This window comes from Ornithodoros turicata, chromosome 3 (genome assembly GCF_037126465.1).
Source record: "Ornithodoros turicata isolate Travis chromosome 3, ASM3712646v1, whole genome shotgun sequence".
Lineage (NCBI taxonomy): Eukaryota > Metazoa > Arthropoda > Arachnida > Ixodida > Argasidae > Ornithodoros > Ornithodoros turicata.
In genome coordinates, this window is record NC_088203.1 from 45,358,888 (window position 1) to 45,479,830 (window position 120,943).

Consider the following 120,943-nt stretch of genomic DNA (forward strand, 5'->3'; position numbering starts at 1 on the left):
TACTCCTTTCGCACGCATTACAAACTGGGAGCTTGCTGAGCGGGCGAACGAAAAATAGCCCTTCACGTTTCGCTTTCGCTGACCTTGACACCTCGTGGACAATGGACCCGTAGGGGAGAAATCGAAACAGCTTGGAGGACATCCGTTTCTTTCGTATTAGTAAGCTCCCACAGTCAGTGGTCTATCCAGAATCCCAAACGTGAAGGGGTGTTCGAAAAAACTTGGGGGGGGGGGGCATTATTATCGTTACGTCATTACAGCTTAATATGTCATTACCGACAAATGTCTAAAGCTGAAATCACAAGGGCAGCCCCTGTGGGGGGTTCACAGGTGAAAAAGTTAGGGGGTGTCACTGAACATTTGGGGGTGTAGGGGGTCTGAATAAATCACTGCCCACAGTTCAAAGCGGCGCGAAGCATTCTCCGATTTTCTGAAGTCGCCTACTGGACTACAAAGCAAGCTCACTTTTGTGAATATCAGCAGCCATCCCCGCTGCCACGCGTTTATTTTTCTGTCTATGACGGCTTCTAGCCCGACTTACTACCTCTGACGATATCAACTGACTTTTCTGAGTAACCATATGCGCATGCTCAGCCATGGCGGCCATGTTTTGGGGTAGGTAATCGTTGTCAAGGCTGTGCTGACGTTCGAGGCCGACACTCGACGACACTTTGCACTCGTAATCCGTAAAATACGCTTTCACTCTTTCCGCATTCTTTTTGCAATCTTCTCTCGCTACTTACCATTCGATGTGCCAGTATGAAAAGTGCCCCTCGCTCATTTTGGGGTTACAATACGACGTTTTGTATTCCGACGCCAGGGGTGACACGTACGTGGAAATGGTTCATTCCAGCGTTGGTTGTGTGTATTCATGCGCTGAAACCGAGAAGCTCGCGGTATCGTGAAATCGGGGGCGCTGGGCGACGCGATATCTTGTTGTTCTGATGAGTCGCAGGGTAGCTAAGTTTGGGAACCCTTTGAGTAGGCGATGTGCTGCGGAGCATTGACGCATACATATAGTTCGGAGATATGCTGCTGCAGGAGATGCAGACACAATGACCGAAAATGTGGAGCGTAAGCGGTGTGTGGCCCATAGGCGCCGACTGCGCGGGGGCTTCGCGGCATGCGCCCCCTGAAAATTTGTTGGGGCGCCACGCCCCCAGCCCCCGTATGGTCAGGCACCCAAACTTAGTTTTAACACTTTTTTTTTCTGCGGTACTCTATCAAACGCTCGAGACAGATCGAGAAAGATACCATCAGTTTGGCCACGAGAATTTAACACACCAGAAAACTCGTGAATCGTTTCGATCAGCTTCGTCGCCATAGACACCCACTGTCTAAAGCCATGTTGAGCGGGGGTAAAAAATAGTTATACTCCAGAAAATTCAAGAGGTGTTTAAGGTGTTTATTGAAAATATGCTCAAGTATTTTGACACACGTTGGCAATAGTGACACTGGCCGGTAATTACAGGCATCAACTAGAGTACCGGACTATGTTGGGATGACCTTAGCCACCTTCCATTGGTGTGGGACAGCACCTGTTAAGAGCGAATTTTGTAATTTAAAAAGAGGTACTCGGTACACCATTCCGCGTATCGAGACAAAAAAGCGATCCTTTCTTTTTTTATTTTTCTTAATAAACATATACGCACCCCCCCCACCCCCCCCGTTCGGAATACCATCCGCACCTGTCGCCTTTTTGACGTTCACATTCAATACTAGGTGTAATATTTCCTGAATTGATAAATGGGTATTCGGAGCGGTTGAGCAATACATTAATCGTAATCAGGTTGCAAATCATCATCACACGTAAACACCGAACAAACGTAATGATTCATATGCGAACATATTTGTGGGTGGGCAAAAATACAATTTATTAGTATTATGATATTAATACATAATACTGAACGAAAATGCGTAATATAATACTAAAGAATAATACTTTTCAAAAAGAGTATTATAATACGTAATGCTAATCCTGTATTATAATACACTAGTAATACACACCACTTTCTTAAAATACCGCAGCGTGTGCAACATTTATTTCTACTCACGCATTACATGCATTTCTCTGGAACGTAGGCGTTTACATGCAATTCGACTTTAACAACAACTTTTGTTTTTGTTTTTTTCAAAAATTGAGTGTCCAAGTGCTCGTCTATTTGCCCTGCGAACAAGGTTTACAATCGAGAACAGACGTTCCACAAGTGCAGGTAAACACAAGTTAGCGGGTCAACAAGGGTTCGCATTCCTCAATAAGCACCACGAAAAATCTGCCTTTTAAAATCCTGCGACTTTCCATAGTGGGAGTTAGAGAAGGAATGAAATCTTCACAACCTGTTAAGTAGTTCACCTCAGAGGTTTGGGATATTCATAATAGGTGAGGTGAAGCTCTTAACCCCAATATTATTAGGGTTAAGAGATTGTAATAGAACAGTACAAAGGTGCAGTGTCGTGACCCTAAACACGCGGACGCCGCCTCTTATTTATTGCCAGAGCTGAGTCAGAGTAGACAATGCACAGCCGGAAGCGCGGAAGGGGAAGGAGTATCACTGCCTCAGAAATATTGCGCAGTAATACTAGTAATACACAATTTTGTGTATTATAATACTAATACAAATACTTTTCTAAAATGTACATGTTATAATACGTAATACTAATACATAAATGTATTACACCAATACTATTACAACACAATGTATTATAATTGGGCATTATAGCTGGGCAGCCCTTTGAAGAGGCTTTGTTGCGATAAGTCGATGCGATATGCTTTTGTCGCATTCATGGAAACGCAGCTTGTAGCGTAGACGGACCTTGGTCGCTTGATAGACTATCGGCTTGTCAGTACGTTGTGTTCCGCGGTGACTCGAAGCATTAAAGCTGTGCTAGCTGTAGACGATGCATCTGCTCGTGGGATTACTGTTGACTGCCCTTTCTCAATTCAGCGGAGGCCAGGCTTCGACAGCAAACACAACTTGTAAAGATGGACAGGGAAATGATGTTGACTGGTAAGTGACGTCCCGGTGGTAGCATGAAAGTTCCTTGCGATAAGAGTGCAGTTCCGTATACGAGTTGTGGACCTTAGGAATCAGCGAACGCGTTTAAAAGCGAAATTGCGCGTGGAAGTGAAAGACGGAGGACTACGGAGTCGTGAAGTATAGCTATTACAGAAAACTGCGTCACAGAACATTCTTGTTGCGCATACCCGTGGCATTTCACGAGACATAAGGACATTCTGTGACGGAGTTACAAAGGCTAGCCAAATGTACAGGCCGCCACTTTCTGAAAGGTAAAGCACCGCAATAAGTTCCGAGGGCCACCTGTGGCGCAAAATAGAAATCCCTCTCCGAACGAATATAGTGGTACAAGTATACACCGCTTTCTCGTGGACGCCGCCATATTGAAAGCACAGCGCCGTCTACCCGGGGGTGTCAAGTTGAAAACAGTTTACCACACAAGCCAGACAGAAGGAAAGCACACGGGCCGCGTACATGCTTCCACCCTGGTGTCGCTGCTTTGGCTTGTGCTAATTAACAGCTCAGGGTGTGAGGCTAGCTGGAAAACTATGTACTATAGGTATTTTAAGATTTCAAATAAAAGTTTATATCGTGTTTATTTTACCGTAGTATGTCAATGGAGATGCGCTCACACTGGTCAATTTAGTATCATTTTCGTGAAGTGCTCTCAAACCAAGCGAATGTCACTTTCATTGCATTCTTGCTAGACGGCTTAAGTAAGCGTCACTAAACTATGATTACAATGGCTATAGATGAGAATGAACAGCGGCAAATTTTCGACGTGCGCTAGAATCCCGCCGTAAGAATGTTTTTCTTCCAGTTAGAAATTTGATTCCTCCTTTTTGGATTCTGACATAACCTAATTGCGTACTGCGTATCAACGTTGCTCAGTTACTGGTACTCCGCATGACAACAACAAATACGGCCACGGACAGATCGCCAAACTGTGAAGTTTTCACGGGCTGTTAACGAGAACATAAGAGAACTGATGTTCAGATCTGTTCAGAACTGATGTTCTGGTAGAGCCCTGGACCGGTAATCCAGAAGATGTGGGTTCGAGTCCTACAGCTGGCTAACCTTTTCAGTGACTTTCATCTTTCATCACTGTTAACGAGAATCGTGAAGAGAAGTGAAGAGAGTGGCGTCGTTTTGTTTATTACACTAAGTTTATGGGCTTGCAGTGTAGCAGCCTTATAGCAAATTTTCAGTGCCCGATTTGGAAAGACAGCTTATTTATTTTTGTTATTTTTACTAATTGTACATGCACCACGCGCCCAGTAGATACACGACCCATGACATAGTGGTTAGGATGATCACTTTCCACGCCGAGACTGGGAGGTGACACGGGTATGAATCCTGTTACCGGCTGTGCTATCTGAGGTTTTCCCTGGGTTTTCCGAAGACTTTCCAGACAAATCTCGGCACAGTTCACCCTTATGTCGGCGCAGGACACATACTAACCCCCCTGTCCCCCACTCCTTCCTGCTGCCCTCACTCCATCTGTCCACGTCTGTACGCCGCTCGTAGCCACAGCTGCTTCGCGGCGCTAACACGGAATTCTTTTTAAAAAGTAGCTACACGGCTCCTGTTTCTTTGCGTATTTTTTTATGCTGTGGTGTTTTGGTATACTTGCTGTCATTTCGTTTCTGTCCGGAACCTCATGATGTCGTCCAAGGTCAATGCGGTCCCCGACTCGATTTGAGCTTGAGTCCCCTGGCCTAGGTGGTTCTATGACCGATGCGACTGTACTGCGCCCATTTGTGGGGAACGTACGGCATGGTGGTCCGTACGTACAAGGTCAGACAGGTTTCCTCCACGTACACCTCCGACCCGTCTGTGTGTCTGTCTGACCTATGAAAGATGAAAGTCGCTGAAAAGGTTAGCCAGCTGTAGGACTTGAACCCACATCTGTCCAGCCACCTCCTATTGATTGCGTGTTGCTTCTGTTTATATTTGTATTGCATTTGTTTGTATTTATCTTCACCCTCACCCTTTTCTCTTGTACCATGTGACGTTTTTTTTTATATATCCTTCACCACTTGTAACAGGTCCTCAAACCTGAAGAAGTGTAGCCACGAAAGTCTTGTTTTTAATGTGTATATAGTAAACAGTTGATGCCGTCTTGATTACTTTTTATTCTGCATCGCCGGAAACTTGCACATTGTTTTTCTTCACGTTCTACGACTTCTTTTGAAACGTTAAAAAGCAAAGGCGACCATCGGTAGGATATCTCATTGAAAGTGACCACCACAACTTCCTCTGTACGGCAAAAAGGCAGGTCTTGAACGCTGCTCCTAATGAAGTTTCCGTGCGTCTCACGCACTTTCATACCGCAGTCCTTCATTTTGCACGCGCGCATTTGCTGACGATTACTCCTGAGCGTTTCTCACATTGTTCACTGGCACGTTGGTGCGCGTTTTGCCTTCACTTCGTTAGATATACGATGAAGTGTAAGCTCTATAGACAACCATAGTGAAAGAGAACAACGACTTACCTAAGGTGCCGAGGAGATTCAGAAGAGCCTTCTGACGTTCGTACTTCTGCCATTGTTCAATATAGCGGCTTGAGCAAGGAACTTGGAGCAATAACAACCTTTTTGGTAACCCGGCATGCATCACGTGTGAGAAAGACGATCATAAACTAAGGAACGGAGCCGCGGAGGAGCCGTCTCCTAAGTGGATTCTAAGGTCACGTGTTAAAGATTGCGTGGATGCGTGACTAGAGATGCAAAATTTCCGGAAATTTTGAATCGCTAGAAGAAAAAAAAAAAACGTTTTTTTCCCCGGAAAATTGGAAAAAATGGAAACAAACGTTGTTACTGCTGAGTCGAAGCATTGCCGGACAGACAGACCACAGCATACAATCAGCTAGAAGCTTTAGTAATGTTCATCCTCTATGCATAAACGCAGAGCAGAGCATCCCATGAGACTGCTGTCTACTCAGCGATAGGTAATTAGAACAACCCGTCCTCTCCGACCAGAACTCCGACAATATGTACACGTGATGGCGATCGCTTGGAGCGGCCAGAGGGAGCCAGCCCCCGACAGCTCTCGCAAAATCTGTATCAAAATGCGTGTTACTGCTATTGGTACCGTTTGTGAATAGTTTATGCAAGCATAGTGACTAACGAAGCTGTGGCCTACCGCTCGGCGTGTTTCAACTCTACATATCCCCCCTAACTATAAAAATGTCATAACCATAACATAACAATTGAACAAACCGTCAACGACTGAGATTACGTGCCTGCGGAAATAGAATTTCCCAAAAGCCGGCGATTTTGGCATGGTTCCAAGCATGGAGGAAGGAAACACAAGGAGCGGCTCTTCGCTTCAAACTAGCGTAGCCACCCTCTAGCGGTCGCTCGAGTCAAAATCGCCATTGCTTCCTGTCCACCACGTGATCCCCTCTAAAGTTTCGGTCTTGCAAGGCTTATTTTAAGGCAAGTAATTTATTGTAAAAATGTGAGCGTGATCGTAGAAACGACGTATGGTAATGTGTTCCTGTCCCGGCTGCTGCTCTCGTTGAACTGAAAGCAGCTCTTGTCACGGGAACGCGTTTTGTTCGTAACACGATGTAAGATAAAGATAAGAGGTGATGACACTCTCTTGTCTTGCCATGCGAAGGCGGCGTCCAGATTATGTTCGCTTTCCAGGCCCCCTCGGTGATCGCCATCTGACGGTGCGCAAGCTGCCGCACATGCGCACAGCATGTGACAAGGTATTATTTGTCGTCTATCACCTGGTATCGAAAGGAATGCATTGTTGGGTGGTGAAGAGGCGCAACGTGCTCCCGCATCGGCTGGCGCATACCGTAGTGACGCCACTGACTAAATGACGGTGGTGAACCGGGCAAGTTGGTATGAATGCATCGAAGTAAACTAGCACTGCAAACGAGGGCAGATCGGGGAGAGGACTAACACTGTGCTTGGCTTCCAACAAACAAAAAAATTATTGACAACCAAACAGGCTCCTCTTATGAATACCTCCGTTGTTATCTTTCACGTGTCACATTTTAGTCTACAATTCAAGCCCCTTTATCAAACTTCTCCAGGAACAATATTCCTTTATCATATAACGCCACGGATGCGTGGCTATCGCATTGTGACCCCCTTTTCTTATTTGAAACGCTTCCACAATCTCTCTCGTGCACTGATCCGCTGAACGCCCCTTAATCCCTGTGTTATAAAATCGTGGAGTGCAACCGCACTTACTGCAGTGGACGGCCAGGTGGTCTGATGGGATTCCTTTCAAGGTGGCAGCGTGTTCTCTCAGCCTTACATTAAGGCATCGACCAGTTTGTCCAATGTACGATTTTCCACATGACAGCGGGATGTCATAGATCACATTAGTTTTGCATCCGGCATACTTAGTAAGATGCTTTATGCTGCACTGACTGGTATTCCTGATGCCGCCTGTGACCTTGTACATTTTTCCAATCTTTTCCGGCGCAGAGAACGCAACCGGGACGTTGTATCTCTCAGGAATTTTCTTGAGGTTGTGTGACAATCTGTGCATATATGGCACAGCAACCTGCTGTCCTTCATGAGATCTCCTTTCCTTGCGTCCCCCACATCTAATAGGCTTCAGGAGTGCCTCATTAACAGCTACCAGTAGTTCTTGCGGGTATCCTGCTTTTCGAGCGCGTTCCACCTAGCTTTCGTACGCTTCCTTGACACGGTGGTAACAGGACCGGTACAAGGCATGTCTTAAGCAGTTATGCAAAACACCCCTCTCCACTATTTTTGTATGGGCTGATAGGTAATCCAGCAACCCTTTCTTACTTCTGGGTGTTGGCAGTATGCACCCAGAAGTAAGAAAGGGTTGCTGGATTACCTATCAGCCAGTGGCGTAGCCAGACCTCCAAGGTAGGGAGGGCTCGATACGAAAACTCGCCCCCCCCCCCCGCTGATCCTGTGTCGACAACACACACATACTTGTGCACACTGCAAACTGAGGATTACCAATGTTATTACTGTCATGACCAATGAGGTGGTGTCACGAGATTGGAAGTATTTTGAAAAGCTCCATACTTTAAAAACCATTCAGGAGTGCTTCTTAGATAGACGCAATGAACTGCAAGAACTTTCGCGATCGTCACACTGGTCCCCTCCCCATATATTATGTTCTCGGATTTGCACGATTTGTGGGGGTCGGTCCGTGGCAGGTAGGGGGGCTCGAGCCCCCTAGCCCCCCGTGGCTACGCCACTGCTATCAGCCCATTCAAAAATAGTGAAGAGGGGTGTTTCCCACTGCGGGACGGCGCATCCCGCTGGGCAGACCTAAGCGAGGTTGCACTCCACAATTTTATAACACAGTGATCGAGGGGCGTTCAGCGGATCAGCGCACGAGAGAGATTGTGGAAGCATTTCAAATAAGACAAATGGGGTCACTACGCGTCAGACAGGCATCGGTGGCGTTATATGATAAAGAGATATTGTTCCTGGAGAAGTGTGATAAAGGGGCTTGAATTGTAGACTGAAATGTGACACGTGAAAGATAACAACAGAGGTATTCATAAAATAAGCCTGTTTGGTTGCCAATATTTTTTTTTGTCTATTGGAAGTCTAGCACAGTGTTTGTCCTCTCCCATGTCTGTCCTTGTTTGTAGTGCTAGTTTACCTCGATACCACTGCCAAATTAACCTCAAAGATGGTGGCAGCACTAATATTTAATAATCTACGAAGACTGTTCCACGCTGTCCTCTGAAAAGCAAACCGTTATTCAATGTAGACCTAAATATAAACATATGTCTTTGGAGTTCTGCTTCAGTGTATGAGAGTTTTCCTCTTTCTTCTGCGACCCCTGCAGGCATGCGTTGCCCCTCGGTCGTAATTTAGGTGACTTCAATGGCGTTCATCCAACGTTGGTGCTGGCAACGTTTTATGTGTATACTGCATGAGGAACCAGTCTCAGGTTCTGTAGCTATGTAGCCTTGTCACACACGGGGTTCTTTTTTTCTTTTTTCAACCCCGGTAACTGGGGAGTAATCCTCGGTGGGTGAAAAATGAAGTTTAGAGGAAATGATAAACGATGCTCGACATCATGGCGGTCTGTCATCAGAACACCTTCCTTGTCCTAGAGAACCGTGTTCATGACCACACCCGCTGGTCCTTGAATCTTGAATTTCATCGTCCTTGGAGAGCTCGAGTGCCACCGCTCCACGCACTGTTGTTTTGTTACAGGATCATAGTTCAACATGTTTCACCGTGTTTCGTCAACTGTAACAAGTCGCTCAAGAAGAGGTTCAATAGAACGCTCAAGATGATGGAAAACGGAAAAACCACTTCTTCAACATACACTGTGCGTGCATCAAAGGAAAAAAAAAAACGAAATGAACTGGCAGATACGACGCAAGTTACAGAATTGTTAGATAGTTTTAGTAATTAGTACGCTATCGCCTTTGCGTACGAGGTACTAAAACTCTCTTATTTGAGTTGGCGTGTCGCTACACACATAGTTCGCGCTGTCGAATGTAGTCCGCAGCAGGATCATCTTCCGTTCGTACACTTCCTAGGGCTGCGTTCCAATACCCCGGTTAGTCTACTGCCTAGCGGTCTAACCGGAAGTGCCGCCATGTTAAGTCTCGTTCCAAATCTCGCCAAGTCCGCTATTCAGTCGGCTACCGCCTAGTGCGCATCGATACAGTCTAGTTATACGCCTGACCATCTGACAGCCGGGATGGAGACGCGCGTTGACGGTACCAGCGTGCCCGCTGTTTCTGCTGGCTTTAAATGTAAAGTTGTACATAGTGGTATGTATTCTAAAACTGCGTAGAGAGTTGCAACACATGTTTAGTTGTGAAGGTGACACTTTATGCACGATGTCCTACAAACTTAGCGCATTAGAGTCCTGCTGCGCTTGCACCGTACGCATTTCTTGCGTCGAGATGGCGCCACAGGCGCCTCGGCTAGGCAAGCCTGTTCCAATAGTGACAAGCAAAGTGGTCTACTCAGCTGCCTAGTCAGGCGGCTTCGCGGGCGCGAGGTATTGGAACGCAGCCTAGGACGGCCCATAATGACGCTCTTCACTTGCACGCACACACAGGCAATACCGTTGGCGCTTCTGCTGCAGGCGACAAGAAGCCGATACGCGCGCCGCGCAACTCAGCGCATGCAATGACATGCGACCCGGCAGCCCCCCTGCCACTTTTTCTCTGAGGCACACGATGCCAACCAGGCTCCAACAACTCCCCATAGAGCCCATAGTTTGAGATAATTCACACAACACTGGGCACACGACCAATGAGAGTGCAACGTTGTAGAAATTATGCAATGCCAGTCGGCCAATCAGGAGCCTTAACTTTGGCTGACCTTTCGACCGGTTCTGGCTACCATCGACCTCTATCGGATTTCACGCCTACCGCCGTTACCCGATATTCAAAATAACTGAAGCCTCTTTTGGCTAAAAGAAATATTTATTTGACACAAAGCACTGATTCAAAGGTCTGATACATGGGTGCACTGTGAATACAAAGTCCACTGCGTTGCTGACGCACTGTAACTAAGTTCGAACTTGAAGCAAAACGAACACAGCTCACGAAATCCGACGGGGTCCGCGCTTGTTCTTCACTCTCCAACCGCTCCAACTCACGAATCATTCCAGTTCCGGAGTTGACAGACTGTTCGTGGGATAATAGTGGTGTCCAGGAACAGCACAATACACGTTGAATCACATCGACGCATGAATAAACCAGCGAACACTTCTACAAACTGTTCTGCCGATTGACATAATCGAAACACGGAACACAAGAGGACGCCTTGCCGGCCGATTTTATGATGATCATCTTCTTTCGTTGTTTGCAGAGCGGAAAAGACGCTTGTGTGGCACGTAATCGTAATCCTGTCTTTGTTGTCAGGCCTCAAAATCCGACGGCGCCCGAACGCGTTCTTCACGCTCCAACCGCACCAGCCCACGAAGCATTTCAGTTCCGTAGTTGATAGATTGTACGTGGGATAATAGTCGTGTCCAGGACCAGCACAACATGCGTAGAATCACAAACTGTTCTGCCGATTGACATCACCGAAACACGGAACACAAGAGGACGGACGCCGGACGCCGTGCCGACCGATGCGAGCTATTTCGAAACTATGCTGAAACTGCTGTAACGGCCGCCGGGACGCTGCACACACATGCGCGCTTACAAAATGCGACTTCAAAACGTTGTCGACCAATCGGAGCGCGCACACAGTCTGGGCCAATGAGCTTGCAACGTTGTAGATTGGCGCAGTTGTACATGCTCTACAGCCGCATCCTCGGTTACCTGAGGAGGACTGATGCCAACGTCAAAGTCAACGTGACTTTCCGAAAGACAAATCTGCGTCGCGCGTCTTTTTCTCGTTTCTTTGTTTCGTCTCGCGCCATGGGAGGGAAGGGTTTCGGCAATGCGACGTACGTGACACCTTCCCGACACTGAGCTCTTGACAGCTGTCACTGTAAAATGGCGCAGGGGCTAGAGAAGCGCTAAGCCGGCGACGTTGGGCTGACCGGACATGACGTCACGGAATGAGAGCACAGGCCTGGGAGGCTTTAGTCTTAACACCACTTAGATACAGAAAGCCTGCGCGCTCGCCGACTTGGCGTAACAATTAAGAGTCAGCAAATCAGAATCGTGTTTCTAGCGGCCGTAGCCAATCACCAACGGGCCTTCAGCGGTCGTGGCCACCGAGAAGAACCACCGTCGTCTGCGAGTTGTGATTGAACGTCCCCGCGTACTAAATGGGAAAAATTGGAAATACAGCGCAAAACGGTCAGTCTTTCTCAAAACTCATTTTGTGAAAAGCGTCTTGCACTTTTTGTCTAAATATTGAGGTCTGCAGGTTCCAGGTGAGCTGCAATCATTTGCGGGGTCTTCAATTCGCAGAATGGTGAATCGCAGTAGCAGACGAATTCTGACTATATATGTCCACGTAGCGAAGGAGGGAGAGGAGGCAATGCTCAGGCTTTCTCTAGCTAGGTGGCGTTGGCAGTGTTCACTGATTGGAGTAGTAAATGGGCTGGCCGTAGGACACCGGAGATCACTACGTTCCATAGGTGTCTGGTTCGAACACTACAGCGTCTGGGCCACTGTCGCGTATTTTTCCCCGCGTGTGCGGAGGGTTGTCAGCACGCTTACCGGTGGGGAAAGCCTGGCCGGAGGGATGCGTGCGCGCTCACCCTCGTACATTTTTCAGCCTCGGCCGACTTCTTTCATAATTTTTCCATCTGTGCCGACTTAAATCGCAAATTTTTTCCCGCTACAACAGGTGTGTAGTGGGCGGTTTACATAGAAATATAGACATACAAAGGATAGCCATACACAAAAGTTCAAGTCAGAATATATTTTTTAAAGTCATTAGTGTCGGGAATTATGTTATGACTCTGTGTGAAGGAGAAAAACCCAGTCAAAAAACCTGAAGCAGAAGAAACACAATACGATACAGCAGAACTAAAATGAGATAGCACATTTAATCAAAGATATTTTTAATCAATATGATCACAATCAAGATTACAAGTTTTATTATAAAAAGTCTCACATTATTATACGTGAGTGGTGTTTTAATTACAAAATTCTGATGTATGTAACTTCAAGCACAACAGCTAATATTCCAATATGGCACAATTAATCAGATTCTTATGAAGTGATCGGTGGAGTTGGCGGAGGGCCTTCGTTTACCGTCGGGCATTTTTCAACTTGGGCCGACTTCTCTCTTCTTCTCTGTCCGGGTGCTTACCAGCGGTCCGAAGGGCTGGGCGTGCCCTTATTGTTGTGTATTTTTCACCCTGGGCTGACTTCTCTGGCGATTTTTCCTCCTGGGCCGAGTTCGTTCATAAGTTTTTTCGATACAACAGCTGGGCGGTTTACATGCAAGTAGGGGCATGCGCACCTCTGGCCCTCTGTACTCCTTCAGATGTCCATTTGAATCGTAACTAAAAAGCAGGGATGGGCATAAACATGTTTGGACGTATGTCAATATGAATACAAAATACCTAGTGTGATATGTTGTCATTGTCATATGTAGTTTCTAAACAGAGTATTAAAGTACAAAGTTTAAATACAGTATTTAAGTACCCTAGGTACATTTGTGGCGGCCGTATCCATAGCAACTTTGTGAAGAAGAGACCAATTCATCTACCTGCACGGATCTTGCATTAAACACTCTCTCTGTTCGATACTTAACTCCACATATTACACACTCCACACACGTACAAATATTCATGATCATGTTGCGTTAAATTGCTGCTATGATGAGCAGTCAAGTAGACAGTTAAAAGTGAGCGACTTTTAATAGTCATTCTCATTCTAATAGTGCGAGCGATCTGAAGATTATGTGAGTAAGTAAGCTAATGGAAAAGGAAAAATGCTGATGCTGTTGACGCTGCTCCCCTTTGATCAGCGGATATGCGAAAGAAGAGTCCCTCCACAGGAGCTGAGGAACAAAAATACGCGTTAAAATTAAGGACCCAGTGCACGTCCGAAAAGCCCAGTAACATCGCAAGATCGGTCCTGGAGTTTTTCAGGGATTTCGGAGCCTCCACGTGGGCACCGGTTTTATGGGCGGCAGTCTTCTGTGGCAATTTCAACAAATCGTACTCAGCAACTGCTGTCTGCTCGACATTTCTGTCTTTTTCAACGACGGAGTCCTGCTCCTCTGTAACTCAGGAAGAGATCGGTAGTCGCCTTCTTCACAGATGCCATTTCTTTCGCGATCCATCTTATCTTGAAAAATGGGCGGGACAACTGTGAGAAATATTTCCTCAATCTCTTTTGTTGATTGCCGAACGGTCAAGCTCCCCCACCCCCTCCCTCTGAAATTGCACCTTTGGTAGTGCCCTTGGGAGAGGGAGAAGAGGGGAAATCAACCTTTTCTATGTATAGTACTAAAATAACCTCTCCGGAAATATATTTCAATATCGCGCAATATTGTGAAATTTCAATATTGCAACGTGCGCTATCAAAAAGTGCTAAGCTCTGCCTAGGCGTCCCACGGGCAACCTCCAGCCGCGCAGCCATTGCTGAAGCTAGAGAGCCACCTATATCAGTTTTGCGAGTAATCGAATCGCTCAGGCATTAAACCCGTTTGGTTTCTCGACATGTCAAGAACCCGTTGGCCCGCTGGATTCGTACGCGAACAAGGTTGAGCATTTACTAAGCTCTGACGCGCTACTGAAGGATACTCCATTGCCTGTTGTAATACAGTTCGCACGGGATGTGGTTGCTCAGTACTCCAAACTCCAGCAGATATTTACAGATGCGTCCACATCGCAAGAGTCGTCGACATGCGCGTTCGTCATTGCGTCATCGGGAGAGCACCGCGTGATACGTCTGTCTCACAGGACGTCTTCAACTGCGGCAGAGCTCTATACGCCATCGAGGCAGCTCTCCTAGACATAGCGTCAAAAGAAACCCCGACTTCATGGGTAATTTTCTCTGATTCAAAATCTGGCCTCAAAGCAATGCAAGGTTCGACGACATCCTCACTTGCGCCGGTCGTCTACAGTGTTATCGCAGCATACAATTCTGCCGCAACAAAGGGTCACAACGTCATCATCCAGTGGATCCCAGGGCACTGCGGTATCAGTGGAAATGAGAAGGCGGACCAGGCTGCTCGAATTGCTCACCTCCAAAAGAACTACTCACAAAATCTACTTCAAGCAATCCGATGCGAAGTACTTGCTGACCTCCTTACGTGATCGCCTCTCTAAAGCCATGCGGAGAGGCGACGTCATGAACCACGCGTTCCTCGCGCGAATCGACCCGAACTGCACCTACTGCCTCCCATCGAAGATGCCAAGGCCGTTAGAGTCCGTCATCCATCACCTGCGGCTCAACGTCTCGTTCGGAGCAGCATTCCTTCATAGGATAGGTGTCGTTAGATCGCCGAACTGTTCAACTTGCGGAACTGTGGAGAACACGGAGCACGTGCTGGTCACCCGGCGACGCTTCGACTCTAGTCGGCGAATACTGAAGAACGCCCTCGCGAAACTTGACAACCGACCATTTAGTGTTGAGAAGATACTGGGGAGCTGGCCAAGGCAGCACCAGCAACCTGCGCGGTGTGCACTCACGGCCTACCTCAAGGACATACGTGCTGATATAATCTTTTAATTCATTCAGTGCTTCCACACGTCAAGCGTCCTGGAACACCTAGTCGCACCAGTGCGACCTACGTCTCCCTTTTTTTCTTTCTATTTCTATTTCTATTCTATTCTATTCAATATTGTTTGGCTACGCCCTCCCTGCTGGCCATGACGTAAATGTCGTCTCAACGCGCGAACCACACCGCATACTATACTTCCTGAAGAGCTTTGGAATTGGCCTGCGTCCGCATAGATGAAACTTGAATTTGGCAAGTGCGTTTTGTTGCTGGTGTTCTTTGTAGGCCTGTCACCTTGTATGTGCGGATTTACGATCTTGCGTAATGTCAGTGGAGAAATCTTCATAGCAGGTTGCGTTGCAGCCATCTTGGGTAGGGATCCAGGACATGAGCTCACCAAGTGTTTTGCGTGCCTGTTGCTTTCGCAGGCTTTATGTTGTGTTTTGTGGCACAGTATAAAATGTTTGTTGCAGGAGAACATACCCCGTTGTGGTTAGGGGAATGACTGATGGGAAATATCAAATTTCTGCATCATGTTTTCAAGCATGCGCATGACTGAAGCTCCTGAATAGTAAAATAATTCATACATGTGCACAACTATGGAAGCATGGTAGGACTCACGTGGTAATGGGCTATGCCGGTAAAGGTATCGAGGACATTTTTTGGTCGTCCATTTACATTTACTTCCAACAATAGCTCTAATATAGTTGCAAGGCACACTTCTTTAACAAGTGAAAATTTGACTTGCCTGACAAGCGCGAGAGCGCACCGAGATAATATTGTATAAAAATAATAAGCCGCGTGGTCGCTTCGTGAAAACTTCGTGCCGTGAATTTTTTATTTTTTTAAATTTTGGTATGCTTCAACAGCTCGTATATAGCGAGACACTGGGAAGGCTATTCGCACGTTGAAAGGGTGGAAATTTCATGGCTAGATGTACCTCCGAAAGGTCTTTCTGATTGACTGAAGCGAAATGGCGCTGACAAGCTGGTGGTGCATGACTGTGAACTAAACCCGAGACATGGTGTTCAGTCAAATACTCGAGAATTTGAACTAGTTGAGAAAACCACCAGAATTTGACCGAACTCCTTGTCTCGGGTCTTACTTCAGAGTTGGGTCTTTCTGAACTTCATATCTATGGGGGTGATGCTCTTTTGCGTATGTGAGGAGGTGTTCTTCTGTACAGAAAATGAGCACTGGAAGGTTTCTGCTCCCCTCCCCATATTTCCTCTCAGAAAATCAGTACCACCCAAATGTCGAGTAAATGATTTAGGTTGAATACATCCAAACAACAGAGAAAGCGAGCTGTGGCCACGGCTATAAAGCGCCAAAACGACTGTTCACTTATCATGCGTTATGGAAGTCATTACTGTCACAACCCCACAATTACCTCCACCAAGGGAAGACGGAAGCTGGTTTTTCAGCAGCTGTTAAAAAATAGACATAAAAGTACAACACTTTACTATTTACTGCAATACACAGTGGATAAAATGAAAATAAATTATGAAACTGTCAGGTTGGGCTCATGGAAAAAAAAACGGGGTGAGCAAATGCCCGGTCTCAGCCCTAGACTGGCGAGCAGGTGTCCGATGAACAAATGTCCAGTGAGCAATTGTCCGTTTTCCTTTGGGTGGCGGCTGATCATAAAAGTGATACCTCTTTACTGAGCAACAGTGCCCCGTGTCAGTATTTTTCCTCGTTCAAGCAAGGTTCTTGAACCTGAGCTTGGCTGTCTGTCCACAAAAGGTTCGTATTCGGTATTGAGTCGAAATGAGTCACGTTGACGTCACTGGAATGCAGTGTCTCCGTCTGCGCGAAAGGACCTTCTAAAAGGACCTTCTAAACGGGTACTAACCCTTAAACCAGGTGAATAAATTGTAGTCTCATAGGAAGTCTCAGCAAGAGCTCAGTCCCAGAAGCAAGAGCTCACACATGACTTTAATTGTTGAGGCGAAAGTTTTGAAACATGCGCGTTTCATGTACGTGGTGTTACGACGTATGCTGCTAGCCATTTTTGTCATCTTGCCGGACTCGGGGAGACATCTTCCCCAACGCTCAAGCTACCCTTTCAAGTGGGGATGAAAAGGCGGCCAAGGTCCGCTTCACAGAACTGTCTCGCCGATCGATCTCGTTCTCACGACGGCTGGCTACTTAAGCGGCCACCTATGGGTCCACTGTGTTCTTTTTTCCCAATGTAACCTCTGTAAATATACGCTGTTTCTCTGCTTCTTCGGCCTCCGCCTCGTTCTTGCCAGGGTGTTGGAATTCGGCAACGCTACCAAGTCAGCGATTCGCAACAGTGGTCACATATAGTATTTATGAAGTATTTAAGCAAATACATAATTTAAGCGAAAAGAGACTGCATATACCTACAGGGTGTTTACTTTTATCCTTTCCAATATTTTTATTAAAAAGAGGCGTAACGTTCGTGGAGTGGCACGTTGCTGTTAAGTTTATCTTTCCGTTCTTCGTCAGTTCAGTCTTGAGCTACTAAACAGCTCCGCAGGCAGGATGCAGATTTTCACGGATGCCTCTACGACATCATCCGGCTCCTCGTGTGCATTTGTTATCCCGGAGGCGAATATTGAGAGAGCGGTGCGGCTGTCTCACGTCACCTCTGCAACGGCCGCTGAACTTTATGGAGTCCTCTTGGCAATAAGTTTCATCAACTCACAATCTTCAGTTGCTCGCTGGACTATCTATAGCGACTCAAAATGTGCGTTACAGACCCTAGCTACCATGTTTACTACGGGATCTCTGGCGACAGCAGCACAAGATGTCTTACACGCACACCATGCAGCAGTTTTAAAAGGTCATGACATCCAAACGCAGTGGATCCCTAGCCACTGTGGCATTGCAGGTAACGAGGCTGTGGACGCTGCTGCACGCCGGGCTGTTCAACTAAGGCGCGCCCAATAAGTGTGTTGCCCATTTATTTCACCAAGGGTGACGCGGGGCGAATGCTGAACGAGTTCAAACAACGAATGTGCAATACCTCCTGGTTAACAGGATCGGCTCGGGATTCGCTTCTATACAAGGTCGACCCAGGGTTACGCTTTCGAGTACCACCTTCCTTTACGCGACAAACGACAACTGTTCTACATAGGCTACGGCTCAATGTACCGTACAGCGGACGTCTCCTCTTCAAAATCGGAAAGCGAGACTCTCCGAACTGTAGTGAGTGTGGCGTTCTAGAGGATGTAGAACACATCCTTCTCAGGTGTCGGAAGTACGTCGATGCTCGAAGGGCATTAGAGACAAGCCTCTCTCGTTTGGACTCCCGAGCCTTCGACATCACGAAACTATATTAGGTCCTCCTTCGTCCGACAAGGCGCTAAGGGCACTTGAAGACTTTTTGCATGCAACCGGGCTTATGGACATCCTATGACATGGTGAATGTGTGATGTGTCCTGTGTGTGCCCCCGGTGATTCCGCCACTTTACTCTAACTTGGGCGCAGCTCTTGAACTTTTGACCTACATGTTGAACTCCATTATCATCTCTGTTCGTCTCTGGACATCATCCTTTTGCGTTTTCATCATCTCATCATCGGATTGAACTTTCTGTATTAAGTGTACTGGGGTAGCCAGTTTTACTTCGTCGAAACTCACATCCCCATTTTTTTCTTTATTCACATCACATCACATCACATCACATCCGTCATATAATTCCCTGCTTTTATTCCGTGTGGACGTTAGAAATTGTTGTACAACATGCATAAGCTTCTTCTGTCGCTGCTTCAATCAATCACTGCCCGCTGGTGTGTCTAAAAAAATACAGGTCGGTTACAATTGTGTAACGCGAATTTTAGCGGTAGCTGTTGCGTGTGGATGTTGGCATTTTTCGTTGATATAATTGCTTTAGAGTGACGAGTACTGTCGTGTGATCTGTGAAGCGAGTGGTGACGTGTAGCACAATAGGAACAATCCGGGGTAGTTGGTATAGGTTCATGGAGTGAATGTTGTATTTACGACTCCGTTGAAATTGCAGTCACTTTTGCGCAAGAGTAAATGTACCAATAATGCCTTTAGAATGTAATGTAAAACATCGACAGCCATTTGTGGATTGCAAGCTTGATATCGTCTACCGCATACCGCTTCAGTGTGGCAGATGCTATGTGGGTCAGTCATGTAGTTGCCTTAGCATTAGGCTTATGGGCCTCTTTACTTGGAAGAACCCCATCCGGTCACTTGAGCGTCCATTGCCGAGATTGTAAGTGCACGCCATTTTTCGATCAGACCGAGGTGCTGGCAGTTCATAAAGATCAGTTGGTGCGGGAGATAATGGAGGCATTTCTGATAGCCACGTGTAATGACAGATGTGTCAGCTCCCCTTCTGTCACGTTAGCAGACGTGGAAATTGATTTTCTACGTATAGATAAGATGTTGAGTGCTATCTCCCAGCCGGCAGCACAAACCTTGGCTTCTCCGTACATTTTTTTAGTCGGTGACCTAGATGTTAGCGTTTAAGATGCTGTGTTCTTTGATTAAACGTCAGTTGAGAGTCTGCAGTCGTCCTGTCTACTTCTACCCTGTCCTTGTCTTCTTGCTGCTATTCGTCATCGTGACGTGTAGAGCTGGAATTAGAGGGACAACAATATTACTAGAATCGCGACATATGCGGGACAGCAAACGCCGAAAAATCGCGACACTTTCCGAGACAACGCACGCATCTCTGAGTATGCCAAAACTAGTTTTATTAGCTTATTTTATTAGATTATTTTAACTTGTTTCGCATCGCCGAACCCGAAACCGAAATGGAGGGTTTTCCGATAGAGCCACAGTGATTGTCCGAGACCTTATTATTAGGAAATTTCACTCAAAAGCGAAATAGCACAACCGGAGATAATCCTGACCATTCCCCAGAAGACATTCCGTGAACGTGGAATGAATTTCAACGCGGATACAGTTTCTCATTCTGCTGTCTCGCTTTGGCCCGAAATCCCCCAGTTAAAGAGTTAATTAATCCAGTTTACGTTGTTAATCATCGTGTACTTGCATATTTTCTTCGAGAAGATGTTCGCCTGGTCGTACAACTCAACAGCAAAACCGACATCTATGCTGTCCTCATAGCGTTTTTATAAAAAATCTGTGAAGGATAAAAATAAACACTCTTTATATACAGTAGTCATCGATCGATGAAGGGTTCACGGTCCTTAAAAAATGCCCATAGGTTTAAGGGATTAATAAATCGACGAATGGAATCGGGAAGGGGAAGTGTCTTGTCATGGAGGGCACCGTTCGTAAATCGGGGGTACTGGTATTAAATAAAGATATAATATTTTCTATATAATTTTCAACATATATTTTCTACATGCTGTAGGCATGCACAGTATGAATACATGCATTGCTATTTCAAGTACAATGTATTTAAGCGATGCCACCCCTGCCACAAAAAGTAGACTTTCTTATAAGAAACACAGAGTAGAAGTCGTTGAACACACCTGACTTAATTTGTGTGAATGTTCCACCTATTTTACGATATTATTTTGCAGGCAAATCACTTAACTCACAAGCCATGTCGCTTGCAGGTTCTTCATCTACAAATTTCCAGAGTCAAGTGGAGGAGGAACAAAGTTTGTCTACCTGGATTCCCGCTCTGCACGTTCCAAATACTGGAGCATTTCTTCTCAGTTGATCACTGATGCTGATAACCCAGTTGCTAGAAGCATTGCACCACTTTATGCTAGCGAGAGACCAGGAGTAAGTACTTTTTAGTTGATTCTGAAAACGGCATTTGTCTATGCAGCAGACATTCGGTAACATTGATAACATCCGGTACCACTTTTTCATTACTTATTACTGAAACCTCTGGCTGGGTATTTTTCTACGGCATTGTGCATCCTCTGGCATTTTGTCTGCCTTAATTCGGGTCAATATCTTGGAATAATGCTACTCATCCCAACGCTTCTGAGGCAGATCCCCAACACACCACTGCACGAAATTTAACGGAAATTTAAATGTCCTCTGTCAAATGTTTCGAAATCAAAATGTGTCCTCTTTTTTTTTTAGTTTTTTAGGACCCTCCTTGAAGGTGAATCAATGAACGAATCTTCTTAGGGGAAGTGAATCGATTCACTGAGCTCAGGCTACTGATTCCCTCACCAAGAACGAATCATTCACTCTCGGCCAGTAATGGGCAGTACTTGAAGTACCAAGTACTCAAGTAGTACTTTAAGTACATTTCTGTGTACTTGTACTTTACTTGAAGTACATTTTAAATCGTGTACTTTATACTGTACTGCAAGTACTTTTTTCCGAGTACTTTCCCATCAAGTACTCAAGTACCCATACTTGAACTCCAGATAAAAAATCGCAAAAAGGTATCAAAACTGCACCCTTCTAAAAGCGCTAAAACGACAGCAAGGAGACGAAGACACACAGATAGGGCTATGTTTGAGTTTTCGTCTTGGTGCCGTCATTTTAGCGCTTTTAGTGGGACGCAGTACCAAGAGTCCCAGTCTGACATTTTACCGAAACGGGATATTTGTGCTTTCAAAGAGCATATTTGTTGAAGCAAATCTATTGTTGAGAGGCTTGAAATGTCGAAAAAGTATCGACGCTTTTATGATTATGTAAAACGAATGGAATGCAAAGACACGCACATATTATGACACTGCATTACCGGCAGCTCAATGACTTGGTCCATTGTCATTTCAGTTCTCCCATGCAGGGTTCTATGCTTTTTTATATTTTCACTCCATTGGCAATTCATAATCATTTTATATCACATTATATGTGTGATTGCATTACATGATGAACACTCTGAAAGACACACATGCTTTTAGTTTTACATTTTACATTTTACCAATTGGTCACATTGATTACATTGCTGCAGATCACACTCGTAAAAATGAAGGCTTACATTGTGCTTCATCCTTTTTTACTTTCTTCATATTCTTTTTCTAAGCATGTTGTATTTCAAAAAGCAGCAAGGAATGCCCAGAAATATATAATCTCTGTTGGCTTGTACTTTTTCTCTTTGAAATTTCCTAGCCTGTTATAAAAGATTAGTACCGGAACACCACACTATAGGCGAGTGATCTTGAATCAGTCCGGGTATAATATTATTTTGCATAATCACAAGTTCACAACACAGCTCACTGATTACCTCTCTACATGTAACTGCAAATTATGACATCTGAATGAGCTGATATTCACGGGTTAGCCTAGGACTTTATGGCTTCAAAGCATTTGTCAAGAGTACTCGCTAAAGTTCTGCCAAAAGAGCAAGACACAGATACTAAACAGTGAAATGCAAAGTCATACAGACTAAATTGACAATGTACTTGATGAGTCCTTGGAGTACTTTGCCTGGTACTTGGTACTTTACTTGAAGTACATTTGGAATTGGGTACTTTGTACTGTACTTAAAGTGCTAATGATGCCGGGTACTTGGTACTTTAAGTTAAGTATAATTTTGAGGTACTTTGCCCATCACTGCTCTCGGCCCATTACTAAATACACTCTTGCGATCCCAATGAAGGCTTCTGAGGAATGTTTTGCATTAGCGGTTCCGTGGGACCGCATGGGTCCTTCAGCAAGACGGGCGTAGCGAATATTCTTCGTTTCTAGGGCGATGCAGTGTTGTTTTTGTAACGCTATGCAACGTAGATCAATCAGAAGATCTGCAGTAATGAAAAGCAACAAGAAGAGAGAAGTAATGTCAGTGGTGGATATTATATCGAAAAATGCTTTTATTAAACGGATTCCCCGTTGGCGTTATCACGAAAATATCGGTGCAATATGGGCAAAATGAGCTTGCCAATATGGGCAGCCCAAATTGGTACGATATGGAGCCTGGTTGCACTACCCATATTGGTCCCACATTGGCAGCCCATATTGGACCAATATTGGTAATCCATAGCAGCCCATATGGGTCCAATATTATATCAATAATGGCGTGCTGCTTGGGTAGATTCATGGAGGAAAGAAGAGGCGCCCCAACGGCTCTTCGACAGAAGAGAGAAGCGTGGGGCAAGTGACGTGGGGATAGGAGGTGAGCTGTAGCTTCTTTAGAGCCACGCGAGAGTCACGTTAGCTGAATTGCCCAATGAGGCAGCTTTGCACACGCCACTTTGGGGGCCACTTCGGCGCGCTACCACCACACCTCTGCAAGTATTCCGAAACTATGCGTTGGGGGCTTCCATAGAGATGTATGTAACCGAAAACGGAAGGCGGGTATTGATGTCACTGGAGTGGCCCCCCAATCTCGGCTTCACTTCTCAGAGCAACAGAGCTCCCCCTCTCTTTCCTTCCTCCATGGGTAGATTGCAAACTTCGTTACTATCTTTTTCATGACACGCAAAATTTTAATATAAGGAAGTTGCAACATGATTTAAGCCGGGTTAGATACACAAAATAGTATTTCCTCTTACTAACGCGTGGCCTACTAGCACTTTGCAAACTAGAAATTGGCTGACAAGATTCGGATGTCAAACAGCGGCGAAACAATCATTGCCTCGGCATATGAGTTAGATCAGTCTCAGGACATAACAAACTATCTAAAATGATCGAACAGAACGTAGGGTTTTACTTTGAAACAACCACTGTTCTCATAGATCTGAAGGGAATTTTGGGATTGCCCAAAAACTACATTTACACCGCATGGTATCCGGTGACAGATAAATAAGAACTGCAATGAGATAAGCAAAAAATAAAAAGTAAAGCAAATTTCTTGAGTTATTCTAGTCATTCGCCTGAAATTCGGAATGAAGACAAGGAAGGGATTTTTTTGTATACTATACACGGCCATGAATGAGCTCAAGAGTCTGTAGTTTGTACTAAAGTCGTATTTTCTTTCATGAACAATGGATCGCAAAACGCTTAGACACCTTGGAGAAAAGACATGTAGAAAAACCGATATGGGATTAAAATGTATCCATAGCCTGCCATATCAGGTACAGCTCGAAGAAAGCAGATGAGCAGAAATACTTAGAGTATCGCCCCTGGCGATGAAACTCCCCGTTCATCATCTCAAAATAAAGTTATTGTTGTTGATCGTTCTTGTCGGTCCCAGCTCGTGAACGTGTGAGGTTCTGATATGAAGGAGCTGCCTGAACGCTTGATGCCTTCATTCTGCACATTATAAGTAGTTCGTTTTTAATGAGTGGTTACTTATGTCTTCAAATGTAGTGAAAGGATTGGCACTACGTTATATAGCTTGCAAGAAAAAGAGCACAGGATTGGTTGTATCATGCAATCCTTCCATCCGCAGTGCTTCGCGAAGGGGTAGCTGCTTTACACTGTTTCGGCTGAGCAGTAGAAACAATTTTCGGTTCGCTTCCAGTTCGTTTACTGAGCCGATTTGGCATTACATCTTTCCCTGCAAGTTCTGCTCTAAGACATGTTATTTTATTTACATCGTGTTGAAAGATCCATCTTTTGAACATTGAACGGTTCTCATGCAGTGTTAGAGTGTCGGGTATGTTATACGTGTCATGCACTCATCTATTCGAAGGTACTCAACAATTCACGCTCAGATCTCCAATAATGTCTGTTGTTACTGCTTCACTTGCACGAAGAAAATAGTCGTCACGAAATGCTCCCCACTGGAATCATGCGACGTCTCCTTGATGTGTGTATATCACTCTTTCTGACGCACCGTGTGCAAAGATTGCAATAACCTTAAAGAATATTACGAAAAGAACCTCTGCTTAGGCACACAAAACTGAGGCACCAAGAAAGAAAAAAAAAAAGACAGAAAAGATTAGAGGTCCAAACACCCGCAGAAACACAATGTAAGCCATACGCGCAGGCATCGCCCGACACCAAAGTCTCCCCCCTAACGACCGATGCGAACCTGGGCGAACTTTTCGGAGTTTCCTTACCGGACAGAGTATTGAGGGACCGTGCTATTACTGCGTGTAGGAATCTTTTGTCATATTGCTACCGTATAAGTGAATGCATTGTTATCGAAACCGCAGAACCAATAAATACGACTTGAGTGTGACCATCTGAGTTGGTCGTTGGCAGGTAAACATGTGCCTGCAGTTCCTTTTCTGCATTAGTTACATTGCGTCTCGTCTATCGTTCCGACGACTGATGATGCAAGGAGAAACGCTTCGCAGTGTATATATGGACGGAGAGCGGAAGAAGTTTCGGTACAATCTCCACGTGTGAATTGTCGTTAAACAACGTGTGTTTCGTTAATTAACGTGTGAATCTGTGAATTGTCTGTGCTCAGTCCAACCGTGTAGTAGTAATTTAATTTTTTTTCTGGTCCCTTATAGCGCTTTGCTTATGTGCTGTACAATGATGAGCCAGCTAGGAGCAACATAAGTGCTTACAGGAGCTCAGGCCATACCAAGGGTAAGCAGTGTTGCAGATTTATGCATAGTGACATAGATATGACACATGAGTGACTCTCGTTAACATATACAGTGGAACGTCGATATAGAGATAACGCATTCGTGACAGCTGCCACGTGTGCGCTTGAAAAAAACAACAAAAAAGCAAACGTTTAATGTACATGTCCGCCTGAATAACATCCCAGAACGATCGCCGCGTTATACTCGAGTACGAAATAGAGTGTGTCGACATTACCTAATGCGGCTGCAAACGAGTCAAAAAGACATGATGCGATATAACACGGATCAAGTAACTGTTCAAGTCTAAAAGCAAGAGCTGAGAGTCGTCTTAATGTTCTTCGTTACTTATGCGGTTCCCGATGGGGCACATCTCCTCGGGCAATGCTCAGCGTTCACCGACCTCTTATAAGTCAGATGGTTGCTCATCACATTCCCTTGCTACACAACCTCCCTGTTACCACAGAGAACGTGTTAGAGTGTATCCTAGCAAAGGGCGTCAAACTCTGTCTTGGCCTTCTTCGAGCAACGTCAAACGCTTTAGCCATGGCAGAAGCACGGGAACCACCTGTATCAGCTCCCAGGATGCAAGAAACGTTTCGCCACTACGTGCTGTTGGCAACGCGTTACCATCGCCATCCTCAGCTTCGAGCCATTATGAGTCGTCACCACTCCTCTTTTACCCAAGCTACCAGACACAACATGGTCTTATTCAGAAACACAAGCCACATGCATTACCAGATGTCCCAACATGGGTCCTGAAGCCTCCTGACGTAAGAATTAGTGTACCTGGACTCCCGGGAAAGAAGGATATACCAACGCATGTTCTTCGTCAGTTCAGTCTTGAGCTACTAAACAGCTCCGCAGGCAGGATGCAGATTTTCACGGATGCCTCTGCGACATCATCCGGCTCCTTGTGTGCATTTGTTATCCCGGAGGCGAATATCGAGAGAGCGGTGCGGTTGTCTCACGTCACCTCTGCAACGGCCGCTGAACTTTATGGAGTCCTCTTGGCAATAAGTTTCATCAACTCACAATCTTCAGTTGCTCGCTGGACTATCTATAGCGACTCAAAATGTGCGTTACAGACCCTAGCTACTATGTTTACTACGGGATCTCTGGTGACAGCAGCACAAGATGTCTTACACGCACACCATGCAGCAGTTTTACAAGGTCATGACATCAAAATGCAGTGGATCCCTAGTCACTGTGGCATTGCAGGTAACGAGGCTGTGGACGCTGCTGCACGCCGGGCTCTTCAACTAAGGCGCGCCCAGGTGATGCCCATTTATTTCACCAAGGGCGACGCGGGGCGAATGCTGAACGAGTTCAAACAACGAATGTGCAACACCTCCTGGTTAACAGGGTCGGCTCGGGATTCGCTTCTGTACAAGGTCGACCCAGGGTTACGCTTTCGAGTACCACCTTCCTTTACGCGACAAACGACAACTGTTCTACATAGGCTACTGCTCAATGTACTGTACAGCGCACGTCTCCTCTTCAAAATCGGAAAGCGAGACTCTCCGAACTGTAGTGAGTGTGGCGTTGTAGAAAATGTAGAACACATCCTTCTCAGGTGTCGGAAATACGTTGATGCTCGAAGGGCATTAGAGACAAGCCTCTCTCATGTGGACTCCCGAGCCTTCGACATCACGAAACTGTTAGGTCTTCCTTCGTCTGACAAGGCGCTAAGGGCACTTGAAGACTTTTTTGCATGCAACCGGGCTTCTGGACATCCTATGGCACGGTGAATGCGCGATGTGTCCTGTATGTGCCCCCGGCGATTCCGCCACTTTACTCTCACTTGGGCGCAGCTCCTGAACTTTTGAAGTACATGTTGAACTCCATTATCATCTGTGTTCGTCTCTGGACATCATCCCTTTGTGTTTTCATCATCTCATCATCGGTTTGAACTTTCTGTATTAAGTGTACTGGGGTAGCCAGTTTGACTTCGTCGGAACTCACATCCCCATTTTTTCTTTATTCACATCACATCACATCAACTGTTCAAGTAAGTGTTAGCCGTGCCAAAATGAACTGCACCATTGTGACATTTGCTGAAATAACCTCCCGAAATCCTCATGGAAATACTGATTATATAATTATTTGCTGGTTACATGCATAACCACTCTTTCCCTCATTTTCTTGCCGGGTTTGATAGCACTGTGAATTTGAGAAGAAAAAGGGAGGGGGCGAACTCCGGTCAAAATGCAAAGTTAAGCAAAGTGCTATGGCTAGTTCTCCAAAAGCAATGACCGACTTCACACATCCTCCTCGCGTGACGTGACGTACATCATCAGCGAAAGCCTGAAAAGGAAATTAGTTGTTGCGCTCTTCATGCTCAGTGCGGTTTCGTTTGGTTTGGTTTTAAGAAAAAATAAAATGGAGAGTTTGGCTTCACTAATGTGAGGCCCGCAACTCCACATCACTTGCATCAGTTACTTTGGTGGAATACGCCTGGAATGATGATGCCAATGAAGGTGAGCAGGATGACGGCGATGCTGCTGCTGATGATGATGATCAGTGGTGATGGTGATTCCAACAGAAAGCAAGTACAAACACACTGAGATGTCACAGAACGCGCAAACATGTAACACTCAGACAGTCGAACAGCAAAACAGCAAAAACCACAAAACACACAAGCACTCTTAAAACTGAGGGGGGGGGGGGGGGTCAAAGTAGCTTGCCGTTGTTGGCCGCACTCAAGTGGGCATCGTCACGACTATAGCAAAAAAAAAAAAAAAGTGGGAGAGGGGAGTAGCACGCTCCTAGCCAACCATCATCCCGAATGACAACGTTCTCGCCCCGATTTGTTGAAAACGGGAGGGAGAGCCTATTTTGTGCCGTGCATAATGGCACAAAATAGGCTCCGCCTCCCGTTTTCAGCAAATCTATATAGGGCGAGAACGTTGTCATTCGGGATGATGGTTGGCTAGGAGAGTGCTATGTGGTGAAGTTCATTTTTAAGTTGCCTCTGATGTCGGCATCAGAGGCAACGAACGAGCGGACCAGCTACCTTCACTTTGCAGTTCACGCTTCTTTCGGTGACTAACAAGTGTGTAACCGTCATTGTCAGTCAATCCGATATAGGCAGCAGATGTGTGAGCTGTGATGCAGGTAGTAGCGTTATCAAAGACATTTCCAGTTGCACAAACAGAATGTGGCATACGGGCTCCGCTATGTCGTGAGATGAGGAGGGGCAGCTAGGCTTCTCGCCTAGAGTTTCGCAGTTGCTGTTCGCAATAGGAATTTCACCGTGGGAAGAGGCTGAATCAGCAACGCTACGAAGCACACCTGCATATGTTCCAGGGTTCCAGCTCAAACCAACCGCAAGTCTCTTCCGCGGCTTGCAGTGCATCATTTATACATTCTAGATAAACGGAAAGCACTTGTGTCACACGTGATTCTGTTTTCGTTGTCACTGTGCCAGTTCGAAAACGGAGACAGAAGCGAAAGCATCGATTGTGAGATCCAAATCTGTAGCAGTCGATTGTAAGTGCGAAAATACTCCAAAAGCCGGGAGATGACATAACGAAAGAAGAGAGGACTCCGACTTAACGTAACAACTAACAACTTTAAGCAGACGTTTCGCCTGTCATACGACGGGCATCATCAGTGCAAGACTGAGCGGGAGAGCCAACAACCAGTCGCTACTTAAGGAGATGACAGTATTGTTCGGGAAGGGGGCCACGGTTTTTGTTACAATGCAAGGGATCAGCGCGTATGTGCCACGATTCCAGGAGCTTCCTCGGTCCCCATCTTGGCACGCGAGCAAAGATAACTTTGGAGGCTTTGGCAAAGGAGACTTTTGGAGAGGCAAAGATAGGCTTTGGAGAGCTAACGCTTGCCATGTCAGGGTTCAAGATCGAGGTCCTGGACACGAATATGCGCGACAGCATGCAGGCAAGTGATCGACGATGACGCTGCGATATCTGGCTACACGTAGGCAATAATTACTTCGATTCAACATGGAGGAGCGGTTTAAGGTACCCGGCTCGTTGATGGTATAGCCAAGGTCGTGCTGAACGCCGGTAGGTGGTGGGTTCGAATTCTACCACCGGCTGCGCTGTCTACTGGAGGTTTTCCCAATATTTCGAGACGAATGCAGGCCCTGTCGGCCCAGGACGCATATACTAACCCCCACGTCCCCCAATCCTTCCTGCTGTTCTCTCTCCATCTGTCCCCATCTGTACACTGCTCATAGCCCAGTTACTTCTCGGAGCTTACAAGAAAAAAAAATCAATTCAATCTGTATTTTTTTTTTTTCGGTTGGAAGAGCAGCTTCCAATGCACGGTACCCAATTCTGATATTGAGGATCTCTCACCTAAAGTGATAAAAAAAAAAGTTCTAACTGGCGACATACTCGCCCCAGGATTGTGGAACTGTCGGCCATCAACTTGTAGAAACTTTTGCCGCCATTTAGGAAGGATTTGGACAATTTTAATTTAGGAAATTGTATTTTATTCAATTGAACTTTCTCCATATTTCAGTAACAAAAAAAAAAAAAAGAAATGAGGCTGGCTTGGCAATTTTCAAAGTTCAATTAGGTTTCACGAAACTCCCCCGACTGAATAACTCTAAAACGCTATCGGGAAACTTTATATCTTTTTAGTTAGCATCCTTGATGCGCCGGCCACGAACTGGCCACTCAGCTTCTCATTTGCATACGCTCGTTAATTAAATAATCCTGCTTTTTTTACTTTGCCAGTGGCTTGGTACCTGTGCCGTAGCAATCGTCACCCTGAGACAGTGCCAAACCAGTAAATAAAACAGCTTCGACTTTTAGTGATTTTTTTGAGTAATTAACTGGTTTCGGTTTACAAATTTATTGCGCGGAGCAGCGCAGGAATGCGCTGTTTCGATTAACTATCCGGCGCTCAAATTCGTGTTCTCTCGTTTTCTACTAAACTCGTAAACAGGATTGCGGTCGTTTCATTGGATGGGCCAGACAGTGCGCCTTCATCGCCATAATGACAATCACTTGCAAATGGCGATAAAGCTATATGTGGTTTTATAAAAATAAATTATTTCTACCTAGCCATCCTTCTGGACATACCACTCTAAAAACAGAACTTCACCGCATAGCACGCAGTGAGCCAACCATTGCCACGAATGATAGGGTTACGGCATCTGATTCGAAGAGAGAGGTGGGCGTACGCCGGATATATGAAAATTGCCACAAAAAGGCGTACGCCCCCGTCTCTCTTCGAATTAGAAACGATAGCCCTATCGTTCTTAGCAATGGTTTGCGCACAGCGTGCTATGCGGTGAAGTTCCGTTTTTAGAGTGTAGTACACTGTAATGTAATGATTACGGATTGCGCATTTCGTTACAAAAGGCCTCATCCAATGGCAATGCTACCCACGTTAACAGCAACCCACTTTCGTCCCGCGCGAAATAGCTTTATCGCCATTGGTAAGTGATTGTCATTATGGCTATAAAAGCGCACTGTCTGACCCATCCAATGACACGACCGCAATCCTGTTTACGAGTTTAGTAGAGAACGAGAGGCCATATCAAACCCTCGCTCGTGGCTGTTCCTTGTCTTGTGGCATCCCCGCCACCAATGGAAGCGGATGAACATGAATTTGAGCGCAGGATAGTTCAGCGAAAGAGCGCATTCCAGTGTAAACCGAAGCCAGTTAATTGCTAAAAAAATCACTAAAAGTCGAAGCTATGTTTTTTTTTACTGGTTTTGCACTGTCTCAGAGTGATCATTGCTATGGCACAGGCACCAAAACCCGGCGAAGTAAAACAAAAAATCAGGATGTTTATTTCATTAACGAGCGCATGCAAACGAGAAACTGAGAAGCCAGTTTGTGGCCGGCGCATCAAGGGTGCTAACCGAAAAAAAGTTTCCCGATAGGTGACGCCGTTTTTCAAATTTTCAGCCGGATAATTTTCGTGAAACAGTCTGTATGCCGGGTGTTTCAGTTAAATTTCCGGGCTAAATAATTCGCGAACGGGTTCACCAACCCGCTAAGTCCCTACGAAAGTCATCTACCGAGTCCGAGCTCTTCGCCATACTGACCACGTTGAACCACATAGCGGTATCAGCGCCTGGCGCTTGGGTTGTGATCACGGACAGTACGGCGGCGCTAGAAGTTCTAGCAAACTATTGTTCCAGAACAATCGGCGGCCTAGACACCATGATAGTCGCAATATACAACCGACTTCTATCCTTGGGTCATAGCCTGTGTGTCCAATGTCCTGTGGGTACCCTGTCACGCCGGCCTGCACGGAAACACCCGCGCAGACGCCTTTGTACGTCGGGCACATGGGGACGGCACTTCCAATAACTGTCTCCTACCACTTTCAGCCTCATCGTGTCGGTTACAGACATAGCGACTCCGTCATAACGGCACTCGGCAGTTTCAAGAGGGCGCTGTCCGACTGAACGACCATCTCCGGTCTATCGACCTGTCGATGGATTTCGTTACAACACACCACTGCTCGCGTCAAGAAGCGTCCATTCTACACCGACTACGACTTAATGCCGCCAGGACATCTCTACTTCTCTGTAAAATGGGTCTTCTCCAGTCGCCCAAATGGCCCACTTGCGCTGTTGAATCTGATATTCCACACCTTCTCCTCGACTCTCACAGATTCGATACCCCTCGAGCCACGCTGAGACGTCGCCTACGCGAGCTGCGGTGCACGGACTTTTCTCTGGTCACTCTGCTCGGCCCAGTACGACATCACACACAGCGGTCTGTGACCAAAGCAGTTCTGACTTTCTTGAGCGATTCAGGTCTTATGAACAGCCTGTGAAGTCCAGTCGTGCAATCTCATTCTTCAGTGCCCCCCTCTCACCCTCACCGCATTAACCTCATGCTTTCCTTTTAAAGTCACCTTCTGTGATCTATCTCACCTTTCTTTCACCGTTTGTTAGTCATCTTTTTTTTGTCATCTTTGTCTTTAATCTACCTCATCCTTCTTTCATCCTTTGTTAATTTATCCTTTATTTCCTAATTCATTTTCTTTTTATTTCATATTTTTCAAGTTTCTTTATTTGTTTATTTCTTATTCCTTCTTATTTCTTTGTTTTTTAATTCTTTTTCTTTTCGTTTTATTTATTTCTTTCCGGAATAACAAGCCGACGTCCCGTTTGGCTGACCTTTCCCCCGTTTTTTTTTCCCTTTTCGTCTAATAAATACACCCCCCTCCCCCCCGATATAATTTCGCTTGTAGCTCCGTAACGGAATCAAAGTTTTGAATTATGATAACAAGTACGAAATTAACATAGCGTGGAACGTGATTTGAAGTGAACTTGTCTTTGCATTTTAGTGCCCCTTTAAGGATGTAACATTGCTGCTTTTCTGTTCCACTGAGGTATACGTGGTTGATATTTTTGAAAACACACTCCGCTGGCTGATAGCGATATTCATCGCACTATGTCTTCAGAGCACTCATCGCCTGAAGGGATTTCAGGCCGGAATCATCGCATATGTAATCCTGCTGTGCCTCTATCGATATATGCGCCACCAGACGATAAGAATAGCCTAAAGTAAGTAATATTATCCGCTTTATTTTCAACTCTGAGAACGTGAAGCCGAAAGCGTACATGTGTCACGCTCTTTTGCGTTCGACCGTGCCTGGGAATCGCTGGTCGGTTATCGAGATATAATTTCCTCGGCCGAATCGAATTCTTCGTGTGATCGTGCACAAATTCACTTTATCTAACTTTATCCGATCCAAGGATGAGCACACGCGCAACGTTGGCACACATATCTCCACATTAAAGGAAAATGAAAGCTCATATATTTTTTTTCTTCTACCACCACGCCAACCAAGTCAACTGAGAAGGAGAGTGATATGGGTAGAGGGGCGGTCGCCCGTCTCCCAAAACCTCTGTCCCGGTCTAATTTGCAGGGTTCAAGGAGCCCCCTGGGTTCTCTAATCGAGGACGTTTTCAGAAAGTCGAGGTTTTTCTTGCTTGTTCCCACATTCCAACCAAATTGAACGAAAAAAAAACCGAAAAAGAAAAAGAATTGGAGAGAGAGAGAGAAAGAGAATTGAATTTTCCACCATGGTATGGTTGTAATCGTACGATTGACCTGTAAGCAGCGCAGCAATTGAGATGCTAGCGCTGGTCATTGGCACGTGTACTGTTTCTTGAGTCGTTACAGGACCTTGTACTCAAGCTCACTTTAGGACTTTTGTAGAAGCATTGTATGCCCCACTGGGTTACTTGTTCTTGCAAGGGTGACAAATTATCACAATCATTCCCGCACCTTCGTGGGAACTGTAGAATTGGCGTAGCACGTTGAATATTAAAATTTCAATTCCTCCACACACAAAGCATCACCAGCAGCATATCATACAGACTGCACCCTGCGTGGAGCTAGGGATTATGATATGGCGGGAATAATGTCGTACAGATCCCGACAAAAGTTAGCGGAACACAGGAGGGACGCATATCGTCATCAGAGCGACACCATTGCAGCAAACCAGAGCTGATAGTCTAATACCCCTGCCACACGAGCACGAAAAATGACTAAGTGCGCAATGAGTTATGTCTTACTGTCATTCGTGTCGTGCTACACTGAGATATTTAGTTACATTCGTTTGAATGATATTTCCCACGTAATGAGATCGCCACAACTCGTTCGCCCATCGGCCCATGAAATGCGTACCCTCGCTCCCATTGTCTGAGCACAAGAGCAACTTCAAACTTCCATAAAGTCACTCGGTACTGCGCCCCGCGCAATTATTTTATAAATAATACGTGAAAATAGGACTTATTTTTGTCAAAGGTTTGGCCTTGTAAACGATTGCTTTTTGCATGTTTGCTTTTGGCGTAGACTGCAGCCTGATAGGCAGGATGCATATTTTGACATAGTACAGATAGTCAACACTGTGGGCTTTTACGGCCAATTTCAATCTCTTTCAACACGTTTACGCTCTTCGAGTATCGCAACAACAACAACAATAGATGATGATGATGAGATGGGGTGTTTCAGCGCGGTGGTGCAGACCCCACCCCATTGCACGTGGAACATTCTATGGAGATGATGAAGGAAGAATGAAAATACGAGAACAACAACAACTTTATTTTTGGCTTTGGAGAGTGGGGAGGTTCATCGCCACAGGCGATACTCTACCCCATTGCTGGTGGGAATGGGGGGAATAAAATAACGAGTCCCTTCACAATAACGATCGAAGTCCGATGGTGTCCAGAAATGTCAGAAGAGCTCTGAGCGCAGAGCGTTGCTGGGCTGGATTAGGCCAGGGACCAAGCAATTTCGATATGGACAAGGGGCGAGAGTCCGGCTGACGAAGAGACTCGGAGAGTGTGGTTCGGGAAGGTTGGTAGTGGGAGCAATGAAGAAGAATATGCTCAAGATCCTCAAGAACACCACAGTGGCAGGAGGTGGGAGAGTCAACTTGTCTCAAGCGGTAACGCCACTGAGCTGTAAAGGCCACATCGAGGCGCGTGTGAACGAGAAGGAATTAAAGCGTCTAGAACACTCCAGTGGGCGACAGAAAGTCTATGAACATGTCAAGAACCCGACAATGAAGCACATGATCTTCATAGGGGCCAATGACTGTGTAGGTAAGCTAGCTGTCTCTTGCTGATACGGGCAAGCTCATCACACGGTATCCGCCTTTGGGGGCAGTTGAATGCACATTCCATAAGAGTGCAGTAATACTCCCTTTTACGAGGCGGAATATGCGGCCCTTCTAGCTTTCGGTTGCTGGCATACCATTGAAGCTGGTGTCTCACCATAGGTTCATCGGTTTTACTGTTGATGCTGGGCTCTCTTGGCGGAAGCATATTGCAAGCTTGGAGATCAAGATCCACCGTTCAAGATCACGTCAGCAGGATATGTCAGCATCAGCGGTAATGAAGAAGCACACAGAGCCGCCTTGAGCGCCCATCAGCACGCTGGTTCTCCCCCGATAATGATGTCTTCGGGCGACCGAAGACACCTCCTTTCGACACTCACCGGCCCCAAGATACGGGTCCAGTGGCAACACGACATAGCTCACTCCTGTCTCTCGGATGTTGACCCCACATTTTCTTTCTTACTTCCTCCGCGACTACCGCACCCCTTCACTGCACTCTTCTACTGCATGAGGCTCAACCTTGCCTTTACACCTGCCTGTAAACACAGTCTCGGCTCCACCTCGTCTTCCCTCTGCCCCACTTGTGTAGTGCACCGCGACCTCTGGTACGTCATCCTGGCTTGTGGGCAATATCACCACCGGCGTGCACTGATGGAAGTGTCTATCCACCGTATTGACAAGCGGACGTTCAACGTCGCGAAGATCCTTGGACCGTGGTCGAACGCTGCCCACCAGATGAAAGGACTTCGTCTTCTTGCGGAGTACTTGCGCTCATACAAGTATGCCATGAACTAAATCGGGAGGGCCAGAAGAAACTTCTCGTTCATTCCTCACTTAGCTCCGGCAAAGTGATGGATGACAGATATCCACGGTTGGGCCTTGGTGTCTATGTAGTCGACATGATTCTTCTAGGTCAGGTTGGAATCAGGTTGGAACAGGTTGAAATGAGGAACAGGTTGGATGACGCCTAGAAATCTGTGGTGTTTACCTTGTCTGAGCGGCGTATTACCAATGAAAAGCCGGCACTGGCGCATATCTTTCTTACTATGAGCAAGCGCTGCTGTTTTCTCAGCTGAGATATCCATGCCGGCTTCAGTGAGATACCGCCAAATCTTATCCAGCGAAAACTGAAGACGACGGCGTATGCCTGACCTCGATTTCCCAAAAGTACAAATACAAATGTCGTCAGCATAGATGGACATTTTCACTCTTCGGCTAACGCAAGACCACTACCAGATAGAAGAGAACTGGCCTTAAAACACTCCCTTGTGGTACCGCATGAGCTAAACTAACGTTCTGCGTGGACCCCTTATGCCTGCGAACAGAGAATACTCTTTCACGCAGAAAATCCGCCAGTCACAAGAACATTCTCTCAGAAACCTGGGTCTGCAGCAGTGCGTGCAGCACAAAAGGTGACTCACGGTATCGGTAAGCTCCGACATCCACCTCAGTGCTTGCACCAAAGTAAGTTCACAGGGGTTGTCGTAACACATTTCTGAAGGAATTTGCTGGCGTTTGTCTACAAATTAACCTCAGATGCGGATAAAAAAACAGTGCACAAAGTTCGTACAGCAGCAAAACCTGTGCCGCTGTCAACCTACAATGATCCAGTATTTTCCAATCAATGATAAAATTTTGAGCCGTAATTAAAATATGCCTGTAGGACAGCTTACAGAAGTGCACAACAAGTATAGACAATATTGTCCATTTGTTGTCCATAAGTTGACTATTTGTCCTTGTGTGAAGCAAAATCAGGCTGTGCGAAACACCCTGCTTCCCTTACCGCGAAACGGCATCCGAAACAGCAAACATTTGATTGTTATGTCCGTCGAGTTGAATGTCCCTAGTGCAACTCCGGGCTCGGAAAACAGCGTTTATTTTATTTAGTCCATAAAGAGAACGTGCCTCAAAGATTCTATACCAATCTTTTAATCTTGTTTAAGAACACAGTGCATTTCTATCATTTTTTGAAGATCTGCTGAGCCTCAACAAGTTTCGATGACGCGAGGAGCCCGTGATGTAATCACAAGCTCATTGCAATGATATTATGTTCTGGAGAGAGCACCCGTCTCCTAGCAACGACGGTGGCGTCCGGGAGGGTCACGTGGTGGAGAAGTCGCGTGACGCTGATCGTAAGAGGGGTAAATGGGAGATATGGCTTCTCCCTCCTTGTTTTTCTCGAAGGTCGGAGCAGTCGGAGAGTATGTCACGTGGGGCTCCGCTAACGGAGTTGAAAAAGTGAGCCCCCCCGCCCCCCCCCCGAAAGACGCCAAGGGCAACAACGCTGCCGGATGAGAGCCGGGCGCTCCGTCGGACCTAACATGACGTCACAGTTCTCAAAAATAAAAATTAATTTCCTTTAGCTTTTGCACCACATAGAGCCAAAATATTTTGCAGGAATGGAATGTGAGACAAGATATCAGTAACATAACTTTGGTAGGATTCTGAAGACACGAGATTTATGGGTGGGTGGGGGGGGGGGGGTGACGTGGGGACATAGGTGGGCATCTTCCTGCGGCCTCACTCATCCTCACCTCAGGAAGCACAGACTTTATTGGCCTCACTCACCCTCACCAAATTTTCCTCACCAGTAACTAAACCTCAGTCGCCCTCAGCCTCACATTCCGTTTTAAATTTTGCCCTCACAAACCTCACCTCAGGGCATCGGGATCCCGAGGGGCCTCACAATCCTCATCCTCACATGCCTTTACCTCATGAGGGTCCTCATCCTCACGTGTCCTCACTTCATGAGGGCCCTCATGTCCTCACGGCACCTCACGTACTTTCGCCTAATGAGGACCAACATGGCCTCACGAGTCCTCATCCTCACGTGCCCTCACCTCATGAGGGCCCTCATGGCCTCACGTACCTTCTCCTCATGAGGACCCTCATGGCCTCACGACCCGTCATCCTCATGAGCACTCGCCTCGTGAATACCCTCATGGCCTGATGTGTCTTCAAGTCACCAGGAGGCACAAGAGCCTCAAAAGAACTTTCCATCATGTTCAGATGAGACGTCGGCGTTGAACTACTGCGCCGGTAGTTGGTACTAATGATACTGCGCGGCATTAAACTGTTTATAGGGTTTCGTGCTGTGCTTGGATAAATTTGGTAACAGTTGTTACTGTCACAGTGAGGTTTAATGTTAGCGTTTGGCATCAGCAAAGAGGAGCCCGGACCCATCACCTCATCCGTGAGGCCCCTCCTGGAAGGGCTCACGGCCTCATTCGTGAGCTCCGTCACGAAAGGCCTCACCTGTGAGGTTCCTCACGAAAGGCCTCACGGCCCCATCCGTGAGGTTCCCCACGAAAGTCCTCACGGCCTCATCCGTGAGGCTCCTCACAAAGGGACTCACGGCCTCATCCGTGAGGCTCCTCACGGAATACGTTGTACCCTCACGTATTCATGGCCTCACCACGGCTGGCCTCGTGAGGGCCCTCACAGTGGGCCTCATGAGGAACAATGCCTCACGACTGTCCTCATGAGGAACATTCAGCGTGGTCTGGACTCACTCACCCTCACCTCATCGTCGTGAGGTGAGGGTGAGGCGTCTTCACGAGGGTCCTTATGAGTGAGGACGCCCAGCTATGCGTGGGGATTCGAGCGGTCTGCCTGCCTAGGTTGGCGGCACGTTGCTCGGGGAAGGAATGAAAGGCGGGGGGAAGGGGTACACTCACAGCCTCACACGTCTGGTTCTACACGTCCGCTTCGCCAGCGTCGGCTGGTCGCAGCAAGAGTTGTAACGATCTCTTCCGGCTTCCCACTGCAGCTGCCCTGCCCGTAGTCCTACCCTGCGGCACGTGCAACATATCGCCACACTGGACAGAGAAGCCTTACGTACCGTTGTTGGGAAGATGTCACCGGTTTGATTATCTGCAGCGACGATGACTTGTGCGAGGTGCCAGGGACGTCATCTTTCTGCATTGTGTGACATTCAAAGACGTCCGGGCGTCGCCGCCATCGTATGGCAGAAGTAAACAATTTTCCGTGGCCCTGGCGCTGGTGCTGTGTTGCTGAGTGATTTACGCTGTTGAGCTGGAGGGCGTCATTTCCTCGCCGATCCACTGAAGATTAGGGGTTTCTACACAGCAATCACCCCCCAACACTTACTTTCCCTCCTGGTCTGGTAGAGAGTGCATGCAGATTCCACTATGCCGCTTGATCTACCTCATCTGCGCTGTCTACGCTGGGTCCTTCGCATTCCAGCCCAGCGTTCCCGCAACGACGCTATATCATCGGCGGTACAGGAGACGACGACGACGACGATCATTTCTAAGCCTAACGCATTCCTAACCCCATTCCTGCCACAGGAACACTTCGACAAGGTTTGAGTTACCTTCTTTGCGGCTAACTCCCAGTACCTCCCGATATACTGCTGGCTATCGGGCAAAGGTGCGCTCCACGCGCACCTGTGCGCCTGTGCACTCGACAGTGTGGAATCGTGAAACGATGAAGACATGTCGAGCACAGAAACGATAAGTAATTCATATTCCGCGGAGAGCGATAACACTATCGATGATAACATACAAAAGTGAAACATTAAGAGGCCAGCGACAGGCTTCGATCCGTCAAGAACCTTCAATACCACTTCCGATGAAGAAGGTGGATTCACCGAGATTAAGAAGGAACGTCCTCGCAAAGCGACCCTGGGGAATGACAGAAGGATAATCTCAGTAGAAGGAACAACTGCCATCTTTGCACCCATTCAACGGGATGCGCAACTAGCGAAGATGAACCACTTGAAGTTGTCCGAGTATCTTACCTCAGAACCTCCAGGAAGAATAAAAGAAATTCGTCGAAATCCATCAAGGAACATCGTAGCAGTTGACGTCGTCAATCCAACTACAAAGATTAGCCTGCTGAAACTGACGAGCATATGCACAATACCTGTGCGTGCCTACGAGCCACGCCCCCAAAACTTTTCTTTTGTGGGTACTGAAAGATATCGACATCTCTCTCGATGATGCCCAAATTTTAAAAAGCATCAAAAGTGACACCCCAGTCCTTGCAGCACGCCGTATCAAAAAGGCGCCAAAGCTGTAAGGATTACTTTTCTTGGCGACAACCCTCCGCAGCAAGTCACCTTCCAGATGGTCAGCATGCATGTCTATCGCTACCAGCCACGGGCGCTACAGTGTGATAAATGTTACCGCTATGGACATATCGCGACGTGCTGCAGCAACAGACAACTTTGCGCTAATTGCGGCACCAACCACGGAGATGAGGAATGTAGGACTAAGGAACCCATTTGTGCAAACTGCGGAAGGAACGACCCTGCTACTGCGAAAGAATGTACTAAGCTCAAGATGCAGCGGCGCATCGCAAGGGAAAGGTCCCGCCCAAGTAGCTCATACAGGCAGGCGAAGCAAACAGTGAACGGAAAACAGAAGGATAAAAATAGGTCAGAGAACGCAACGCACCAGCGGACCCACATGTCGCACAAGACACACAAACAGCTCACACAACCAGTAGCACTGCCAGCAATGGCGGTAGCAAATGAACAGCGGGATGTAATATCAGATTTCCCTTGGTTGTCTGAAACTACAGAGAGATCAAGACATAAGGATGCACGCAATCATGCTCCTCTCTAGCAAATACAATACAAGTCGGGAGACGAGTTCAATTTCTCCTTGTTTTTTTTCTTACAAACAAACAAACAAACAATATCAGACATCTACTGAACAAGAGCACGAGACTAAGCCATATTCACAGGCAGTATGGGAACAGGTAGAAGATTCACCCAGCGCACTCGTAGCACCCGTCCCGCACTCAGCAAGAAGTGAGCGCATGCCACACAATAAGTTGGCTCATCCTGGTGATAATCCACAGCATCGTTCATCGACCAATGCAATGCCATCGATCAATGTCATCGAAGCCATGCCAACGTACATCAGCTTCGCAACAACTATTGCAACAATGTTATTTGCGACTTTACGCCAGTTATGCGCATTGGACGTGCTTCCCGGGAATGGACGACGCATCATACAGCTCATCTTGCCATTCGAATCGGCAGTCCTGGGCCTGCTCTAAAGGTCTCGTTCGTACATTTGGCGCGACACCTTCACAAAAGTCCAACGAACCCATATAATGGCTAAAGTGAATAAGTCTGCCACTATATTCCAATGGAACTGTAATAGTGTACAGCAGAAAATGGGCGACTTCCGCAATTTCGTTCATCGTAATCGTTTTCCAGTACTGGCCTAGGGTAAACGACAGGTTCAGGATGTCAGGCTATGAGATATACCACTCTCACTCGATGAATCACCTCAGCAGAGCCATGTTATGTGTGAGAAAAGACATACCATGTGCTCTCCTACGTGCGTCCACCGACGAAGACTTCGAATACGTGACGTGCCGCATCAGACTGAACAATATCTTCGTTACCGTGACTAGTGCATATATAGTGTCCAACGCAAGTCTCAGTGGAACAGGTAAGAGAAGGTGTTTTCCTGTCATCGTGTGTGGCGATATGAACGCCCATAGTGTATTGTGGGGAAGCAGGCGCACTGACGTTCGTGGCAAAATTTTTCAAACACCCACCTACTTTCTTCCGCGGACCACGTTGTCACAGCTCAATAGATGTTACAATCTGCTCCACGGACATAGCACGCCACATCGAATGGTCTACGCACGTTGACTCCTTGGGGAGCGACCATATGTCCATTGTCGTTAGACACCGTATGCCCGGCTCTGAGAAACGACATCACCGCGTCCGTGTAGTGGACTGGAGGCTTTATAAAACCGAATCAGCTATAGATGTCGCAGATGCAACTACAGAGGAAGAGTTTGTCGCTGCTGTGAAGAAAACAGCAGACGGAGCCTTAAAGGTCGTCATAGCTCCTAACACGCACACGCGCGTAGACGCAGAGTATGAGAGGCTACGAGCGATTCGACGCAGAGCAGAGAGGAGGTTTCTCAGAACAGGAAATCAAGTCGATTATCGGGAAGCATGTCGGCTGCAGCGTGTAATACAAGGCATCTGTGGAAAATGCTACAGGAGCACTGTGCTAACCGACAGCGCCCCGTGTACGTCCCTCGACAATGATTTCAGTCTAACAGAGCTGGAGGCAGCTATAGGATCAAGACGAAGCAAGGCTTCCCCAGGTCCGGACGGCATTACATACAAACACATCGCTGGCTTAGGACCCTCCGCTCTGAAGGCATTGTTAGGTATCATCAATAAGAGTTGTAACGATGGCAAGCTCCCAATTGGCTGGAAAATCTCTAAAGTGGTACCTTTGTTGAAACCAGGAAAATCTCCCAGGTATATAGCATCGTTCAGACCAATTAGCTAGCTTATCAAGCTGCCTATGTAAGGTCAAGGAAAAAATGATCCTAGGTCGAATAGAGTGTGTCCTGTCTGGTTTCCGACAGGGCAGGGCTACTATGGATGGTGTTTTGAACCTCGTCACTTTTGTTGAACAAGAACGCGCCCAAAACCAAACTACTCTGGCAGCTTTCCTTGACATTAAACACGCATATGATACGGCGAGCTACGGCCACGTGCTACATGGTCTGTACATTCGGGAGATAAAGGGTCGAGCTCTGCGGGGGATTGCTACCTATCTTCAAGGAAGGTCTGTGTACACACAGACCGAGGACGGGAACAGTTATTATCACGACCTCGGTAGCGGAGTGCCGCAGGGTGGGGTCCTGAGCCCTATGCTGTTCAATGTAATCATGGTAGATTTACCGCACCGTTTACCCAAGAACGTCTAAATCAGCATTTACGCTGACGATATATGTATATGGACGTCTGGGGCGCAATTGCCTGCTTTGCAACAGCGACTCCAGAATGCGTTAGATTTCACGGTATCCTTCCTCTCGGACAGAGGCATGGACGTATCTGTCGAGAAGACTCCCGTTTACTCGGAAAAGAATGAAGAGTATTCAACTGACTCTGAATGGTCTACCAATTCAGAGGGTGTCTCATCACCGCTTCTTGGGAGTCGTTATTGACGCTCGACTATCATGGTCTGCTCACATAAAACATCTTCAGGAGCGGTCTGAGGCACGGGTCAACGTGCTTCGTCGTCTCTCCGGCCCCCGTTGGGGAATGTCAACGAAGTCCCTGGTTACGGTACATCGGTCGCTTATTCGGCAAATGGTGGCTTACCATCTACCTGTACTCTATGGGATAAGCAACACAGCAAACAGGACACTACAGAGAGTTTTAACAAGAGGTCTGAAAATCTGCCTCGGGGTACCTCGAGCCACCTCCAATGTTTTGGCAATAGCAGAAGCTAGAGAACTGCCTGTAGAGGTGCTGAGAACGCAAGAAATAGTGCGCCACTATCTGCGCCTGAAACTGTGCCATGACAAGCACCCGCTGGCACGGAAATTGAGATGCCGCAATTCTGACTTCTACAAAGCCATTGCTCCTTACCAGCGCAACTTGCCTAAAACACAGCTTCCAAGAGCGTATGATGGAGCGTCACTGTAGCAGCATTGCTATTTTCACTGACGGATCGACGACGACATCACGCTCAGCATCTGCTTTTGTGGTTCCACTGCACAGGAAAGAGGGAATGGCACGACTGTCGCACAAAACAACTTCAACAACAGCAGAATTGGTGGCCATCCAGCTGGCAATGCAGTACGTAGTAGCACAACAGACACCTGCCGAGTGGGTGGTATACAGCGATTCAAAAGCCGGACTCCAAGCCATGCTTTCATTCCTGGGAAATGGCTGTATGACACCAACAGTTCACCAAATACTCCATGAATACAACAAATGTAGAGTCGCCGGCCACAAAGTAATTCTGCAGTGGATTCCTGGACATGTGGGTATAGGAGGGAATCAAGCAGCAGACGAACTAGCGGACATAGCACACCTATCTTCAACACTACATCCGGTGACATACTCAAAGTCAGATGTTACATGTTCATTAAGGTCATTGTCGCAGGAAATGTGCAGACAGCGATGGGTGCAATTGCAGAGCGATTCGTCGCTGCTACATCGCATAGATCCGGAGCTGAAGTTCTGTGTTCCGTCTAGGTTACAGCGCTCTGTTCAGACGTTCTTACACCGGTGTCGCTTGAATGTGCCTTATGGCCGTCATTTTCTTCATAAAGTTGGAAGAGCCGACTCATCGAATTGTTCAGTTTGTGCAACAGTGGAGGATAGTGAGCATATTATAATGCACTGCACTAGGTATGCATCTCAAAGAGCTACACTGAAAGCTACACTTGATCGGCTAGACAGCAGGGTCTTCGATATAGTGAAGGTGTTGGGACTTTGGGCACCGAACACGAGGGATGCTGCCTTGGCGGCACTTGTGAAATTTGTCCAGAGCTGTGGGATGGATACAACCTTCTAGCATCCTGTGTGCATGATCTTGGGATAATTGTGAATAGTGTTTAATTGTGGACTTCTAGTGAACATGTGGATAGTGGACTTCTGAACAGTGAATAGCGAACTTGAGAGTAGAGGACCTGGGAAGTAGTTTTGGGGGGTGGGGTGGGGTGATAATTTTTGTTAGGAGTAGCAGAACAAGTCGGGAGACGAGTTCAATTTCTCCTTGTTTTTTTTCTTACAAACAAACAACAAACAGCTTCCAAGAGCGTCTCAGCATCCCCCTTGAACTCTAGAGCTACCGCGGATTTGCATCTCCGTGCCTGGAGTACACCTACCCAAGTCCACTTTGCCCAGTGCAGTGCTGAGAGAGCATTCTCTATCTATGATGGAGCGTCACTGTAGCAGCACTGCTACTTTCACTGACGGATCGACGACGGCATCAGGCTCAGCATCTGCTTTTGTGGTTCACTGCACAGGAAAGAGGGAATGGCACGACTGTCGCACAAAACAACTTCAACAATAGCAGATTTGGTGGCCATCCAGCTGGCAATGCAGTACGTAGTTGCACAACAGTCACCTGCCGAGTGGGTGGTATACAGCGATTCAAAATCCGGACTCCAAGCCGTGCTTTCATTCTTGGGAAGTGGCTGTATGACACCAACAGTTCACCAAATACTCCATGAATACAACAAATGTAGAGTCGCCGGCCACAAATAGCTCTGCAGTGGATTCCTGGACATGTGGGTATAGGAGGGAATCAAGCAGCAGACGAACTAGCGGACATAGCACACCTATCTTCAACACTACATCCGGTGACATACTCAAAGTCAGATGTTACATCTTCATTAAGGTCGTTGTCGCAGGAAATGTGCAGACAGCGATGGGTGCAATTGCAGAGCGATTCGTCGCTGCTACATCGCATAGATCCGGAGCTGAAGTTCTGTGTTCCGTCTAGGTTACAGCGCTCTGTTCAGACGTTCTTACACCGGTGTCGCTTGAATGTGCCTTATGGCCGTCATTTTCTTCATAAAGTTGGAAGAGCCGACTCATCGAATTGTTCAGTTTGTGCAACAGTGGAGGATAGTGAGCATATTATAATGCACTGCACTAGGTATGCATCTCAAAGAGCTACACTGAAAGCTACACTTGATCGGCTAGACAGCAGGGTCTTCGATATAGTGAAGGTGTTGGGACTTTGGGCACCGAACACGAGGGATGCTGCCTTGGCGGCACTTGTGAAATTTGTCCAGAGCTGTGGGATGGATACAACCTTCTAGCATCCTGTGTGCATGATCTTGGGATAATTGTGAATAGTGTTTAATTGTGGACTTCTAGTGAACATGTGGATAGTGGACTTCTGAACAGTGAATAGCGAACTTGAGAGTAGAGGACCTGGGAAGTAGTTTTGGGGGGTGGGGTGGGGTGATAATTTTTGTTAGGAGTAGCAGAACAAGTCGGGAGACGAGTTCAATTTCTCCTTGTTTTTTTTTCTTACAAACAAACAACAAACAGCTTCCAAGAGCGTCTCAGCATCCCCCTTGAACTCTAGAGCTACCGCGGATTTGCATCTCCGTGCCTGGAGTACACCTACCCAAGTCCACTTTGCCCAGTGCAGTGCTGAGAGAGCATTCTCTATCTATGATGGAGCGTCACTGTAGCAGCACTGCTACTTTCACTGACGGATCGACGACGGCATCAGGCTCAGCATCTGCTTTTGTGGTTCACTGCACAGGAAAGAGGGAATGGCACGACTGTCGCACAAAACAACTTCAACAATAGCAGATTTGGTGGCCATCCAGCTGGCAATGCAGTACGTAGTTGCACAACAGTCACCTGCCGAGTGGGTGGTATACAGCGATTCAAAATCCGGACTCCAAGCCGTGCTTTCATTCTTGGGAAGTGGCTGTATGACACCAACAGTTCACCAAATACTCCATGAATACAACAAATGTAGAGTCGCCGGCCACAAATAGCTCTGCAGTGGATTCCTGGACATGTGGGTATAGGAGGGAATCAAGCAGCAGACGAACTAGCGGACATAGCACACCTATCTTCAACACTACATCCGGTGACATACTCAAAGTCAGATGTTACATCTTCATTAAGGTCATTGTCGCAGGAAATGTGCAGACAGCGATGGGTGCAATTGCAGAGTGATTCGTCGCTGGTACATCGCATACATCCGGAGCTGAAGTTCTGTGTTCCGTCTATACACTGGAAGCTACACTTGCTCGGCTAGACAGCAGGGTCTTCGATATAGTGAAGGTGTTGGGACTTTGGGCACCGAACACGAGGGATGCTGCCTTGGCGGCACTTGTGAAATTTGTCCAGAGCTGTGGGATGGGTACAACCTTCTAGCATCCTCTGTACATGATCTTGGGATAATTGTGAATAGTGTTTAGTTGTGGACTTCTAGTGAATATGTGGATAGTGGAATTCTGAATAGTGAATAGCGAACTTGCGAGTAGAGCACAGGGGAAGTAGTCTTTGGGGGTGGGGGGGTGAGAATTTTTGTTAGGAGTACCAGAAGAAGTCGGGAGACGAGTTCAATTTCTCCTTGTTTTTTTTCCCTTGCAAACGAAGAGACAGACTCAGTGTAGGAATGTAGTATAGTTGCTTGGGCTGAAGACTCTCACAGGTTCTGTTTTGACTCCTTACGGGTTACCGTGCTGCTGCTGCTGACTGCTACTGACTGCTAACTGCTGCTGACTGCTGGTGACTGCTGCTGCTGCTGCCAACTGCTGCTGCTGTTGACTGCTGCTGCTGCTGCTGACTACTGTTCACTGCTGACTGGTGACTGCTACAGTCGGTCAGTCCAGTCAGTCCACTTCACACAATACAGTCAGTCTAGTCAGTCCAGCCAGTCAGTCCAGTCCAGACAAGTCAGTCGGTTGAGTCAGTCCAGTCCAGTCAGTCCAGTCCAGTTCAGCGCAGTAACTCAGTCAGTCATTCAGTCAGCATTCACAAACACAATAAACAATAAGAAGCCAAGAACAGATCCCTGGGAAACACTGACAATGTTAAAAATGGCAAAGTTGAGAAAATCGACGAGTTCCTTTCTTTTCTTTTTTGAAGTTCTGCAGTCAAAAGGAGGACGAAGCTCGTGAGACACGTACACGATGTGCACATATAGGACGGGCTTTGAATAATGTCGCTGTTTTGGTGGTCCACAAAGTGGTAGTTACATATCCGCGTTGTAGTTGGGGACCAAGATGCGATAGGGAATTAAGACGATAATATAAGCCTGTAGAGGACGATGGTCTTCCTCTACATGAGTCCCGACCGGCGATGATGGTATGCCACGGAGAGGCGATGACGGTGGCCTATCTCCATGGCCGCGCCGGTGGAACTGAGAAGCGGGTTCTCCATGCGCGTGGCCATCCTTGTCGTTGTCCAGCGTCTGCTACAAGCCCGTATGGGAGCAGCAACGAGGTCATTACGAATGTATAACGTTGTTCGGCTCTCAGAGGATTGATGAGATCGATAGATTGTGTCGGGTCACGGAGCTATGTCGCTTTGAATATGAGGAGATCTTTTCACTCTTAGCTCACCTCCTTCTCGCCCGACACAGGAAGACAGCGAACATGGCATCGGGATACAGCGTGTATTGGCATCGAGGCGGAAGACCAGCGTAGAATACCGGTAGCGTAGAATACAGCGTAGACCACGATTGAAACGGTGTGAGAATGAAGGAACCTGCCCTGCGTTAACCTGTTAATATCATCGTCTATGGTTTGCGTTAACCTGTTAATATCATCGTCTATGGTGATATCTTAGTTGGCTATTTCGACGCATGATGGCGACTAAGACGGACAAAGCGACAAAGAAGTATTCATTTAACATTTTAATTTGACTAGGAGGCGCAACACCACCGCCTGACTTCTGAATAGCGAACATGTGCATAGTGAATAGCCAACTTGCGAGTAGCGTGTCCTTCCCACTTCGCCTATTCCCATTTTGCCTAATGCTTCTTATCAGATTATCTCCCAATCCATCGCTTTGTTCCCTCCCCTGGAACCGCACGTGAACAGACTCTTCACAGCTGACTGCAATTATTTAGTATTTGCGTCCATTTTTTTATGACGGTTGTTTGACCTTTTTGCATTTGAGATATATATTTTTATATACCTCAAATATATTATATTTTGAACAGTCTTCGTCACACGGTACGCGCGCGGCAGCTACCCCCCGTGCTATTCAAAACGCGGAAGCACGAGAATCAACTCGCCGTCTTGCACGAGAGTTTCAAGAGACTTTTACGCGACAATCGTCCCTTCTACATTCGCATAAACACCGGGTACAATGGCATAGAGGGGAGACCCAATGTCAAAGTGTCCAGTCGTCAGATGTCCCACGCGTAACTGTTTCTCCCTAACGGGGTCATCCACGGAAACCGCGACTGTGGCGCCCCGCCGTAGGAAGCTTCAAAACCAATGATTGGATCGCAAACTTTGGGCTTGGAGCACACTTAGGGCTAAAACAAACGACTCATAGGAAGCGTTGATAAGTGTGTGAAGCTCATGTGTGAGGGAATCAAATAATTTAACTTAGCTCAGTTTAAAACTATATGTGTGACTTAGGCTATCCTGGAACAACGCAGAATACTTTAATGTACATATGCACTTCAGTGCCTGCAGGCCGACTTCAGCCGTCAAAGGTCATGCAAACCTGTCATTTGGCTCATAGTATAAATTTGTCACCTCTGTAGTTTGTCGGGCACTTGGTATTTCACGGCGAAATTCCTCTTTCATGGTCTCTCCTTTATTGGACGATGCGCTTTGACATCTCAAATACTCATAAACTTGAAAAGAAAGACATTCTGCCTCGTCTTGTCATTGTTACGATATCAGCAGTAATAACATGCTCGTCTGGTCTAAAACAGCTGTTCTCAAAAACGTGCTCGCAGCGTGTTCGCATCACACCTTACCTTCTCTGCCATCGCCACTACGAAGTATACCTGTCCTGATATTCTTGTGTCAATTTCCTGAATTTCTTTTCCGCTTTCTCGGGTTGTCGGGAATGTCTTTCACAAACTCCCACTCGCTTCACCTGCTGTCCGTTTCCATAACCATCACTGAATGTCAGAAGCGTCGACAAAGCTGCTTGCGAAGGGACGAGATGCCCGCAAAGCGTGTTTGTGTCACTATTTATTTCATTTATAAGGTCCTACAAACCCTAAAAGCGTCCAAGCAGGAGGGGCACAGAAAATCCAAAGTAATTTACAACAAGGCACATATATCACATCATGTAACCGCGTTTAGGCCTTTCACAAATGCCGGGACAGAGCGGCGTGAGACCTGAGCAGATGGCAGAGAATTCCATTCTTCGACGGTTCGAGGAAAGAAGGAATATTTGAAGCAGTCAGTCCAGCACTGGAATGCTTTGTGTGTGCTCTGGTGGCTTAGCCGTGGAGTGATGTAGTCCTGATGATGGATTCAAAATTGACCATTGAGTAATTGAAAAAGGAACTGAAGCCTATGGGGCTTTCTACGCTCGTCCAGCGGTATTAAGCCACCCCGTGCGTAAAGTGGAGTAACTGAGGTGTGACGATGGTACGACTTGAAAATAAAACGTAACGTTCTCCTTTGAACGGATTCAAGAAGTCGGACATTCGCAATGGTGTAAGGGTCCCAAACAACATCACTATATTCCAAAATAGTGACACTCATAACCACACACTTGTTTATGTTAAGACGTAACTGCCATGTCTCACACCAGTCAGCAATCTTCTGCAAACAATTATTTAAACATGCACAGTCATCACCGCCATTGACCACTTTATACAATACACAGTCATCGACACAAAAAGGTTCATTTTACCGTCACTACCCATACCAACATCATTTATGAAAATCAAAAACAACAAAGGACCAAGGACCGAGCCCTGAGAAACACCGGATGTAATTGTTACGAAGGACCAGTCGGCGTAATTCGCATAAACAAATTGTTTCTACTGTCAAGGTAATTGGAAAACAAGGTAAAGAGTTCATCGCTTAAAATTTCCTTCAACTTTAATAATAGTTACCTGTGAGAGACTCTGTCGAATACTTTAGCGAAATCCAGAAAAATAACGTCGACTTGTCCCACAAGCGTCTACACGCTCCACGCTCCACAAGCTCCGGGCGCAGGCGTCTCAGGGTGGACAGAGCGGTGCTCACATCGTTCGCTGTTCGAGCTGCTTCGGTACGGGAGGCGTGGAGGGCGCCTCGGCGGTGGGTCACCCGGTGGAGCTCCGGAACACCGCACTGCGGACATAACAATCGCCTTTCCTCTTGAGTGAGCGGCTGCAAAGGGTCCGCTGAGTGGCGCTCTGACAGCGTGAGTCCAAGGAAGGGTTGCGGTGTCCGAGATAGGTCATCTCCCCGTAGAGGACGGGGCTGGTTTGACCATCGACTTCTGGATGTCCAGGCTACCGGTTGGCCGTTGGCCACCACAGTCCATGTAGAGACTGAACATTGTTGAGGCGGCGGCTGCTGAGGTGTGCGGGATCCGCTGATGGAGCGGTGCGGACGGCTTCGCTGGGGGGCGGGGTCACGGGATCCAGGAGGGCCCGTGCGACGACGCTGCATCTGTGAGAGGTAATAGGGAAACGGTGAGAGGGAAACCCCAAGCCGTGAATGCCTGCAAAAAGGCACTCCCCAGACGAGACATAGCGGAAAAACTGGAGCAGAAATCACACTAATAAAGCACTAAATCACAAGCACTATGCTTAGCGATGGAGATAGTGGCGACTACGTGCGCCGCCTGCGGGGACGCAAGTCGTAGCGACTGGACGCAGGTCCGGGAACAGGATCCGGGTCCAGGTCCTGGAGGGAGGCAGGTTGCGAATCGGGCTCCTCTCCGTCCGGGTCTCGGAGATGGTAAGACTTCAAGTCCGAGATGTGAACCGGCCCAGTCTCTTCGCCGGTGTCGCAGCGACGAAGCCTGTAAGTGAGGCCGGAGGAGCACGCACTTACCTCGAAGGGGCCATCCCACCTATCTGCGAGTGAAGCTGCAAAGCCTCGAGACGCATCACTTAGCGGGTGAGTCCGTCGAAGGACGAGGTCACCGACGCTGTAGGTGAGGTTCCGACGTCCGCGGTTGTACTGGCGAGCCTGGTCCAACCTTGCGACGTCCAGATTCTCCGGAGCCGTCCGGGCTGCATCGTCCAGTCGACTCCGGAGGTCCTCAGCAAACCTTGAATAAGGAGGCCGGGTAGCACCATCCCGGAGGCCCAGAGCATTCTCCACAGGAAAAGGGGCCTCTTGTCCCAAGTTCAGGAACGCCGGGGTGAATCCTGTAGACCTGTTGACCGTCGTCCGTGTAGCGAACGCTAGTTCAGCCAGGCGAAGATCCCAATCACGGTGGTGCTGGCTAGTAAAAGCAACCAACATCATTTTCAGGTTCCGATTAACACGTTCGGTAATGTTAGCCTGAGGGTGATACGGGGAAGTCTTCTTATGCTGAATGCCTAAGACAGCGCAAGAATCTGAGAACACCTTACTTGTAAAGTAAGTTGCGTTGTCGGTGATCAGCTGTGCGGGAAACCCGAACCGGCAAAAGGTGTCGAGTAGTTTTTCCCACACTCTCTGGGAAGTCAGCGTCCTGAGAGGAAACAGCTCAACCCATTTCGTGAAATGATCAGTAACCACGAACAAATACTGGTTACCTCCAGGACTACGGGGAAATGGTCCCATCACATCACAAGCAACTATCTGCCAGGGTCTATTGCTCTGAACAGGCTGTAAGCGCCCAGGGGGTAAACCACCACGAGGTTTCGCTCTCTGGCATACGGGACAAGTACGAACATACTTTGTTACATCCTGCCTCATTCCTGGCCATGTCGCAACACGACACAACTTTTCATAAGTTTTCCTGCCGCTGCTGTGACCTGCCAAGGCCGAATCATGAAAGTAACGTATGAAAGACTTACGCAACTTCCGTGGCACCACGACTCTGAATGGGGATGAGCCGTCATCGTCATCCGCCTGGGGTATGTATCTGAACAGGATGCCATCCTCGCCCAGCAGATAGGAGTCGTGCCGTCCGTCAGTCGTTCCGGTGCCTGCCGAGTCCTGCTCAGCTAACCATTGAGACACCCGCTGACAAAGGCCGTCCGCTCTCTGAGCGTGTAGGAGCTGCTCTCTGCTCACGACCGTGCCCCAAGACGAAGATACGTCTCGTGCCACCTGTGCTGCTGCCAGAAGTTGAGAAGGCGCCTCTGTGCCTTCCTCTTCCCCCTCCGGTAGAGGCGCGCGGGACAGTGCGTCTGCTACCACGTTCGTTGAGCCCCGCCTGTACTCCACGTTGAAGGAGTAGCCTTGTAGCGTCAGGGCCCACCTGGCAAGTCGTCCAGACGGGTTATGGAGCCGCTGCAGCCAAGAAAGTGCCTGGTGGTCAGTCTGTACAGTGAAGGTACTGCCGTCCAGGTAAAGGTCGAACTTCCTGAAAGCGAAGATGATCGCCAAGCACTCCTTTTCCGTCACGGAGTAGTTCCGTTCTGCCGGATTCAGCGTGCGGCTTGCAAAAGCCACTGGACAAAGAGTAGCGTCACGCTCCTGCAAGAGAACTGCGCCAACACCATAATCGCTTGCATCTGTTTGCACAACAAATGGTCTGTTAAGGTCGGGCAGATAAAGCCTAGCCGTATCAGCGATTGCTTGTGATAGAGCTCGAAATGATTGTTCCTGCTCTTCTCCCCAATTCCAGCGCGTGTCCTTGCGCAACAACTGGTTAAGCGGCTGCGCTAGCTCGGCACAATTAGGAATGAATTGTCTGTAAAAACCAACCATACCTAGGAAGCGCTGCAAGGCTTTGACGTTACCGGGAACCGGAAAGTCCGTGATCGCCTTTAGCTTGTCGTCGTTAGGACGGATGGTCCCTCTGTCCACCACAAAGCCGAGAAGGCTGATCTTAGACGATGCCAGCTGCACCTTGCGGGGGTTGATTGTTATGCCCGCTTCATTCATCCTTGCAAGGACGATTGACAGGTGTTCCAAGTGTTCCTGAAAATTTCTGGAAAACACTACGACATCATCCATGTATGCCATTGCGAAATTGTACTTCGCATCTCCCAACACTGTATCCATCAACCGCTGAAAACTGGCGGGTGAATTAGACAGTCCGAAAGGCATTCGTACAAATTCGAACAAACCTCTATGACACGTAAAGGCTGTTTTTGGGATATCCTCCGGGTAAACTTGGATTTGCAAAAATCCTCTACTACAATCTAGCGTTGAAAACACAGTTGCATTGCCCAGGGAATACAAGATTGACTCAATGGACGGGAAGGGGTAAGAGACCCTTACAGTTACTGCGTTAAGTCGACGGTAGTCGACGCATAACCTAGCCGTACCATCTCGTTTCGGAGCCAGAACAACAGGAAATGCCCAAGGGCTCTGAGACCTTTGAACTGCACCGGTTTGGAGCATTTCGTCAAGAGCAGCGTCTAATAAAGCACGCTTGTGCACACTCAATGGTCTCGGATTACAACGCCAGGGTCTAGCGTTACCGGTGTCTATGCTATGCTGCAACACAGACGACTTACCCGGTTTTTCGGTAAAGATTCCGTCAAACTGCCGCAGTACTTGTTCAAGCTGACGGCGTTGCTCCTCGGGACCATGGAATGACCCCAAGACAGTCGGCAGCCCAGACGTTTCAACGGACGCTGCCACAGCTTGCTGTGCTGTGCAGTGTTCCCGTGCTGCGGCGAAGCGGAAAAATCCCGACGAGCCGTGGTACACGTATCCTCCATTGGGCAGGTCCAGCACCAACTTCTGCCGGATGATGAAGTCTCTGCCCAGGATAACAGGAACTGCCAGGCCAGGAAGGTGCACGAGGCGCTGCTTTCGTCGTCTAGCATCCAAACGTACCCAGAGCACAACTGCTGCCTGTGCTGGAACGGCGTCATTGGAAGCAAGACGAAGAGTGACATCTGTGGATTGCAATTCCACATGCCGTGATACGCAATGCCCGTAAACACTGTCCCCAATAAGGGAAAGCGTAGCTCCAGTGTCGATAAGGGCGATGTAATCTTTACCCAAAATTCGAACGGCGATGTTTGGTTCCTTATCCTCGATGTAATCTCGGACAGAAAAAGCAAGAGGAGCCAAAGCATCTCTTTGCGTTATCTTAGCGCTTGCAAAGCTAGTTTTTGACTGATCAAGGCCACGGATAGTAACCGTCTGCTTGCTTTTTTCGCAACTTGCCGACGTCGTTGAGCGAGCATTCATGGACGCCGGCTGCGACCGTTTCCCGATGGCACATTACGGGTGTTCGGTCTTTGTCGCGGGCATTCCCGACGAAAATGGTCAGGGCTGCCGCAATTCCAACAGCCGTTGGGCGCTCGTGGCTGCGGGGGCGCAGGATGATGCCGCTCCCGCTGCCGTGGGGTTTCGCTAGCTGAAAGGCCAGGTTGACCGCGACTTCGGGGCGGGACGGGTCTGTCAAGGCTCGTTCCTGCGGGGATCGTCCTCTGGTCATAGAGGAACGGATCTAGGGCTCGGTGGGATGACTCCGCATTGTCTGAATTACGGGGGTTGTCACCCAAACCTGTTGCATGCAGGCGTTCGACCGAGGCGGCTCCTCCGGACCACGCGCAGCGCGGTTCCAACGCTAGCTCCGGGGCCGGAGGGGGCCGGTATTCGAGCTCTGCCAGGAGGTCACCTTGTATTGAACGAGCCTCCTGGGCCAACGCCTCAAGGGTTTTAAAGCGATGGGCTCTTAAGTAGGGCCGGAAGCGCGGGTGGCACTGACGGATCGCCCGTGCGACGCGCTGCTCTTCCGTTACAGTGGGATCCGCTCTGCTGTACAGATCCTGCAATGCCCGAACGAATTCAGATAAGCTTTCCTCAGGATGTTGAGTACGCTTATGCAATTCCTCTAGGACACGGTATTCGTAATCCGGGGGAAGAAATTCGTTTTTGAACCGCTCCTGGAAGTCCTGAAAGGACGTAAACTCCGATTGCAACCGAAGCCAGCGGGCGGCGTCTCCGACCAAGGCAACCTGCAGGATGCGTTGGATTAGGACTTCGTCCGAAATTCCCATACCCGTCTGATAGGCGGTAAGGTCGTCCAGGAAATCGGCAACAGATTTCTTATCGGTGTAACCTGAGAAGGTAGGCACCGGTAAGTTGAGTCGTAGAGGCGCTTGTGCCTGCGGCGGCGAAACCGACCCGGCATCCATGCGTTGAACCACCAGCGAGCACAACTCCGTCATGCGTGACAGGAGTTCTACCGTTGCAATGGCGTCAGACTGCGGCACTGCAGGTACCTCAGTCGACGTAGCTTGGAAGGAAGGCACGGCATGTGCCTCCTTGGCCTCGGCTGGTCCTTTCGGCTCCGATGGCGCCGAGGCGTTGGAGACCAGCCTTTCTTCCGAACGGGCCCGCTCCCCTCCCGGGGCCTCGGATCTGCTACGGAGGTCGTACCTGTGTAGCGTCGGTGAACGGTGCATCCGCTCCGGGACACAGGTACTGGGCGGGAGCTGCAAGAACTCAAAGACAAACAAAAACACACACAAGAACGCACACCCAAAAAACTAACAGCAAAAACTACAAACTACAACGAAATACTCAGCTACGCAAACTCACAGTGCCGCGTGTTCCCCGCCACGGGACGAACGAGCTCGAACCCCAAACGTTGGGCGCCAGTTGTGGAAACCTAAGTTCCCACAACCTCGGGGCGTCAGCCCGTCCGTTCCGTGCGCAAAGGAACAAGCGGCACACACAGAACTTCAATGAAACAGCACGGTTTATTTACCTTCAGACACAAGAGCACCCTGTCCTCTCCAGGACAAGCAACAGGCAAAAAAGAGACCGAAGCTAGCAGGAGAACCTGCTTAAGTAGAAAAAACCGCCCCCGTGACGGCCGCAGCCGATCTTATCTGATTAAGACTGACGGGACGCCAAGCGGCGCTCCTTACAAGATGCCATAAACTGTAGCAAGATAATGGGTTGTGTTCACAAGCTGTGCGACTGTGCTTAGACAGTGGCGAAAGCTATGTTGACTGGTAGAGAAGAAATTCTTACTTTCCAGATATTTGGAAATATGCTTATGTAAGATATGTTCTAATACTTTACTGCATGTGCTATATTTGCTCTTGTATCTCCTTGCTTTCCGGGACCGAAAATTATCAGGTATACTGTGAGGTGGACGTCAGCTCGTGAGGTGAACTTGCGATTAAGCCCCCAGGGGGCTTAATCGCAAGTCCACCTCACGAGCTAACGAGAGCAACGGCTATCGTTAAAACTAGCGCGAGGCGGGTTTCACGGGGCATATTTCGTGCTCGCTTCGTGGCGTAATCTCTGACCACAACTTGGACCGAACATACTCGGCTGCATACCGGCATGGGGGAAGGTACAGAACCCGAGCGATGCGCGCGGCCCTTCTCATCCTCTTCTCCGTCCTTAACACGGCAAGCGAAGCAGGAGGCTACCGAATAGAACAAATGTAACGACGATATCCCATTGGCGCAATCGCATTTCTTCGTCAACCGATGACGTTAAGCTGTCGGTGTCGTTATGGCCGTGCACGTGACATTAGCTGACTACGCCTGGGGCGCGAGCGCGTCAACGTCATTTCCGTCACTTCACTTCTTCACTTTTTCGACTATTCTTTGGAAGGCAGCAAACATGCCGTCGTCGCGTGGTGCTCGCAGTGCTCGAACAACTGCCTAGCAATACGAGGTTATGGCCCGATGCATTCAAACCAACGGTATTTTAGGGCGTAGTTCATTATCGGGACCACTCGTTTTTAAAAATTTGTGAAGGAGTTAGGAAGGTAAATATTGCAGAGAAGTGGAAGAAGGTCATATACGGAATCTAAGAATGTAAGAATTATAAAATTCTGCGGACTACAATCTTTTATATGCATTTCAACAACCCCATCTGATTCACTTTTAGCGCAGGGGAAACACGGGAGCCGGAAAAAATGTCCCCGGAAAAAACGTCCCCGGAAAAAATGTCCCCTGTGGAAAGGCTACCGGGAGCTCCCGAAAGAAACAAAGCAAGGGTGTTGAGGTTAGGATCGCATGGTATTTAGACGGCAGTTTGTTGCAGCACGTTCACTGAGCATCCTGTCATTGTTAATGCTTATTATGTGCTGTGAAATGAGGTCAACGTATTTCCAAGCAATAAGCTAAAGGTCCCCGGAAGAAGTGTCCCCTGTGGAGAGGTTACCCGCAGTTTCCCCAAAAAACAAAATCGGGGCGTTGAACAAGTGCAAAAAGTTGGGCTCGTTGATGGGATAGCATACTGCAATATTTGTGGACATAAGGTACAGACAGAACGTGCGACTGAACAGAACGGGGTGTTGAGGATACGATCGCACGGTATTTAGGCCGCATTTTGTTGCCGTACATTTATTGATCATCCTGTCATTGCTGATGCTTATTCTGTGCTGACAAGTAAGGGCCAGCGTGTTCCAAGGAGTTAGTTGAAGGTAAGCCTGTTCACAATTACCGTCTAAGGATTCATTTGCTGTCGCATTTACATGGTGATGCTCACATAAGTCTGCTTTAATTTACCTATAGAAGCAATAGGAAAACCGCCAAAAAAAGCGTGTAAAGCTATCGAAAATGGTTAATCAAAAAATTAATTAATGGGTTTTATCGCTTTTAAGGTGTGTAATGCTGACGACAGTGAACGTGCAAATGCGGCTTCGGAATCTTTATATGCAGTACACACCGGGAGAGAAGAGCCCTTTAGCAATTACTTCGCGGCATTGGACGGACGATACGGTTTTAACGTCAGCCGAACACATGTGGATCAGGAAGTACATGAATAAATATAGAATTGTAGAAAAAAATAAAGAAATATAATGTACGGCATTTCCTTCTACTCGCCTCACCGTTGTTTCGTGCCTATTGAGAATAATATCATTTATTCACTCTCGTAACTTACTCTATTCCACCCACAGTTGTAGGTATGTAGTTGAATTTTAAATACCTTCTTTGGTATGATCAAAAAGTGGGTGCATTGTTTTGCGCTATATAATCTTACCTGATGGGCTGGGAACGTTGACATTTTTTCGCGAACATTTTTCTCGGGGACATATTTTGCGGGGACGTTTTTTCCGGGGACATTTTTTCCGGGGGCATTCTTTCCTACACCCGGGAAACGGGGGAAACACGGGACTGCTAAGCCTAACGAAGTCGAAACTTGCCATCTTGCAAGGTCGTTGAATTGGGCTAAATCGCCCCCTCACTTTAGTGAGGTTAGTCTATGTTAGGTTCTACAGATTGGTAGGCCCCCCAGGCACGCACTATGCGGTGCGGGCGTCGAGACTGTGCCTCGGGTTAGATCAGAAGGTCCTCAGTAAAGGTGGTGGATCGTCCTCCAGAAACGGGCGATAAAATTAAATTGTTATACGTTTCACGCAATATACGAGGGTCATTCCTGTTTAATTTCGTTACTAATTAGCTCCTCTTTCACGTAAAAGCGTTTGATTTTTGTTTTCATTCTTTTTTCTTTAAAAAAAAGCCTGTGGTCCCGATACGGAACTACATCCGTAATATATTCCGAGGAGCATTTTCGTCCACCATATACTGATTGGGAAGACTTTGAAGACTTCTGTTGGGGGTGCCGTGAAAACCGTGCCGGCGAAAGCGGCCCCACATTCTCCGAAGCCATGTATTATACCAGTATCTGCGGTCCGTACTATATTATTATACCAGTACGTTGCTTCCTGCGTGGCGAGTAATCTGCAGGAGCTCCCCTCTACGTTTTACACCTGCACATTGTGAATATGAGTTTGTGGGTACGTTTGTGCGCGTTCGTCTCCAGACATTTTCTTTCTCCCTTTCCTTCTCGCGGTAGTTGATGTTATTAAAGCACTTGTCGATCAATATTATTTTGTTCTAATTTTGTTACGAGCTAGATCATGAAAGGGCCACTCTTATATAAAGCGCTGAAATAAATCGAATATACCAGTTTTCCCAAGATTAGACCCCGGGTTTGAAAATACACATTCAAGGGGATAAGAACGAAAAGAGTGCCAAAGCCGCTGGCAAACACAATATATGAGGCTAAGACAACTGTTGTAGTCTATCACAACAGATACGCGTAACTTGCACACTGTCTTGTAATTCTGACACTGGTTGCTATTTCTCAATTTTCTCACTAGGCCTTATCCTGTTCGACGGCAGCAATGGCCTATGGCTCGTGCACAGCGTTCCAAAGTTTCCTGAAGGAGCTGCGTATGGGAGATACTCGTATCCCCATAGTGGCCAGGAATTCGGACAGAACTTTCTGTGCGTAACTTATCCAACCAGCCAACTAGATACCATAGGTAACCCGTCTCAATCCTTTATTTCTCGTTTTGAAGAATATATTTTCGTGTGACTGACTGACAGTCCTGACAAATGGCTCACTCTTTCTATGCAAAAGGTTAATAATAACAAAGGTTAATCTATTGTTGCAGCAACGCACCTACGTCTTCAAGCCCCAGATGTCTATGACGGTTATGCATCCCCCTCTATGCTGAAGCAACATACTGGCCTCTATGCTCTTCTTCATAACCATTTCATTCGCAGCCCACCATGGGTGCTGACTGCAACACTCACAGATGTGCTTGGAGTGCCCTTCCTCAGTTATGCTAAGAATGGACGCTTCAACAAAGGTTTTTGCTCCTTTACATAGTTCGATTTACTCCAAGCAGACATTTTGTAACCGCAACGGTAATTATACACCGCTCGTTAATGCTGTCGCTCCGCGGCGTTAACACGACTGGATCAATTACCACACAGAAACAGGAGCTTCCGGTTTGATACAGTTGTTCATTATCTGTGTTACAAACACCGATCGAATAAGTTATTACTGCCGCATTTTTTTTCTAATAGCGTCGAACTATTTGTAGATTTGATACGGCAAAGAACCTTATAGATAAAGTCGCTAAAACCAGTGCTAAAAACATTAAGACGACACACCACGGACACACTGTACTTTCAACAAATGTTTAACTTTCATTTAACTTTAAATGTTAGTTTATTCAACCTCACCTAGAAATGCAACAAGGCTCGTCAAATGTGAGAGCCCAAAGAAGAAAGATAGATGTTGTCATATGTTTCAGCACTGGAGATTGGGAAATTCACACAATGAGACCACAATAGATAAATTGATAGAAAGTAGAGATAGCGTTGGGTAAGTTACAGACCTTTCGTGGAAAGCATAAGGAACACATGAAAAAAAAAAAAAGGCGTGGTAATTGGTAAATACTAATTCTTGTAGCACAACCCAAAAAGATATGGACAAAGACAGGACACAACCAAGACAACTGCGTTGTTCTCTTAGTTGTGTCCGGTCTTCGTTCATGCCGTTTCGGGCTGCGCTCAGACGACTATGGACATAGAAACGCACCAGAAGAAACGAGGCTTCAGAGAGTGGTAGCGTTCCTTCTGGAAATATTTTTGTACAGCTTTAGACAAACGTTTACGGAACACGACACCGGCGTATTTCTTCATCGTAGCAGCCCCTTGCTGGCTAGCAGAAAGCTGTAGAATAAGAAACGGGTGTCTGGATGTTCTGTGCAACCCTCAGTATGTGTGTCCGTTCCTGTTTGCTGCTATAGGGTGACGACACAAGAAGAAATGCGACACAACAGTGTTCCGTGAACTTTTGTCCTAAGCTGTACCTATCAACCATACAGGACGAAGAGATTTCTATTGAAAATGATTTCTGAGGATGCTTGAGAGTCTGAGGCCTTGAGGTAATGTGAGACATCTAAGGTCTAGAGGTTGCCTCAGTGTTTCAGGCCTGGAGTCAACCTCAGAGCTTGAGGTCGAAGGGTTACCTCAGAGCTTGAGGCCCTGGGGATACCTCGGGTGCTGAGGTCTCCACAGTGTGGACCTCAAGACACAAGCAACACCGATCGCTCGTAGCACCACTTCGTGTTCAAATAATTCCTATTGTTACTGAGGTCATCAGGCTCTAAATACGTTTTCAAACACTTTAAGCCCGAAACGGATGGAACGTTTTCCCAGCGTCAAAACGTTGCGCGCACGCCATAGCCTTGCACACGCGTCGAAGAAACGCCCGCAAGGCGACCACGCGAAACGCATGGGACGCGTACGGAGCAAGGGGCGCGCGCCACTGTTGATATATTCGTCGACCACAAGTGTCTTTTAGAACGTGCCGATGCTCTTCCTTCCTGTGGTTCCTGCGTTCATTCATTCCAGATATCATTAAAATGTACAAGTAAATTTAGTGTGGTGGACAATGTCCCAAAAATTTGTGCGAGCTACTCATACGCAACCTTGTCTCCCGCACCGCTGCAATCGTTCTGTCTACTTATCAGAAAAGCGTCCAGACGCGCGCGAATATCTGTAGCCAACAGATTCCGGCGTGCACCCTCCGCGAGCGTTGAAAAACTGGTTTTTCTAACGTCACACGCACGACGAGCGCGTGCGTCCTGAAAACGTCGGAAAACTCTCCATGCGTTTGGGCCTTTCGCGGTAACCGCATAAGACGATTTCTCGACGGAATAACGGCCAACTTCCCCACCGGCATGACAACTCGACGGAAAAACAGCGGGATGAACCGCATGCACAGATTTCCACTGCGACGGACGGTGGCGTCCTAGCGGGCATTTCGTTACTCCGTGTTAAATTTTGACTTCAAATTCACTGATAAATATTTTGCTACACATAGGAAAGTTATAGTGGCACACAGAAGAAGTTCTTGCGGTCAAAGCATATTCGCGAAGCAAGCGTTACAAAAGCGCCCTCAGACAGCAGCGAGCGGACGACAGCACCCTCTCCACTTCCCAGGTTAGCCATACGGGCATCCGAAATGCCCGCCACTGGTCTGGCACGTCCGTTTGTGGAACGACAGCGCGTGAGCGGACCTATTGGCTGCCCTCGAGCGGCCGCTTCCGCTCTTCGCCGAATTTTTCTGTCCACCGCTGTCGTCGAGAAATCGGTGAAGTTCCCATTGCTCGCGTCGGCTCACCGGAAAAACGGTGACGGTGGCCGTTTTTCCGTCGAGAATTCGTCGTATGCGGTTAGCGCTTTAAAGTTGTCATTCATCTTCTTTTCTGGTTTCTTCACCTTGTTCCGCCCTACTGTTGCAACACGGGAGGTATGCACCTAGAAATGAAATTCAGATCAGGTACGATAATCAAAGGAATAATACACCATAGATTATTTGCACAACACTGAAATCGCGCACGCTAACCTGTTTGAAGCTCATAGAAGCAGAAAGTATCGCAACGACTGCTGTTTGCAGTTTTATATACCCATTCTGGTCTCTAATAGAAATGAACCAGTGACCTTTACGGTGTCCTATAAAATTCAAGCTTATTGGGTATTCAGATGATTGGTCATGCAAAAATCTGGAGTGAATTTTTCACACGAGAAATGTGATTTCTGTTTGCATATTACCAAAACATCCCATACTTGGGAGCTACGAAAACAGACACACGCGGACAGTGTCTGTTTTCGTAGTTCCATAGTCTCGGGTTTTACCAATATGAATTATAATCACCAGCTCGCTTGCTTTTTAGCAATTCTTTAATTGAGATTTTTTGTGAAACGTTCGTATTGGTGCACAACTTGCGGGCGTGTACTGTGCTGTGTATTGTGTAATTGAATATAATATAATTGGTAATATTGAATATAATTGAATTTAATAATATTATTGGTGCCTTCGTGATGGTTTATGTGGGTGACACTTATGAAATTTCATGTAACGTTTTAGGGCTATGGCATGGCGTAGGGTTAATTAACGTTGTCAGTCTAATAGAGTTAACATAATTAAATTCGAAGTCACGAAACTAAATTTTAAACCTTGTTAAATTCTCTAATGAAACGGCCCCCTGCGAAATTGCCACAGAAATTCCCAAGGGTGTAAGGTGCACCAAGGTGTGAGGCCCTATGTTCATCCTCAGGATTCGCTAACTCGCTGGCCGTACGTGTCGATCGTACGAAATAGAGTGCGAAATAAATTTATAAGTCAGAATTTTTATTCAATTAATGAGCGCACGCAAACACAAATGACCCAACAACTGGTTAGCTCTTGCCCAAAGATATTTACAAAACAGGAAGGTCTTCGACAGCATCAGCCGTTTCCCAACTATACTGTTCAGGACGGCATAGGAGCTGCACGTGACCAACACACCCGCAAATTTAGGACCACATGAGAACGCGCCTTGCAATGGCAGCATGCGGGCACGTTGTTACGTGGGTATTTTTCCTTTTGTATTCTCGCGGGGTGTCTTTCAACAGCAGCAAAAAGAAGCCACAGAGCGTACCTCACTGGAAACACCTCAATCTCGTGCTTGTCAAGCTGTTCAACAAGTTTCCAGTTGACACCTCGTCCCTTAAACTAGTAGCTTAAAAGCTAACTAAGTAACCTAATCTGATTAATTAATATTGCACGATAAAAATACTAGCGACGAGGATATGCGACCGCAAACAACATTGATTATGTCTCACTCGCTACGTCTCATTTTTCAGTCTTGGAGCATGTTGATTGGGACATTGGCTGGTTGTTAGATCCCTGGCGCAAAGTATGACGAATACTCGAAAATGTGATATGTGCACGTCACTCTAACTAGATTATTCTGGAGGTGAATGCTTGATGTTGCTATATGATTTTACCATTGCTCAATAATTCAGAAATGGTCACAACAGTCACGGTTTCTTACTGCAAATTACATTTGTTTCTTCACCTGGTGCGTACTTTCCTATTCCAGATGTTTACTCGGAAGTTGTAGCCAGGAATCTCGGCAGCGACCTGTATGTGTCCACGTGGCTTAATGGACCTGGAGGACGTTTGCCGTCCGAATGCAATGAGCAGTACAAAGTGATGAATGTGAAATGGATGAAGTTTCCATTGGGCAAGGGACAGTCCATTAGCTTCTCCAATCGTGATGACCATAGCAAATGGGCTGTTTCAACAGCACGCACTATTGTCTGCATAGGATCTCTCAATAGAATGGTAGGTAGTGTTGACCCTCTCCAGCACCCAAACTTACGTTTAGCTAATACTTTAATTGCTGGAGCTTTGTGAGTTCCTAGACAAAGGAACGAAAGCGGCAGAAGAAAAGTCGTATTCAAAAATATGAGCCAGAATGTTAGGGCTCACAAAAGGCTTTTTTAATGTAGGTAGCACCGAACCGATTTGTAACATTTATAACTCAAAAAATCAGTATGGTCAGTTATTGACACCGGAGTTGACACCGGAGAAGCCTGCCCACCGTTAAATGGGGCTCACTAAAACGGCCATTTGGTCATGTCGGTAAGATGCTTCCGTTTCACTAAATGCGCTAAAAACAGGACAACATACAACACAGAGCGCTACTTTCATCTTTTAAATGCGTTCACGACCAAACCGCTGTGTTTTTGTAGGCATATCACGTACTCCCTCTTTCTTCCAGTCAAGGCAATGCTTTCTGAGCTAACATACGTGTCACCCACTTCCCCTATCGACAAGGCTTCCCTAATCTCCCTTTCCCTCTGTTTTCGGTATCTTCCTCTAACCTTGGTGCTTTCATATATTCCATCACACCCACAATCCGTAGAACGTAAGAATAAATTTCTTTGTCTGCTTCCTTGTTATTTTTATGCTCCATTAAGCGCGTGGTTCGGCATCGGCCCCTCTGCTCAACATAGGATCTACCACGACCTAACGGAATTTCGTAACCCACATCTGTTACACACTGTACATCCGGTTGCTGGTGCCTTACAACACAGTCTGCCTTTTTTTTTTCTTATTTACAATAGTTGGTACCGAGGCAAGCTTCATGTTGTGTGCACATTACGGAAAAATAAGTCTAGGAACATAGAGTTAATATGGGAGGACTCAAGGCAACAGACGTCTCTGCAAACGGACAATGCGCGGATTCTCCTATCCCCGAGTGTGACCGCTAGGAAGCACCCATCAGTTGGTCATGGGCAGTGTTAGTGGACGAACTTTTTACCCTTAACTACTGCGGAGCTGCTCCGCTTGTTACAAACCTCGTGCAGTCACGTGGAATAACAAACGGCGAAATGGGCCGATGGAGGGTACGACGTTCAGCGAAGGAAGCGAGGCAAGCCGCGTAATTGCGTTATGTACGTACGACCCTTTGCTGTCGCCTGGCGTCTGTGAGCATGTCGTGCTCCACGCCGTAGCTTGGCGGCTTGCGTTTGCGTGCCACAGTGCCTCCAGATCGTGTAGGGCCTTTGGATTATAGAACAACGAGCGTTCCTTCTAGACAGGTACGCGGCACAATAGACCTCTACAGAAGAGGCTTCGCCTTGACGTAATCATGACGGCCGTAGATGTGGTGAAACCGAAACGGTGCGGGCGGAGAACACCACTGTTTCACAGAGCTGTAGTCCTTCATCAAGGTCACGGGTGGCTTCTTTGTAATAGCGGTACACACAAATGCGGTCACGTTTTTCGTCGCTTTAGTGTCTTCGTTCGCGTTCCCAGTCCACTTAGGAAAGAAAAGAAAGGCTTCATCCCACGAGTTGCATCGTCTAGGAGTCGTACTGTCGTAATGTCGTATTCCTGTGCGAATCTGGTTTGTTACTACGACTTAGTTCGCGCTTGCTTTGTGTAGAGACGCCACGTGCACTCGAGAGAAACTCATGCCCTTGAAGCTCCTGAGGATGGAAGGGCCCGGCAGCCATCTTTAGAAAGGGCTACCGAAAAGATAGGGCTAGAGCTAGAATAGAGCACAACAAGGCCATGAAACTAGAAATATGTAAAGAACTACAAAAAAATTTACAATATGAGAAGCCGCATTTAAGCGTGGCTTTCTTGTGACCTATTGATTCTTTTTCTTTCTTTTTTTGTGATGATAGTTCCAGTGTACCAAGTTGGCGGCGCTGTTGTACCATATGACGTCACTTGTTTGTAAACAGGGATAGGTCGACTGACAGATGTAACGCGAAAGCCCGGGATTCAATAAAAGGACAAAAAATTGATGGGCGATGTTGGAAGTAAATGACGATGTGCTCGACGATGGTGCCTTTGGTCGAGAAGTTCTTTGCCCTTCAGACGATTAATATAATTAATACGCCGCGGAAATGCGTTAGCGTTATACTTATTCTCTTATGTATATTGTAAGGTGCCGACAGGTGAATAAAGAGGAAGAGGAATGGGGCACGAGCCTCATTCTAGGGTTTTATATATATATATATATGTGTGTGTTTATAAGTCCCAAACGTCGCCACACCAGCATTGGACAGCTGTTTCGGCCTTATTGGGCCTTCATCAGCAATGCGTAGGTGGGCGACGTTTGAGTGAGTGGCGTCGGAAGGTCACGTGAAACGTGATGTCCTCCCGTCAGAGTGAGTGACTCACCTCTGAAAGTCCAGTGCGAAGCCAGTAAAGTATTAAATGAAGAAAAATAGCATACGCTCTTTGGCTGCACGTTTAACATAAGTTTATAAGTCCCAAACGTCGCCACACCAGCATTGGACAGCTGTTTCGGCCTTATTGGGCCTTCATCAGCAATGCGTAGGTGGGCGACGTTTGAGTGAGTGGCGTCGGAAGGTCACGTGAAACGTGATGTCCTCCCGTCAGGGTGAGTGACTCACCTCTGAAAGCCCAGTGCGAAGCCACTAAAGTATTAAATGAAGAAAAATAGCATACGCTCTTTGGCTGCACGTTTAACATATGTTTATAAGTCCCAAACGTCGCCACACCAGCATTGGACAGCTGTTTCGGCCTTATTGGGCCTTCATCAGCAATGCGTAGGTGGGCGACGTTTGAGTGAGTGGCGTCGGAAGGTCACGTGAAACGTGATGTCCTCCCATCAGGGTGAGTGACTCACCTCTGAAAGCCCAGTGCGAAGCCAGTAAAGTATTAAATGAAGAAAACTAGCATACGCTCTTTGGCTGCACGTTGAACATATGTTTATAAGTCCCAAACGTCGCCACACCAGCATTGGACAGCTGTTTCGGCCTTATTGGGCCTTCATCAGCAATGCGTAGGTGGGCGACGTTTAAGTGAGTGGCGTCGGAAGGTCACGTGAAACGTGATGTCCTCCCATCAGGGTGAGTGACTCACCTCTGAAAGCCCAGTGCGAAGCCAGTAAAGTATTAAATGAAGAAAACTAGCATACGCTCTTTGGCTGCACGTTGAACATATGTTTATAAGTCCCAAACGTCGCCACACCAGCATTGGACAGCTGTTTCGGCCTTATTGGGCCTTCATCAGCAATGCGTAGGTGGGCGACGTTTGAGTGAGTGGCGTCGGAAGGTCACGTGAAACGTGATGTCCTCCCATCAGGGTGAGTGACTCACCTCTGAAAGCCCAGTGCGAAGCCAGTAAAGTATTAAATGAAGAAAACTAGCATACGCTCTTTGGCTGCACGTTGAACATATGTTTATAAGTCCCAAACGTCGCCACACCAGCATTGGACAGCTGTTTCGGCCTTATTGGGCCTTCATCAGCAATGCGTAGGTGGGCGACGTTTGAGTGAGTGGCGTCGGAAGGTCACGTGAAACGTGATGTCCTCCCATCAGGGTGAGTGACTCACCTCTGAAAGCCCAGTGCGAAGCCAGTAAAGTATTAAATGAAGAAAACTAGCATACGCTCTTTGGCTGCACGTTGAACATATGTTTATAAGTCCCAAACGTCGCCACACCAGCATTGGACAGCTGTTTCGGCCTTATTGGGCCTTCATCAGCAATGCGTAGGTGGGCGACGTTTGAGTGAGTGGCGTCGGAAGGTCACGTGAAACGTGATGTCCTCCCATCAGGGTGAGTGACTCACCTCTGAAAGCCCAGTGCGAAGCCAGTAAAGTATTAAATGAAGAAAACTAGCATACGCTCTTTGGCTGCACGTTGAACATATGTTTATAAGTCCCAAACGTCGCCACACCAGCATTGGACAGCTGTTTCGGCCTTATTGGGCCTTCATCAGCAATGCGTAGGTGGGCGACGTTTGAGTGAGTGGCGTCGGAAGGTCACGTGAAACGTGATGTCCTCCCGTCAGGGTGAGTGACTCACCTCACCTTACCTATATATATATATTTTTTTTCTTTTTGAGTTTGCAGCCGACCCAGCATCCACCCACTACCGCTATCCACCCCTATCCACCTCTATCACCGTAACTATCACTGACTACTCCGAACTTCCATTAACTACAGAGCCATAACAGCGGCGCAATCCTTCTTCCTCCTCGGCGAGTTGCCCCATCGCAGGGCTGCCGGAAAGAGAGAGCTTCCCTCTACCAATGCGCATGCGAACGTAAAGGCATAAGACGATTCATGTCCCAAATCATGCCGTGCTCACGACTGAAGATGGGGGTAGGTAGTAAATGATACTTAAGTACAGGCAATCCACGTGAGTTGACGACGTTAATGACGCGTACCTTTGAGAGCAGTTCAGAATAATGGGCCATTTATTGCTCAGTACATTGCGTATATTATTTGTTGGTCATCACTTCCGGTTTAGTTAGATAAACACCAATTTGTGGAAGGTTGGTTGATACAGGACGAGTCGAGAACAAACACTTAATACAAAATGCAGAGGAATAAGACGATTCATGCACCAAAAGCATGCCGTGCTCAAGATGGAGACAGGTAGTAATTAATCCTTAAGTACAGGCAGTCCATGTGAGTTTACGACGTTGATGACGTATACTTTGGAGAGCATAAATATGTTTTCATATCTTATTCCTCAACATTCTTACAAATACACAACATGTGTAGCCTAAGCCCTAAGAACTTGTTGGCTAGACCAGTCAGCTACAAGAAACTATACAGGAACATATATCAATTATCTCAAGCAGTTCAGAATAATGGGCCACTTATTGCTCAGTAGAACCGGCTAGGCGTAGATCACTTGTAGGTCATCACTTCCAGATTGTTTATATAACGCCAATTTGTAGAAGCTTGGTTGATACAGGACGAGTCGAGAACGAACACCTGCAGTGCAAAATGCAAAGGCATAAGACGATTCATGTCCCAAAGCATTATGAGCCCACGACAGTTGAAGTCAAGCGAAGTCGATCATTGTGTACAAGCTTTCGATACTGCTCACTCGACTAAGAGCGACGTAAACAAATTGATGCTGTTGGCTGCTGTCGTATTTCAAGAGGATCTGATCAAACGTGCCATCCTGGGATTGGTGCATGGTGATCGCGCAGGCCTGAACGACAGGAAACTGCTGTCGCGCGTAGTTCACCGTTTTACTGATACCGTTTTGAGACTTATTGGCAGACATGTAAACTCTTGCCCCATGTATGCCTATACCACGACCTACTAGATTATAGCGACCATGTCATAACCGGCAAACCCAATGAGGAGCCCGTCCGCACGATCCGCTTGGGGTGCTGCTCATCGGCCTGCGAGATCTGCGTTATCGATTGGACGATGCAAATTTGAATTTTGAACGCACAGAAGCAGACGCACTGTAGCAGACGACAGCAACAGTTCCTATGAAAACGCGCAGAATGATGATGATAATCAACTTTAGAAGGGAGCATCTCTCGTGGGACATCCACCGCTTGTACAAAAATACTAAAGTAAGCTAAAATACACAGTACTGCAGAAATTCAGGAAGCAATAACCGGGCCGATGAGTAGCGCCACCGCTAGCTTCCAAGTGGGGCGCTGGGAAGAGGTACGTATGACATGGTCGCTATGATCTAGTAGGTCGTCGTGTATACACAACTCGACTTCACTGTGTTCGGTTTATATTTTACAGCGTTTCAAAATCGTCCCTGCTTGCGTGTCGCTGAATTTTTCAAACTGGCATCCCAATTTAGAAGACAAATTCACGTCAAAACTCTACCCACGGCGTACGCTGTAGCTGTTTCCCGACAGGGTCTACAACTTTCCAATCCACATCTCGGTCCTAAGACGAATAATTAAAATGTTAGCTATTTAGTTGTGCCAAATTAATTATTTAGTCACCATGAAAAACAGACTGGCGATTGGAACATGCGAGTCCTCAAAATATGCTGCAGTTCTCTGGCTCTGGTTCTCATTAGCTCCGTGATCGACCCCGGGGCACTTTAGCATGGACAAACTATGTAATGGTAGATGAAAAGGTTAGCCAGCTGTAGGACTCGAATCTACATCTTCTGGATTGCTGGTTTGCCACAATTTCCATCGTAGATAATGATGCCGCTCCATTAATGGCGCGCAGTGTCGGCTTGCTCTGTGTTCCGTATTTTTGGGAATTATTGCTTTATTTTCCTACATTTGCTACATGTACGACAGCGAAATAAATTGCGCTTTTCCTGCATGAACAGCGCAAGATACGAATAGTAAGGATTTATGGGCTACACCACCCTCTTTGTAATTGTGTTTTCTCTTGGTGCTCACGCAAGCTACCACTAGCCTGTCTGCATAAAGACAACGTTGTTGTTCTTGTGCTTGCTACAACTGCATATGAGCTTAGTTCACTTTCGCACTACACGAGAAATCTGTAAACAAATACGTCTCTTGTTATATAGGAGTCTTCTGGTATGAATTGCAATATTGCAACAGAATTGCAACAGCCAAGATGCATTTCGTCTAACCTCGAACACTCTGTGTCAATTCCTTTGCAGCATTCCCAGTTTAGGCGAGGAGGTGAAACGGTGTGCTTCAAGAATGATAAACTGCATGCACTCCTGCTGTCCAGCATCAGAGCCTATGAGAAATGCCCCAACATGCAAATGCGGCCATAATCTCTGGGCTCTAATTTTTGTGTGTGCAAATCTGTAATTGTGGTTGTAATAATCAAATGATAATAAACAGTAATAATCATTTGAATGTTGGTTGTGGTCGCTGTATAACGTATCTGTGCAAGAAATGTGTTCCACACATCTATATACAGGGTGTTCATTTTTATTCGTTACTGATTTTATACAAAAGTCGGTGAGTTGCACGTGAGTTTTTCGGTGAGGCGGCCATCCTCTCCTAGACCGTCCCAGCGAACCACGAATGTCTACTGGACGTACCAGTAATATCAAGATATCTAAGACCAAGAGGAATGTCTAACTAACATAACGTGCTGTCAGCTTGTTGAAATGAGTGGAGGTCTATGGAACGTGCATTGTACCCATATAGACGTCCACTGTGCATCCATCTAGCAGGTGCGATGGATGAATTATGGATGGTACAAGCATATTGTCACGGATGAAAACAGACGAGCGAGGTGGCGAATAATCGGCGAAGCTTTTATACACAGCGGCGAACATTGTAGAAAGCGCGCGTCGGTGAAGAAGAGGAAGTAGAGAAGCTACTCCAAGGTCGTCGATCAGTCCATGAGATTGATGCGAGCGAAGGAACAGATGCCTCTGGAAGCATCGCTCGCTAATCAGCGCGGCGTGTTGTGGATCTCAGCCCGTCTCTCGACGCCTACTCGCCCGCTGCCGCTGTTCGGTGTGGTCGCTTCAAAGGTGATCCGTGGCATTGCCCCCTCTGTAGACGTGGCATCGTCCCGATGCCCGAACTTGTGTCGAGGGCGCTAGAGCAGATTCGGCGGGTGTTCCGGGCTTTTGAGGTACTCGAGGTAAAGAAGTAGCCAATTTTCTTCTGGTTCCGGGGACCGTCCAATCTACCTGGAGTAGTACGGCTTGAGGCGAACGACGTGAACTATTTCAGGGGTCGGGGTTCGCCGAGAAGCTGTGCTGTCTTGAGGTACTACTTTGTAGTCCACCTCTCCTCTGCGTCAGAGTATTTTGTATGAGCCGAAATAGCGTTTCAGATGTTTCTGGCTTAACCCTCGTCGTCGGATCGGAGTCCACACCCATACCAGGTCTCCTGTGCTAAACTGTGTGTTTCGTCGACGTATCCTCGCGTTGTTGCTGTCCGATCCGTAGGCTGGCGAGCTTCCTTGGCTCGTTGGGTGAAGTCCAGGGCATCGCTTTCTTCTTCACTGGGCTCCTATGGCAGCATCGCGTCGAGCATCGTTGCTGCATCACGTCCGTGCACAAGGTGAAACGGCGTGAACCCGTGTTGTAAGCGAACATGACGTACGGCAGTATTTCGTCTCACGTCTTGTGCTCTACGTCGGCGTACATCGAAATCATGTCGGCAAGAGTTTTGTTTAGCCGCTCGGTGAGGCCGTTTGTTTGTGGATGGTACGCCGTCGTTCTGCGGTGGACGGTATGGCTGCGGCGGAGAATTTCTTGGTTGAGTCTGCTTGTGAATGCTGTTCCTCTGTCGGTGATTATAGTCGTGGGAGCTCCGTGCCGGAGTACAATGCATTGAACGAAGAACTTCGCCACTTCAGCGGCAGTCCCTTGAGGGAGGACTTTTATCTCGGCGTAGCGAGTTAGGTAGTCCGTCGCCACGATTATCCAACGATTTCCGGAAGACGATCGCGGGAAGGGTCCGAGTAGGTCCATTCCCATCTGCTCAAACGGTGCCGACGGCGGCGGAATCGGCTGAAGGTAGCCAGACGGACGCATTGGTGGCGTTTTTCGGCGTTGACATTCCCTACACGTTCTCACGTACTGGTGGACAGCTTGGGCTAGCTTTGGCCAGTAGTATTTTTCCCTTATGCGGGCCAGTGTTCTGCTGTACCCCAGGTGACCGAAGACAGGATGCGAGGATTTCCGGGCGCATCCCTGAAGGTACAACTAGAAGCCATGTAGCGCTTCGTGGCTCGTGATTCTCCTTGTAGAGCCATAGGGGTCTCACTGACGAGGCCCAGGAAACTGTCGTCGATCTCGTCGCCGCTGTCTGTTCTCTGGAGTGGTGCGCCGCGACAAGCAGTCTGCGTCGTTGTGCTTTCTTCCCCACTTGTAGGTGATGGGGACGTCGTACTCCTGTAGCCGAAGACTCCACCGTGCTAATCGACCCGACGGGTCTCTCAGGTCGGCGAGCCAGCATAGAGCATGATGGTCTGTCACTACTTTGAACGGGCGTCCGTATAAGTAGGGACGCAGCTTCGTGATGGCCCATATAAGTGCAAGGTACTCCTTCTCTCTTGTCGAGTAGTTTTTCTCGGCCCTGGATAGCGTTCTGCTTGCGTAAGCGATGACACGTTCGAGGCCGTCTTGTAGTTGAACCAGCACTGCCCCGAGACCTTCATTGCTTGCGTCGGTGTGTATTTCTGTTTCGGCGTTGGGGTCGAAGTGTGCCAGCACAGGTGCAGTCTGGAGGCGTGTCTTTAATTCGTCGAAGGCCCGTTGTTGCGCTTCGCGCCACTCAAAAGAAGCTCCATCCTTCGTCAGTGCGTTGAGCGGTGACGCGGTTTTCGAGAAACTTGGGACGAAGCGGCGATAGTAGGCGCACAGACCAAGGAAGCTTCGTACGTCTGTAACGTTAGGAGGAACAGGGTAATTTCCGATAGCCGCTCTCTTTTCGGGATCCGGGCGTATGCCGTCGCCGCTTACGAGATGGCCGAGAAACATGAGGTTGTTGTGGCTGGCACGACAAACAGGTCTGGAGAGGAAGTAGCCTTTTAATGTGTCGAATGGTCCTAAAGCCAGAGCCGAACTAACTGCTTAAAACAAAGGCGCGGGACGAGAATTGGCAATGGTGCTGCCACATCACTCCCCCTCCCCCATGGAAAAGAAAAAAAAACGTCAGAAGCCTGGGGCATAAGAACGGCGCATGCGCTGGAGGCGAGGCGACCAGATCTCAGACTTCAGTTGCCTCTGTTGGAGAGAGCGCGGCGACGACGTGGTAAAACTTCGTCAGTTGGTTGGTAATGCCTCTGAGAGCAAACTGCGCTTCCGCTTGCCCAAACAAGACCACCGGTTCCGCGGGCCAGAAAGAGGGCAGCTTGAGTGATACGGCAGCGACGTGGAGTGGGGCCGGAGCTGAAGAAGGAAGTGCAGTCTGGGAAACGGCGTAATGGAACGCTGGATTCGCAAGGGCTGGCGAAGGGGCCTGTCCGGGGGACGGCTACGGTAGGAGGAGATGCTGGGGCGGGAGGTGTTCCGGTAGCCATCCTACCGAAAAAATTCTGTGCCGCAAAGGTTCAGAAGTGGTCCAGATCACGTCCGGGTCACCAGTTGTTGTGACTAACACGACAAACAGGTCTGGAGAGGAAGTAGCCTTTTAATGTGTCGAATGGTCCTAAAGCCAGAGCCGAACTAGCTGCTCTCGCGCCGGTGGCGCGTAGCTTAAAACAAAGTCGCGGGACGAGAATTGGCAATGGTGCTGCCACAAGTTCTTAGTAGGCGAACCGAAATTTTTCAGATTTTAGCGATAGTCACGCAGCTCTGATGGCCTCGAGAACTTGTTTCAGCCGTTCTACGTGTTCCTCGAATGTTGTTGCGAAGACGACGACGTCGTCGAGGTACACAAGGCAGGTTTGCCATTTTAACCCAGCCAGTACGGTGTCCATGACTCGCTGAAACGTAGCTGGAGCTGTGCAGAAGCCGAACGGCATAACCTTGAATTCGTAAAGCCCATCCGGAGTAACGAAGGCCGTTTTCTCACGATCGCGTTCGTCGACTTCCACTTGCCAGTACCCCGTCTTGAGGTCCATGGAGGAGAAGAACTTCGCATTTTGGAGACGATCGAGTGTGTCGTCGATGCGTTGTAACGGGTAAACGTCCTTCGTGACCTCGTTGAGTTTTCGGTAGTCGACGCAGAACCCTGGGTGTTCCATCCTTTTTCTTCACGAGTACTACCGGCCACGCCCACGGACTGGTCGACGGCTGGATAATGTCGTCGTCCAGCATTTCTTCTACTTGTGCTCGGATGGCTTCTCGCTCTTTAGGTGACATCCGATATGGCATACGATAAATCGGCCGGACGTCTTCGTCGACTATGATGCGATGCTTTCCTACCGTCGTCTGTCGCACTTTGGACGAAGTTGCGAAACAGTCACCTAAAGCCTGTAGTACTTGCAGAAGGGTCTGCTTGTGTGGCGCACTTAGTTGAGGGTTTACGTCGAACAGGCGGTCGTGGTGTTCTGTGGCGCAGTCGGTGCGTGCACTGTCCAGGAGACAAATACTTGTGGTGATATAATCGTTCGCGAGGACAGCTATTTTTATGCCGCTTGTGAGATGCTGCGGTTCCTGGCTAAAGTTCGTAATCAGTAGCTGCATTTTTCCGTCTCTGACAGGCACAATTCCTCTTGCTATCCCGATGCCGCGTTGTAGGAGGAGATGAATGTTTCCTTCGGCCAACAGAGAGCCATTCGGGGCTGTGTAACTCACAGCAGTACAACAACAACAACAACTTTATTTCGAGATGGAGAGTGGAGTCTACCCCATTGCTGGTGGGGATGTGGGGAATAAAATAATGAGCCCCTTCACAATAACGATCGAAATCCGATGGTGTCCAGAAATGTCAAAAGAGCTTTGAGCGCAGATCGTTACTGGGCTGGATTGGGCCAGGGACCAAGCAATTTCGATAGGGAAAAAGGGCGAGAGTCCAGTTGACTAAGAGACTCGGAGAGTGCGGTTCGGGAAGGTTGGTAGTGGGGGCAATGAAGAAGAATGTGCTCCAGATCCTCAAGAGCACCACAGTGGCAACAGGTGGGAGAGTCAACTTGTCTCAAGCGGTAACGCCACTGAGCTGTAAAGGCCACATCGAGTCGCATTCGGTGGATTAATGCAGCACCTTGACGAGAGGTGTTTCGTGGCATGCGGAAAGCGAGCGTTGGATCAACTCTGCTCAACATAAATGGGGGGAGAATGTCGGTTGTCCATTGGCGGGAAGCCAGGGGTGTCACGAAGCGTCGCAGAATGGAACGGCGGTCTCCTCTCAGCAGAACAATACTGGTTCGTTTCCGATACGAGAGTGCTGCTTCTGCGGCGCTGTCGGCCTGCTCGTTCCCCACCACACCACAATGGGCTGGATCCCACTGGAGAACTAGCCTGCGGCGTAGATAGTGTGGTAAGCCATTAACACATCTGTGACTAGGGGTGCGGATGGGCCTCGTATGCCGGAATTTTCAATTGCTTGAAGTGCAAATTTGGAGTCTGTGAAGACTGCCCATTCTCGGGGTGTAAAATCAGAGATGTGTTGTAGAAAGAAAAGGATGGCAGCCGTTTTGTGTACTAATTTCCCCGCCGTTTGAAATGCATTGGCGTGCCTTTGTGCTTGTATTTCGAGAAATTTGTTCCCCAGAAAGTATCGTCCTTTTCGAAAGTGTTCATGTCAGGCATGAAAGGCGAACCTGTCTTCTACGGTTCTTTTCGGTGAACTGTAGTATGTCCCAGCTTTTTTTATTTGTCTTTCTTTGTCTTTTTTTATACGACCAAAGAAGTAACGGCTGCTGAGTGTGCGTTCCAAAGCGGTTGCGTCTTGGTCCCTCACGATGACAACATTATTGGCTGGTGGTTCAGTGATGCAGATGTCGATTCCAGTTTCGTGCTCCCTGGTTCGATCTAAGGGTCATGCCTTTCTTCTTTTCTATGAAGAGAGTTTTGAGATTACGGCAAGGCAAGAGCCCCACAGTTTTCTTCCTGGACGGCCTATTGTTAGGTACTATGACATAACATGACTAGTATGTGAAAGGTAGACCACTTTTCACTGCACCCGAACCTACTACATCGTTATAGGAAGTCCCTGCTTTGCAGAATGCCAAGGTGTTAACAGCGTGGGGTCGAAATTCTTGTGTCTCTTTTTAAATTTTATTTGTTCATCCTTAACAATGTGCTTTTGTTCGCATCCACAAGGGTTCCCATGCATTTTAATCAAACAGTCATGTCAAGTCATGCACGTCCCACGGAGACTGCGGGTTAAGCATCACAGTGCTTCCGACAGGTGAGAAAACTTGTACTTGCATCCGTGTTTTTGTTTACCGCTTCTCGCGTATTACAAACTGTCTTCATATGGGACTGCGAGGACTGTCGTTGCTTGCTAGTTGAAGTCTCTTATTTCACGTTATCAATAACAAGCGCATAAAAGCAGTTTTAGCAAACCGTTTGTAAGGTTATCATGCTTGCCTCTGCCAATCTGCAGTTATGTAAGACTCAGAATCTTATCCACTGATTGGTTCATGCAAGCCGCGTTATGAACGGCTTGGTAAAATTGTCTATCATGAAGAAACAAGGAAGTCACTAAAAAGTTAGCCAGCGGCAGGACTCGAACCCACTTGTTCTGGATTACCGGTCCAGGAAGTCATTGGAGAGGCGTGTTAGCTTAGCTCAATTGGTAAAGCCCTGGACCGCAATCCAGAATATGTGGGTTCGAGTCCTGCAGCTGGCTAGCCTTTTCAGTGACTTCTTTGTTTTTTCATTCATTTTTGTTAGGCACTTGAGGCTTTGCATGTATTCGTCCCTTCTATGTGTTCCAGTGGTAGAAGTGCAAGGGTGCAGGCGAGCTGGTACATTGTGAAAACGACGATAAAAAACCAGAGACACGGAACAGAAAAAGACAACACGACACATGTGTTCCAGCCTGAGAACGTCAATTTCCACTGTCTATCATGTTCTCAATAAAGCGAATTAGACGCCCGCAAAAATTCCAGAAGAATGGCGGTTATCTGCGGGTACACTTGGTGCGATGAAAGGAAACTTTGACATGACGTCCGTTGCTCCCTACCATCTTATCACCACAGTTTGCGATTGCAACTTCCTTCCATTTTCGTGGTTTCTCGGGCTTCTTTGAGCAGAGTTTACCCAACACCTCAAAGTTAAGGAGAAGGCCAGCGCTCTGCGTCACACAGGAAGGCCCGATGTTACTATTGTTGATGCTGCTATGAAGTAAATGAAAGAGCGAACGAGAAGAAAGCTCGAAGCAGATAGCAAAGCTTGACAGGCCTCCATAGGTGACGTAAGCGCGCAGGCCCGACGCTATCTAGGAGGTGTTGGTTTACCAATCACTTTTTCTGTTGAACGTGACTCTGCTGCCACATATAGATGTTCTGAAAATAAGCACTCTTCCGCTTGTTTGTTTGTTTATTTTTATTTTTTAGGGGAGGGTTTTGGTAACCGACGAACTCTCGATAGTGGCGGGTAGAGACTATATGATACAGTGATAACGGAGTAACGAGGTGCAAGTAACAACGTGAACAGCAGTTACTGAATTCGTCTTCGTAGCTTATAGAGCATAATTTTCTGTCATCATAATGTAGGGTAATTTCTGAGGTTTTCCTCCGACGCTGTCACACATACACCGACAGTTCTCTTAAAAGTCGCCCCCGGACGCACATTTCTCATCGTCGATGGCATCCCCATTCCCCAGAGAGAGAACAAAAATAGATATTGACCAGCCTTACGAGTGCCAATGATCTCGTAGTAGCAGCAGTACAGCAAAGAAAAGCTTTGTAAAAGTTATCAGAGCTGATTCATCACGTTTTCGCTCTGTGTTAGGCAACTGCTGCTGATATCCAAGCTCCGCGCACGATACCCATGATGTACAGATTTCCTTTCTCGTCTGCCCACGCCTCTTTCCATCTTCCTTCCTCCTCACCTCATACTTTTCTTTCAAGTTGGCTTTCTTACATGTTCTTCTGCTATCAGGCAGAACCTGCATTAACGGAGGTGTCCCTGAATTCTGGTCATGCCGGCCCTGGTCGATGTGCAAGTGGCCGAAACGGCAATCAGACGGCAGAAATCGTGACGGGGCTAAGTGAGCGCGCCGTTGTGTTTTGTTTTGGTACTTTGACATTGCACACGAGTCCGAACCCGTTGTTTGATGTCCGAATGCATGAGAGGTCAGGCGTATCTTGTGTCAATGAGTGTTTGGGCTGCTCGCATGCCCGGGTGAGATATGCCGTAGAAGTGGTCGAGAATAGGACGACGAAACGTGAATGGGACGAAGGGTCAAGGCTCTTCGAACCCTGTGAGGTGTCGACAGGAGTAGCTTCTTCGTCGATTTTAATTCGATCAGACATCTTCGATTTTGAGGTTAGATGTAGATGTCCGGCGGTAAGTGGAAAGTTCATCGTCAGAAAACTGCGCGGTCTCCACGACGTGCAGAGAGAGAATGTCAGAGGAGTTTGCAGAGGTTGTTATGGAGTTGACTGTATAGAGGGCATCAGCCACAGGCTTGTTGGCTCCGCTCTTGTGCTCAATATCAGTTGTAAATTGAAAGCCAACGTATTTCGCATGGAGTAGATGCGGTACCGGGGGACGAGAAGGTATACCTGAAGGGCTTATGGTCCGTGTACATGGTGAATGCGCCACCCTCTAGGAAATGTCGAAAATGCTTGACGGCGAGGAAAATGCACACGCTCGCGTGTCGTACCGTGTGTCGGAGATATCCGGCACATGCCAAAGGAACCCCAGGTGGTCCAAATTATCCGCAGTCTTACCCTGCGGCACGTACAACATGTCGCCACACTGCGTAGATAAACCTTACGTGTAAAATCGCGGTACCATTATTATTTCGTCTCGGTATTTTTAAAAGATAGAATCGCTTTGAACGAGGATTGGCTCCCGCTCGGCCAACTCTCTTTTGCCCAGAAGCGCCTAATTAAGTTATTAGCTGATGAATTTTAAGAGTTATTCACAAAGTGGTTACATATATACTCACTTTGAGAGAACGTGCGCCCACCTGGCCCACCTGCAAAAACGGCACCTACGCTGCTCTCGTAGATTTTTAATAAAAAGTCTAGGAAGTATAAGGTAAGGTCACGTATAAGGCCGTCGCCATGCCAGTACTGGACAGCTGTTTCGGCCTTCTTGGGCCTCATCAGCAGTACGCAGGCAGGCAACGTTTGAGCGGATGGCGTCAGAAAATCACGTGGCACGTGATGCCTCCCGTCAGGGTGTCGTAAGACACCTCTGAAAGCCGAGTGCAAAGCCAGTCAAGTGTATAAGGGGGAAAATTAGCAGGTGCTCTTTGGCTGCACGTATACCATATGTTTGTAAGTCAAACGTCGCCATGCCAGTACTGGACAGCTGTTTCTGCTTTCTTGGGCCTCATCAGCAGTACGCAGGCAGGCAACGTTTGAGCGGATGGCGTCAGAAGGTCACGTAACATGTGATGCCTCCCGTCAGGGTGTCGTAAGACACCTCTGAAAGCCCAGTGCAAAGCCAGTCAAGTGTATAAGGGGGAAAATTAGCAGGTGCTCTTTGGCTGCACGTATACCATATGTTTGTAAGTCAAACGTCGCCATGCCAGTACTGGACAGCTGTTTCTGCTTTCTTGGGCCTCATCAGCAGTACGCAGGCAGGCAACGTTTGAGCGGATGGCGTCAGAAGGTCACGTAACATGTGATGCCTCCCGTCAGGGTGTCGTAAGACACCTCTGAAAGCCGAGTGCAAAGCCAGTCAAGTGTATAAGGGGGAAAATTAGCAGGTGCTCTTTGGCTGCACGTATACCATATGTTTGTAAGTCAAACGTCGCCATGCCAGTACTGGACAGCTGTTTCTGCCTTCTTGGGCCTCATCAGCAGTACGCAGGCAGGCAACGTTTGAGCGGATGGCGTCAGAAGGTCACGTAACATGTGATGCCTCCCGTCAGGGTGTCGTAAGACACCTCTGAAAGCCCAGTGCAAAGCCAGTCAAGTGTATAAGGGAAAACAAATTAGCAAGTGCTCTTTGGCTGCACGTATAGCATATGTTTGTAAGTCAAACGTCGCCATGCCAGTACTGGACAGCTGTTTCGGCCTTCTTGGGCCTCATCAGCAGTACGGAGGCAGGCAACGTTTGAGGGGATGGCGTCAGAAAATCACGTGAGACGTGATGCCTCCCGTCAGGGTGTCGTAAGACACCTCTGAAAGCCCAGTGCAAAGCCAGTCAAGTGTATAAGGGGGGAAAATTAGGAGGTGCTCTTTGGCTGCACGTACATCATATGTTTGTAAGTCAAACGTCGCCATGCCAGTACTGGACAGGTGTTTCGGCCTTCTTGGGCCTCATCAGCAGTACGCACGCAGGCAACGTTTGAGCGAATGGCGTCAGAAGGTCACGTGAGTAGTGGTATATATAACATCTGGTAACAATGGGCCGCTCAGGTTACATGCGACACGCACATACACGATAAGATATCTCAGAAAACAATGGAAATCATGTATCGATAGTGTTTGATAGGCCCCGGGATGCACATTTAATGCCATTAAATGTCATCGGATGTTATTGCTTTTTATTAAATGTCATTTGCGTATTATTACATGTAATAACACGCAAATGGCATTTAATAACAAGCAATAACATCCGATGACATTTAATGGCATTTTTCCGGTCGGGTTGACGTCACGATCAGTCCGACACCTAGGTTGGTTCCGCGTCAAAGCTCCAGGTAGTTTTGGTTTCGGTTCCCACCAAGCGCCCTCTAGTTTTCAAGCTTTGGCCGTCTGTAGTTTCGGTTTCGGTTTTAAATAAATGGACGCCAAGCTTGCTCCACGGTTGCTCCACGGGTCGCTCCACGGGTAGTTCTGATTTCAGTTTCAAATCCCTAGGTGTTGAACGGTTGCCAGATGCCCTCTGGTTTCAAGCTTTTGACCGTCTCTAATTTCGGTTTCAAACCACAGCAACGCTAGTTTCGCTGTGACAACGTCAACGCATTTTCTGGTGATATAAATTAAGAGTACACGTAGAAATTTCATAAAAAAAACATGGTTGACCAGTTCTATGTGAACCTGCTCTCAAATGCGTCTTTGGATGTGTTTTCCGACAACACAATGAGCAAGTTCCGAGTAAAGCTAGCCTATCCACAGAAGTTGGAGGGTAGGTGGGAGGCCGCTTTAACAGAAATCAACATCCCATTTGCGATTAAAAATGTCACTGACACAGTGAATAGTATATTGGAAACGACATTCCTTGGTTCTACGATTGAAGCAACAGAGAAGGTCAAGTTCAACGCTAATGAAAACGTTCTCTTGCCTTTGAGACAATTTTTAGGAAAGCATTTGCAGTATAAGGCAAGAATTATACGTGGTAGCGGTCATTATGAGATACGACTTCCTCTGAACTATGGATTGGAAATTAGCGCAACTCTTGCCGCTAAGCTTGGCATGGCTGAAAAGATAATCGGCTGTGGAGAGTTGGACAGAGGGTCACCCGTGAAGCTACTCAAATACCAGGTTGATACGGAAGAAACAATTAACATAGTTACCTATCATTCACGAACGGTAAAGTATGAAGTTCCAGAAGGCTACTACGAATCGGGGAAGGACCTCGTTAATTCCATTAACCATGCCTATCGAACAAAGCTTCATTTGTTGCAAGATGCTCGTCTCCTCGTGTGTAACCCATACAACGGAATTTGTCACCTGGAACGCATGAACGATGGCTATGTGACCTTTCATCCTTATTTGGCTTTGATGTTGGGCTTCGGAAAGAGGACAACTTTCTCAAGTTATGCAGTCGCCGAACGAAACGTGTGTCTATTCCCTGCTCAAAACTATATTTTCATATACTGCGATGTCATCGAGAACGAATTTGTGGGTGACGTGACAGCACCACTTCTTCGATCGATACCGTTCAGAGTCCAGGGTAGGAATGATGTGATGTCTTATTTATTCACAAACTTCTACTATAAATATGTATTTGCGAAGGGATTGACAACCATTCAAATCGAGTTGGCAAACGAGATAGGTGATTTCATTCCATTCATTTCTGGCTCTGGACGTGTCGGGTTGACGATCCACCTACGCAAATGTATATAACAAACCCACCATGTTGCATAGCACATTTTGGTGCAAGAAAGCGAGAGCATCTACCACACTATTCTGCTCCAGAACTTTATCAGATTGGAGGAGGCATATTTGGTGACGTATTGAGGGGTTTCTTGCCCATACTGATCAAGAAGGTAGCACCATACGTTGGAAGAAGGCTCCTTGATATTGGAAGACATATAGCCGAGGAAGTCCAGCAAGGAGCATCATTTCGAGAAGCCTTCAAGAAAGGAGTAGACCGCACTCGTGACGAGTTACTTCAGAGACTCACAGGAAAAGAAAGAAAACGCAAGGCCGGTAAAAAAGCTCGACCTGCGGAGAAGCGGAGGAAATCTGACTTCTTTACTTGACAGAAAAAAAAAGTCTATTGCAGTAGTGCATAACGATTCCTGTCTGTGTACTACAAACCAGCTGGAACTCTTCTCTCTTCCACCTACAAACTTTGCTTTGGAGAAGTCTGAATACGTCGAGTTTTTCCCAGTATCTGCTCCGACATCAAGCGGAGTGATCGAGTACAATGTTGCGGGACTCGGTGCGGGCTTCTTTGATCTTCAATCCAGCTTTTTGCATATTCAGTGCATGATCATTCGAAAGAACGGAGATAGTGCGGTAACTACAACAAGAACCTGATGCAGTCATACCTGTCCAAGCGTTTGGTTCATCGTTGTTTCAACACGTACATATCTACCTGAATTCAACCTTTGTTTCGAGTTTCGAACATTATGGTTACCGTTCCTACCTGGACATCATTACGAATGCCAACAATGTAACTCAGACACACACCCTTTCAGCGATGTTATACGAGCCAGTCCCTTTAGGTACGAGTGAGGTATATGCTCCCACATCTGATTCAAAAGGAGTTTTCGCTCGTTACAAGCGAACCAAAGGATCGGCACTGTGTGACATGTACAGCCCAATCTTCAGCGACATATTGTAACGGCCGGTAGATGAAGATGAAGATGAAGTGCATGTCACGCGCAACCATTCTCATGCATTAAATCATTACCATCCTGACGCTGTGCCTCTCGCAACATTTGGTGGAGGTGCTGGCTCGCCCCGACCGACCTGCTGCTGCCTTGGCCATCGACACCCCAGCCCCGACCTGCCGAACAGACCAAAGACGACCTGACCTGACCAGAAGTCCCCAGCCCCGTTGAGAGCCGACGCCCGTGACAGCAGCACCCAGTGATGGCTCAGCTGCCGCCCTTGGACCACCGACCTTCCAGCGAGCGGCACAGCGTCACCATCAGCGTCACCTCAACCGCATTTTTCACCGTTCGTCCACGTCGACTCGCGAGCTGTGGTGCCCGGGGGGTCACCACTTCAAGGAGGGGAAGTAATGTAACGGCCGGTAGATGAAGATGAAGTGCATGTCACGCGCAACCATTCTCATGCGTTAAATCATTACCATCCTGACGCTGCGCCTCTCGCAACAATATGACAACAACAGAAGCTCATTCTTAACGGAACTGACAGAGTTGTGCTACGTCAAGCGTCGGATGATTTTCGTCTATTGCAAGCTGATGGTTCAACAGAAAAGCACGCTGTGGAATTTTCACGTATCGTGCTCTACCTCCGACGTGTTCAGTTATCGCCGAGTATACTTGTTGGTATAGAACGGAGACTTCAAACAACACCTGCACTATACCTTCTCCGAGGACTGGAAATTAAGTACAGAGCCCTAACCAATCTCAGGTGATATTTGACGACTTGTACAGCGAGCGAGTTCCCTCCAAGTTAACAGTATTGATGGTCAGGAGCGATGCCTACCAAGGTAGCAGACCACGAAACCCATTCAAGCTTGCGAACTTCAAACTAAAACGAGCAGTACTGGATGTTGGTGGACAACAGTACACGAATGAATTCGACTTCCAACGAGACATCTATTCCAAAGCCTATATACACCTGTTTCGCAAACTAAAACGCAAGGATATACCAATAGCTCCAGCTGCGTATGCAAAAGAGACACTTATGCTTTATTACCATCTGACTCCAGATGCAGAAGTGAATGCCCTTTGTCCTGTTGTTCAAGCCAACGTTCGTCTGACCCTAAAGTTTGCTGCCAATCTCACAGAAGCAGTTACGGTGTTGTTTGTATCCGAAACACCTCGTGTGCTAGATATCAACAAAGACAGACGAGTGAAATTTGTCTGAAGAATAAACATGGAGGAGTGGCAGTTCTATGCGGTATTCAGTAGACATTACTGCACCAGAGAACTGTTTCGGGGAACCTTTGCATGCAATGAAATCGCAAGACAAGTGTAATGTTCTACACGGGAGACACCTTGCCTCCAGCCTCGAACACGGGAACGTTAACCTTATGGTTTTCCTCGCAACCTCCTCTTCGTCTTCTGCCCACTACAACAAGAAGCCAGACCCGGCATTTATATGATTAACAGAGCTCCAAGGAGCAGTAACGGTGAACACTGGACCATGACATATGTTTCCGGTGACAATGTGGTTACGGATTTTGATAGTTACGGCATTCATCCCGTCTACAAAGAATTCTACCAATTCATTCATCCTACCAGGTCATTTTACTATAACAAGAAAAGACTTCAGGGCTACGGATCAGCTACATGTGGCCTCTATTGCCTGTATGTAGGCAGCATGCTGGCTTGTGGATTCTCGCTCCAAGAGTGCACTCAGAGATTTTCGTCAACAAACTTCACACTGAACGACAAGCTGATACCCGTCCATGTACGCAAGCAATTCCCAAGAAAGACAGACAACATGTCATGTTGCAGTGTACTTTGACACAATGAAATGGTATTTACTTTCATGTCGTTACAGGCACAATCTTATATAAAAACAACAACAGAATTACAACAACAGCAGCCAGCTAGGGCAACATATGCATAAAAACTGTCTACTTCTTTCCATTGGATGCGTACCCAAAGGGTAGCGTGTGGATACCATCCTCACAAATGAAACGCTTTGTGTCTAGGGGATTTAAAGCTACTTTCACACAAGTAACAAGTAACACATACACTTTTATTGATATTTTCCTTGCGCACAATGAGGTTCTGACAAACTTTGTACACTTCGCCAAGCTTAAGAGAGTCTATGTACATTGAATAATGCAACTTCTGGGCTTCACATTGTTTCACCCCCTTAGCACGATTGTATCATTTTTTACTATGGAGGTCTAGTGCGTAGAGCTTTGGTTTCAGGCAACAGAACCCTAGGATGTGGTCGTGGGGCATTTCGTTCTTAAATTTTCCTAGCACCATCTTGTTTTTCGTAGAATACAGCGAGTCATCACAAGAATGACCAGATGTATCAAGGTGGGTATCGGCGAGCTCCGCAAGGGCCTTCTCATCGCTCAGCATCACGATATAAGAATCTGTGTCCATATACAAGAGCCTTGTGTCCGGGGCTACCCGAAGCAAGTTGTTATAATAAAAGTCATACATCATGACTTTAGACAGCTCGAGAATAGTGAACCCCAGATACAGAGGCTGTCGCATACGGAGTATCGATTGAGCGAACTGAAACAAGACTACGTTAGAGCTTAGAGCCCTGAATTGCTTGAGGTTCGGTTTACGCAAGAATCTCAACACTTGCTTCTTGGAAGTTGCCAAGCGGCAGTCGACGAACTTTCGTACATTCATACACATTTTCCCATATACGGAGTTAATTAAACACTTGTACAGGTTACGTTCGAAGGTATTGGTTGCCTGCTTGCGTAGCTCGTGATGGAAGTCAACATAGGATCTCAGGAATGGTTTTTGTTTGAACCTGAGCACCCGGTGAATTTTCTCGAGCTGGAGACCCAACTGTAGGTACAACTTTAGACTGCGATAATGAAGAAAATACTTCTTCTTGTCAAGCAATGTAAGGAGTAATTTCGGTTCTGTATCATGCTGTGGGAGGTTAAATTTTTTCATCAGGTCTTTCTGATAATCTGAGAGCAACTCATACGGAACGCTAATGTGTTCGGGCGCGATCGGTAAATCTCTATGTCGTTCGTGGAGCTCATGTACGTAGGCCAGGTCTACCTCTAAAAAATAACCGACGTCTGCATAATCTGCAACAAGGGTTACATCTAAACCCGCAACCTCTTCGGGTGACAACCATTCAAAGCCTCCGAATGGGAGTGGTTCACGCATCACTGTGCCATAGAGCAGTGTTTCCCAAACTTTTGGCGGTGACGGACCCCCGGAAGCGATGAGAACCAATTCACGGACCCCCCCACACACACACCGTCACACCCAGTGCATAACCAGCAACCTCGTCAGCTGCTGCGTGCTTTCGATACTACTTCAGAAGCGATTCCGGACTGGTTTCTTCTTCTTGTTTGTATGTGTATGACGCAGCAAACGCACATTGCGGAACTTTTCTATCAGAAATTACAAGCTAGCCGTTGAAGCATGCTTGCAGCAATTTTGGAAGTTCTGGGTGCTTGGAAATCGGGCAGCTTGTACGAGCGCGTGTTTGTGGGGACGAAAATCCTCACTGAAATGTGAGAGACGGTCGCGGACCCCCACGAACACTTTCGCCGACCCCCAGGGGTCCGCGGACCACACTTTGGGAAACACTGCCATAGAGTCCATTTATGTCCATGTAGTGAATTATGGTCTTTGGTTTTTCGGGATCGTTCTGCTCTGTCCCTGGGACATTTGCAGTGGCCATTCGCGTTGAACACTGGGTCATACCACCACGCAGACCCCGATCAATTAACAGATAGGCATCGGGATCGTGGATTAAATCCAGATTAATCAGACTCATTTTTAGTGCGCAAGACATGCTTAGTCCTGGGAGTGACACGAAATGAAGTGGTTCAATTTTGTGTGTCTCCAACGCCCATATTCGGAAGTTTTGAAACACGTCTGCCAGAAGCAGTGCGTCCGTCAGAAGGTACAAATCCGCGTACTCGCCCAGGCTCTTCAGTTGAAATTTTTCAAACACGTTTTGCGCATGGTGGTAATCTTCCTCGCTCACTTCTGATCCGTTCAGTTGGTTAAAGAACTGGTCACGTGATGGCAAACAGGGATCGTCGTAACGTTCAAAAGAGGTAACGTAACAGAACACCCCATTACGTACAACCAACTTGAAGTATTCCTCCTCTGCGAAAAACTGACGCAGACACCTGAAGTTCGATTCACCTTTGTCGCATAGATTTTTCGTCAATGTGTCCAGACTAGCATTGAGGAAGCTTAACGAGTGTATGAAGCGGAACACACCAATGTCTATAGCCTTAAACTTTTGACAACAGGAAGCTATCACTCTGATGTCTGTCTTCCGAAGCAGGCGCAGATGAGCTACTGTGAATCCGAGGTCATAATTGGCATTATGCGCAATTATGGGCACTTTACGTGGTATTCGCAGTTTCAGATTACATCCCTGACACAACGATTGGCGAAATTCTCCACTTACGTGATCATGGTCTCGCACTCTGCTTCTTAGTGAATGGTTCTTTACAGATGTTACAGTGAGTGGCTTCAGAATGTTCGAGTTCGTCTCCTGGTGTCATTTGCAAGGGCACAGTCTCGTGCAACATCGCATACAGCTCATCATGCAAATTACACAACAGTTCCATGAAAACGGAAACGCAGTCTGCACCACGGTAAATGTGTTTCTTCAAGACGTACGAATCGCACGAGCGTACGACGAGGAGACAGAAGGATGAAGGCATGTGTTCCTCGTAGACAATCCTGCCTCCCGAACACGGTGATAGTACACTCTCAAAGTCGTATACACAGTAGAAGGGAACTTCCGATATCAAATGCTCTCCGGCAAACGACAATGTCTCACCCTTCTTTGGAAAAATAGTCTTGGACACTTTTTGTTGCTTACACTTTAGTAGATGATCGGCAAGTACACCCGGGGTGGTCAAACCCATCGTACAGCGTTTGCAGTCAAAATAACCAGGTGGTGTGAACAAAGCATTGAAATTAGTAATGAGTACAAAATGGAAGTCAATTAGCAGTAGGTCGACATGCTTCTTGCACTGGTCATCGACAACCTTAACCGGGTAAACATATTTTTCGTCTTTGTCATAACCGTACACGTTAATGCTCACATCGTTCTGCTTCTCAAACGAAGACGACCGAAGAAGCACATGAAGAATGCAGGCGTGAATTCGAAATAAGAAAAATCCCGATCCTTGCATTTCAAGCTTTTCTAAATTGTTGGTCACTTCAGTGCCTACTTCAATGACAGCACGTTCTACGTCTTGTTCCGACCACAGCGTATGCACACTCGAAGGAATAAACTGAGTGACAAATATGATCTCACCATCAGGCGTATGTCGACGGAGTTCCGCCTTCAGCAAAACATAAAAGCGTAACGGAAATCCGAAATGTCGAAGTACACTGGCAAGGTAGCGTCCGTTTTCATGAAAGAATGTGCTGACATCCTGCCCGTTGTCGTCTCTGTCATGTAGATGAAGCTCATAGCGGTTGGTATAGTTGCGGAGCGTACAGAGTGTCTCACAAAATGGGATACAGGGTGTTGCAAGGTTATGAACGTTAGCCAGATGGATTTGAAGTCCTAGCGCTGTTGTGTAGTGCTGCCGATCGGCCGGAGGACAAAGGTGGCATGTCACCATTTCTTTTTCCTTTTTTACTCGGATTGACCGAACACGATATCTGGCGAAAGAAGACGTTTCCCGTCTTTTCCAACTCGCTCTTTCTTCTCCACCCAGAGTCCGCTCGTGTTCCTCATGTCTTCGATGTCTTGAGTGCTTAGTTTATGAAACCGAGCAGGAAGGAACACCTTTACGTGCTCGCGATCCTTCATAGTTTTTATGTAGACTGCCTCGCCATACCTTGTTTCAATTTTGTTAACATCGACCACATCATACTTGATGTTTTAAGGAATTGTCGCCATTTTTTGAAACTCTCCACATTTCTTTAGCTTGTCAAGTTTATGCAAGATCCACGAAGACACTGAAGACTTGTACACTGATGCAATGATGATGATGATGATCCTTCGGGTAGGTTGGACTGGCTGAAAACAAAAGGAGCACATGTTAGAACACTGCAAACTATTTCATCATTCTGAACACCATACCTCCTCACAAGGAGGTTCGGGAGTGAAGGAGCTGAGCGTCAGACAGTTCTTATATAAGAAGTTGCCAGCATGGCAACCTTGAGCAGTCTTTTCTTTTCTTTTTACATCGTCAACTCTGCAGTCGAAATTACCTTTGCAGTCTGCTTCTTTTTCCTGCACTTTGCAAGCACGGACTTGTTTATCTAACGAAACTTATCTTGACCAGACTTCATTCCCTTGAACGAAATGACAGTGATAGCACCTTTTAGGTTCGTGACGCCTGCCTCGGTGTCAATTTCAGGGGCTAGTCAAAGCGGGAAATCCACCTTCGTGGCACGACTAATTAAAGACAGAGCTGTCCTCTTTAACAAACCGTTCAAGCAAATATGGTATATCTATCTTTATAAGCAGCCGGTATTCGATACCCTTCCTGAAGTAAATTTCAGTCAAGACATGGGACAAATGCAACATGGCAAAAAACGTTATGCTGCCTTCGAGAACTCAATTCCAGAAACAAAATTTATTTTGCAGGTAAATGTGGCCAATCACATATGATCCGTAGCGTGCTTCCTCCAGCAAAATATGATTATTGAAACACCTAGAGTGTGTGGTTCACATTTGTTCCAACGCCAGGGTCCCTCACTCTGGGTCAATATCATCATACCGCAAGTAACTTTTATCAATTTCTAATGTTTTGATTTCTTGTTCTCGTGCTAATAAATTTGATTTCTTGACATCACCACACATCCTTCTCCCTCGTTATTTTTTCTTTCTTTTTACCAGTCGCAAGACGCGCTTCTCCGACATACAGCATACAATGAGAAAAGACTACGTAATAGCTTTTTAGGATTGTCGTGTAAGTGCATGCTGCTCGGTCATGTAACAAAGTATTCAAATAGGACGAGTAATATTGTCATTGCTACGTGAACTGCCATAGGCATGATACATGGTCATTGTGAACCATGCTGATTTGAAGTCTCTAGAGGCAGCTGAATATCTAGTTTCTCTATGTATATACATATACCTTTATTCGAACATGCCGTTGACAACAAAGAACATTTCTGTCAATTCTACCTTGATCTACTTCGATGCGGCTTGCTACAGTAGCATTCTTGTTTCTGGAATGAGTATAAAAAATAATTCAAAAAGCAAGTGCGAACATTGAGCACACACTGCCAGGTCAGAGACAATCAAGAGCAATGTCATATGTCTCATTACAGAAAGTATAGTGTCTTGTGAGCAGCCTCTGTATTTCCCCAATGAGATGAAATAAATTCCCAGACACACCGTGACTCACGTCAGTATTGTATTCATACTAAGATATGACATACTCTTTTCTCATCTAAACATCTGCATGAGGGGCATCACGAGCACTCTTTTTGAGGACCGTATGACACAAAATTTTAACAAGAGAAATTTTTACGGATGCAGATTTCTCACATGACATTTTATTTCTTGTGTACCAGAAAAATCTCAGACATTAGCTCGAACTAAGAGGGTTTCCAGAGAGAAAACTTGCATTTCATGAAACAAGAAGCAACTTATGCAATTTCATGCATTGGTCCTGTCCCACTGAGCCTCGGTACTGACTCCACAGTCTGTGTATTTACAAGTGATGCCCAGAACGATACAAAGTGCGGCAAGGACCCTGTAATGCCTCTCATTGCTGTTCTCCCCACCTAGAATGAATGTTGCTTGATACAGACAAAAAGTGTTGAAATTGAGAAATTTGTAACAGTGGTATTGATGTAGCTGTTGGATGCCTTTGCTAATTTTGCTTAGACCTGTGAGATTGTGGTGCCTATGAGGCTGCTGTTGGATTGCCCTAAACAGACCTATGAAGTCGCAGATGAAGAACATCTCAATAGCAATGTTGCCTATGAGGCTGCTGTTGGATTGCTGCATGTAGATCTACGAGATCGCAGAGGAGTAACGTTGCAACAGCAATGGTGCCTATAAGGCTGCTGTTGGATTGCTGCACGTAGACTCAAAGAGGAAGAACGTTGAATTCCCTTTTGGGTGGCAGGACAACGTTGCAATAGTCTTGGTGCCTGCCTGTGAGGCTGCAGTTTGGAGGATGGCTGTGCTTACCCCGTGAGGTGGCAGGACAATGTAGCAACAGCACTCGTGCCTGTGAGGCTGCTGTTGGATATCTGGGCTTGGAACAGCTCCACCGCCTGTGATGTGGCTGTTTAGTTTCCGATGATGCTTAGTGGACAGTGCGATTTCCTTGCTTGTTTCTTCTCGGCATTTCTTCTAAGATTCTTTTTGTATTCCTCGATGGCATTCAGGATTAGAGCACTGCACGGGCCCGGGCCCCCGACCCGGCCCGCGGGCCGGGCCGGGCTTGTTATTGGCTGTGTGCTCCGGGCCGGGCCGAGCCCGGGCCGACAAAATACGCCAGCACCGCGGGCCGGGCCGGGCCGGGCCCGGGCTGTTAAAATACGCCACCACCGTGGGCCGGGCGGGGCCCGGGCCGACAAATATGTTCCCGAGAGTCAGGCCCGGCCGGGCCACGCAGCTAATTCCACACATTGGAGATGCATTAGTTCATATCTTCATGCGCTTGCGTCATTCCTGTGCATAGTTTGCAAAGACAAGCAAAGGGTACTGCATTATGCATATGATTCGACCCTCTAGAACATTCTCCAAGCCACTTTACATTGCTCCTCACATATTTCACAATCACTTTGGCAAAGCTTGGTACGAGGGATAGGGACTGGGAGAAGCAGTTTGTCGACAGCATGCTCTATCTCCGCAAAATCTTGACAGTGTAACGATAACGCCCCGTGCGTTCTGGATTTAATTTGGTCTCGTGCGGTTACGGTGTTAAACCGCCATCACTTGTATGTTTGTCTTCTCTCCTTATAAATTTACTTATAAATTTGTTTGATAATCGCCAGAAACGCGTACCTCGCGGCTGGAAATACTAGGCCGGGATCTACTCGCCGGGTCACCGGGCCGGGCCGGGCCGGGCTCTATTTACTTAGACGCCGGGCTGGGCCGGGCTCTAGTCACTGGGTCACCGGGCCGGGCCGGGCCGGGCTGCATAAAAATATGAAGGTCCGGGCCCGGGTCGGGCCGGGCCATTTTTCGATGCGCCCGGGCCGGGTCGGGCACGGAAAAGTCGGCCCGTGCAGTGCTCTATTCAGGATACGCTCAGGCTCCCTGAGTGGCATGTTCCTTCTCTCACGGGGGTCGACAATTTCTGGCATCATACATTCTGTGTAGAACAGGACAAGCGCAGAATCCATTTTAGGTGCCCATAATTCGTCGTCTCTCTTGGTCCTCTCAACGTGAATGCCCTGCTGGGTGTAAACAATGAAATCATAGAAGGAACGCCCATTAATATGCAGTTGCCCTTGAACCTGATAGTAGAAGTCGCGTCCTTTACACAAGGTTGCTTGGCCCTGGAACTTTCGTGGATTTATTGCTTTTGCTGCGTCTTCGGGTGTCAGGGTTTTCTTTGATATGGGACATTTCACTTCTACAATCACATCTTCCTCCAAAAACCATCAGCAGATGCAGCCAGAAAGCCGTGCTCCAAGTGAACGAACAGGCCGCACTTTTGCACAGTGCATTTTCCGTTCGGTTTCGTACGGTCTTATGGCAACGTCCTTGTTTTGCTTCCCGTACTCTGTAGCTGCTGTAGAAAATTGCATAGGATACAAAATTTGTCTGACCAGGTTACCGCTCAGAGTGATGCTTCGTCGCTTGCAGACTTTACCAAGGTTGGAAGATGTCAACCGATTTCTGCGCTCTTGTGCCCATGCTATATTTGCTGCTTGACCTTTAGTGCGGACTTCAATGTTTTCTCTCTCTTGGACTCCTACAAGCTGGCTGGATAGCAGTTCTGATACCTTCTGTTCATACTGCTCTGGTGGCATATCTGGGTCTTGGCACCTCTCCCCATAGTGTGCATCAGAGGTGGGATTCCCCGTACTGTAAGTCTAGTGCTGCACCATAACACCTGTGCTGCTGTGAGCCCCTTTGGCCCCTATTTACTTGCTTTCCACCAGAAAATTTAGCAACCAAAGATATGAAATTTTCAGCAAGGTTGCTCGTGTCATTAGTGATAAGGCGAGATGCCTTGTCTGCAATTATGTTACTAGGAGAAAGAAGCTTTGTCTGGAAGTCATGAAGCAAACCTGTGTAAACATCACTTCATTTCGATCCATCGCAGAAGTATTCCTTGCACTTTTCATGGAAGCCGTATACATGCTTCGGATCATTTATAAGGTCTGCATCAAGCTCTTTGGTCAGCTCGTGGTGAAATGCCATCCTTTCGTTGTAGGCGCCACTGAAGCTTGAAAGCTGCCGTGCGTAGTGAGAGACTGCTTTTCGTGCACCATTAGATATCCGCTTGAGTCGTGGAACAGTGAGAAGTTTCTTGTGTTCCGAATTCTCTTCCCGCAGCTCGAACAGCCTGCCTGTGTAGTTTCTCACAACGTGATTTGCTCACTCGTTCTTCTGCACCAAATACCCATATGACACATTGGACATGACTTGGTGGTAGACAGAGGAATCACCATCACCTACAAGTGTCCGGTACTGTAGCCCATGGACTGTCTCACTTACTTGAAATGATATCTGCCTCCATAGCTGTCGATGCCTTGTCCCAGTTCTTGCAGCACTTGTGGGATGGCGTGTCCAGAGATCTTGATTTGTGGACTTCACAGAAGCTACACAACTTATTGCGTACACCGAGGTGCAGTATTTTCTTTGTTCTTGCTCCAATGATCACAGCAACACCAGAGGAGGCTGAATACCTGTGACCATGACTCCTGTGTGACCAGCCCCCATCAACGATCACCCTGATATGGGCTGTTGTGCCATCCTGGCAAATGTCCCCAGCTTCCAGGGCGAGGACTCTCTCTTCCTTTCCGGCAAGAAGGATAGACTCCATGAATATAGCTTCCCACTGCTGTAATGTACAAGAAAGTATCCAGTTGTAAGGTCATAGAAGAGCACCAAAGAACACACTGCAGTACACCTAACGCACAGAAAATGCAATACAGGCCACCACTGTATAATCTGCACTGTGTTTGCACTGCAATTTGCAACTGCTGGGCACAATTTTCTGCAATATCTTGCAATATATTTTTCTATGTCGTCGAACTGGAGCAAAAATAGGCGACAGAATCAAGTAGGTTACCAGAATTGGTTTACGACAATTCAAAAGTAAAATTATTGTTTTGAGAACATGCCTGTTTGGTAATAAATATTATATGCATTTGGGAACTAGTGCATGTTCTACAACATGTATAGTAAAATTGCATGGCATTGCACTTTGTTGGGTGCTGTATAATATGAGAGATCGTTGGATGTACAGTGTACAACAGCATGAGATGTGGTGGTGATAGCAGACCCAATGCAATTGGAGAGAGGATTTGCCTAAAAGCACAAACAGTGTCCAAGACATCACACCATGATTTACCACATCAGATATTTTGGGAAGTGTGTGCAACGCTTCAGGTCTTTCGTTCCACTATTTGAAGCCGCCGCACCTCAGAAGGAATATACTATACATAATGCAAATGTCTATCACGATCACAAAAAGCACATAGGTGACAACACAAATTTTGTAGGACATTTTGAAACAACCAAATCAGCAACAAAATAAAATTTCGTCTGATCTGAAATCTTCCGGGGCAAAGATAATCAAAATAAAATAATATGGCCAACATGTTATAAAAAACAGCCACCGTGCATACAACTCGTCTGCTGTGATCATTTTTACTTTTTCCATGCTCTGTGCAAGTTGGTATTAGCAAGTGTAACTCACCTGGCCCAGTGCATCTCCTCTTCTGAGAAATGCACCTTTGCTCATTTGTGCACTCCTAGCACTGACAAAGACTCCTCAAGGTTTGAGAACCCGGACCCGATACTCATAAAGGCCCAAACAGCAACATTGTTGACACCAATCATCTTTTCATCTGCTTCAACAGGTGTTGGCTCAGGAATAGGATCAGTGGCGATCTTCCTTACTTCTTGGCACCCACTGCATTTGTAAGTGTATACAGACCATAATCCTACTCGTTTTTCCCTTTGGAAGATGAATCTCTCTCCAAACTTATCTGCACAAACATGTTGATGCATTTCACGAATGCTCGCAATAAAATAGCCGCTGAAATTATTCTCCGGCCAGAAATGGCATCTTCCTCCATCCGCACTGAAGTGACGTTCTCCACGAGAGGGTTCGGTAAATTTTGTGGCGCAGAAAATACACTGCATTCAAGCGTTTGCAGAGGGGCGGCAGTGTCAGCTGGCCCGCGATGCTGTTTCTCCAACCCCACATCCACCATGCTGTCGGCATCAACAGACCTCTCTTGTGCAGTGTCTGACGGTCGGTTGTACGATACTGCCTTTTCAGTCTTCAAACTAGCGGAAAAAGACGTGTCGTCTGACCGCGTTATCTCAATCTTGCACAATGTGCGCTGCTTCTGCACGTGGTCCGTTTAGAGAAATCTGATAAGAGATAGCAATGAGCTTACCGCCGAAGATGAAGGCAGTGTAGACGGTAGGACTTACGGCGATATAAGCTCCTTGGCTTTTTGGGATTCTCTCCTTGGAGTCATCGTTTCACTAGCTGTATCCGGGCCAACTAATGATGACGACGATACCAAGGCTACCGACACAAAGCTATCAACGCAAAGGGACGCGTGGTCAACATACATACGCCGAACACGGGCGAACACGCGGTGAAGGCATGAAAACGCCACAGGGCCGAGAGAAACCAGTCCACCGCCGTTTCCGGTTTACAGAGCCATCTCCCACGAACCTCTGGAGTTGCAACCACGAATGTTTGCAAATCATTAGAGTAGGTGGCGGGAGACGGTGTGCAGCAGTTTCGGTTTCTTGGGTAGTCAGCTGGTGTATTCTGGTGCGTCATATCTCAACTGTAAATGTGTCGATGATTGTGAAATTTCTAGAACTTATTGTACGCGCACTTGTATGATGTTCTTCTTGCCTGCCGCGCAATCGCAGGACGGTCAAAAGCGACCAGTTGAAAAAATGCTATTATTCATATTCATCCCGAAGCCATTACAAATTATTATTACCACATGTAAAAAATATCGCCCTTGAGCACCCTTCAAAAAGGACGAAGGAACACGCTGCAAATGGTTCGACAGTGCTACCTTCTTTTGTTTTCGCAATATCTTGCATTGATACACAGCAATTTTCGAGGACATTGCCTTACTCTCAGTCCTGTAGGTCCGCTGTCGAGAGTCCGATCAAAAAGAGGTCTCTTGGCCACCCTAGCCAAAGGAACCAGCTCTCCAATGATGCCAATATCTTAACAAACAAACGCACACATGCGGAGATACACTGCGTGGAAAATGGCCATTTTCACGGGATAAGCAGGACAACGGAGATAAGAGGGAACCTTAACAGCTTGTGAAAACTCACAGCGATCTCGGCGATCCAGCGGCGGCCATTTTTGTTGTGGCACAGGTTTAAGGCCAGTTCGTTTAATGTTTGAAGAAGATATGCACGAAGTGTTTTAAATCAAAGAAAAACATTCGCGGGAAGGTATTGTGGCGCACACCTAAAAATTTTGCAGGTGTTGCAAGCACTGCCACTGTCACTAGTGGCACTTACTTAAGCCGTGTAGCAAGCATGTAGTGAAAGTGACCTTCGCTTGGTTGAGAGCACTTCACGGAAATAACACTAAACTAGCCCGTGTGACAGGGGTATTATACAAATTGAACGAATTGGGTGTCTGAGTTCACACTGAATCTCATCCGAACTGCGGGGAGAATTCATTGAGACCATGCCTTCCATTACCAGCTGGAGAGGTACGCAGCGGGCGTCAGATCTAGAGTCTAGCTTCGTCGGCAATGTGTTGACTTTGTTGAGCCCAAGACCGCGGGTTCGATCCCAGTGGAGGACGGTAGCAATGTGGGAAAGGCAAGCATTGCTTCCAGCACCGTGTGTGGGAGAATTCTACCGCACTTCGAATGAACACAAGGTTGCAATGACCTGCAGTCCTACCCTGCAGCACGCGGAGCACGTAGGCACACAAATAGGCTGGCACACTTATGTGGGAACTTACTCCAATTGTCGCAGTTAACAGACTAATGTTGTGCATTAAAATCTCTTTTTTTGTTGTTTGCACGAAGGCTGCCAGCTGCCAGTCGAGAGCAGATACATAATCGTGCTATCCAAAATGCGCAATTAAGGAATAACTCACGAACTAGATGTTGCCATGACGAAATGCCTGGCGATGAAAACCATCCACTTAGCGTCCTCCTGCCATCGTATACTCAGCAATGAGCTCACAGGTAGTAGGTTCCTCCAATGGGTACAATGATGACGTCACTACTGAATGGGTCAGGTTTGACTACAGGGTAGTCCTACCCCAAAATATCGCGCGACGGAGATTCCCTGAAGAAATTAAAAAAAAAACGCTTTGTTACAAGCTTGCTTGGATCCAGTGCAAACTTGTAAAGCCACCTGTTCTTGTAAATCACATTATTTTAGCCAAGCAGTGCATGGCAGGAAATTTTCATCACTATGTGTGAATGAGACGGAACTTCATTGTCATCGTCTACTAGGTTTCTGTGTCAAAGGCATTGCCATCGTAACTCCGATCAGTAGCACGCGCGGAAAAGACTGCGTCTCAACCATCCCAACAGTACGGTTAATAATCGAGGATTGGATCCCATTTCATCCAGATGACGATGGAGACTGCTTACAGCAATGTAAGTTGACCTTTTTAGGGTGTAGTTCCGTGTCGGGACCACAGGGTTTCTAAAATTAACGGCAACGTTTAGAAGTTAAATATTGCATGGAAGCGAAAGGGCATCACATAGCAAATCGAACAAAAAAGAATTACAAAAGTCCGTGCTCTATAAGAGCTTTGCGCTGTGCTTTATTGAGCACTTCTTTTGAGACGGCTTTGCTTCTCCTAACGGATATGGAGGACGCTATCTTGCGAACGGAAGTGCATTACGGCACTGCCTGCCACCTGTGGGATAAAATGTGAGGTCGTCTGCTATTGAGTAGAGCAGTATCATTGTAGCAACGTGAATGGAAATTTTGTAAACTAGGAGAGAGTATGCGACATATGTATTCAACATTTGAAAAAAAAAAAAAAAAAATTAGAAACAGGACACGTTAGGAAAAGGAGACAGGTTTTAATGCTGAGACAGTAGCAAATCACAGAAATAACAGGGAAACAGGAGCAAGAAGAGAAAGTCTCATTCTTTGACTTAACTGAGGAGGTAGATGAACTTGTGCCAGTAATGCCAAAGGCGAGATAGCATTGAGCCTGATGTGAACGCGAGGTTGATATATAAGAGGATTGTGGTAGCTCTAGAACATGCAGACGCCGAAACTGACCAAGGTTAGGTCAGGAGAACCTTTTATGTATTTCACACGATGGCGAGTAAGTCGGTTCATGTAGAATACGCACCCGTCGAGGCTGACCATGGTAAGGTCAGGAGGACCTTTTGCTTATTTCACACGATCGCGTATGCGTCGGTTCCTGTAGAATATGCACCCATCGAGACTGACCAAGGTTAGGTCAGGAGGACCTTTTACGTATTTCACACGATGGCGAGTGAGTCGGTTCATGTAGAATATACACCCGTTCAGGCTGACCAAGGTTAGGTCAGGAGGACCTTTTACGTATTTCACACGATGGCGAGTGAGTCGGTTCATGTAGAATATACACCCGTTCAGGCTGACCAAGGTTAGGTCAGGAGGACCTTTTACGTATTTCACACGATGGCGAGTGAGTCGGTTCATGTAGAATATACACCCGTTCAGGCTGACCAAGGTTAGGTCAGGAGGACCTTTTGCTTATTTCACACGATCGCGTATGCGTCGGTTCCTGTAGAATATGCACCCATCGAGACTGACCAAGGTTAGGTCAGGAGGACCTTTTACGTATTTCACACGATGGCGAGTGAGTCGGTTCATGTAGAATACGCACCCGTCGAGGCTGACCATGGTAAGGTCAGGAGGACCTTTTGCTTATTTCACACGATCGCGTATGCGTCGGTTCCTGTAGAATATGCACTCATCGAGACTGCCCAAGGTTAGGTCAGGAGGACCTTTTACGTATTTCACACGATGGCGAGTGAGTCGGTTCATGTAGAATACGCACCCGTCGAGGCTGACCATGGTAAGGTCAGGAGGACCTTTTGCTTATTTCACACGATCGCGTATGCGTCGGTTCCTGTAGAATATGCACCCATCGAGACTGCCCAAGGTTAGGTCAGGAGGACCTTTTACGTATTTCACACGATGGCGAGTGAGTCGGTTCATGTAGAATACGCACCCGTCGAGGCTGACCATGGTAAGGTCAGGAGGACCTTTTGCTTATTTCACACGATCGCGTATGCGTCGGTTCCTGTAGAATATGCACCCATCGAGACTGACCAAGGTTAGGTCAGGAGGACCTTTTACGTATTTCACACGATGGCGAGTGAGTCGGTTCATGTAGAATATACACCCGTTCAGGCTGACCAAGGTTAGGTCAGGAGGACCTTTTACGTATTTCACACGATGGCGAGTGAGTCGGTTCATGTAGAATATACACCCGTTCAGGCTGACCAAGGTTAGGTCAGGAGGACCTTTTACGTATTTCACACGATGGCGAGTGAGTCGGTTCATGTAGAATATACACCCGTTCAGGCTGACCAAGGTTAGGTCAGGAGGACCTTTTGCTTATTTCACACGATCGCGTATGCGTCGGTTCCTGTAGAATATGCACCCATCGAGACTGACCAAGGTTAGGTCAGGAGGACCTTTTACGTATTTCACACGATGGCGAGTGAGTCGGTTCATGTAGAATACGCACCCGTCGAGGCTGACCATGGTAAGGTCAGGAGGACCTTTTGCTTATTTCACACGATCGCGTATGCGTCGGTTCCTGTAGAATATGCACCCATCGAGACTGCCCAAGGTTAGGTCAGGAGGACCTTTTACGTATTTCACACGATGGCGAGTGAGTCGGTTCATGTAGAATACGCACCCGTCGAGGCTGACCATGGTAAGGTCAGGAGGACCTTTTGCTTATTTCACACGATCGCGTATGCGTCGGTTCCTGTAGAATATGCACCCATCGAGACTGCCCAAGGTTAGGTCAGGAGGACCTTTTACGTATTTCACACGATGGCGAGTGAGTCGGTTCATGTAGAATACGCACCCGTCGAGGCTGACCATGGTAAGGTCAGGAGGACCTTTTGCTTATTTCACACGATCGCGTATGCGTCGGTTCCTGTAGAATATGCACCCATCGAGACTGACCAAGGTTAGGTCAGGAGGACCTTTTACGTATTTCACACGATGGCGAGTGAGTCGGTTCATGTAGAATATACACCCGTTCAGGCTGACCAAGGTTAGGTCAGGAGGACCTTTTACGTATTTCACACGATGGCGAGTGAGTCGGTTCATGTAGAATATACACCCGTTCAGGCTGACCAAGGTTAGGTCAGGAGGACCTTTTACGTATTTCACACGATGGCGAGTGAGTCGGTTCATGTAGAATATACACCCGTTCAGGCTGACCAAGGTTAGGTCAGGAGGACCTTTTACGTATTTCACACGATGGCGAGTGAGTCGGTTCATGTAGAATATACACCCGTTCAGGCTGACCAAGGTTAGGTCAGGAGAACCTTTTATGTATTTCACACGATGGCGAGTAAGTCGGTTCATGTAGAATACGCACCCGTCGAGGCTGACCATGGTAAGGTCAGGAGGACCTTTTGCTTATTTCACACGATCGCGTATGCGTCGGTTCCTGTAGAATATGCACCCATCGAGACTGACCAAGGTTAGGTCAGGAGGACCTTTTACGTATTTCACACGATGGTGAGTGAGTCGGTTCATGTAGAATATGCACCCGTCGAAGCTGACCAAGGTAAGGTCAGGACGACCTTTTGCGTATTTCACACGATCGCGTATGCGTCGGTACCTGTAGAATATGCACCCATCGAGACTGACCAAGGTTAGGTCAGGAGGACCTTTTACGTATTTCACACAATGGCGGGTGAGTCGGTTCACGTAGAATATGCACCCGTCGGGGCTGACCAAGGTCAGGTCAGGAGGACCTTTTACGTATTTCATATGATGGCGAGTGAGTCGGTTCACGTAGAATATGCACCCGTCGGGGATGACCAAGTTTAGGTCAGGAGGACCTTTTACGTATTTCACACGATGGCGAGTGAGTCGGTTCATGTAAAATATGCACCCGCCGGGGCTGACCAAGGTTAGGTCAGGAGGACCTTTTACGTATTTCACATGATGGCGAGTGAGTCGATTCACGTAGAATATGCACCCGTCGGGGATGACCAAGGTTAGGTCAGGAGGACCTTTTACGTATTTCACAGGATGGCGAGTGAGTCGGTTCATGTAAAATATGCACCCGACGAGGCTGACCAAGGTTAGGTCAGGAGGACCTTTTACGTATTTCACACGATGGCGAGTGAGTCGGTTCATGTAAAATATGCACCCGCCGGGGCTGACCAAGGTTAGGTCAGGAGGACCTTTTACGTATTTCACACGATGGCGAGTGAGTCGATTCACGTAGAATATGCACCCGTCGGGGATGACCAAGGTTAGGTCAGGAGGACCTTTTACGTATTTCACAGGATGGCGAGTGAGTCGGTTCATGTAAAATATGCACCCGACGAGGCTGACCAAGGTTAGGTCAGGAGGACCTTTTACGTATTTCACACGATGGCGAGTGAGTCGGTTCATGTAAAATATGCACCCGCCGGGGCTGACCAAGGTTAGGTCAGGAGGACCTTTTACGTATTTCACACGATGGCGAGTGAGTCGATTCACGTAGAATATGCACCCGTCGGGGATGACCAAGGTTAGGTCAGGAGGACCTTTTACGTATTTCACAGGATGGCGAGTGAGTCGGTTCATGTAAAATATGCACCCGACGAGGCTGACCAAGGTTAGGTCAGGAGGACCTTTTACGTATTTCACACGATGGCGAGTGAGTCGGTTCATGTAAAATATGCACCCGCCGGGGCTGACCAAGGTTAGGTCAGGAGGACCTTTTACGTATTTCACACGATGGCGAGTGAGTCGATTCACGTAGAATATGCACCCGTCGGGGATGACCAAGGTTAGGTCAGGAGGACCTTTTACGTATTTCACAGGATGGCGACTGAGTCGGTTCATGTAAAATATGCACCCGACGAGGCTGACCAAGGTTAGGTCAGGAAGACCTTTTACGTATTTCACACGATGGCGAGTGAGTCGGTTCATGTAAAATATGCACCCGCCGGGGCTGACCAAGGTTAGGTCAGGAGGACCTTTTACGTATTTCACACGATGGCGAGTGAGTCGATTCACGTAGAATATGCACCCGTCGGGGATGACCAAGGTTAGGTCAGGAGGACCTTTTACGTATTTCACAGGATGGCGACTGAGTCGGTTCATGTAAAATATGCACCCGACGAGGTTGACCAAGGTTAGGTCAGGAGCACCTCTTACGTATTTCACACGATGGCGGGTGAGTCGGTTCATGTAGAATACGCACCCGTCGGGGCTGACCAAGGTTAGGTCAGGAGCACCTTTTATGTATTTCACACGATGGCGAGTGAGTCGGTTCATGTAGAATACGCACCCGTCCGGGCTGACCAAGGTTAGGTCAGGAGCACCTTTTATGTATTTCACACGATGGCGAGTGAGTCGGTTCATGTAGAATACGCACCCGTCGGGGCTGACCAAGGTTAGGTCAGGAGCACCTTTTATGTATTTCACACGATGGCGAGTGAGTCGGTTCATGTAGAATACGCACCCGTCGGGGCTGACCAAGGTTAGGTCAGGAGCACCTTTTATGTATTTCACACGATGGCGAGTGAGTCGGTTCATGTAGAATACGCACCCGTCGGGGCTGACCAAGGTTAGGTCAGGAGCACCTTTTATGTATTTCACACGATGGCGAGTGAGTCGGTTCATGTAGAATACGCACCCGTCGGGGCTGACCAAGGTTAGGTCAGGGGATTCTAAAAGCGACAAAATCCCAGTGCAGGGTACACGAAAGACGAAACACACACGAAGCACTGACTGATAAACACCTGTAATGGAAGCTACAACGCTTAGGTACACCATTGCCCCCAACCGACCCCTAGTGGAGGCCAAGGCCATCATACTGTAATCACAAACCGTTACCACACAAACAAGATCAACCAAGCAAACGCCCCCCCCCCCCCCCCACGAGAACCAGTCCTCGTGCTAGTTTTCAATGAATTGCCGAATTTTATGCGTCAATAACACGTAAGGCATGCCAGTACAACTATCGCCAGCCTGTTTTATCAGTAAAGCTTCCTTATAATGAAGAACCCCTACCTTACGACTTTTAAACAACATTTTCATTTTTCTGAACTGCGGCTCGCACCCGGAACAGGTTCTCAAGTGTTCGGCCAGCTTACCATAACCCTTTCCTCTCGAAGCTCTATGTTCCATCAGACGTACATTAACACAACATTTAGTTTGACCAATATACTGGCACCCGCAAGCCAAGGGAATTGAATAAACAACACCAAGACTGCAAGCCACAAAAGGATCTACGTGTTTTACATGACATCCCCCAGTTTTTGTCTGGGTAAGCTTTAGCTTAAATAGCAAAGTAGTAGCAAATGCACTGTTGCGATGCAGTGATGACACTCTAAAAAGTGAACATCACCGTGTAGCCCGCTGTGCTCCAACCATTGCCTCGAATGATAGGGTTATCCCTTCTGATCCGAAGAGAGAGGGAGGCGTACGCCTTTTTGTGACAATTATGATACATCCATATGGACACAAAAAGGCGTACGCCCCTCTCCCTTCGAATCAGAAGGGATAACCCCCAAGCCATGAAACACCTGATACAATAACCCCTTTTAAAAACCACATCAACACCATGCCTACAGGCTACCTTTTTTAGGCGATGGGAGGACTGATGAACGTACGCGATCACTCCAACACCCCTCCAATACCTTTGTTCACGCTGCGCGTGAGGATCACAACGCCCCTTTACGAACCTATTTACGACATCACTGAGTTCATTCCTAGGGTATCCAGCGTCCTCAAGCCTAGTCACCTGTTCCATGCAACTCGACCCGACCTTATGAACACACGACCTCACCAAAGCGTTTTTTATCAAAGATTTTGCAACTCCGGCTCTTACAGTTTTTGAGATATCGGAGTCAAAAGGCGTTAAAGCTTTTTTACAGCGCTGGCGATATTCCCAGCATACTCCCTTCCCATCAGAAGAAATCCGAAGATCGAAGTACTGAATTTGACAAATTTCTTCCCTTTCCACAGTAAACTTTAAACCCAAACCCTCTCGAACGAACAAACCCTGTATACCCAATTTCCTTCCATACCCACACACACCAAAAAGTCAACAACATACCTAGTAATAAATTCAATCCCAAAATTCCCACCCCCCAAGCTCTCAGAAACAGCTCTATCTACCTTTGCCAAAACCAAATCACTAGGTACACTCTAAGAAAAAAAAAGGAGTACTTTTACCCCTTTTGGAGACTAAATGCATTGCCACAAAAAAATAGTCCCTTTCGGGAGTAAATGCACGGGAGTGAATGAATGTCACAGAGTGGAGACTGCATTTCACACGCTGTTGTAAGAGTCCCAGGTACATAATTCGTGTGCACGCATGAAAATACTTTGAAGCAAACCGTCAACCGTGACATATCGAGTTATATAAACTCTTACGCCATACATAGGGCACAATTTTCGAAGAAAGATGCGCTCACTGTTTCTTACTCTGTGTGGCTGAGTTATACTAGTGTCACTAAACAGGGAGCAGAGTAGCGATACTGAGCCACGCCGGCGAGCGAGACCGCCATCTTGGGCCCGTCAATCTCCCTCTTCTCTGCCGGAGAACAGCTCGCAACCGAGGAATCCGGTTTTCGATGGAGGGTACTCAACTTGGACGGCGCTTACTTGGAAGGAAAAACCTCGTGAAACGACGGGCCCAATCGCGGACACCGAACGGCGGCTCCGACGCGGAAATGGAATGCGATATTCTGTACCCATATTTAGTGACACTAAGTTATACAGCTTTATGCCATGAAACTGACCAATGGCACATATTTACGTAGACTATTGCATTCAGAGAACCATTCCCGAAGTTCAGTGACAATTTGCAGTCCTGGGGAGTAAATGTCGGGACTAAATGTAGGGTTAGGGGACTAAAATGGGGAGGGAGCAATTGCAGTCCAGGGGAGTAGAGGCTGCCATTACTCCCCGTTTTACTCCTTTTTTCTTAGAGAGTACTGGAGCAATTTTTGAGCGTATACGCACACCATGCCGTTGTCGAAAAACCCATTAGACAGTAGAATCTAAATACAATTTTAGAATATCCAAGAAAACACTATCTGATACACAAACAGTATTTTGAAACGACACTAACCCAACAGATATTGCTTCCTGTACACACGAAGAAATGATATGCAAAGGCAACCTATAGAACAGATCAACAACATCCAAAGAGGAAAACCGAACCCTCTTATTTTCAACACACCTTACCTTTTCAATTAAACCGCAGGGGTATGTATTTCCTAAAAGGGCCTTCAAACTTCATTTCATTGAGGTCTTCAAACTCCACATGGATTTGCATGGATTCGCATTATCCCTGCAAACTTCTAATCGTAGCTCACCTCTGGATATATCAACCATACCAATCACCCAGGTCCCTTCTATAGCTCTCCCCTTATTGTATTTCCTCCCCCTTCCAATTTTGCCCAGATCAGAATACTTGGATTTTAAACTTTCCTCGCACACCTCTGTGCAGTAATTTTTCAGTAAAAAAAAGTGCCACTGTTTTTCTTGATGTCTGCTTTTCAAACGAAGTATCTATGATGGCTGTGTTGTCGGGGTTGTCCCTACTGAACGCGTAAGTTAATCTGTCTTGTTGACAGAGGAGTGCCCTCAAGCCAGGTTTCTGCTGTCGCCAATTGTTGAAAAGGACCATTGTCCCCGTGATTTTTGCGACACGTGAATCTGCCGATTCCGTCCTCCGTTACCTGTATCACGAAGACGCTACCACAAAACAGACATTTCCCTGTCCTCAGCACAATTCCGTGCTCGCGCGTGGAGCCAGTGCAGAGAGCTCTCCTTTGTCTGCATAAGCACGCGTAATTTCATGAGGGTCGTCATGGTGCCGAAAGTGGAGAAGCGCGTTTCTGTCGTCTGCGTACTTTCAGGCGTTCGCGCGACTTTTGCGTGTCATGTGATATTGGGAGCGTTCCAAAACCAACTCGAGTCAACTCGGGAGTAGCTCTCTACACGAAGCGCCGTTCCAAAACCGGGTGGAGTAACTCGATGACTTCACTACCCGCGTTCCAAAACAAGGTGGAGTAACCAGAGAGTTAACTCGATTCAACTCTCCTGGGAAGGCCGGTCAGGGAAGGTTCGCTCGAGTAATGACGTCATGGTTTTGTCGTCTGCTCTTTTCCGCGAAAGCGCGGTATCGAAACCAGCTGAACGTTTGGTTGTCGAAAGGCTCTACCTCCACAACAGGTCATCAGTACACAACTGGACACCGAAATGGCAACAGTCTTCCGATGCGGATTGTGCGACATGGCTTCTGAGGGCCAGGGGAACGCCCAAAGACATGTGAGCCGGATACATTTCCCAGGAGAAAGTGATGTCTATATGTACGTCGCTTTTCAATTATCTATTTAACATATGTTCACTAACAGCTGCCCTGCAATGTTTATTTGTTTCACTGCCTCGTCCTTGTAAAGGCAGAGCTCTATGTGAAACGTTGAAAACTATTTTAGGAGGAAGGGCTATTACTGACGAGCATTATAATTATTATTACTACTTTCGTGTGCGTGTGTCCGAAATGGGATTTTAAATGGAATATCACTTTTCTTCCTTTACCTTCACAGTTGTAAGGTGGTTTGTCGATACGTTCGTGTGAACAGGTTTCAGATAAAATATGAACCATGGGCGTAGGCTAGCTGGTGGATAAATGCCTGGGTGGAACTTGGATAAATTTTGAGCTGTGGAAGGAAGGGACAACACGACAAAACTCTGTCACGAATTCCCCGTCTTTTCGTCCAAGCTAAGACTCCTTTCAAGGCAATGAAACAGGGACTTGCGCGCTTCGCGATACGTGTACTATCAGAAACTCTTCATCGCGCTCTGATTACGTGTTTTGTTTCAGCCGTTCAGCTCACATTCCACTCCGACGCCGCGGACGTTTTCGTTACCCAAACCACGCCCGCATCACTACCTCAGTTCCAGGATTCCAACCAGCAGCTTTCACCTTTTGCATTTTTCATCTTCTGTCGTCAATATGTTAACATTTTTCTTTTTTATTTTATTTCTTTTGACTACCCAATGCAACGGGATGTATCCACTTCATGCATTTGGGGTAGCTAATGGTACGTGAAGTCTCCCATCCCACAAAAGATTACCAAATAATTGACGACAATGTCAGCTGCTTTTCCCTTTCATTCTCCAGTAGAGGGGCTTAAGAATAATTCTGCAGTGTCTTGGAAGAGATACTCCCAAACAAGCAATCTCTGAATGTCTAACAAGCAATGAATGAACAAGCAATCTCCAGTAAGCAACTTCATACACAAAAAAGTGCTGAAAAAGCCAAATGCCCACTGGGCCGACAAGACAGAGTTCAACTATGTCCGACGGGGCATGGTGACTCCTGTAAACAGCTCACAATATGTTCCCAGTCGTCGTTATCGTCGTCTTTGTAAAATAAGTCTGACGCGCGCGAGATGAGAGCGGTGATGACACCGGCCTCCATCTTAACTCGGTCGGAGTTCCCCATGCGTTCCCAAAGCTACTCGACCACATAAGTACTCTGGTCACATGGTACAACTCGGTCATGTGACCTACTCGACTCGAGCGTTTGTTTTGGAACGCACCCATTGGGTTGTCATCACTAAAAAGCGCGCTATCGTGCTTCCGTATGGCCAATTCCGGTGTGTCTGCCTCCTCGTTAAACATGGCGAATGAATTTTCTTAGGAAAACTTGCGATAAAAATTAATTTTGAAATGTTTTGCAGGACATTACGTTTTTGTTGTGGTCGTATTTTGCTGCTTATTTTTTCTTGTTTTAAGTTTCAGTTTCAGTTTATTTCCTTTTTGCGGATGGAAAACGGGATAAAAAGCTTTATGCTTGACAAAAGTCCCGCTCCCATTACACAACGTACAGCAACAGTCACATATGAACAAACAGAAGGTTAGGTATCAAGAACAAAGGCACCAAAAAACGAGTACACTATTCCATATCTAGGAAAAAGGAAATAAGTCTATTTTTAAACAATAACAGGAAACCTGAAAACATAATAATGTATCTATTAAGGTCAGAAGCTAGTAGATATTGCAATGATCGTTTGCAATAATTTGTTCGGCATCGCCGTGTATAAAACTGTTCGGCACGAAACTGATACGGAGAGGGGCGTTTTTGAATGTTAGAGCTGCAAAAATGCTGTGTTATCTTGACGAGTACTCAACGAGTACATCAATGCGAGTCTGTAATGTAGGAACCTTTGTGTAGGGATATCTAAATAAGTCTGAACTCTGTGAGAAACGGCGCGTTCCAGCAATAATCCTAAGTGATCTCCTTTGCAACCGGGATAACTTCTTTATATTACCAAGTGTAGTCGTGTCCCATACAAGAAAGCAGTAACTACATTATCCGGCAAGAAATACCGGTATCTACAGCGTACCATTTACGTCAGCTAGTTTTTTCGCCAACATCCCTAAGATATATACTCCAATTCAGATACTTTGAAAAAACGACTCCTAGGCTCTTAAAGGAAGGATTCAAACTTCCTATTCGCGAAATAGATATTAATATCTGTAAGAACAGCCTTGTTCCTTGGTTGGAACATCATCATTTTAGATTTATCTGTGTTAACAATTAAGGAGTGACAGTCCGACCATACATTTAGCTTTTGCATTATGTAGTTTGCAAACCTTTCTATTTCCGTTTTCGAAAATTCAGAACAAAGAAGTGTGGTGTTGTCGGCATATATTATAAAATCTACTTTGGCTGACCCGTTTACTGCAAAGGGTATATTAACAATATCGTTTATATAAACGTTAAGGTGTTTGTTGTTTTTGTTTTTCTTTAAAAAGGTCAATGGTCCCGATACCGAACGACAACCCCTTTTTTATACTTTGAACTGTTGCTTATTTCTTCTGATCTGATCCCGGCACAGTTTTCAGAAGAGGACGACGACGTCAGGCGATACAATGCAGAAATGACTGAGCAGGAAGGAAGTTACGAGCCACCTGCAGTCTGGTGTATTTCTGCTGTCCTGCTCGTGTCGATTGCGGTCGGGATAGCCATCGTGCTCGTCGTAATGTATCAGGAGAGGAACACAGCAACAGAGATCATCACCCCTGATTCCCGTCAAAGCGGTCAAAATAAGAAGTCCCGCACTAGGTACACTCCTGAAGGAAACTTGGACTGGACCCCCACATCTCCAGTGGCGAACGGAACAGCGCGTCCATACCGCCTGCCAAGGGAAGTCCAGCCCATCGGATACAATCTAACGATCTGCATCGATAAAGGCAAGCGGCTTTGGTGTTTTAGTGCGACACGTTTTTCCAAAGCGTCCGACGTATAAATGCGTTAAGGGAAGTGGCTCAGGCAGACATTTGGAAAAGAGACTGTTCTTGTAGAAAAACAACAGACTCTGGTCGAAACATCTAGGCCTCTCGTCCAAGGCTCTACGCTTAAAGGGACGGTCACATCCGGAAACTCATCTATGAAACCGTACTGCTGTGCTGTGCATCGGCCGAGAGTCTACTTGGCTAACTTTTTCGTCGAAAAAGTTCGTTGCTGGGACGTGCACGTGCTCTACCTATTTTTAGTAGTTACTATAACTACTAGCCACTAGATAAAATTATTTAAATTAATTTACAATACCCTACTGCTCCACATATGTGGCAATGTGTAGGGGAGAGGAGATAACAACTCGGTAACGACACAATGACAATAATTCTATCATTCTGACATATACGAGCATAACTTTTCACAAAATATGGCACTTTATTTATTTATTTATTTTTTTTTTCCACAATGTGGTGGAGCTGGAGCAAAAAGGCAGCGACAATCAATTGAGTGGCACACACCAAAGCAATATTAAACAGCAACATTAGCAAGAAAACAATGACAAAACAAAAGAAAACGCATAACAATACGCATACCCCCGCGCTGTTACCAAAACAATGATTTCAACTGTTTTGTTTGGTGACACCTTGACGTTAGTGAAGAAGCCAAATGTGTTTAATACTCGTGGGAGTTGACGGGACAAACTCTGTTCGCCATAAGCTCTTCCGGCTCTTGGATATTCCGACCTGGCATCTCTCCTAGTATGATAGCAACTTAGTTTCAGCTTGAGATCGGCAAGAGATAGAAAATAATAATTGTAATTTTGTTATTTAAGACATGTATGTGAACAAGCATTTGTATTTAAAGAAGTCACTAGCCCGTACTATCTGGTATTATTGAAACAATCCCTTGGTCGTGTCGTGGCTTTGTATATTGGCAATGGCGCGTAAAAATATCTTCTTAATTTTTTTCAATAGTCTGAATATTATGTTGAGTTGTAGAATTTTAGAGCCCTAAGACAATGCGTTGTATACAGCTATTTTGACGTGGCAGGGTAAGAGGCTTTTGAACCTATGGATCTTACCTGTTGCGCTTGCCAACCTAGAACAGAGATGATTCACATGTTTGTCCCAAGATAATGTTTCCTGAAAGTGTACACCCAGGAACTTTAGGTTATCAACGATTTCAATATTAGAAGCTCCCAACTTCAGAGACGAATCTATCTTAATCCACTTGCTTTTTGCCCTAAAGATATCAGCTTTTGTTTTAGATGGGTTTAATCTCAGTGAGTTTCGCGTGGCCCGCAAATTTACTTTAGTTAAGATTACATTACCTTGATTTAAAATCGCCTCCGGGTCATGTCCTCCAATAAGTACTGTCATATCATCGGCATACAAGATGCATTTTCATCTTCAGATACTTGTGTAATGTCATTGACATAACGGTTAAAGAAAAGCGGGCCTAAAATGCTACCCTGTGGGACACCCGATACGATGCCAAGTGAATTTGATATGGCTTCTCCTAGTTTCACTCGTTGAGTCCTACTGTGTAGGTATGAGGCAATCAGTTGGGAGCGGAAGCCCACGAACTCCATAGTATTTCAAGTTTGATAGCAGTATTTCGTGTTGTACGAGGTCGAATGATTTCGGATAATCAAGGAATATGGCCAGTGTAAGTTATATATTCGTCTATATTCGTAATTATGTGTTCTTTGGCATGCAGGAGTGCGATTTCTGTTGATCGACCTGTCCTAAAACCAAACTGCTCATCTACAAGTAGCCTTGTGTGCATTATTTTTTCGAGTGAAAATTGGTGAGATCGAGATTGGCCTATAGTTGGAAAAGAAATTGCGGTCGCCCGTTTTGTATAGTACCGTAACTTTAGCCGTTTTCATTTTACTAGGAAAAAGTATTATATTATTATAGTTTTATTAGCGTATCCATAAACCGCGCGATGGCCAGTACATAAACAGCAGTTGTAGATATGCAATAAATATGGGGAAAGTACATCGATTACATATTTGAGAGGGGCGACTTCTAGGCCGTCTATATCAGCACACTTGCTATTTTTTAATCCTTTCGTTATTGTAACTATCTCCAGAGGGTCAGTAGGCGAAAAGAATACAGACTCAGTGCAACCCACATTTGGAATCTCCACATTTGGCTGAGCAAACGTCGATCCTATGCATGTGAAGTATGTATTGAAAGAATCAGCCAGATCAGCGCCGCTTATTTCCTCACCACCCACTACCAGTGTGCCTGGTATTTCCGTACGGTTATTAGTATTCAACAAGCTGTTCAGTTTCTGCCACATAACTCGGGAGTTTCTAACGTCAGAAAATAAGCTACTGTAATAATCTTTTTTAGCACAACGAAGCCTGGAGTTTGTGAAGTTGCGCAGTTGTTTAAATTCTGCCAGGTGTTTTTCAAATCGCGTTTTTAAAAATTCGATTCAATTCAATTCAATTCAATTTTATTAGTAGTATGTGCAATACATAGTGCACAGTGGGGGCTTCGTAAAATTGCTTATATTTGTAATTTCGTTTTCGTATTAGTCTTAATAACTCTATGGTTATCCACGGCTTCCTCGCCTTTTTGTGTAACGAGCAAGAGCAGCATTCAGGGACACCCCCTCTGAAACCCGGCTTGACCTGATAGCAGAGGACTACGCAAGGAAGCTAAGTTTACAGGGTGGTGCGTGAGTACGTGAGGAGGAACAGATCTGGGCAGGGAGAGGAGGACATATCTGAGGCGAACAGTTCCCTTTTCGCGCCCCGACCTGATAACAACACCGATAACACGCCCGGGAGCATTCGCGTAAGATCAAGAATAAGACGTGATGTATAACTGTGGGAACGAGCATGGGACTTTCCAGATATCGGGAGATTACCGGATGAAATTGGCAGGTTGGCGCCTGTGATAGCCTTCTGGACGACAAATTCACTAAATGCGAATCCTAAGAGTGCAGCAAGGACAGCAGCTACGGCCCGCAGACGATACAAGGACTACGTAATTTTATGATGATACCGTCAGTATCAAATTGGTATCAAGAGTTATTACGAGCTAAAATAGAGGAAACTGACAAATTGGTGCCAGTGAGTGCCGCTTGGGCGACGATTTGGCAAAATGTCTGAAGTATATAGATTGGGCTGGTTGGTGTAAATCCACAAGCGACCAAAGAACAAACACGAAACAACGACAGAGCGACTTCTGTCTGATCTTGTCTCCCGTTTGTTCTTTGGTCGCTTGAAAATGAATGATTTGACCAAACGCTGCTTCCCAGGCTCTGGCAAGGGTACCAGGTATGGGCCGCGGACTCATAGCTATTAACCACGGATATACAGACTGTGTAATTAAGTGATGACATCTTCGATATCACGTTTATATCCAGAGTTATTACTAAATGAAATGGAAGATATGGACGCGTCTGCGAGTGCTGTGGCGATGCGAGTGGCAATAATTTGATCAAACGCGACTTCTTTGGACCAGATATTTTGGAGCAGAACTAAATACCAGATTTGGAGATAACGCTAAACAAGTGCTGCGTGCCCTCGAGTACATTATTTATTTCTCGTTTAAGATGAAGCAATGCTCAGATCAGGGCAATCAGGGCTCTCACACACGCGGGCTGCATGTGCATGGCTTGCAGTCAGCTATTCGGTGTCCCGAGGGCTCTTGACCACTAAGTAGAATAAAGCTGCCCCCCCCCCCCCCCCATACACGCGCACACCAATAATGAATAATTCGGAATGAAACCAGGTTTTCAGACATTGTTTTTACCCTTGCTCGGTGTAGTGCTGCTCCTGTCGACGTTAGGAAGGACATTCACATTCGAGCAGTTCTTATGACCCATGAACCTCAACAAGTAGCTACAGCGATTAGCGATCTGGTCTGAACATGCATTTTGATAAACTACACTGTAAGTAATATGATAATTGAGAAGTAATAGTGCAGACAAGTGCAGAGAATGACATCATCTTAATTATTACACTAAGTTTATGGGCTTACAGCATAGCAGCAGCCTCTCCGGATATCATGCGCGAAAAACTGTATACTGAGCACAGAGAGGCACAGAGAAAAAAAAGAAAAAAAAAAAGATTGAGTAGTTATGTTCGAGGGTCATTGTGTGAATATTTTTAATTATTTCTCTTTCTCCGATTTTCTTTTTCTTGTTCACGTTGAAAATGCAAGCAAAATCTGCAATACAGTGTGTAAACCGACAATTTCAGTGCTCCTGAACGTTGGGATAATCGTTCGTGAAGAACTATGTACGAAGAACTTGCAACGCCTTTCAAATTTTCAATGTCTCATTTGGAAAAGAAGCTCATTTGTTTCTGTTGGTGTGTCAAGTGAAGTTTTTCATTGACGAATTGTATATGCGATTGTCTAATAACTATACCGCCCAGCTGTTTACGCTAAGGTACTTTGCTATAATTGCGGTCCTTTCCAGGGTCATTACCCTCACACCCCAGGGAGGTGTACACTCCCCCTGAATTTTTCCAACCACTCCCCTGTAATTCATGAGATTTCCCGATACACCTTGGCCACCAATGCATATACGCATAGATATGTATCCATATAGATATACCACCCTATGGTTCTCTCCACTCGAAATCACGCAGACATCTTATCACGCCGGGTACCGCATCTTGGCTTCTATGCGCATTGGTGATAGTGCCAGCCGCAACAACAATGACACAGAAGAAATTGTCGTTCCTCTTCGCTGCTGATACGAGTTGCGCAACGGACCAAGCTGATACCTTCCGTTTGAATTCAGCATAACAGAGCTGCGACGATATGGCAAGGAAAAAACTTGCAAAGATACGGGGCACAAAAGTGAACTTGCACAGCAAATCGCCGGCAGTCCGAACATTTACACGCGGCAACAGACACCTACGAGCACTGGTGCTAAAGTCTGAGGAAAAGACATCATAGATGAAAATACATATCGGTTACAACAACAACAACAAATAAATCATAACTATGGCCTGGGGTGGTTCACCGCTTGAGAGCATATCCGTTACGAAGCCGTTTGAATTTCACTGTTCATGGTAATCAACACATTTTTCTCGAAGTGCAGCACGCACAAAGGAGTTCATGATTCGCTTACACGTCGACCTGCAAGAAATGACCCAAAGTATCCTTGTGATACATTGCATCACTTGCCAACTTCTTTGAGAAAAGTAAAGAGTAACCTTTCTGCAACCCCAATGATGGCAAGGGCAACCAAGGAATACACCACAAAGAGTCACTGGTGTATTCAGCATAGCGAAGCCATTATCAACTACTTATACTAGGATGTTAACAGTGGTGAACGCAAAATTTGGAAAAGGCACCGGCAGAGCCCTGTAAAACGGGCAAAACCCTTTGTATCATGGTGCCAAAGGAATATTCGAGACGGCTTATGCTATTGCCCTTCCCACTGGGATTGTAACGGAGGCGACCGCAAAATCCGTAAAAGACCGCAGCAGAGCGCTTTAGAACGGGCGAAACCTCTTTAATCATGGTTCCGAATAGATATTATCAACGGCTTATGATACTCTTCTACAGGGATCGCAACAGAAGCGACCACAAAATTCGGAAATGGCAGCAGCAGAGTCCTTTAAAACGTACGAAATCCCTTGTATCATGGTACCAAAGGCATATTAATGACGGCTTATGCTATGCCTTTACACCGGGATTGCGCAAGAGGAGACCGCATAATTTGGATACGGCGGCAGCAAGGCCTTTTAAAACGGGCGAAACTCCCTGTATCATGGAGCGAAAGAAAGAAAGTTATCAGTGACCTGTGCAATGCTATTCTGCTGGAGTTATAACTAGGGTTTGTGGTTTTCGGCATTTATTTTCAACCCATTTCGGGGGGTGTTTATCGGCATTTATATTGGGGACTATAAATCGGATTTTTTCGGAATTTATATTCCGCCCAAAAAATAAATGCCCGAATGCGGGCATCTATTTATTTCGCATGAAGGAGAGCCTATTTTGCGGGCGAAGTAACAACGAACCGAAAATAAGTGAATTGATTCATGGTTTCATTAACAATGTCCTTTATTGCCTGTGACAAACCAGCAAACAATGAGACTACCTCTTGTTGTAATAGATGCAAGCGTACATCATCATGCTCGCATCTGTCATAGCGGCTCGATCCTTGCGATTAATAACACGCAGTTTAGAGAACGCGCGCTCAACATTAGCGTTAGAAACAGGAATAGCCAGTATGCTTAAGGCGCACTGCGATAACAAAGGCCATGTGCTGGAACGGGTCGTCCAAAACTGAATAGGAGATATATCCACCTGAGAGGCAGGGCATGCAGCATATTCGAAAAACTCGCCCTTTATATCATCCATACGAGATTCATCAACAGAGCTGAGGTCATCCTCCTATAAGCGCTTACGAACAACGAAACAAGGGCACAGCCTGAAGATAATGCCACGCACGAGAAATAGTCGACAAAGGGAGATTTCAAGGGGATTTCCCTTTGCGGTTCCAGGAATGGTAGCTGTCAGGATACGAGAAATTCGTATTTTTTCGGAATATTCCGAATCTGAAAAAAATCATTCGGGGGGTGTTTTCCGGCATTTTTCGGAAAATGCCGAACACCACGAACCCTAGATAACACAGGCGATCGCCAAATTCGGAAAACGTGGCAGCAGAGCCCTCGTAAACGAGAAAAACCCCTTGTGTCATGCTGTCAAAGACATATTATCAACAACTTATACTATGTCATTCTACCGAGATCATAACACAGCAAGCTAGGCGACCGCAAACATCGGAAAAGGATGCAGCATAGCCCTTCAGAACGGGCGAGACCCCTTTATCAAGCTGCCGGTGACATGTCATCAATGACTTGTGCAATGCCCTTCTACTGGGATTGTAACAGAGACTACCGGAAAATACGGAAAATGCGGCAGCAGAGCCCTTTAAAACGGTCGATACCCCTTGTATCATAGTTCAAAAGTCATATAAGTATACGCAACGGACTATGCCATTGCCATTCTACTGGAATTATAACGGATGCGGCCGCAAACTCCATAAAAGGCTATACACCAGAGCCCTTTAAAACGGACAAAAACCCCTTTAATCATGGTGGCAGACATTTTACACACATATAAAGACGCGACGGCTTAAGTTATGCCCCTCTCCTGTGATTGCATCGGAAACCACCGCAAAATTTGGAAAAGGCGGCAGCAGGACCCTTTACAATGACTCAAATGATATGTATCATGGTGCCAAAAATATACTATGAACGGCTTGTACTGAGATTGTAACAGAGGCTACCGCAACGTTCGGCAGCAGATCGAGCCTTAAAACGTGCGAAGCCCCTTTAATCCTGGTGCCAGGCCGTACTTGGAGAGGTCCCGTTTGAAGAAACTGCTTCCGAAATGACACTCCCTAAGCAGAAAGCGTCCTAAGCTGATTTTGTAGTATGCATATGTGAAAGTAAGATCACGGGACTTGAACCCCGTATCTTGCTCCCCCTGTTGCACCCTGACAGGGCGCGTTTTAAAAATCGCATCCAAAATGGCATTCGAAATGGCCAAATGGCCTATTTCATCAACTTCGGGACTTAATATCATTTGATATAACAATAATATTAAAGATGTCCTGAGCTAATTTCTTAATATGTATATGTGAAAGTAAGATCACGGGGTTTGAACCACGTGTCTTGTTCCCCTGTTGCACCCTGAGAGGTCGCGTTTGACAAAATGGCTTCCAAACCGGCACTCGAAATGGCCAAATGGCCAATTTCGTCAACTTCGGGGCTTAATATCATTTGATATAAAAATAATATTAAAGATGTCCTAAGCTAATTTTGTAATATGCATATGTGAAAGTAAGATCACGGTGTTTAAACCTCGTACGTCGTTCCCCTGTTGCACCCTGAGACGTCGCGTTTGACAAAATCGTTTCCAAAGCGGCACTCGAAATGGCCAAGTGGACAATTTCGTCAACTTCGGGGCTTAATATCAGTGGATATAAAAATAATATTAAAGATGTCCTAAGCTGATTCTGTAGTATGTATATGTGAAAGTAAGATCACGGCGTTTAAACCCCGTACGTTGTTCCCCTGTTGCTCCCTGAGAGGTCGCGTTTGACAAAATCGCTTTCAAAAAGGCCAAATGGGGAATTTCATCAAGTTCGGGGCTTAATACCATTTGATATAACGATGATAATAAAGATATCCTAAGCTGAATATGTAATGTAATGTATATGTGTATGTATATGTGAAAGTAAGATCACGGGGTTTGAACCCCATACCTTGTTCTCCTGTTGCACCCTGGAAGGTCGCGTTTCACAAGATCACTTCCAAAACGGCACTCGAAATGGACAGTTTTATCAAGTTGTATATTTTAATATAAAAGCGATGGCCCTGGGTGCATCAGGATTAACACTCACACATCGTGCCGTGGTTGGTATGTGGCATGGAGGACGTACTGAACGAAAATTGGCGATGACATTTCCAGAATTTGACTGCCTTTGTCAAAAAATTGTAGTCTAAACATGGGCGATGTGCAAAAATCGACGGAATCCCCATAGGCGCAATGCATTCGAATTCATTTGGCCAGGGTGCACTAGGCTTATATTCTGCTGGCGCCTTTCATGTCTCCAGGGGTTCCTTACATGGTGTTCTTCTCTATTAGACGATGACATCTTAAAAATTTTATTCTGTTTTGCTGTTAATTGGCATAAACGCTGTCTCCCATTGAATTCACATCCTGTAAGGCCACTTCCCGCATAGCGGCTGAGTATAGTGACGGAGTGCGACGGCGGGGGGGTGACCGCGAATTTTGGGATTGTGCCTCCGAAGCGGAAATGCACTGCGATAGCATTCTAGGAATTTTGATAAAATCTGCTATATGCCTCTTCAGCATCATCAATACCAAGGATTGTATCCCAGCCCATAGTCAGAATATGCTCCCGAAATGCCTCGAGGTTTGCTTGTGTCACCTTTCTACAATACCTATAAGTGTTCCCTTTTGTTTTCTGTGTTAACTGCAGGCTAGTTCCATCTCAAATCGAACAATCCGGTACACTTGATGTCTCGAATGAACGGGAGAAAAATATATGTTGACGCCGTGGGTGAGTTAGGAGAAATAAACGCTTTCGGAATTCTCTGCGCTTCGCGGTTCGGGAAATAGGAGAGGAGGAAGAAACGGCATTTGAGAAGACGGTGTCGTCGCGCGCAGGTTTGAGCGTCCCCTACAAGGCTATTTATTGTCGCATTGTAGTAATTTCTTGATCTGGCTTAAGACCACCTAGGGCACAATAGGCTCCTGGGTTGGCAGTGCTGTGTCGGTTTTTGTTTCTCTGCAAAAAAAATCTCAAAGTTGACTCAAAGCGCCGAAAAGCACCATATTCACTGCAACTTTGCGGGAGATGTAAAAAACGGATAAGATTGAGCTTTGTGCCGTTTAATTTGTCATTCATGGGGCTATCGAATTATATATCATTTGTTACTCTACTCTGTCAGGAACGTAAGCGATACCTCCTTAAGTAGCACCATACCACTGAAAAATGACGAAATTCGGAAGCCTTTATCTTAAAAACCCCACCGAAACTTTCCTCGAACATTTTATATGTTGTAGGTAGTCCCTTGTACTATGCACAGAAAAAAAATCAAAATTCGGACTTGATCGGTTGGCGCGCTATGAATTTTTTGCCACCCGTATACGCCGAGCGCATTCAAGCCGTGGCAAAGTGTCCCGCGTGTTGTAAAATCGAAGTTTCCAAAGGGACTTTCAACTTCTGTCTTCACATGAAAAGTAGTTGCTAGCATTTGAAGCCGTTGTGAGCGTTTGCGTTCATAACAGTGTTGTAAGCGCTGAATGTAGATTGTGGGGCAACCAGATGTACTCGCATTTTTTGCGGGGGTGTCACACATGCATTGCAAGTGCTGGGAGCAAAGTGAATATGGTGCTTTTCGGCGCTTCGAGTCAACTTTGATATTTTTTTGCAGACAGACAAAAGCCGACACGTCACTGCCAACCGTGGAGCCTATTGCGACCTAGGTGGTCTAATGGTCTAAAGCCAGATGAAGAAATTATTACAATGCGACAAGAAATAGCCTTGTATGGAACGCTCAAACCTGCGCGCGACGACATCGTCTGCTGAGAGGCAGTTTCTTCCTCCTGTCCTATTTCCCGAACCGCGCAGCGCAGAGAATTCCCAACGCGTTTATTTCTCCTAACTCACCGATAGCCTTCAACATATATTTTTTCCCCTTCATTCGAGACATCAAGTGTACCGGATTGTTCGATGTTAGATGGAACAAGCCTGGAGCGACATAAAAATAGGCATATGATCACTGATGCCCGCATCGATAACACCGCTGCAAGCTATCAGGTTACGGGCACAGTTGGTGACGAGAACATCTATAAGTGTTGCCGTGGTAGCCGTAACCCTGGTAGGTACGTAGATAACGTTGTACATGTCATGTAGTTGCGACACGTTAGTAAATTCCACTTGGGGACGCAAAGTTTCTAACATGTTAACGTTAAAGCCTCTGCCCAGTATGAGGGCGTAGTTTTCATGGTTCACAAAATCAGAGTTTCCAGAGTGTTTAACATGGAAACCGAATCCTTCTGAGCGATACACAATAAATACATTCTTCCCCGTAGTTAAGATCTCAATATCTGGAGTCATTATAGAAAACTGTTGCAGCACTTCACAATTGTGTTTTTTGTCTACGAGGATACCCACACCACCGCCTCTTTTTCCTTTGCGGTTAAAA

The 120,943-nt window shown here is 46.8% G+C and overlaps 2 protein-coding genes across 2 annotated transcripts in view; both read left to right on the forward strand.

The window, feature by feature from the left end:
- The first annotated feature begins 2,829 nt into the window (after positions 1 to 2,829).
- LOC135388454 (deoxyribonuclease-2-alpha-like) lies at positions 2,830 to 70,939 on the forward strand. Its single transcript, XM_064618027.1, has 7 exons — positions 2,830 to 3,008; positions 20,620 to 20,791; positions 25,321 to 25,399; positions 59,367 to 59,531; positions 59,664 to 59,861; positions 63,933 to 64,177; positions 70,735 to 70,939. The coding sequence occupies exons 1-7, from the start codon at positions 2,899 to 2,901 to the stop codon at positions 70,852 to 70,854; spliced, it is 1,089 nt and encodes a 362-aa protein (XP_064474097.1). The 5' UTR covers positions 2,830 to 2,898; the 3' UTR covers positions 70,855 to 70,939.
- A 27,297-nt stretch (positions 70,940 to 98,236) lies between these two features.
- Positions 98,237 to 120,943, forward strand: part of LOC135386986 (endoplasmic reticulum aminopeptidase 1-like) — a 142,173-nt gene continuing 119,466 nt past the window's right edge. The window contains exons 1-2 of the mRNA XM_064616440.1: positions 98,237 to 98,347; positions 109,814 to 110,168. Coding sequence (XP_064472510.1) covers positions 98,321 to 98,347; positions 109,814 to 110,168 — 382 coding nt within the window. The 5' untranslated portion in view covers positions 98,237 to 98,320. The remainder of the gene's footprint in view (positions 98,348 to 109,813; positions 110,169 to 120,943) is intronic.

Bases quoted from the DNA above. Each gene is read 5' to 3' on its own strand.
- LOC135388454 (XM_064618027.1), top strand. From the start codon at position 2,899: ATGCATCTGCTCGTGGGATTACTGTTGACTGCCCTTTCTCAATTCAGC. The intron at 3,009-20,619 runs GTAAGTGACGTC...TGTCGCTTGCAG, and splicing joins CAGGGAAATGATGTTGACTG to GTTCTTCATCTACAAATTTC. The intron at 25,400-59,366 runs GTAAGCAGTGTT...TTTTCTCACTAG, and splicing joins GAGCTCAGGCCATACCAAGG to GCCTTATCCTGTTCGACGGC.